Raw genomic sequence first — 142,012 nt, forward strand, 5'->3', positions numbered from 1 at the left:
AAGATGGAGACCAGTGTTTTTGCATTAGCACTGTAGCATTGAGTTGTAAGTGTACTGTAAACAATTTTTGAGTCACCATAACAGGTCATCTTAAAACTGCAATGTGAGGGGAAAATAAACACATTGCCGTGTCTTTCTGTGCCACCAACGCACACTCGAATAGAACAGATGAATAACACTTCTACAACACAGATAATTTGTCATTTAGATACACACATTTGATAAGAATAGCTTTGTCTGCAAACCACTGACGTGACCTTTGGTCAGATGACGGAACATAACTCTCAGGATTTTTTTTTATTTTATTATTATTATTTTTTTTAAAGCAATTTTAATTTTACCTATATTTGTATCTCTTTTTTTTTCATTTTTATATATATATTTTTTAATATTTAAGTAAAATGTTGGTTAAACAACTACTAAACTACTGTATGCTTGTTTTTGTCTTACAAACATGTCACCCTTGTAATCACTCAGTTTTTGCATCCTATGTGCAAATTAATTGTGTATCTGAAAAATAACATTGGAATTCATTTTCCTTTTTTGTCACTTCCACTACACTGTCCTGTCTTTACTGCAATTTTCATTCTCTTGTTTTATTGTTCAAAAGGTAGTGTGTCATAGGTCATGACCTACTGTATTTACTGAAGATTATGTGCACCAGGTAACATGCATAGCAGGATTACACCTAATTTTGTCCTGCCAAGACAGAAATATTTATGTATTTCCGACACAGCCAGCTTTTTTGTACAATATGACAATTTTAATGTAGTACAGTATAGTATGTTGTTTGTACTATATAAATATGATACATTTAGGTTAATTAGAACTAGCTTTGTCCATCAAAAAATAAATATACAGTGTATATTGAATGACATTTGATCAGATATAATTTAAAGGGACTGTAGGTAGAAATGGTTGCCATCTAGTGGTGAACTAATAGAATGCAATGGTCTAAGTTTGAAGCGCAAGCATTTTGAAGCACGCGCACTACGGTGGCTCAGAGAGACCACATTTCGTGTATCTACCACCTACGAGTACGTTTGCTAAGTTTGCCTACATCAGGTATTCATAGAAGTAAAATGGTGGCGAAACATAAGTGAGGTGAGGTGTGACCCATGTAATATAATGTACGATTACTAGATTTATAATTATATAAAAAATACATATTGATGTGACCTTTTTTTTTTTTTTTTTTTTTTTAAATTGAAATAAATGTTTTTTTTAAATGCATTAATATAAAAAAAGATGACATTTCTCCACAATGGCTCTTTAGTGGGATGGTAACAAAACATATATACACAATAATTATATATACAGCTTAACCCAAAATAACGGGAATTTTTGAAGTGCGTATTGGCAGACATGAGCAAGCGGCAGCACTGCGTGACAGTGATTTGAGCAAGTAAACACTCCGCCATTTTAGTAACCATGGAAATTGAAAAGTATCCCAGCTGAGATATTGTGAAGAATCTCAACAACAGATTTCAAGAATGCGTTCGTACAGGAGGATGCTATGTACAGGGCGTAATTAAAAAAAAAAAAAAAAAAAAAATGACAATGTTTTTTTTCTTAAATGGTATGTTTTAATTACTATAAATTCAATATTTAAAAAAAAATAATTAAAAAAAAGGGAAGCAAACTATAAATTAAATATTTTTCTTCAATCACTCTTGGTTGTATTGGATTGTTAAAAAGTTCCCAGTTTTTTGTGTTTGTTTTTTTATTTTACTTTGTTTTTGTAGTCACCCTTTATGATAATTAATCCATTTCTATACTATATGTGAAGACTTGGAAGAGCCAGTCACTTTTTCCCTGTAGAAATGTCTTAAAGATGGAAAAAAAAAAAAAAAAAAAAAAAGGGAAATGCAGCATTTGAAACCAATATATATAGCTCCAAAATCTTTGCAAATTGTCAAGGAGATCAAATTCTGCATCAAATACATATTTTTGTCAGTCAAAATTGAGTTTAGCTCAGTTTAATATTTCATATGTGTTTATCACTAGTGTAGCATTTCCTTTACAGTATATGCAGGCAGTTTTTAATTGACAATGTGAATGAAATTGTGAAAGTCTGCCTGTCCAGTTCAATGTGACCCTGAACTAGGAACGAGTTATAGAAACTGAATGGATGGGATTCAGAATGACGTGAAAGCTGTTTGCAATCACTATTGCATTTGTAGAACTAGTAAGGATGATAAATTGGGCCCTCGTTCCCCAAACGTCCATTAACACACACATATGACCTCTGTGATATTGTATTTGTATGTATTCAAGCATACATATAACACCTAATTTCCCAAGCAACTTTTAAGAAAGTTTGCCACAAAAACTGGTGGCCAGCTAAAACTTTCTAAAGATCTGTAATTTGAGTCAGCGGCTGTTTTCACTCAGCACAGACCTCCGACCACTCTGCAGCAACAATGTCACAATTGTTCCCATGAGAAGAAAATAAGGCGACTAACATGAGGACGTGTCTCCACATCTACTTGGTAAATGGACTCATTCACACTTTTGGCTTTTTTTTTTTTTTTGTGTAAATTGAACAAATTATTTTCAATGACATCAATCCTATAACAGCATTTCATTGATTGAGCAAATGATCACTGGCTCTTGAAAAGGGGGTCCTGGCTGCACCAATCAATAGTTCGAGCTCCTGTCAAATCTGTGCTCATCAGGTTAATGATTTGCTCGTTATCTCGTATACTTAGTACTTGAGCGGTGGAGTTTGGAGTCTGCCCTCCCCTCCGATAAAACATAATAGGAGAAGCTTTGACTTTCTTTGCCTCTTGTTGGCCCTGTAGTGCCACTTCACACACACACACGGACACTTCGGTGTGTCGCTTTCATTCATTTGGCTGCAGAGAGAACACACAATGTTAACGGTTGCTGTGTTCTTGCTTTGTGCAGCCTCTTGTGTCGCAACGCCTGCCAGTGGTGAGTACTCTGCTTTGTGTGGCTGCTGTTTTTATTTGCAAAATTCTGATTTTTTTTTTTTTTTTTTTAATGATGATGTCACTTAATCTGACGAATTTATATCCCTGTAGTATCGTCTCATTGTCAGTGGAGATGCTTCCTGTAAATAAATGAATTTATGTCTCAATTTTGTAATGACATCACAACCTTGATAGGATACTCCTTGCTGGTCTTGCTAGACTTTCAAGTTGTTTTGTTGAAATCACTCTGTGGTGATGAAATCATATAGTGACACGTCAGTCCATCCTCACTCATTAGCAAACTGATATCTGACAAAGAGCTCGTCATTAATAGCACAGAGGAGAAAATGTTATCTTGTATCAGGTTGAACACACCCAGTTAAATGGCCACTGATTGAATCAGCTCTAGCAATGGCAAACTTTAGTTGTGGAAAGTGAAACAAATTTGTAAAAGCAAAGTTGCATTGTTGGGAAAAATGGGCCTAAATTTGGCTCCTTTTTTTTCCCCTCTTATCCTAAAGTATTCATTCTCTTGAAGATTTTTACCAAAGTTTACATCTTACTAACTTTTTTTTTAAAAACTATTTCACTGTCTCTTTAGTCAAATCATCCAGATATTTGAACATTACCTCAAATTCACTTCAGTTAAACTGCAAACCTAAGCCTTAAGCTAGCAAAAAAATGTGATCTTCCCATTCTAAGATCCGTGTGAACTTACTTTGGATAGTAAATGTACAGGAAGAAAGTTAAAGCATTTGTTAATTTGCTCATCTATTTAAAAGACTGCTTTTGTCTTGTATGGTCATTTGCTGCGGTGGTTGTGTTATTTCAGGTGGTGCCTCAGGACCCCGGCTAAATAACAACCAGCTGTACAAATTCAGCTACACCACCGAGGTGCTGGTAGACAGGGCCCGGGGGTCAAAAGAGGGCAGTGCCGGTTACAAAATCTCCAGTGATGTGGACGTCAATCTCGTGTGGAGAGATCCGAGCAACAAGGATGAGCAGTTGATCCAGCTCAAGGTTGCTTCCTTGTCTTTTGGTGTAAAAATAAAGTTACCATTTTGTTTTGACCTGATTCCATATCTGCATGCTAGATTTCCAATGTGAGAGCTGACCCATTGTCCCGTCGATCTGAGAAGAAGAATGTCTTCCATGGAACCACCGTCGAAAGTCTAATGGGCAAAACCAGACAGGCAGCCCTGACAAAGCCTTTCTTTGTACACCTGAGAAATGGAAAGGTACTCAAAATCAAAACATTACATCAACATAAAGGGCTCCATCTTCATATACAGCGCAGCGAGGTTCGAGCGTAAAAACAGGCGTATCCTGATTTTCGTGCCCACGCAAGCCTCGATGCACTTGTTTGGGAACTTGGTTTGTCTCTTCTCATCATGCTGGGCATTTCTTTTTGTTATGTTCTGGGGTTGGATCCCAAAAACGCAGACACAAATAAAATTTTAACTATTTATTCACATCGAGAGGCGTGGAACAAACTTGACTAAAAGAGAAACAACGAGAGTTGCACAGAGGAACAGAAGTAATAATCCGACAAAAACACACACTTCTCAGACAGGCTTATATAGACAGCGAGTCAATCTGATTGGCTGTGGCTAGACATGTGGTTAACAGGACTGACATGGAATTATCTGATTGGCTGTTGACCAGATAAAAAGATTAAACATTCTTGACATCACATAGCGTCTTACCAGTTGAAACTAGATGCTGGTTACATCAGTTCAAAACAGACACTTGACCTCATGGTCATGACCCAAGCATAACCCTTGCATGGCCCAAGCATAACCCTTGCATGACCCTTTGAGTAATTTGATCGAGGTCCAGGCTGACAGATTCTGATTCGGATGTCATCGTATTTGTAGGCTCATGACTGTCATCATCGTCTCTTAATAAAGAGGAAGTCAACCTTAAACATTTATTGACAATATGTGACGTCACTAGTCTAAACATGACATTCTGATTAATATTACATTTCTGGAATATGAGTTATGCAGCACAATCCAGCCGTTTTTATCTATCTCAGGGGGCGGCCATTTTGCCACTTGCTGTCGACGGAAGATGACATCATAGTTACTCAGGGCTCAGGCAACAACCAATCACAGCTCACCTGTTTTCTGAAGCTGAGCTGTGATTGATTGTTACTTGAGTAACTGTGATTGGTTAATACGGCTGCATTTTGCTGCTTAACTCATATTCCACTAACGCAATATTAACCAAAATACTGGATTTAGACAAATATAGTTGCATAGAACGTATTATTGTCAAGACATTTTTTGGGGGTTGACTTCCCCTTTAACTTTATAACCTTATTCTGATCGTGGGCGTATGATGATGTTGGCAGTAGCAGTAAAATGATATTTAATGGACCTTATGCACGGCAACACAATAAGCATTTATAGTGGAAAGGTCAGGTGGCGTAGTAGCTTCAATTTGTTACACTGACTGAAAGATAAGATAGCTAAATGTGTGATAACCTGTCACCAAAATGCACACGAGCAATGTGCCGGTTGCAGTCAGTTTATACCGCACACTTTATTTCACCACAGCTTTAATGTGTTCGGTTTATCAAATAAAGTTTGGAAGAATGAGATTAAGCAGATTGAGCACCTTCTCCGCGTGGAGGTTATTTATGGGAATTTAAAGGGCCAAGAACACCCACGCTCACAGCACAAGACACAAGTCGTCGATGATCTATTTCTGGTGGTCCAACCTGATGCTGTGGTCGAATGCCAAATGAATGACATGCTTATAGTGGACACTGTAGAATGATGTCATTTGCTTGGCTTGCTCAGGTCATGGAGCCCAATCAGAAAATATCATATTAATATGTGATATGATATGCAGACAGTGCTCAATATAAATGAGTGGACATTTTTGAAAATTAAGCTTTTTATTAATTTAATTTGATTTTAAATGTTGGTATTGTTGAGTACTTATCAGTGTTTCAAAACATGAAATGAATTTGTTGTGTGTTAATTGACAAATCTCATATGCATTTCAATGGCTTACATTTGTGAGATTATAAAGTATAGAGTCTAAAAATGAAATAAGGTTATATCACAAACCTATTGGGGTGTAGGCCACTTATGCACTGTAAGCTATAGTCAACCTTAAATATTTCTTGACAATCATATATGTGACCTCACTAGTCTAAACATGACATTCTGATTAATATTACATTTGTAGAATATGAGTTATGCAGCAAAATCCAGCCATTTTTATCTATCTCAGGAGGCGGCCATTTTGCCACTTGCTGTCGACTGAAGATGACATCACAGTTACTCAGGTCTCAGGTAACAACCAATCACAGCTCACCTGTTTTCTGAAGCTGATGACATCACAGTTACTCAGGTCTCGAGTAACAACCAATCACAGCTCAGCTTCAGAAAACAGGTGAGCTGTTATTGGTTGTTACCTGAGATCTCAGCAACTGTGATGTCATCTTCAGTTGACGGCAAGTGGCAAAATGGTCGCCCCTGAGATGGATAAAAACAGCTAGATTTTGTTGCTTAACTCATATTCCACTAACGCAATTTTAACCAGAATACCATGTTTAGACTAATGGGGCTGCATAGAGCCTATTATTGTCAAAAAAAAAAGTATTTTGTGTTGACTTCCTCTTTAAGAATAAGCAAATCTCTACCTCTGTTCATCTGTACTTTGTACATCAGCCCGACCGCCCAGTTGCTACATCTGCATGTGAAACTATTTCATTCAGTCTTCCAAATCAAATAATTCTGCTTTCTGTTTGTGCTTCAGGTTAAAGCATTTTATTCCTACTGGGCCGAGCCAGCCCTCATCAAAAACCTTAAACGAGGGGTGTCCAGTTTACTTCAACTGCAGCTCCATACGGGAAAAGTTATTGAGGTAAAAATTTTAATCAAACACAAAATTGGATTAGATATGCTTTTGATTAATTAATGGAAATAATTGTGTGGAAACAGAATGACGTATCTGGAAGGTGCATAGTTGTATACCAGCCGAAAAACAACCAAGTGACAAGGACAAAGTTCCTGGAGACATGTCAAACTGCAGAGACTGGATTCACTACACACAGCCAGGTCAGTTAGTGAACCATCTCCCTCAGGATTCACTCTGCTGATGCTTTCCCCACCTCAGGTTTTGGGCGTAACCCGAAAATCTAGCTCCGTCACAGTGTTCACACTGGAAGATGGTTTCATCCGCTCGGCTGTGGCTGAAGAAAAACACTTGCTGATTGTCAACGCCTACCGGTCTTCCTCGGCTAAAGTTTTGTCCAGGTAAAGGAATGAAGAGAAAATTCATCACAGTATCATCGTAAAGGCACTAAAGTATATTCTGGCTTCACAGGCAAAGTTTCACCCTGGTGGGGACAGAAGCTGGACCCCTGGAGATGGCTGGAAAAGATGCGGCCGTGGTTGTCAAGTCCATCGATGCCAAGATAGCAGCTGTTGGTATCAAGGCGGAGAAGATCAAAACTCGCTGCAAAACTTGTCCATCAGTGAGTGATTCTATTCTTGTATAACACGCTTGCTACCATTGTTAAAATAAAAGATACTTTGTTGGTTAATATTTTCTTGCTATTTAGTTCAATTTTCTCATTACCCCTCACTTTGTCTGTCTCTCTCAGCTTCTTGAGCACTGGCAGGTTCTACAGAATAAACTAGAACCAGGCAGCTTGTCCAAGGCCACGGCCCCTCGCAGCTTCCTGGCGCTCATCCAGAGCATCAGGAAGGCAACCAAAAACGATATCCTCAAATTGCTGAAGAGCGCCAGCAAGACATCCCTGTAAGTAACTGGAACTCATTTATTTCACATCACTCTCATTTAGTTACTTAGGAGGTTGAATATTCATTCAGTTGTTCTCGTTGACTTCCGATTTTAGTCCTCAAGTGGTGGATGCAGTCACTTCCTCCCAAACGACAGCATCATTGGATGCCATGATTGAATTCCTCAACTTCACAGATGCCAAAGGAATGGTTCTACAGGAGAGGTTCCTCTATGCCTGTGGATTCGCCTCACATCCTGATGAGAGGATGCTCCAGACACTGCTGGTGAGTGTGTCTTTCTAAATGAATAAAGATACGTACATACAACATACAGGGGAAGTTCCCCCCACTCAAAAAAAAAAAAATAAAAAAATAAAAAAATGACAATAATGTTCCATGCAGACCCACTACCAGGGATGGGCAATCTCGGCCCTCGAGGGCCGGTGTCCCTGCAGGTTTTCGATGTTTCCGTTTTCCAACACAAGCTGATTCCAATCAACGGGATCGTTATCAGTCTTGTGCAGAGCTTGCTGATGAGCTGATCATATATCAGCTGTGTTGGAAAACGGAAACATCGAAAACCTGCAGGGACACCGGCCCTCGAGGGCCGAGATTGCCCATCCCTGCACTAGTCTAAATATGGTATTCTGGTTAATATTGTGTTAGTGGAATATGCGTTAAGTAGCAAAATCCAGCCGTTTTTATCCATCTCAGGGGGCGGCCATTTTGCCACTTGCTGCCGACTGAAGATGACATCATGTTGCTCAAGTCTCAGGTAATAACCAATCACAGCTCAGCTTCAAAAAACAGGTGAGCTCTGATTGGTTGTTGCCTGAGCTCTGAGTAACTGTGATGTCATCTTCAGTCGACGAGTGAAAAAATGGCCGCCCCCTAAGATGGATAAAAATGGCTGGATTTTGCTTCATAACTCATATTCCACGAATGTAATATTAATCAGAATGTCATGTTTACACGAGTGAGGTCACAGATTGTTGTCAAGAAATGTTTAAGGTTGACTTCCACTTTAAATGTTGTGTTGATGCTTGTGTTTTCATATAGGACATTTTTAAAGGAAAGATTGGCAGCCCTGACATCAAGGAGTCCGTAGTGATTATTATGGGAGCCCTGGTCCGCAAACTGTGTCAGAAAGGAGGATGTGACTTACCGGTGAGCTGCAAGGAAAAGTTGAAAAACTTCAGTGGTTGTATAATTTTAGGCTATTCAGAGCCTGTTTATGTTTATGACTCGGTTTAGTTATCCTGTCCAAATGATGATCTTCAAATTCTCAGACAGTCGTTGAGGTCAAGAAGATGATTCTGGAGGGGCCAGACAGCACACAGAAAGAGTCCGAGGTCCAGATGTTCCTCCTGGCTCTGAAAAACTCTCTGCTACCTGAGGCCATTCCCATCTTTACCAAATACACAGAGTCGCAAGTGGGCGCGTACAGCACCATCGCACTCACCAGCCTGCAGCGATACGACGTCACCCTCATGACTGATGAGGTAAATAACCAGCAGAAAAAAAACAACAACAACACTGATCTAATAAAAGATTTCACAAAAAAATGGAAGGAAAAAAATACGAGTAATTGATATTTAGGATTGCATATATTAATCCCACAAACTATGATCCCAAAACATGTTGATGTCTTTAAAAATAAATAGTTCACAAGAGAATCGAAAAAGAAAAAAAAAATAAGAAAAAAAAAATGTTGGTACTGCAAATATTTCAGGTCAAAAAGACGGTGAACAGAATTTACCACCAGAATCGACGGATTTATGAGAAAAACGTGCGAGCTGCCGCTGCAGATGTCATCCTCACGAGCAAGCCCTCGAACATGGAGATCAAGAATCTCCTGTTGTCCATCGGACACCTGCCACACGAGATGAACAAGTACATGTTGTCTAAGGTCCTGGACATCCTCCGCTTCCACTTGCCTGCCAGGTGTGTTGCGGAACGGCACGATTCAGATTGGATGTTGCTCTGAGCAGAAAAGTCATGCGGAACTAATATATTCCAATTTCTTTCAGCAAAGTTTTGAGGCAAGTCATGCGGGATATGATTTCACACAACTATGATCGATTTTCAAAATTTGGGTCATCGTCTTCATACTCAGGATTTATGGCACGTAAGTAGTTGATTTTATAAGGATTCATAACTTTTCTTTTGGCAATTTCCTACTACTGTTATATGTTGTTTTTCTTTAACCTTTATTTAAACAATTAAAATTAAGAATCGCTTTTTCAAGAGAGACTTGGCCAAGGCGTTAGAAAGAAGCATAGAATTGTGCTGTTGTTGGTCTTAGTTCATTGTTTGATGATGAGAGCTGTTTTTCTATAACTTTGTCCATATATGTGTGTATTTTTTTTAATGCCTAAATAGCTAAAGGAGCTATTGGCATGAAATATCCTCTATAACAGGAGTGTCAAACTCATATTAACACGGAGGGCAACTTAACAACTTAAATCCGAATTGATCTGCAGTGTGACGGACCAGTATGTCCATGGTCTAGTAATGTAAAAAAACATTTCTTTTTTTTGTCTGAATAATCACTTAATAAGTATTAATTATTCAAGTAATTAATTCTTAATTTAAAAAATAAATAAATTACGGGTAAATAAAATATACATGTATTAATTATTGCATTATAATCTGAAAATAAGTCCACATTTTTTGCACCAGATCCTGAGTAACAGCCATGTTAGCCTGAATGTCATTTAAATGGCCGTCAGTACACCCTGCAACAACAGTTAATGTTTGTGAAAAAGTTTGTGTTTTGTCCCCATGGGCCACATTGCACCCCCTCAGGAGCCGGGTCTGGCCCGCGGGCCATATGTTTCACACCCTAGCTCTATAACTTATTTGCTCCCAAATGTATAATTGCATTCTATTTTACCTGTTTTAAGTGTCCCACAGACGTATTTATACGTTTTTTTGTTTGTTTTTTAATGCTAGAGCATACAGAAGGCTTTGATTCAGCCTCTTAACTGCAAAGAACTTTAAAAAAAAGAAAGAAAGAAAGGTAGTTATTACACAATCGGCCAGCAGGTGGCAGCAGAGTATAAGAGATCAACCAGGCCCATGTTGAAAAAAAAAAGGCTTGAATGCAATCCTAAATAGATTTGTGAATAATGATGAAAGTTAGCTATATTCTAATGCTAACTGTTGCAAAACGGAAACAGATACACAAATATTTTTTTCCTGATGAAAGAAGAGACTTTAATCTTTCTTTTGGTAGGTTCAATATTCTGTGGGTCTTGCAAAATCAGTCCAAATCCACAAACACTTGGCAAAGGGGGTTGCTTCTGTCAAAATGGCTGCTGGGAGTGAATGAAATACTATAAAATAAATAAATAAATAAATAAAAAAATAAAAAATCATACAATCCTGCAACATTTGTACTGAAATGGTGTAATTCCCATCCCACAGAATCTGTCGATGTCACCTCCACATACAGTCTGGACATTTTGTACTCCGGCTCTGGAATCCTAAGAAGAAGTAACATGAACATTTATGGTGCTAGTAAAGGAGCAATGCTACACGGACTGCAGGTTTAAATAGTCATCCAATTTAGCGAAACATAAAATCCATATTTGGCGGTCAAAGTATTTGACGACTTCTGCTGCTGTGATCCAGGTTGCGATTGAGGCGCAAGGTTTGGAGTCGCTCATCGCCACCACACCGGATGAGGGCGAAGGAGACTTGGAGTCGTTCGCCGGGATGTCGGCTCTGCTGTTTGATGTCCAGCTGAGACCTGTCACCTTCTTCAAGGGCTATAGCGACCTCATGTCCAAAATGTTCTCCATGACTGGGGAACCCATGAATGTGGTGAAGGGTCTCATTCTGCTGACTGATCACTCTGAGGTATTCAACTACAGTAATACACATTGGAATTGTTCTATGGACTAAGATAGCCTACCTGCTGTTTGTTTATCAAATTGTGGATTAATTGCTTAGCTGTGGATCCCCTAACACATCTGTAACAGATTCCTCCAAAGCATTCAAACTGAAAGTCTGAGTGCTGTAAATATAACAACAGGTGCTGCAACAAAGTATTAGTTTGACAGCATGTATATTTATGCAATCTGGTGCGTTTGCTTTGTTCCTCTTAATGGATTTCATTTAGTTTTTTACAATTAGGGCTGAACAATTTTGAAAAATCTGTTACTTTTATCTGGTGCGGACGTGTCAGTATTTTACATTAGAATCTGGTCTGAATGTGCTCGTATCTGATGTGATACGATGTTCCCTCAATTTTCGCGGGTGTTATGTTCCACGCCAATCCGCAATAGGTGAATTTCCATGAGGTAGAGGAGGTAAAAAAAAAAAAAAAATGATGATTTTCAGGGGTTAGTTACACTTCTACTCAGCCATGACGAAGCCACCACATAGTTCTCACCCTTCTAAACACTTGTTAACTTTGTAAATATAATTAGAAAAAGAGCTACCAAATAATAATAACCCAAAGTAATCCCCGCAATGTATGAATTTTGGACCCAAATTCAAATCTGCGATATATCCGCGATAAGTGAACCACAAAGTAGTAAGGGACCACTGCATTAACTGGTGCACATGCATTAGCATCTGGTGCGCACTTGGGATCTGGTGAGGGTGTGTTAGCATCTGATGCTCAAGCCTTAGCAACGATCTGGTGCACATCTTCGGAGCTGTGCGGACACCTTAGTATCTGATGTGGCTGCATTAGAATCTGGCGCGCACCCGTTAGCATCGGGTGAGGATGTGTGATTAGCTGGTATGGGTGAGATAAGATTTTGTGCGCTCAGGACTCCATTCTTAATTGCTAGATTATCTTCAAGAAAATAGTTGTAAAAGCTAAGAAAAGTCTTGAAAAGTATAAACGTATTTTATAGCCATCATTTGCTTATTATCTTCCTTTTCACTTGTAGGTCATTCAGCTGCAGTCAGGTCTGAAGGCAAGTGGCGAGTTCCAAGGAGGGTTAGCCATCGACATCTCTGGTGGCATGGAGATCAGTTTGTGGTACAGGGAGTCCAAAACCAGCGTAAATAACAGGTAAAGTCCAGAAAAGGTGCAACCAGAGACTCCAAATAAGCAATGCCTTTAAATGATGATAACATACTGTAAATAGTTCACAACCTCGTATGCATAATCTGTGGTATGTTTGTTAACAGCTGCATGGAACACCTCTGGATACCTCTGTGGCAATTCTTGGAAAAATAACCTTTATGGTAGTTTCATAAGTTCCAGCCATGTCACGGCGCCTCAAATAGACGCGTGTTGATGTTGGAGTCATGTGAACTTTAAAGGCTCTATAAGTGTTGTCTGATTCACTTGTTCCACTTGACATGTTGGAAGTCCTCCAGTATTGTGCTTCACACCTATCTCGCATTTGAGGGTTCGCATGGAACGTGACGTCAGTCCTGTCTGGCTCGCTATTTTAGAACATAATACACGACAGCGGGCACAGCTATCGGATGTCTTTGGTAGGATTTGCTGGTGTGTAGTGCCACCGAATTGAAATGTGCTGTGCCAAATCACTGCATATTTTAACTTAATAGTTGCGTAAGTTGAGGGTTATGCATGAGGCTTTTAAGTTCACATGTCAACAAATAGTTTTGTGCACTATGTTGGTATGGATTCTTACAAAAAGCGGAGGTTTTTCTTAAGGTGCTCGTTTGTGTTCAAGAACAGAGCTTGTCGCAGCAAAAGGGGACTTGACCTGTGTGTGCAAGCAAATGGCAGAGGCAGGTGAATGGATCAACATAACTGTGCCTCTTTCACCCTGATAATAGACTGACGGCCTATCTATAGACACAGAACAAACCACACACACGCATCTTTGGCAGGGCATGCCCCTGTGGCCAAAGTTACAGACAGGTGGATTTTTCAATGGAGTCCGGTGCATGTTGGTGCAAGAATGTGTGAAGTTGCGTAGAAGGGGAGAGAGGCAAACAAAAAGAGGCATGCACGCATATCACAGACAGCTTCTTCAATATGATCAGTTCAGGTATTCTGTTGTGTTATTTTGCTATGTGGCACTCACCCTTGCAATGGAATCAAACACTGACGAACAAGATGAGGATTTAGCTGAAAGAAAACTCTGAACTACTGAGCAGTCAAGACAGTGCAAGCTGCTCACGCCTTTAACTCATTGACTTACTTACATTATCAGCATTTTTGGTGTAAAAAAAAAAAAAAAAAAAAAGGATGTTTATGTAAGGTCACAATTAAAATCACAATTCATTCAAATTAGTGTGAATTTTATCAGCCATTTTAAAATGTAGTCTCAGTTTTAGTCCAGTTTCAATAACGGTTGTTCGTTTTTATCAGTTAGTAAACCTCATTTTCATTTTTATTTATTTATTTTTATTTTTAGTCGACTACAAATCTAGCATTTTAGTCTTTATTTTAATCCAAGAAAACCATTTTATTCGTCTAGTTTTAGTCAACAAAAACTGTCAACGTTTTAGTCAGGATAATCATTTTATCCCTGCATATTTTTTGTGTCAGCAGATAATGTTGAACGTTTCGGATCTAAAACTATTTGACATAAAATGTTCTCTCATCTTCTTAATGAAAAACAACTTCACACACAATTACAGTATATCAACAAGTGGATTCTATGGCTCCATGCTATGAGCTAGTAAGTTAGCCAGCATTAGTTAGCTGTCGGATTAACATTATATATAACTAGACTAAGTGCAATTTCTGGAGAAATTGTGTGGGAATGCTGAAAGATGAATTTTAATAGCTGAATGCTAAGCTGAAATTGAAAGGCAAATTATGTGAAAATTACAAAGTTTTCATTGAAGTTGAAAGATAAATGAATAAAAGGAAAACTTGAAAACTCTGTCTAAAGTGGGATTTAATCATTTCAGAGAAATTATAGTCCATTTCCTGATACGATACGTCAGCTGGTACCAAACCATCGAATGTTCTAAAATGTGGTCAAAGCAGGGTTTGAACCCAGGTTCTCCTTGGGGAAGCAGTTGCTCTAGCCACTGAGCTAACTTGCCTTGTTCAAATTTATGGCTAATGGTGTATGTATTTTAAAAATAGCCATCTGATGAAAGCCAATGTGCATTTAATCATTTCAAGGCTTTTTTTTTTTTTTTTACTTAGTATTTTATATTTTTCAAATACAAATGTAGATCAGCAAAAAGCAATACAAAATGGATCATACTTTTCACCAAGCCTTCCTCTGTGGTGCCTTGCAGGGGAGCGTTAGTGGTCTCTGGTAATGTTACAGTAGACATGGACTTCATGAGCGCCGGATTGGAGGTCAGCTTTGGAACAGAGGCCTCCCTCGACTTCATCACGACTGTTCAGTTCTCTGAGTATCCTTTCCTGGTGTGCATGCAGATGGACAAAAGCACCTTTCCCGTCAGGTAAAACTAAATCCCCAATCAATCAACTACCTCCCCTCCGAAAAGAAATCTAACATCCCGATCATTCGTACTTTTCAGCGAGTACATCAAGAAACACGAGAGCCTGTCATCAGGGAAAAGCGTAGTGTCGCGAAAGAGCCACAAGCTGCTCGTCCCCGGCTCGGAATTCCCTCTCCACCAGGAAAACTCAAACATGTGCAAGAAGGTTTTTGACTCCAGCTCGTAGAGGAGACGCCACTAACTCCCGGGAGGAAACGTTCATGTTTGGGGCATTTTATATTTCCCCTCTGTGAGGTTTTGGTGCATTTCAGCAAGTACACGTCACACCTCAGCATCAGGCCATGAAACACCCAAAGAGACAAATGTGGTGAATGTGTGTTGCTTTTTGTTAAACAACATGCAATGTTTACATTCCTGTGAGTATTTAAGCAATCTGACGTTTTGTTTTCAACTGGGATTTCTTGTGTTGTCTTGTTATGGCTTCATTTTAAAATATATTTATGTTGGGTCCATAACAGTGCATTATGTAATTTTTTTGTCAATCCCACTAAAAATTTTATTTTATAAAGTAAGTAATGTGACATTATTCACTGTTAGGTTTTATACTGTACTTATGACCTTATTGTCTTCTTTGGAGATCAGTTTGTTTTAAATATAATTGGATGGAAATAAACATACACTGGAAACTCTACGTCTGTTGACATACAGTATATTTAGATTTGGGGGAAAAAAATCATCAGTACACTCATTAAAATCTTATTTAGTGTCCCTCCAGCACTGTTTGCACATCCAAACTTCAGTAGAAGACCCACAGATGAGTTTTTTTTTAGTACGTTAAAAAAAGGCAATAAATAAAAGATACACACTAGTTGATCCAGGTGAGGAAATACAATTTTATTCCCTATCCTAACTGTGCCTGACATCAGAGCTCCAGTTGGCATCCAAAACCAACAACTGGGCCTTGATGCAGATTCTTCCAAAAGCACGGAGAGCAGCTGGGGGCAAAGCGGTGTCTGCCAGTCTCGTTGCGGCCATGGCGACCAAGTAAACACAGCCGCAAACGCTCAGGTTAAACTTAAGCCCGGGCCGGGTGATGTTTCAGTGTCACCACAAAGCTAAATTTGCATTCTGGCAAGACGGCACATGTGCTCTTCTGCCGCTGCCATAAATCGGGATGGTTGCTTTTAACACCCACTATGATTTTTTTTTTTTTTTTTTTTTTTTTAATCTTTTCGAACATTCAGTTGCATAAATATAGATAAACCAAGTACATGTATTTATTATAATATTGGTATTATTTTTAAATAAATTAATTACAACTACAATGGTATAAGGATGTATGTTATTTACTACACATTTCAGTGTTTTGTTGCTGTAAAAGTCATTTAATAACTCACATTTTTCTTGTGCAAAGGTTAAATGTAAACAGCTAAAATCCATTCAAATAATGCAAACACCTTCAGTAGCTTGCATTTTAAATTTATTCCAGAGGTATGTAGACTTGTCAGTCTACATGACACTCATTTCTATTCAAAGTCAAGCATGGACGTCGCACAGCATTCACTTCTCCTTTCAAAATGTCTCTCTGTCGTCATCCCGACCGACCTTGTGTCTTTTTTTTTTTTCTGCACATGCCACACAGCTCATCGTATTATGATGTCATTACAATACAGCAGATCCTAATTTGAACGTACTTCTAACCATCAAGACTTCCAACAACCCTCTTTGTTTACAAGCAAGCATCCATTATAGACTTTGTTTGTAATATTAATCCTTATAGGCAACTGCTTTGTTTAACCTTTAATAATATTTTATTCATATTAGGGGAAAATTATCCATAAATGTGCCTGCAATTTCTATGCATGCATAGATAATCCAAATGCATTAAGTACATGAATATTCATTTATACAAATTATACAACAGACTAAAAAAGCACATGTAGGTACGATGGACTTTATGTTCATATCATAAATACAACAGGTTCAATGGAGAATAATTCTTCTCAAGGTCTCAATAAAATGCATATAATGGATGTTTTACAATAAATAATCAAATAAGAAACATTTCAGCCTCATTTGCACAACTTGGCGTTAAAGCATACAGAGCAAAAAAAAAAAAATGGGGCTATGCAATCATTTTCTTCCACGTATACCTTTAAAAAGATGAATCTAAATACTATATAGTTATCAATACAATTTGTTTGCACGAGTCCCAAATGACAGATTCCAGTAGTCAGAAGACACGTTTTCTGTAACGTTGCACTTCCAAGTTGCAGTGAAGTGCAAACTAGCCCTTCTACTCTCTCAAACATCCTTCCAAATGGTTACACGCACTCATACCCACAAATTAAATAAAGTTGTGCACCTTACACAATGAAGGCAAATAGACCGACCAGCAGATCCAATTACCTTGAATACAACGGGTTGGAAACCTGCTAAAATAACAGTCTGGATGGGATACGGGGATGGCGTTTACAATCTGTCGTGGCTCGTTGCATAGTCAAAATATCTTATGAGAGAAACATTTCTATGAATTAATTCATCCTGGATGTGGTCAGTGAGCGCAACGTATGAACATTTGAGGGGTGTGAAGGATCGTTTGTACAAGTTGAGTAGTGACCACTGACAGTTTAAAAGCACACTTAATGGGCCTGTTTTCACAAAGAATGTAGTAGGATTTTGTGCAAAAAGTTCATTCATTTTAAGCTTGTTGCCTATTAGTCAAATTGCACCGTTTCCTACTAAATTCTCCTGAGAACATTAGCCCATGTAGCATCGCCTTGCTCCTGTTCACAGTGAAGTAACATGACTCCTTTTTTGTCTGCCTGCAAAATGCTGATACACCCCGCACGTGTAGCACACACGCGCATACCTCCAACCTCATTACACTCAAAAGTGTAAAAATAAAATAAACACAAACAGTAGGATATAATCCACTTAAAATCAAACAGGAGTCCCGGCTCCGCTTCGACACACTTGTTGCAATTTGTTCTCATTTTGTTACTTAAGGTGCAAGCTTGATTCTCTTATGAAACAACAGCTCACATATTCTGTACATTTCATCCAGTGCTGCAGTAGTGAGGGTGTAAACAGCATCGTGCCGTCATAACGCAAAAGGAAGCATGTACTTCAAGTGGAACATGAGCTTTCAACTTGTAAACAATTGTCTAAATGTGACTGATGATGTTGAACACCACAATCTTGTGACACAATCTTACAAAATATATATATATATAAAAAAATCTCATTCCACATTTAGATGAATTTACTTCAGACAAATGGTCCCTGTCCTTAATATTGTGTATGTTTTACTCTCTTTATTTCTGGTGACTTTTTTTTTTTAAACTAGATTGAGATTCAGTGTTTTTACCTTGCAAAATGCTGCCATGCAAAGAGACTAAACTGGTTTTGACTTTGGGTACAGGATGACTTGAAGAACAGAATGCTGGCTGGCGTTGAATGATGGCAGATTTCTTCATGGATATGTCTACAAATGAAAAGTGAGAAACGTTTAGTAACGATGACTTCAGAAAAATACAACAGTGTGAATTGAAGTGTAGACTTTTAGCCTTTTTCCAGTCGTCATATTTCATGCTTAAATAATCCTTTACTTTTCCTCCTTTTTTCAGGCCTTCACTGCGGCCTTTTTCACTTGTTGCTTGTTTGCCAGTTTTGTTGCCTTTCAGGAAGTGAAGAGCATAATACTCTATTGGTTCAAGATCAGTGGAATGGCCGAGGGCAGGGCTGGTCAAACTTGGTCCTCGAGGGCAGGAGTCCTGCAGGTTTTGCATGTTTCCCTTCTCCAACACAGCTGATATATGATCAGCTCATCAGCAAGCTCTGCATAAGCCTGATAACGATCCTGTTGATTGGAATCAGCTTGTGTTGAAAGAGGGAAACCTCCAAAACCTGCAGGACTTCGGCCCTCGAGGACTGCCTCTGGTCTAAGGAATACTACATTTCTTTGATGTCAAATTAGTGTGATCAGGCAGCTCGTTCAATTTTGTTATCTGCAAAACAAATCATTTACTTTAGTTTTCCAGTATTTGCTGCATTAATGTAGGTGTTTTCCCCCTAAAATTGATCAATTCAACTCACTGTATTTTGTCTCTTTTTTTTTAAATGTTTTTCTAAATAATTGGTAAATTGGTTTATTGTAACAATAAATACATTATAATTAGATTTTAAATATTAAGAATAAATAGTTTTATTTTTGGGCGGCACGGTGGCTGACTGGTTAGCACGTCGCCTCCCAGTTCTGAGGACTCCGGTTCGAGTCCAGGCTTCGGCCATTCCTGGGTGGAGTTTGCATGTTCTCCCCGTGCCTGCGTGGGTCTTCTCCGGGTACTCCGGTCTCCTCCCACATTCCAAAGACATGCATGGCAGGTTAATTGGGTGCTCCAAAATTGACCCTAGGTGTGGATGGTTGTTCGTCTCTGTGTGCCCTGCGATTGGCTGGCAACCAGTCCAGGGTGTCCCCCGCCTACTGCCCAGAGCCAGCTGAGATAGGCGCCAGCACCCCCCGTGACCCTTGTGAGGAATAAGCGGTCAAGAAAATGGATGGATGGAGTTTTATTTTTAAAGTAAAATATTTTACTTTTTTTTTTTTTTTTTTAAGTGAACTTTAAATTATCTGACCGAATGCCCTGTTTTAAAAATTAAATTTGGCCCATGGGCACAAAGGTTTGCCGAGCACTGATCGACCAACACTGAAGGTTTTTTGGATTTTAGAAGGGGTGTTTTGATGAGGGTGGCACGGTGTCTGAGTGGTTAGCACGTCCGCCTCCCAGTTCTGAGGACTCGGGTTTGAGTCCAGGCTCGGGCCTTCCTGGGTGGAGTTTGCATGTTCTCCCCGTGCCTGCGTGGGTCTTCTCCGGGTACTCCCGTCTCATCCCACATTCCAAAGACATGCTTGGCAGGTTAATTGGGCTCTCCGAATTGTCCCTTGGTATGCTTGTGAGCGTGGATGGTTGTTCGTCTCTGTGTGCCCTGCGATTGGCTGGCAACCAGTCCAGGGTGTCCCCTGCCTACTGCCCAGAGCCAGCTGAGATAGGCGCCAGCACCCCCTGCAACCCTTATGAGGAATAAGCGGTCAAGAAAATGGATGGATATTTTGATGATGGTCTTATGTTGACAATTCTGATATGGGTTAGCATCACATTTTTCAATTTTCAAGATGCTCACTAATGCCCATAGAGAAGCGAACGTTTGCAAAGCTCGCGAATGTTGATTTCTCGTCAAGGTTTGTTCAAGTTTGCAACATTTTTCTTTCACTGCCTTAAGCCAACACTTGCAAACGTTCATCCCACAGTCAGATATGGGCTTAAAATGTATTTTAATAATCGACTAGTGTGTCTTTATTTATTTATTTATTTATTTATTTATTTATTTATTTATTCATTCATTCATTTTCAAATCAATGAGAGTATGCTTTTCACGTGCTGGAGATTAACATTAAGGCAGTAAGACCCACAAAACAAGCAACAAGTGAAAATTGCTTGACAAATCATCTACAATTAAATGTCATTGGGATCCACACATAAGCTCGTCATCCAAGTATTATAGATTATTGTTACGTTTACAACTCTCCAGGTATTTTTTGATCCCCCGATGATGGGGGTGTACTTTCATGTATTTACTTCCTATGTGGCCGGTACTATATTGGCCTGTACAGTACACATCAATCTGCTGCAGAGATTCAAAATACAGTTTAGTTGGTTTATGTAAGAGTAAAGGGAGTACACTGCTCCGCCCGCCCGTTTTGGACTGGGCAGAGGGGGAGGGGGCTATAAAAAGTTGACCCCGCCTCAGCCTGGTGGACTCGCTTCCATGGCGGAGCAAGTAGCAGCATCTGATCTCTCCCAGCAGCTGTCCTCTCCCTGCATCAGCACAACAAATACTTTACATTGACCTGACCTTTTCCTCCTGCTTCACTATCACAGCCACCTTCCCCCTACGCACACACACACACTCACACTATTCCACTTCACACCACTACTAAATCCCACACTGAGCCTCTGGCTGCCACACAACTGACAAAAATCTCACAAGCTCATGCAGCTGTATTCTTACTCTGACACCTTGCTTGACAATAGACTGGAACAGATTTGAGCAGTGTGAATGAGTCAACTCTTCGTTTTGTAATGATCCTATTAATAGACTATACTGGCTTTGTTTTGTTTTATATTGAACCTATTTAACTTTAATTACATCTTAAACAACATGAAAACACCCAAATTTTGAAGATGATTGGATAAATTGTCTTGGAGGAATTGGTTAAAATTTGACCTAAAAAAATGCCCCCAAAAAAGGCACAAAATTCCAAAATAAAGTGAAAACGGCAGACTTCGGCAATTTTGACTTTATTTTAGGTTCAGCACAGGGCTCCAAAAGATTTTATTGTATGTCTTGGGTAGTTACATATGTTGCCCAAGTTTCACAGGTGAAACATACAACATGGGATGCTTTGTTAAAAATTTGTAACAGGCACCATTGAGCCTATTTTTTTTTTTTCTTTTTGAAATTGCTCACAAAAGTAAGTAAAGTTTCATGAGTTTCCTCCCAAGTTCGGACCCTTAAAAACAGCATAATTTTTCTTTGTAAACACTGCATCGCCACGCCAACAGCGTGCGACGAAATAAAATTATTTCAATAATTTTATCTTCACCATCTTTAGATGAAACGTACAAAATGTGAAAACGATTGGATACATTTCCTAGGAGGAGTTTGTTAAAATTGGACCTTTATGAAAAGGGCAAAAATGGCGACAAATTCCAAAGTAAATTCAAAATGGCGGACTTCCTGTTAGATTTAGCATATGGCTCCAGAAGACTTTTTTGTAGGCCGTGGGCTCTTACATATGCCTTCCAATTTTTGTAGCTCTAGGTGAAACATACAACCAAGAAAACTTTAAGAACAAATTATGAAGCACAAAATTTAATGTTGACTTCAATGTTCTTGCATCCTGTTATAATAGACCTGTCCACACAAATTCATGCATAGTATATAATCAAATGGGTGTCTGGGTTCAATTTTCCCCCTAACTTTCCAGTGGTGTTTGACACTTACATGTATATTTTCACCAGAATACATGCGCTTGCAAAAATCAGTGAGTTTTGGAGACCTCGGGTCGGTAATTCCTAGTTCAACACGAAAATCCAGGTCAAGTCAAAGTCAAACCATTAAGTTATTAATCTGTGAATCGGGAAGTGTAACGATCTACTTTCCTAAATGTTTTATAACACTCAACATCAAGCATGTAAACAAAGTCGCATCTCACTATAGAAATAGTCCGACGGTGCTGTCATGCGGAAAATCGGGAACTTGAGGGATGGGGTTGAAAATCCCATCAAGCCCTGCGACAGTTCCGAGGGCTCACATTACCTGTCATGAAGCTACTGCGCGTCTATTAGCGCTGACATGCCACAGCTGAGCTCAAAACTCAGTATGCATGTGTGGTACATGAACATACACCTAACACCAGCGCACACACTGCTTAACCTCAAACTGCTTAACCCCATTATTAAAAAAATAAATAAATAATACAGACATATCACTGCTGTCAGTCATTAAACATTCATTTATTCTGTTCCATTCCGTACTGTCTATAATGAAAAGGAACAAATAGTGCCCAGTAAACAAGTCATACATTCAGAGCGCCAGACATTTACATCTTTGATGATGCATGACAGTAGCAGAAATGCATGATTGGAGATGACCATTATGTATCCCACCGGGCATCTCAGTTATTTATGATATTATATATGCACAACAACATCCGAGCTTGGATGCTGCTGTCAGCACATCTAAATCAGGTGCCGCCTCCATCTTTCTGTCTGGACATCAAGCAATTTAGAAGATTACATCAGCTGTCTACAGTACATACAGTAGATATATTCTTGTCAATCACTGTTCTTCTACAGCTAATGATAATAATAATAATAATAATAATAATAATAATAATAATAATAATAATAATAATAATAATGAATCAGATTTACATGGCGCTTAATAATAATAATAATAATAATAATAATAATAATAATAATAATAATAATAATTATTATTATTATTATTATTATTATTATTATTATTATTATTATTATTATTATTAAGGGGAGATGCCATGCAAATTGCTAAGTTAACTTAACATATACAGTACAGTACATGGAATAAGTGCTTGGTTGACTGAGTACACTTTTCACAAAAGTCTTCCTGGAACCACATTAAAGCAGATCAGATCCAAATTTGAATAGTAAAAGAGCAGGCAATTTAATAAGTGTCTGGAGAGAAAATTATACAAAATAATGCTGGACGCATAGCTAAACAACAGTACTGAAAATGATTTATGTGACATTACTGCGTACGTCAGCTGAGAGGAGTGTCCTAGGTGGGTAAAAAGTATATTACTAATGATGTTTTTTTTGTTTTTTTGTTTTTTTTTTAAATAAATAAATAAGGCAACCAATTGTTCATTCGGTAAATTGTCATATTTGCTTCAGGATTGTCATGCAAAAAAAAAAAATGTTCCTTAAAAATAGAAGGTTGCTTCTCAAATGAACTAATTGATTAGCAAAACTGCACCTCAAAGAAAAAAAAAATAGTTCTTTTGAGGCTTGGATAAACAATAAACCTCTTTTTTTCTCAGTTCAAAATTGAGATGTTTGCTCTTATGTTTGTACTCTTTTCTGTACTGTACACACCTAAGATAGGCAACTGTTATTTATGCTAACGCTAAAATCCTTGCTTGAGATTCTATGACAAGCCAACTCATTAAAAGCCAGCGCTTGCATCCATGTGCTTCTGAAGCTGTCATTTTACAGGGTACAATGTTGGCTAAGTGTTGAATGTGAATATTTGGGTTCATGTGCTAACTTACATGTGCAATGAGGCGTCTTCTTGGTCATCTGTGCTCCACCACAAAGCTCATCGTGGTTCCGTCGAAGGAAGGCGGGGCGATGATTCTTGGACCTTGTTGCGTAGTGATGCTGATAATCGGCTTCCTGTCCATGCTGACTGTGCCTCCTATGAGCGACGAGGGCTTTGCGTGTCCCGGCGGGGCCTCGGCCGTTGCACTGTAGTAGGGACTCTCCGCCGACGGAGCGTTCACTTCCTGCTTTGCGCTTGTGGTGCTTTTCAACGTTTCTCTGTCATCAGAGTGACCGGGCGACGGTGTCAACAAGGCTTGAGGTTGCAGAGTGGGCGAGGGGATGAATCCCGGGTAAATCATGTAGGTGGGTGCGAATGCTCCCGGGCTCAAGGTCAGGGGCGGCAATGGGAGGGGGACGGGGGTGACGGGGGCGATCGGCGGCACCGGTGAATGCGGCACATCTACGTACTGGCCTGTCTCTGGGTCAAACAGTCGTTTTGTGGTGGTCTTGATGGGCGTGTCCACTAAATAGTAATGTCCTGTGGTGGGGTCGAGGAGCATTTTACGCTGCGTTTGAAGGGCTGCGTCTCCACTGGAAGGTGGAAGTGACAGAGTGGCAAAAGGGGGTGAGAAACACAACACTTGTGTTTGCGGGCCCGCTGCAGGCTGGTGGTAGAGCGACGAAGCTGGGTGCTCGGATGTCTTGTCGTCAACTTGTTGGCTGAAGCTCGGCTTCGTCTCTGTGTAAGCTGTCTCCTTGTTGGCCATTTTGATCTCATTGGTGTACGCCAGGCCCGGTATGGTTAAATAGTTTTCCGAGTCGATTTGTGGGACGTTGAGATTAGTGGGACTGTTTTGGACCTTTCTCTGCTCTACCTGCCCTTGTGTGCCAGGTTCTATTTTCACAGAGAAAGGTGGGGCTGGCGTCTTGGAACTTTTGGCAGACTGTAAAGCGGCGCTTTGTGGCGCAGGGCTAGCAACCGAGCTAATGCTAACGTGCGCCTTGTTGCTTTTGCCGAGATGAAGGACGCTTTTGTTGCTGAAGGTTTTGCGTTGCGCTGGCTGGTCGTGTATGACGTCACTTTCTGCTGTTGTTTCTTCTGCTCCTCGCTCCTCGCGGGCGATTAGCGACAGCACGTGGCTGCCAGTGATTGGCTGCTGAGGCTGAGCCTTGCGTTTCCATTCGTTTCGGTCAAACACGTAAAGCTGCTCCATCGTTTTGACGGCAGCTTTGAGTTTCTCCAGTGCGGCTTGTTTGGGAATTCGTGGCTCGAATCGCTTGTCGATCGCCTCGCCGGCAAACCTTTCCTGCCTTTGTTTGAATAGTTTTTCAGCTTCCGACTGCTCGGGTTGCTTTGGTACAACTACTGGCACTTTGCTGGTAGCACACTGTGGCGGCGCATCTTCTGTTTCTTTTGGTGATTTATTTGTTTTTACTGAGTGGCATTTAATGACAATGGGAGAAGGCGACACTTGTTTTACTGGCTCCTTGTTCGCCTTGTCTTCAAGTTTCTCGGCGGATTCAACCGAACCTTTACTGTCGTTATTATCCAAAGAAACAAAGCTATATGAACTTTTCACCAGTTTACGCACATCCCGGACACGGTAGATTGGTGTTTGAAACTTGCACTTAGTCTCTCTGACATCTCGAACTGTAAAACTTGGGACCTTATCCAAAGCAGACAAAATATGGCATTTGGCATCACCTGCTCCTCGAAATGTGTTGACTGAATTTATTTTAGGGGTTAACAGATTGGCAATATTCAGGGCTCCTCCTATATTTTCTTTCACACTTCTCAGACATATTTTGATCTCAGGTGTTTTTCCGCCTTTGTCGCTTTGTTCTTTGTCAGTCGTGTTTGCCGTCTTGAGCACCGTCTCACATTCTGCACGTTCCTTCTCTTTGGAGAAACGCTGGCAGCTCGGCACGAAAAGAAGTTTCGTGAGCATGTTACTCCCGTCCGATTCCTCCTTGGCGAGCTCAGCTTCCTTCACGGCTTCGTCGTCCTTCCAGGAATCAAACGCGCTGCTTTGACTGTGACTTAGCCCCGTTTTAGGCTCCCTTTTCCCTGAATCCTCCAAGGCATCGGTGCTTCTCTGCTCTTCTGCGGGCTCACAAGAACTTGGCCTGCTGCCCTCCAAAGGCTGGTCATCTCCAGAATTAGTGTAACCTGAGCCTGATTCCGAGCTTTGCCTTTGAAAGCCCCTCCTGTCCTTCCCCCCGTCCAGAAAGCAAGGGGAGAGCGCGGGGTATGTGTCTGAGATCTCGCCTCTCTCCATCTTGCGCTCCTGCTCGAACTGCATCTTTTTGGAGATGACATTTTTCAGAAGGCTTGATGCAAAGACAGCCCTCTTATGTGTGTTGCCTGTGCTGTCTGTGTGGTGATACTGCATTTCACAACCTGACCTGGCCAACACCGCTCCATGCACCTCCCCGGACCTGCTCTTGGTGCTTTTGGGTCGCTTGGTGGCTGCTTGTGCGCCTAAGTCACACTGGACATTCAACGTCACCTCTCGTTGATCTTTTATAGCGGCTCCTTTGCACAAAGACGCTTCCTGATGAAAAGATAGTCTCCTATTAGCCTGTGGGGCTCTTTTACTCTCCAGCGTCTCATTCATTTCCAATGTGGTGCTGGTGGTCTTGTGCGCAATTACACTGTGCTCTGCCCCCCGTGGGATGTGTCCATAATTCCAATCCACGTAAGCAGACCACTTGTTGAGGCCGTATTCCGACATGGACGACTCGCTTGAAGTGCTTAAATTAATCGTATCAAAGTAAGGGCATGCCAAGCTTCGGAATGACCTGGCGGTTAAATTACGCACCTCTTTATCCGCGTCATCCAGCTCGCTGATGGAGCTGGAGGCGCCACTGGAATATTCATTAATGTCCTTCCGTCTTAGTTTGGTTGCAAGGTGCTGACGGCCCGGAGCGGGGATGAAATACTTGGCTCTGTTATCTCCCAAAGGTCCCGCTCTCACGAAAGAGAAGTGACTCCTGTCTCCAAAGGGCTTGGCGCCCTCGTCCGTAACGCCGACAGGCTCCTCTCTGGAGGCTTGAATGGACAGGTGGATTTTGTCCCCGACCGTGCGGTTTTTGCACACACTTTCATCTGAGCTGGCGCATTTCTCCGAGTCGCACAGATCGCTGTCGTCCTGCTCCGTGCTCACGCCAAGTTTGGCAACCTGACTCCTGCCCTCCAAGATCAGAGTCCCGGTTCGGGTGTCGTCGCTTTCAAGTGAGGCGTAATCCACGAAGGAGTACACCAAGTTGTCGTCCTCAAAGTCCCAGCTGGCACCGCGGCCGAGGTCGTAATCGACGTCGTGATCGAGTTCGGTCAGCTGGATTTCATGCGTGGTGATATAGTGAGACTCGTCCTTTAGCGTGTCCGTGCCGCTGTGGTCGGACAGAACCACGCTGGCACCGTCGTCCGACTCGGTTCGGCTGTTCAGGCACATGTCCGTGTACTGGAGCTCGTCCCCCTCGCTGCACTCGCTCGGGTCCACTTCCACATGCAGCTGCGTCTCATCCCCCGAGTCCTCCTCGTAGGAAAGTTCGGCGCGAGTTTTCAAAGCGGGTCCACCCGGATCAACACCGCTGCCCATTTCCACAGAGTCCACAGAGGCCGGTCCACGCACCCCCTGCCTTGAACCGTCACTTTTGACAGACAGCTGGCTCCCCTCGCCGGTGAACGTTACTTTCACAGTCTTTGCGCCTTCCGGTCTCATGTCCAAATCCACGTAGTTGGACTCACTTCTTGTCTCAAAATGTCCCCCGGTGTCCTTAACCTTGTCCCCTGGGAGCAGCGTCCTGTGAGGTCCGGGGCCATCTCGGTAAGTGAGAGTTTCCTCCGCTGCTTCCATGAGGTCTGCGATGTTGACCCGACACAGGACGGAAAACTCTGCCGGCTGCCAGGACGTGGGCACGGAGAGCCACGAGTGCGGGGGAGGTGGTGGAGAGGGGAGGGGGGTGGGGAGAGGGTGGGTCCTGTGGGGGAGGATCATCATCAGATCATAGCTTATCATGATCATAGTTTCTTGTTTGTTTGTTTGTTTGTTTGTTTGTTTGTTTGTTTGTTTGTTTTTATCTAATTAATAGCATGTGATTTTCTAAACTGTATATTCAGGACTCTCAGGAGATGAACAGCTGCTTAAAAAATACATTTAATAATTTTGATACTTTTAAATAGGTTTATTTGATACCTTTTTTTTTTTTCAGACCGGTAACAGGACGAGTAGCCTACTCTTGAGTAGTCACCAAGTACTGATACCACTTGTACTTTTGGCAGATAATTTTAAAGAAATACCTACATGTCCCACCCATCATATCATTTTCCCTTAAACAATCCATGAAATTAATGGTAATATCAGGAGGGCAGGTCTTAGCTTTAATTGCCCTGCACTGGCTTTTTCTTACCATTGTTGGTATTGGTTAGTTGTTTCTTACCATTGTTACATACCATTGTTTCTTTCCATTCCATTATTCATGGGTATTGATGATACTTTTACCATGCTGTTATATAATACTGTATTTGTATTAACGGTATCTTTGTTGGTGTTTAATTATTGCTGCAATATATTGAATTCTAAAATTGTACAAATTATTATTTATATAGTATATGTATGTAATGTTCCAGTTGCTATTGATCAGTAGACTTGTATGGATGTAATTTAAATATTAGGGAAGCGGACATTGCATGAATGCTGTGTATTTTGATGGAAGATGGTGGTGGGATTTTTTCTTCTTCCCACTTTTTTTTTTTTTTTGAGTATATGGTCAGCTTGCTTTATTGGCACTGGTGTACATGATGATGGTTTTTTTTTATTTTGACTTTTTATTTTGTTTTTTGCTATGATTATTTTCTGATTGTTTGTTATAATGTGTTGCTATGTTTGGCTTCTGGAACTTGACATATTTGTTTGATCTGCTCAAAAACAAACAAATCAAAATCAAATCAGATTTAAAGGCAAAACTAGAGATTGGCGAATAGTAATACCAGTAGCGGGCTGATACCCAGCATTATGTCAAGGTATCAGTACTTGCGATGGCGGCTCTTGTGGCTATTTTAGTATCAAGAACTTGAGATTAGAAGAAAGGAAAAAAAATCCTTTAATTTCATGCAAATTTAAGGTCAAGGTAATTTAAATTTTAATTATCTGTCATTTTTTTGTGGCGGAAATTTTATGCATCATAAGTACTCGTGGTATTGTTACTTGGTATCGGTATCGTGACTAGTCGAGTTGAGTACGGTCAGGAGTCGTTCTGAAAAAAAGAGGGCGTGAACAATGAACATGCCTAAGCAAAATGGAATCATCCTGTCTGTATTACTGCTGTATATCCTGCAAGATGGCAACATACACATTGTAAAGTTTTTTTTATTTATTTATTTATTTATTTTTTATTAGAGATAACTACATAATGTATAGTAAATCAGTTGGGGGGGGGGGTACTACCTCGGTGACCTCTTATTGAAGCAGCTGCATGGCATATATGAGGAAAATCTCCCAAACGGCAGGTGTTGGCTGGTCAGTTGAAGGAAATAACTATAAGGTTACAAGATTTGTGTGGACTTGCCTGAGGCATGTATACCTCATGCCCTTTAATGAAGAGGGAGCGATGCATGTTCTTCAACACCACACACTCGCTCTTGCATCACTATTCTCTAGTTAGACAAACTGATTGAAGACGCAAGTGTGGCCTCTGGACTGGAGTCATGCAGGACCCTGACTGGTGGTATGCAGCGGGGCGAGACAGAGCCACCAGTTGCTCTTTTTCCTCCCTCGCCCACCACTGTTGGTCACAGTACAACTAAAAATCCCAACAGTCCGTCCTCACATATAGGCGGAAAGTTGAATTGAAAAACAAGGAAATGTAGTAATTGCAACTGTCAAGTAGTCTAGCTGGAAACTAAACTTTGTGGAAGCAGAGCACATGCAATGAGTTATTAAAGGTGTCTCCTTGCATGCCCATTTGTGAGCAACTACAGGTTGAAGCGACCTCGACAGAGAACATCCACAGCGGTATCTATTTAAAATGAAGATGCATGCAGATCATTTTCTGAGAAAGGATACAACAGCAGGTATTCAATTATGAACACCCTCCATTATCGTCTGTAACATTTTTGCAAACATTAGATACAGATTCAAGGTCACGACCCAAAATTGATTGGCAATGTATAGGCTACCTGGGGTAAAAATAGTGGCCTGAAAAGCAAAGCAGAAAATCTTGCCGTGTGAACAAGCATGGCAGATGCGCGGAGCTGACAAGTGTTTGTCACACAGCTGTCCGTCAACTCAAAGAGCTGACAAATGTCTTCCAGAAGGCGACAAACCCTCAGGGATGAGTCACACTAAATGCCAGGACACTTTAACTTGTAATTAGACAAACCACTTTTGTTGTTATGATGCACCAGTGTAAGAGTTTTATTATACTATCTATCTATCTATCTATCTATCTATCTATCTATCTATCTATCTATCTATCTATCTATCTATCTATCTATCTATCTATCTATCTATCTATCTATCTATCTATCTATCTATCTATCTATCTATCTATCTATCTATTTATCTGTTTGTAGTGTGTTGCGCTATTTCTGATGCCATAAAAAATCTTATTTTTATATTTTGAATGCATGTAGGAATTTAATATTTAAATAATATAATTATTATCATTTTTATTTATGTATTTCTTATTTTTATATTCATATATATTTTATTCATTTTTACATTACATTTATTGTGTATGTTTTATTGTATATTTTATTTATCATAATTTATTAATTATAATAATAAATAATATCATATTTAATTTACATGTTCTCCCCATGCCTGCGTGGGTCTTCTCCGGGTACTCTGGTCTCCTCCCACATTCTAAAGACATGCATGGCAGGTAAATTGGGTGTGCCAAATTTTCCCTAGGTGTGCTCGTGCGTGTGGACGGTTGTGAGGAGTAAGCGGTCAAGAAAATGGATGGATGGATATTCAATTTATATGCATGAATACATTTATTTATTTATTTAAATACTTGTATATCTTTCTGTACATTAGTCTAGTTTTGATTTTTGTTTTTGTTCAGCATTTCATTACCTGTTTTGTTTGCATTCAATTTGTTTTACCTTTTAGCCTCTGGTTATTACAACAACAATTTTATTTTAAATCCAAAATGCAAGCAGCGGTTCATTTCACTCTACAGGATGGAAGTTTGTTGCACTAATGAGCAAGTTTAACAGCAGCTTGAGTTGATATTTAGTTGAGTCTGCATCTGACATGTAAACACTAAACACGTATGTTGCAATTTGAACTGTCTAAGCCTGAGAGAAAAAGGTGGAAAGTCAAAGTGGGACCATGTGAGTAAAATATTTGATTACCGTATAAGGTTCATTATATGCGTATTATGCTCCTCTGACACACTTTAGTTTCTCATCCCAATTTGATATTTTCTGCTACACAAGAAGTTTGAGAGCATAAAACACTTATTGAGAAGAACTCACTGACAGCAAACTTCTCTCGGTTGCACCATCACCCCGCCCAGGGGTCAAAGGACGATTTGGCCTAACCCACTGAATGTGGAAATCGGAAGCTTTAAGACTATCAAGCAATCATGTATCCTAATATTGAAAATGTTACATTGTTGTATTTATGTCGGTTTGTCTATGTGTGTTTAAATAAAATCCTGGCTCAAGCAGATTTATTACAGTCAGTTTTCAAGAACAGGCGACCACAAGAAAATAACACGTAGTTGCACAACATAACATGTAAACAGGATTACAGTAGGAATGGAACATTCTATGAACTGATTTAGACACCTTGTCAAAATATAATCTTTTATTTAGAATAAGTTCAGCAGTCACTTGACAGGTATTTGACAAAACAAAATAGCAGTATAGCCAGAGACTTGATTTTGGCTTGCACGTGCCCTGCACATTGTATTAAGGTTAGCACGCAGAGGCTAAAAACAGCAATGATTGATGCCGAGCTGTCGTGAATTATGCCAGCCATGACAGACATGTAACGCTTGCTCCCTCTTGGCAATGAAGATTCAGTTTCATCATCCTCATCAACTTCTTGTCCTTCAGCAAATGTGGCACTTTGTTAGGCCCTGCTGGCGAGCCATCATCCCCCCAAAATAAGACTTAATTTTCATGAATCGCATGTGTTTTGAATTCATGCGGCTTAATTCAATACATTTATGTTACTGAGCCAAGAGCAGGTAATCGAGTAATTTCCGGGTGGGCCGGGCTGCTATTCTTGCCATCACATTACTTTCCTCTGGCCCACACAGGACGTATTTGTTCTGCGAGGTGGGGAATGGCAGTGAGACCTGGAAGGGCGTGATCGGCAGGAAACACCCCGATTAGAACCTGATGGTGGGGTAGGATGTCGGTTCGACCTGAGAAACCCAAACATTGTGAGGGTTCTGCTGCGAATGTCTGTCAGAGTCCCATGTCTGAAGGAGTTTCAACACCCACTGCCAGAATTTTGCCCATATCTCTGTGGAAGCAGGGGACACTGACTGTGAACCATGTTCCGTGCTACTGCAATTTTATCTTGAGGAGCCAACGATACCTATACCAAGTACACGGTAAATTAAAGTACAGAGTAAATTTGACTCTATTTAAAGTGGGACCAAATCAGTTTGTGTAATATTTACACATGGAATAGAGTAAAATAAAAAATAAATGAATAAAAGTGGGCGGCACGCTGGTTGACTGGTTAGTACGTCCGTCTCCCAGTTCTGAGGACTCGGGTTCGAGTCCAGGCTCCGGCCTTCCTGGGTGGAGTTTGCATGTTCACCCCGTGCCCGTGTGGGTCTTCTCCGGGTACTCCAGTCTCCCCCCACATTCCAAAGACATGCATGGCAGGTTAATTGGGCACTCCGAATTGTCCCTAGGTGTGCTTGTGAGTGTGGATGGTTGTTCGTCTCTGTGTACCCTGAGATTGGCTGGCAACCAGTCCAGGGTGTCCCCCGCCTGCTGCCCAAAGCCAGCTGAGATAGGCTCCAGCACCCTCCGCGACCCTTGGGAGGAATAAGCGGTCAAGAAAATGGATGGATGGATGGATGGATGAATAAAAGTCACTCAAAGGGTTGAGGAATGAACTCACGACCTTCAACATGTCAGCCTGAATGTTCGTGACGACAAGAGAACAAAACCGATAGTGGTGGTATAGTGTGACAGTCTCCCAGGCTGAAGGTCATGAGTTCGTTCCTCAACCCTTCAGTCACTTTTTTTTTTGTTCACTTCTTTATTTTACTGGTTAATATCAGCCTACTGTTGGAGAGAGACTAAAAACTATTTGGTCCCATTCTAAATAGATTAAAGTTTACTCTAAGTAGAGTCAGTATTACGCTATACAGAATTTACGGTGTACCAAGAACACTATAGTAGCTTACTTTTGGGACATGACAAAAAAAATAAAATAAAATAAAAAAAAATAAAAAAAATAAAAAAAATCAACAGATACTTTAAAAGAAAGATATATCCCAAAGTGTTTTCCTTAAAATTGCACCAATGTGTTTTCCTTAAAATTGCATAATAAATAGTTATTTCATGAGAATTAAGAATGTAGGCACGTTTTAAAAATCAAATTTGTGGCCCTTGGGCATAAACATCTGCCGACGTCAGAGCTCAAATGATTGATTTTTCAATTTGGTTATGTACATATTGTAGCCTACAATAGGAGGAAGTGGATTAATTTTAAAAAAGAAACATAATATGGTTGTCGTAGTTTTCAAAAAGTCTTTAAGAGTCTTGTGAGCTGGCTGCATCAACAACGCAGAGGGCGCAGCCGCGTGTCAGTCGGTGTCAGGACAGGAGTGTCCTCGCCTGCTGCATTCCCGATGTCGCCCAGACTGGTAAACGGCGGCCAGTAGAGTAAACCTCACGTATTTTTTTTTCCTCCCTCCATATTACAACAACGACGACGACAGGAGTGACGTCCACCATGCATCGGCATCTGATATTCTTATTTGCGCTGCTGTGTATTTGCAGTGCAAACAAATGGAAAAGGAATTTTAAATGTCCTTCAGGATGTACGTGCACGAAGGAGACCATCATGTGTGTTGGCACCTCGCACGTCCCGCGCACAGTGCCGAGTGACATCAACTCGCTGTAAGTAACATCTCTCATGCAGTCAGCACTATTTACACAAACCAGTAGCCTACTATATGTCCATATTCAAGACGTTTATTGTCATGTCGTGAATGTTAAAATAAATGAATAACGTCATGAAATTCTCACTTGCAGTTGCATGGTTCCCTTCACATAAAATAATAATAAATAAAAGTGACACTTGCTTAATTTCTCAAGAGTTCCAGTTCGTTCCGTTTGGGGTCCAAATGTCCCGATGTGAGTTTGTGTTATTCATTCCCCACCAGGAGCATCGTAAACGGCTCCATTGCAGAAATCCCAGAGGGGATGTTTTCGCTCATGCCTTCTCTGCAACTACTGTAAGTGTATGAGTGGACTGACACTAATCACCAATTTTTATTTAGTTGCATTTGCATGCATTCAATATCTACATGACTTGTTCAAAAACCCATACATGAGCTTTATTGTGTTCTTTTAATTACCTTTAAAGGTAATTTAATGGTCTATTTTGATATGTCATTTGTAGCTGCATTATATTGACAGGTACCAAAAAAGAAAAAGAAAACAACAACAACAAAATATTAGACATAATTTGACGTAGCTGTATACAATAAAGAGGTGTATCTTTACGACTAAAAAAAAATAAAATAAAATAAAATAAAATAAAAAAAAACACTACTCAGCATCTTATCAACCTGTCCGACCAAATGCAAAGCATTATTATCTTTTTCAGGGCTGAATCCATGAGGATAAGAGTGTAATTATTTAAAATTTCGTTATAGTTGGTATACAATCTAACACACCGAATAATAATAATGATAATAATAATAATAATAATAATAATTATTATTATTATTATTATTATTATTATTATTATTATTATTATTATTATTATCATCATTATTATTGATGATGATGAGTCGAATTTATATATTGTCTTATTTTGCAGGCTTCTAAATGCAAACTCCTTGACCACGATTAAAGACGATGCTTTCTATGGTCTTCCACATTTGGAATATTTGTAAGTAATTTATATGAGCACATGAGCATAACTGTTCAGAACAGATAAAAATGTTGTATCTGGCCTATTTATGCATTCCTATTGTGCTGTTTGTTTAACAGGTTCATTGAAGGGAATAAGATTGAAACCATCGCCAAAAAGGCCTTCCGTGGTCTGCGAGATCTAACTCATCTGTAAGACAAGTTGCTCCACATCTGTATATAGCCAATTTGAAACTATGAGTTATACAACAATGTATAATGATGATGATGACGATGCTGATTTCATCATTCTTTCTGTGGGGCTATTGTTTAGATCCCTTGCCAATAACAAGATGAGGTTCCTGCCAAGAGACCTGTTTTTTGACTTGGATTCATTGCTGGAACTGTGAGTAAGCACTTTGTGTACGCGGTGTGGGTGTGTGTGTGTGTGTGTCTGACTGCACTTCTATTTCAGCTGAGTCAGTCTGCACTTTGTGTTGGACAGCGCAGCATCCCAAATGAAAATTAAACGAAAATATCAAGTCCAGTTTTTACTGTATTTATAGCATTAATTTGTTTGTTCCCCGTTTCCGATGTTAGGGATCTACGAGGTAACGCGTTCCAGTGCAGCTGTGAGAACAAGTGGCTGATGACGTGGCTGAAAAACACAAACGCTACAGTGTCAGACGTCTTCTGTGCAGGCCCCAGTGACATGAAGGGAAAGCGTCTCAATGACCTTCCCATCGCACCAGACCAGTGCATGTCTACAGGTAAATAAAATGAAGCCAAAGCAATCACTGGAGTGTCCATCTAGGCTAAAAACACGTTTTGGGGAAAGAAATCAGAGGAAATAACCAATGAAACTATTTAATAATTTATCATGACCTTACCCTGTGGAGGTGACTCAAATGTAGCTCGTCATTGCTGAATGTAGACTAACTGTACGTTTTTCTTTGTAAACAGACGTTCTAAAAATACATTCTCGTCAAATGGCCGCCCCCATAAGCATGTAGAATCTACATGCTTATGGGGGCGGCCATTTGACGAGAATCTACATTGTAGATGAAGGCAGATGCGATGTTTTAAACATATTTAGCAGAATATTTTGTAAATTTAAGTAAAAATTCAGTGTAAAGTCGTTGGCAGTTCAGTGTAAAGATAAAATGATCCCTGCTGGTTCTGAGGAAATGTTAGAAAAACACTGTCATTTGCCTACCTTGCCATTACCACCCACATGCACACCATCTGCTCGTCTTCCCAGTTAAATCCAAAAAGTGTACTTTTAATACTCCGTCCATTTTCTGTGCCGCTTATCTTCGACACTAAGGTTGCGGGTGAGCTGGAGGCTATCTCAGCTGACTTTGGGGGAGCATGGATCAAACCCTGGGCTGGCTGCAAGCCAATCGCAGGGCTTTTATCTTTTTCTTTGCAAATCTCACTTTTTATTTATTTATATGTTTATTTATTTATTTATTCCTCTTTGTATATCTTTCTGTACATTGGTCTAGCTTTGATTTTTGTTTTTTTATACAATATTTTCTTACCTGTTTTGTGAAACACTGTTGCTTTATTGCTTTTTGCAGTCTAAAAGTTGTTATATACATTATGAAGAAATGATTGCTTGATTGATTGAAGAATCAATACTCTTACATATTATATACAAAAGAGCAATTATCTGGACTTGTCCGTTTTTTTGTGTCTTTCTTCCTCCGCAGACTTTGTGCGTCACCAGTCAATTCCGATTCAGTCCATGTCGGCGGACATCTTCTCCTTTAAGGAGGACATCTATGTGGCCATGGCGGCACCCAACTCCAACAGCTGTGTGGTCATGGAGTGGGATCACATCGAAATGAATTTCAGAAAATTTGACAACATAACAGGTTGGACCACATCCGTTTTAACTCAGCAATGATCTGATTCAAAATGTCACTTCTTTTCAGGTTTTCGACCTTTCAGGTTTGCTAATTAGTGATTTCCAATTACTTTTATTGAGCATGTGTTATATTAGAAATGACTCACAGAACAGTGGCAAACAAATATGTCACAAAACATATATACAATATAGTGAAATAATTATGCTCTTGTCCAAGGCTGGACTGGCCATGTGGCATTCAGGGCAAATGCCCGGTGGGCCTGTGTCTTTTGGGGCAGGCAGATGTGGTGTTATTCAATTATTATTTTTCTCCATTTTACCCTGAGAGACCGGCCCACAATTTAGAAGAAGCGGCCCATTCATCCATTTAAAATATAGAGTGCAAACTGAACCAATAAACATAAGTGGTAGAGCTACATGCTAGCCAAGGGTGATCAGGAATTGGGCTGGACCGGCAGCCCTAAGTAAAAATGCCAGGGCCGATTATTTGTGCCAGTCCAGTCCTGCTCTTGTCTGAATTTGCACACTGTGTGAAATGTGGGGCTGTTTAGTTACACATAAAGCTATTATTCAGTTGTATGAATGGCAACAGTTGGATAAGTTTACTTGGATCTTCATCGATGTAGTGGAAGAGCATTTAACTGTTCTACCTGTCACTATACATCGATGGCGTGGATATAATAAAACAAAGATATAATATACAAATTTATTTTCAGATCAAGTAATAATCTATCATGGCACACTAATGTGTCTAAGTCAGGGGTGTCAAACTCATATTACCTCAGGGGCCACATGGAGGAAAATATATGACCAAGTGGGCCGAATCAGTAAAATAATGGTATATAACATAAAAACAATTGCCATCAATTCTACGCAGATTTTCGCTATTTGTGGACCACCCCTAAATTACGGAGCTCAGCTGTAATCTATTGTTCCAAAAATTGAACACGAATGCCAATGGAACACGGCAACACTTTGCCAGTATGAGTTCCGGATGTGTTAAATCGACCTGTTTTGCATATATATTATTCACAGAATGCAATGTCTGGCGCAGTTAATAAAGATATAAGGACGTTAATTCTTCTCATTTGTATTTGTGTTACCAGTAATTGAATTTGTGTCGTATTTATACGTTTGTCGGTCTATGATTTTTATTTTATTTTTTCAGAAAAATTTGAACAAACCCTAACTTTAGATTGTGTGTAAAATAATGACTCTAGGACAATTCCTTGTACAAGTTGCATTGCTCATCTAAGGAATGCTTGTGAGATTACGAATTTATGTTTGGATTGTGGCCGGCTGATTTATTAGTCTGGCATTACAATTTTTATTTTTTTATTTTTTTACTTTACAAAATCATCTCGCGGGCCGGATTAAACCCCTTTCCGGGCCTGATCCGGCCCGCGGGCCTTATGCTTGACACCCCTGGTCTAAGTGGTTAAGAAGCATGATGCTGTGTTGTACTGCTGATTACAGGCCGTTTCTCTCCACAGGAAAGTCTGTCGTCGGGTGCACATCAGTTCTGGTCGACGAGCATGTCTTGATCATCGTCACGCAGCTCTTTGGGGGATCCCACATTTACAAGTTTGATGATCAGCAGAACAAGTTCACCAAGTTTCAATCCATCGAGGTCCTCAACATCTCGAAACCAAACGACATTGAGGCCTTCCGAATGGATGGCGAATGGTATTTTGTGATAGTAGACAGCTCCAAAGCGGGCCTGTCTACCCTTTACAAGTGGACCGACCAACCAGACCTGAACCAAACTGGGTTCTATACCTATCAGTTCCTTCATGAATGGTTCCGCGATACAGATGCTGAGTATGTTGAAATGGACGGAAAGTCCTACCTCATTTTAGCTAGCCGTTCTCAATCGCCCGTCATCTACTTGTGGAACAAGAGCACTTTGAAGTTCATGCTTCACAGCGAATTTCCGAATGCGGAGGATGTGGTGGCGGTCAAAGCTTTCCGAGTGGAAAATGAATTGTATCTCGCTATGACCTGCTACATTGGTGACTCCAAAATACTCAAGTGGGCCAGTAAGCAGTTCACAGAGATGCAGGCTCTTCCCTCTCGAGGAGCGATGGTCCTCCAGCCTTTCTCCTTCATGGACAGACACTACCTCGCTCTGGGCAGTGATTACTCCTTCACACAAATCTACCTTTGGGACACAGAGACCAAAACCTTCCAGAAGTTCAAGGACATATATGTGCAGTCCCCGCGGTCCTTTTCTGCAGTCACTACTGACCGCAGGAATTTCATCTTCTCTTCCAGCTTTAAGGGCAAATCGATGGTCTTTGAGCATATTGTTGTAGATTTAAGCTTATAAGGCAAAACATCTTTGTGTTTCAGTCCTATAGTATATGTGAGACTAGAATACTTTTCCATAATATGAAAGAATTCTTGTCCTATGGCATGTTTCTTCTGACGAGCTTCTTGGCTCCTTGCATCGGTGTATGAATGCCAATGCAATACAATTAAACACTCCGGATACATGCACTGTATGACTGTGCTCATTGTACAGGAATATCTATAAATGTCAACTCTTATGGTTATTAAATTATGCAAAACTTAGACAAGAATGAAATACACCGAAAAAGCATATTTTGCACTTTGACAGACTTTTCAGCTGTATTGCTGTGTACTCTATATGTACTCGTCCGATAACTCTGGTGACTTGATGTGCGTGATGGTTTTATTTTATTTATTTTTTTATTTTTTATTTTTTTATTTTTTTATTCTCACCCGGAATAACAGAATGTATGACATTCATATTAACTATGTAAAGCTCAACGCACAATATATATTGACCTATGCAAAAATAGAAAACAAGTCTATGCTGCTATTAAAATGCTTGTTGTGGTCCTTTTTTCATATATTTTTCTTTAATTACAGAATGCAGTGCAGTAAATGGTTTATTTATATACAACCTCTTCACTTGACCAATACCTTATTGATTACTTGTATCTGATGAATGTACCAGCAATGCTAATAGTATGCATTTATTGTTGTGTATTAAAGAACATATGACTACAATTCAACTAGTTTTTTTCTTTTCTTTTAACAGTCTTCAAATGTAATATCAATATTGCAAACAGTTATTTATTTGGCTGTACATTTTAAATTAGCATTCGGTGCCATCATCAGAAAAGAAATAGTGTGACCAATTTCAGATTTACTTCATCAATATATATATAGTTCACATTTCAGCTGAGAGATTAAATTGTCCGAGGCGCAGCTAATGCGTCATGATGCGATCGGATACAGTTGGGGGGGGCATGTCCAAAGATCTTCGGTAATGCAAGAGGCGAAACAAATTTACTCGATTCATTATGTTAACATTTAACAGAAATGACCAACATTTTGGCCATGTTTTGAAACCACGCGACATTACAACGCCATGGGACACTGAATAACTCGTTCGATTGGCTGAATGTGACACACGTGACATGCTAACGCCAGCCAGCGAGAAACCCTTTAACATGCTAACTTGTTAAGCGTTGAGCTGCCTTATCAGGAAACGGCAAAAATAAATACATAAAATGCGCTACTGTACCATTGTCTACAAGAGGTTCTCTAATAATGACTCCTATCTATTACGTTCACGTCGTCGGCGTTGATGACAAAAATGCAGCTGCAAGTATTTTGATCAGAAAGGACACCTTTATTTGGCTGTTGTTTTGACCTAAGTGAGGTTTTTCGTGCACGCCACAGAGATGGATCCATCCAGGAGGAGCGACGGCGACTGGCAGGGAATGGTCAATGAGGTAAAAACATTCACAGAAAAAAAAAAGCCTAAATATCGTTGGTATGAGCGTGAAAAAAAGACCGAGCACGGACCAGACGACGAGGATCACATGTTATGGCACTTGCTAATAGTGCTATTTGGAACTAATGCCTGTTGAATAGCTCAGTTCGAAGCTGTCCTTGCCTGCAGGGCACGTGCACAAGGAAGTGATTTTCGTTACACCTGCACGGCGCAAAAATATTTTGTTTACATCAGGGATTTCTGATGAGAAGCTTGATTATATGACGTATGGATACAGTCAAGTCATTTTCTTCTTCAGAGAATCACGAGCGTAATCACGGAAAAATATGCAGAGGAACCTCAGTACTGCAGTATTTGTAAAAATCCATACAAGGGATCCAATGTTAAAATAAGAAAGGCGCCGTAGCATAATTTTAGATAGAACATGAATATTGGGCATCCATTCGTTTTCTGCAGCTTCTAACACTGTCACATAAACAAACAAATGTTCATTCTCATATTCACGCCTATGAACCATTTTGTTACTGTCTTCATGCGTTTGTTTGGACGCTGGGGTCAAGCAGGTGGGGAAAAAAATGTTTTGTAGCAAAGCCATAAATACAGACATTGTGGCAGTGATTTCATTCATCAGTATGTGGTGGACTACTAGTGGTTATTCCACAGAGTTCAGAAGTTTGGGGTTTGAGTCTTTGGTCCCGGACTTCCTGTGTGGAGACCAGTTGCCCCCACCTCTTGCTCATGTGTTCACAGTTCCTAATCTGTAAACGGAAGTTGGAGAGCAAGAAGGAAGCTTTGCTTATCCTGTCCAAGGAACTGGACACATGCCAACAGGAGAGGGATCAGTACAAGCTGATGGCCAACCAGCTTCGTGAACGGCACCAAGGACTGAAAAAGAAATACAGGGAGCTCATTGTAAGATGACTGCAGACATCATAAAGATACACAAACGATGGGGTTTGCTCTGAAACATTTAATTGTTTTAATTTCCTGATAACAGGACGGAGATCTGTCTCTGCCTCCCGAAAAACGGAATCAAGTAAGTTTTCAAAGTTGATTTATCACATGATTCATGACAAGCCCACTCTGAATTTTGTTGCTCAGGGTTCGGTTGCAGCTCATGTTTTAGTCCTGAACAGAATTAACAGTATACAAAAATGGAAAGATTGACAACCTGCCTTAGGCTGACCTCAATTGACTGCTCTGGTGTTATCAATTGTATCATAAGGTCACAATAATAGCTTTCACTTATGGCTTCTACCACAGGTGAATTTAGCTCAGCTACTGAGGGACTCAAGAGAAAAAAGCAACCGTCTCTCTGAGGAGGTGAAGGAGTTGAAGCAACGACTGGCCGAAGCTCAGGGAGACAACAAGGTGCGTGACATCACTCAATAGTAAAGATTTTTATTAGGATAGACTCCACACAATAGTCCGTTTACTGGATAAATTAAATGCAGTGCTCAATTTCCAATTTTTTGCGAGGGCACGCAATCCCTCGCAAAACACAAAGTTGTTGTTGTTTTTTTTAATTTATTTATTTATTTATTTATTTTTTCTCCCCCCCTACCATGTCACCTTAGGGCAGGGGTGGCGAGATCCGGTCCTCGAGGGCCGCATTCCTGCTGGTTTTGGATATTTCCCTTCTTCAACACAGCTGATTCATGATCAGCTCATCAGCAAGCTCTGCAGAATCCTGATAACGAGCCTGTTAATTGGAATCAGCTGCACTTCGAGTAGGGAAATCTATAAAACCTGCAGGACTCCGGCCCTCGAGGACCGCAGTTTGCCACCCCTGTCTTAGGGGCTCCGTACCATAATGCACATCAATTTTGCAACTTGCCTGCTGGCTTTCTGGCAAATTGACATTTATTCCCATAATGGCTAAAAAGAAAGAAGGGGAAAAAAAGGATACAGAAATAAGGCAATTTAGCAAAAGGTGGGAACATGAATACATCTTTGTGTTTTAAGGGGGAAGAATGTTCCATTTAAGTCAGCATTTTGCAGCAACACCTTGTAAATCCACAAACTTGACTAATACAGTTTTTAAGTAAGACACCTTGTTTATTTTTGAGTCACTGATATATTCTACTGCTTGTTTTGACTGCTGTTGAAATGTTTTGACACTACTGACTTACTGCATCATAGGATATACACTTGTGACAGTTTTGGAAAGTGGTCATACTCGGATGGCTTTATTTTGTCTCACAGCTCCTACGTATGACCATCACCAAACAAAGACTGGGTGACGACGAGGTGGGCGCTCGCCATTTCCCGGCGCACGAGCGTGAGGACCTGGTCAAACAGTTGGAAAGATCGAGAGAGCAGGTGAACACGACTGACCACTCATGTTTTATCAACCCAGATGACCTCTGACTCCATGGAGCTTTGTGTGTATGTAGAATGAGTTGCTGGAACACAGCACAAAGTCTCTCACCGACGAGCTTGAGGACGTGCGAGCGGAGCGCGACGTGTTTCAGCAGAAGGCCCATCGCCTCACCGTGGAGATGAACCACATCGTTGGCAATGATGACATTCGGATTTTAGATATTGATGCACTCTGCATGGAGAACAGGTTTGTTTGCATTAAAAGGCTTTTTAAAAAATGTGCATGCTGAAGGTTTCTTCACGTTAAAGATTATTTAACAAGTTCTGACTGCTTCAGGTATTTACATGATCGGCTGTGTCAGCTTCAGGAGGAGGTCACCTTGCTCAAGACGAATTTGGGCAAGTACAAGGTACAAATTTTTTTTATATTAGCTCAGTGCTTGTCAATTGTTAGTTGTTTTTTTTTTGTTTTTTGTTTTTTTTTGTTTTTTGTAACCTACCAGGAAGACGAAAAGATTTCGTACCTCCCCAACTCTCCGCCACAACTATAATTAGTAGCATTTGTCTCTAAAATTGTTGCAAGTACACCTCTGCAGAGGAGCTAATTCTACTTGTGCACTCTCTGTCAATGAGAGCGCCACTGCCACCTACTGTAGTGGATGTTCAATTACCGGTACACTTTATTCTAGTATGGCAAAAGAAGAAAAAAAAAGGTTCCCTAGGGTCACACACCCATCCCCAGGGTGGCCTGCACCCATATTTGGTAAGGACTATATTAGCAGTAACCACAAAAAACATTTTTGAATGTTAAATTTGCGTGGTTTTCATTTTAAAATATGAGCAGTTAACAGTCAAACGTGGAACTCATCAAAAAAAAAAAATTCCGAATCACGATTATGAGATAACAAAAAGTTAAGAATGGGTACAATGCTCCTGGGATTGGGAAGACGTGAATAAATTGCATCTTTTTTTAAGGAGCAGGGATTAAAGTTGTGGAAAAAAGTTGGGGCTCTTAAGCAGAACTTCACATATTTCAGTTTGTCTCATTTAAACGGGTGGGTTATAAATTAGGAGGGAATTATATTTTTGTTATTGTCATGGTGACCTTATATTATCTATTGTAATATTGGTGGCCCAACCAAGAAATATTAATTACTGTAGCTTTAAGAAATGCATATTAATCATTTTACCCGTACATACATATTAATGTTTGTTTTGTTTTTTTTGTTTGTTTTTTTTAAACAATTCACTGACTAAAGTGTAAATTACACTTTACAACTGTAGAGGGAGACAAAGACTTGGGTGGGAATCTTTTTTTTTTTTTTTTTAATATACAAAAATGGGTAACAAACAAACAAACTCAACAGTTAGTTTTTTGACTGTTTTTAATTCTGTAACGAAACCTCATTTCAGAGTGCACTGGAATCCAGAAAGAATGCCAGAGTTAGCGGGAAGCCCAACAGTAGTGCACTCACTGGGGTGCTCTCAGCCAAACAAGGTGGGCTCTCATTCACTCATCTCACCATAACTTGAATTTTCCGGTTGAGAACTGTCTGCGCATACAGTGAAGGAGCTGTTGACTGACGAAAGCGGGTGCACGCTGCCCGTCACCGCCCAGTCCATCTCGGACCTCAAGTCTCTGGCCACCGCTCTTCTGGAAACCATCCATGAGAAGAACATGTTGATTCAGCACCAGCGACAAATTAACAAGTACTGACTGATATATTTCTTTCACGCCTAGTGTGAGCGCACGAACATTTTAACTAATGGATCGCTTATCGCCAGGGTTCTTGGAACTCGAGTTGCAGAACTGGAGAAGAAGCTCAAAACATTGGAGACGTCTGGATTGTGGAGCCTGCCAGGTAGATGAAACATCTGTGATCAGTGGTTATCGCTGAGGGAAATTTGTCTATACATAATCAGAAGAGATAGGGCTTTACAATTAATTGAAATTCAATAACAATTTCAGTTATTATAGTCCACAATTGCAAAATCAGCATATTCGTTTAAAAAAAAAAATTAATAATACTATATTTTTTAGTGATTTAAATGTATTTATTTTATATATATATATATATATATATATATATGTATTTATTTTATATATATATATATATATATATATATATATATATATATAAAATGATCATTATTATTATTATTATTATTACTATTATTATTACTACTATAGATTCTGTTTGGTCCAAAAGGAACTTACATAATAATTATAGAGTTTCAATTTTTTTTAAATTGGTCTTAATATTTTTAAATATGTAAACATTTTCTTTTTTTTTTTTTTTTTTTTTTTTAAATAAATGATCGTCCTACTGCATAGTGTACAAGCTGCACTGCACTGTAACTTCAAGCTTCTGTTTTTTAATTGGTCTTAATATTTTTAAATGCTTAAACATTTTCTTGTTTTGTACCAAAAAAAAATAAATAGGCTAATCATTTGAATAATCGTAATTTGAATTATTGCCAAAAATAATCATGGTTAATATTCTTTCCATAATCACACAGCCCGAGAGCATTGATTTATAACGCCCATTTATCTCTATGAAAGCCCTGATTGCAAATCCTCACACTGTCATGTCCTCTCACTTAATATTTAAAAAATATATATTTATTAAACTCATAACTTGTAATTAACATGTATATAATTCTGCTTTTTCTCATTTTGTTCCCGAAGGCCTCACTTACCATATCTCCGTGGGCATATGTGGAAGTATGTTTCTTTTTTTTTTTTGTTAGGTTTTTTTTTTTGTTTTTTTGTTTTGTTACTGTTGAACTATGAAAACTTAAGTAACACGGTTTTCCTTCGCAATAGAGGGAAAAGACGAACACGACACGCAGCCACCAGCCACACCAGGACATTCAGAGCAAAGTTCATCAGGACATCCAATACAAGGGGGAGAAACGGCAGCAGAACTTCCTGAATCGTCCCACTCGTCTTTCCCTTCAGTTGAGGAGGAACCATCCAGTTCTCAAAGAAGAAGCTTGCCATACAGCGACGAGCTCTGTGACGGTGACCAATCCAAGGACGATGAGAGTACAGGTGATGCATTTCCCTCCTCAATAGATATGAACACACCCCTTCTGTCAAACACCTCTGAGCAACCGTCTATTACATCCAACCACACAAGAAGAGAAAGTAAAGACGAAGAGGGAGTTGAGAACGGTGAAACGGAATGTATCATAATAGAGGAACACGTCCATATTCCAGCCCGGACTGTCGCATCTGTTCCTTTGGAAAAGGAGCAGGAAATTCAGCAAGATCAGGGTTTTTTTATTGGCTCAGACAATATGGCATGTTCTGTTTGATACAAGTTTTGAAGGGGATGAGAACACCCAATTAAGACAGTTGTGCTTCCACACCCGTACATTCCAGAATACTTCTAGAGGCTGCTATTTATTGAAACCTATATTTTGTTTAAGGAAGCACATAATGATATACAATTATTATACCTAAAAAGCAAAGAGTCATGTAGATTGTTGCTCTTGTATCTGATTATTTTAGGCAAAGGTATTTCTCCATAATAGCTGAACTCATCAGGCTACAAAGCAAGCTAACAGAGGATTTTCGTAAGGACACTTGAGATTCATTGCAAAAGTGCATTGTTATTAATGTCTTGTAATTTGTGGGGTTACCAAAATGTAGCAACTAACAATGGCTTCGATGGAGACACTTTTTGAATACTATTTACTCCTCGTAGAAGTACAAAACACAACAGTACCCAGAAGCTGCAGCACCAAGGATTTAAGTTACACAGCATTTGAACATGGCAAATGAGAGCACATTTTTCTCTTTAAGAAAGGTGAATTTTGGTACATTTATTTTAAATTAATTTGATGGTTTGTGATCATTTGAAAAGTATCCTTTCAGGACACAAAGTACCGTTAAACAAACCAAACTCAAGTAGTTGCAGCAGCTATGTAATTTATTTACAATATTGTCATTGGAAGCCACTTGAAGTGAATGCACTTTGTAGATTTTGTCATGCACAAACATTCATTGGTTAACTCGAAACCAAATGTGAGTACACCTCGTGAAGAATATGTTTGTGTAACATACACCAGGGTAGCAGTATGGATGAGTGATTAGCATAATTGCCTCAAAAGTTCTGAGGTAGGAGGTTTGAATCTTTTTGGGAAAGGAGGCCACTATACAGTATTTCAAATACAAGCACTGGTCCTTGTGTGCAGTGAAATAACTAAATGTAAAATGTATTATAGGTTGTGTCTGTGTTGATAATTAATTTCAAAATAAACCACTTTCACACGTTTTCTCAATAAAGCATAAAACAGGCTTGTAATGGTGTATCATTGACTTGATAAGGCTTTTAAAGTCAGCTAATTTTTCATTTATCGGACTAAGCGCATGAAAGGCTACAATATATGAATGAAAATGCACAGCTAAATTCTCCGCAGACGCCTACTGGGCGGCCTGGAGTATGTATTCCAGAGTTTGGGGGTGGTTATTCCAATAACGCAACAGCCGAGCCTGCGTCCTGCATTTCCATGGAGCAGACTGCCAGCATCCCCCCCGAGGCCCAAGTCATCCCGCCTCTCATGAACCACCACTGCTCTTCCTAGCACAGACAGACCTCCAAATAGCGTGGCCTCAGACTCGAATGCCGCATGGATTTTGCCTTGTTGCGGCACAAAGTGTCCAAAATCTCCGGGGTGGTTTGGGTGATTGACACCTCCAGGGTTATAGTGGCCTCCTGTGGAATCGCACCCCTGCTGCAGGTCTCCGTACTGATGAATGTGCACCGCCCTGGGCTCAGGATCGCTCCCCATGGGGAATCCGTGGAACCGGAGAAGGACTTTGAGCTTTCCTTGAGGATAATCTTGCTTAAAGAGCGCTTTGCCGTAGACTTTGGGTAAACCCTCATCCAGCGAGGAGCTTGGTCTCATTTTACAAGCTGCATACAGAGTGCTATTGTTTTGCCAGACTTCTGGTGGAGCCAAGGTGCACTGACAGATGGACACCACAAACAGAAGTGATGCCCCCACTACACACTTCGGCCTGGAAGATATGAAAACACCGTGCATTTAAGTACAAACCCCAAGTCTGATAAAGTTAGTACATAATATACTGTACAACATAGCCTAAATATAAGCAAAACAATTATTTACAAATCTTTTCAACCTGTATTCAATTGAGTGCACTACTGTTGTGTCACTCTGAAAATGAGTCTCAAATGTAGTGATAAGTATTTAATAATGAAATTTGAACGATTATTTTTAGATAACTTTGACATTTTGGAATTGCACACCATATCCGACGCAATCACTAGCACATCATGGTTCTCGAACATTGTTTTTAACAAAAGTATCTGCTGTGCTATCACATTAGGGTACAGTTTGTTCAATCTTTGGGTCAGTATGACCGCTGATTGTATTAGTAAGGGTAAACAAGTCCTAATTTGGAAATGTTTTGGCTGTGTTTTAAGTAAAATGTTTACTGCATGAGGACGAAAGTTCCAATAAGGAAGACACACATATCATTCCTTCTTTGGCATTATAGACTCCATATGTTGTTGTAAGATCTATAGCTGGCTCTGTGGTTACCATCACCCCTCTTTTCAGTCTCTTCCTGTCTGTGGTGGCATTACCAAAAAACAAACAAACATTACAAAGAAAAAGATTATTTGGTGTTTATCCTTTGGATTCTTGCTGAGATGAAGTCTTGTGAGTGTTATTTGACTTTTGGAAATACAAATTAACACAATTTAGTTTTAGATGTAATGTCACATGAATGGTGGGGAAAAAAACTTTAGAAATGAGCTTGGTCTTTATTTTAATTTCATAAAACACATTTGAACAGAAGCCTCCACTGTATATTTTTTTCATTGGCAATAGCTCCCACAACAGGGTCAATGCTATGAAAGACTTGTGCAGATTTCGTGAAAACTACACGTATCAGCTGGACGAGTTCAGTGTAGAGTTAACAGTTAACTAACAAACGATAAAATATAGTGTAGTCATACCGTATGTCAAAGTTGCGAAGTTGCAGTTCGTCATCCACAAACCCGAGGTCTCTCCATATTTTTAGTTTGCCGGTTAATGACATTAAATGAACTCACCATTGATGCATCTCTAAAATTGAGAAGGCGTTGCCGATCCAAATAAAAATGCACTTTCACTCGAGATTTTGCTCAGGGACCCTGAGACGAGCAAACGAGGTTTTTCTTATATTTGTCTTTGTTGTGTAATAAGCGAGTCAGTGGGCGTCGCTGCTGAGGGTGGAGCGCAAATCCACATTTATTTCTATTTAACTGGTTAATGTCTATAATGTCGTCGCCTTATGGATGTATCTGAATAAGAATGTTAATGTAATGTTGTTTATACCCAAACGGATTACGTGGTGATGCATATAGTAAAATAATTTTCATTTAATTACAGATGGAGCAGACGCGATGTCTAAACTCTTATTTAAGTGTACTTTTTTTGTATGTTCAAACTTCAGTTTTCGCTTCAAAAGGACAAAAATGTCACAAATCACAGAATGAGAGTTATGTACGCTCTTTAAACGGAGATGTTTATGGATTATGTCGGGGGATTTAAATTCTGGGTGTGTGATGTGGCGAAATGAAAGCAATCTTCCTCCCGGACAGCTGGTGGCGGTAATGCGATTAGCAACTAGGAGCCTGGCGAACTGAAAAAAACGAGGAAGAACCAAATCAGGAAACACCGTTGCATTAAACCGGGTGAAGTAGTGGCCGCGGTTATTGATTATTAAAAGATACGCTCTGTTATTTCCTAAAGATGTCCAAAAGACATCGGTTGGATTTGGGTGATGACTACTCCAGTAAGAAGAGGTCTGAAGGGTAGGTGCGGTGCTAACTGAACGTTTCCGATTGAAACATTTTAGGCGCTGGGCGATTGTAGTTACTTGGCTAAAAGCCTACGTTGTGGTTAAATGGGACAATATAGCTAACTTTAGCGTTATATGTCTGTTTTGTTGACCTGGCGACGTGCCGGTGTACACAATCTTTACTGTGCTCAAGGTAACATGAGTGTTTTGTTTACTACATGAAATCGCATCACCATTAGCGTTTGAAGCACGTGTATGAAGTTAGCGGGATGCCATGGATGCTACCACTCATACCTGCTAGGTGGCTAACTAGCTAGCATGCTAGCCCAAGCGGAAAACTGCAGCCTTTTTTTGCATTTTAAATGACATCTTTCGTTATAAATTAGTTTACCTTATGGTTTACCTATGCTTAAATTGTACTTATTGCACTCCATTAAATACGTTCATACACATTTTTCTTTGTTAGGCGGCGTGTTCCAGACACTATCCCCGGTGTCTAATGTTTATTTAATGATCGATTCATAAGAAAGAGACAGTAGTTATTTTGCCGAGACTGGCAACTCTCCTCCTTATTTTGTGTGATTGTTTTATCTTGGTTTGGCGTGAATAGCTGTTTTACCCTGTTTACAGCATTTGTAGCCATGTTTAGGTAAAGCAGTGCAGGTCACTGGGGTGTGTGTAATAATCGATTGAAGGAAAAAAAATGTCCTGACAAACTCAAATTGATTGATGTAGTTGGTGAATGGCCCAGCCTCGTCTCAAAGTATATTGGAACCTCAAGTACAACACATGAATTAATTAACGTTGCATTTTATTGACATTGCCAGGCGTGACAGAGACTCTGATCGAGACCGTGGGGATCATTCCAGGGATAGGGACAGAGACCGAGATCGCGACCGTGACAGGGACCGGGACCGCGAGAGAGACATAAAGTCTTCAAGTGCGCCAGCTAAAAGCACGCCAGCCATCATCACCATGCCTCAGCTGAAGCAGATGGCCATGCAGCAGCAGATTAATCCGTTCACCAACCTCCCGCACACGCCTCGCTATTATGAGATCTTGAAGAAAAGGTTACAGCTTCCCGTGTGGGAATATAAGGAAAACTTCACTGACATCATCACACGCAATCAGAGCTTTGTCCTTGTAGGAGAGACTGGCTCTGGGAAGACGACACAGGTGAGAAAAGCCGTACGCTGAAATGCAGTTCACTGGGGATTTTAATCTATTGTGAATTCATGTGACATGCTTTTCCCTGTAGATCCCTCAGTGGTGCGTGGATATGGTGAGGAGCATTCCTGGTCCGAAGAGGGCCGTTGCCTGTACTCAGCCTAGGAGAGTGGCAGCCATGAGCGTGGCCCAAAGAGTGGCAGACGAAATGGATGTGATGCTCGGACAGGAAGTGGGCTACTCCATTCGATTTGAAGACTGTAGTTCTGCCAAAACAATACTAAAGTAAGGCGCTGACTCCACTCGTTTATTCCAGACACCACACATTTTTATGTTTGTTTCCATCTCTTGTTCTTTTAGATACATGACAGATGGTATGTTGCTAAGAGAGGCGATGAATGACCCTCTTCTGGAGCGATATGGAGTGATCATACTGGATGAGGCCCACGAACGAACACTCGCCACAGATATTCTGATGGGAGTGCTGAAGGAGGTGGTGCGTCAGCGGGCAGATCTAAAGGTTTGTTTGCTCTCACTTTTTGAACTTGAAGTGCACTCACTCAAATACATTTCCAATCCTGATGTTGTACACCCTCACTAGAAATTGAATAAGTGTCGCGGTTATCAGCATTGTTGCGATATTGCTCAGTCAATAAACACAACCAAAAAAATAAAACATGCAGAGAAAACATTGCAACAAGTTACATTTTAAATTGAAAAAAATTAGCTCCTCAATTGCCTTTTTGCTCATTCCGATTAGAAAAATAAAGTTTAGTCAAAATTGTCCCATATAATGAGGCAAATTAATAATTTTGAAAATTGAACATATCCCTAGTAATTTTTTTATTGCACATGCCTGTGTTTTAGCTTTAATATTAAATGTAAATGTAAAACATTTCTAACAAAAGTTAAAAACATTCCCGAATTACTTCCAGTATCAAAATTGGCATCCATTAACAATTGGTTATTTTTTAGTTTGTGTTATCGTTTTAACAAAAAAAGAATTGATAGCAAAACACACAAGGAGCTCATTATTTTGTCCAGTATGATGCAATATGTGGGTCAAATCTCTCCCCCCCCCCCCTAAAAAAAAAAATAATAATTCCGGTTGATTCAACACAACTTTAATTTTTATTCTCCTCTCTGTCTCACATTTAAGAAATTATCAAAAAGATAATTAGTAAAACCAAATACTCAACAAGGCTCTCTATTTGCTCAGGTGATCGTTATGAGCGCCACACTGGATGCAGGGAAGTTCCAGATATACTTTGACAGTTGCCCTCTGCTGACGATTCCTGGCCGTACACACCCGGTAGAAATCTTCTACACGCCCGAGCCTGAGCGAGACTACCTCGAGGCCGCCATTCGGACCGTCATCCAGATTCACATGTGTGAGGAGGACGAGGGGGATTGTCTTCTCTTCCTCACCGGACAAGAGGTGAGAGCATACTAAAACCACTCACCTGTTGAAGACAATAGCTAATGAGAAGGAACAGGAAAGTGATGTCACCTAACTGGAAGGAGGAAGTATGAAAATTGTCCACATCCCACCTATACCGCATGATCATCTTTCAGAGACAACTGATTTCCAGGCGTCTGCAGACTTTGACTGCAGTAGACAGAAAGTGTCATTGTATGAGATTTCAGCGTTTTGTTCGACCCGTCATATTTATCAGACTGTTTTGGTTGATGTCCAAATTGAAATACTTGACAAGCATTCAACTTGGATTTCCATCCACTCGTCAGTCTCTTCAAGTTGCCTTAAAAAGTAACTGTCTTCCTCTGTAGGAAATTGATGAAGCTTGCAAACGAATCAAGCGTGAGGTCGATGACCTCGGGCCTGAAGTTGGTGACATCAAAATCATTCCACTGTATTCCACGTTGCCGCCACAACAGCAGCAGAGGATCTTTGAGCCACCACCCCCACGGAAACCCAATGGTGCTATAGGAAGAAAGGTGTTGTTGTTCGCTCTCTCTCTCGCTCGCTCGCTCTCTCTCACTCATGCTTCTTTTGTTGTCGTAAAGCTCCCATTCTATCGTTAAAATATAAATCAACTGCAAGCACATAATTTACATGTAAACAGCAAAATATGTGACCTTGCTGACTAGGTGAACATGTTTGGCTAATGTTAGCGCTAAATGAGCTCATAGTGGACTGTCACTTAGCAGTATTTTTATAATTGATATTTCACAATTACAAAGTGAAAATGTTCTGCTTGACATCTTACTGCACACAAAATTTGATGAAGTGTAAATTTTTATTTTATGGAAATATCCATTGTTTTATCTTCCACTAAAGAAAGGCAGTGGAAAAAAATCATACTATTCATCCAATATTCACTTTTTTTTATTTTATTTTTTTTTAAAAGGTTGTTGTGTCAACAAACATTGCTGAGACCTCTCTAACAATTGACGGCGTGGTGTTTGTCATCGATCCTGGCTTTGCCAAACAGAAGGTAGGCTTAGCAGCGGCACTTGCTGTTGAGCCGCTCAGACTTTTTGTGATGGGCAAACATCACTTGATTCATATAAATATTGCACATGATGATTACAAATTTGTGTGCAGGTGTACAACCCTCGCATCAGAGTGGAGTCACTGCTGGTCACTGCCATCAGTAAAGCTTCTGCCCAGCAGAGGGCAGGACGAGCTGGCAGAACCCGTCCAGGGAAATGTTTCCGCCTTTATACAGAAAAAGCTTACAAAACAGAGATGCAGGTGACAGGATCAAATAGTTTTCTTCCTCTTCTAAGAATTGCAGTATGCTAATCATGCTGTCCTTTTCAGGATAACACGTATCCAGAAATCTTACGTTCAAATTTGGGGTCTGTGGTGCTGCAGCTGAAGAAGTTGGGCATTGATGACCTCGTGCACTTCGACTTCATGGATCCACCAGGTGAGCCAGTCCACTTTACAGATGAGAGATGAAGGTGCAGGAAAATTTTACATTGTGATTATAATTGGTAGAGGTTTGGCTCCACTCATGCACGCAGTCTCTCTTGCCCTGGTAGCAGGTGCAGGAAAGCTTATTCAAAGTCCAATTTCAAATAATTAGGAAATGTTATCACAATTTTATCATTGAGGTGGATTGTGTTACATCCCTTGTCATACGTATTTTCCCTCCTTGCAGCTCCCGAGACCCTGATGAGAGCCCTGGAGCTGCTTAATTACTTGGCCGCGCTCAACGACGACGGCGACCTGACGGAACTGGGCTCCATGATGGCAGAGTTCCCCCTCGACCCCCAGCTGGCTAAGATGGTCATTGCGAGCTGCGAGTTCAACTGCTCCAACGAGATTCTTTCCATCACCGCTATGTTGTCAGGTAATGCCCACGACTGGGCCTGCTCAGAGTCCCTGATGAATCCACATCAACTCACAGGTGTCCAACGGGTCCCAAAACTTGAGCCGTGGCAGACAAATGCAAAAATAAAATGCAAAATTAAGTTGGAATGTGTTGTTGTGTTCGAATTTCACTAACTTGTGTGAGTTGTGACATCCACGAGAGATACATTTTTCAGGTTGTAGCCATGGATTGCTAGCTGCTGTAACTGCACGCTTAAGTGGTAGAAATAACACTGAAATGGTGAAAAAGAGTTTCATGCTATATCTTTACCATTCAGTACTGCTACCGTACTTAGTTCTCAATCTTTGGACCTTTTCAGTAATTATCTTCATGTACTTGTCTTTCAAAATAGCGGAATTCACTTTACCAGCTCTTTAAACAACTTTGAAAGACAGTGACAGTGGGCTTAATAGTACAATTTCTACTGTAATGTAGTGTAAACCCCTAATCAACAAAAGGATTGTCATTATCTAAATAAAATATATAAAAAGCAAATGCATGTAATAAAACTTATTTTTACCCCAAAACACTTTTTCTCACTGGTGTATGAGGAGTTGGGTTTTCATCCACCCATTTTTATTCAAATTTTCAAGAATTGCAAAAATAAAACTGAATGGAAATGCTAGAAATTTGAAAAAGGGCCCAAAATTCGCCAAAAAGTTTTTACGCTTGGAGGGGGTGGATTTTGAAGCGTACCAAAAAAAAATGCGAATTTTGGCTGTGAAAACATCGTTTGCGAATAAATGTTGACAAGACACGTTGCATGTTTTGACTGGATATTACGTCACACGTACATGTGTAGTCATGGACAAAACAAATCTTTTTGGAATTAAATAAAGTGAAAGAATTAATGCTATTTTAGATGGAAAACAGCAATGAAACGCTCCGGTTCATCAAGAATTACAAAAGCAACGTCATCGCACGGTACAGTCGCTTCCTGGTCTTCGTCTTCTTTTAAATTGCTGGTGGATCACATCTCTAGGTGGCAGTCTTCTCTCAATATTCGCAAAAGAACAAAAAATGGAAACAGAAAAAAGTCACATGTCCGTTTTGCGCGTTTTCAGTTAATTTGTTTGAAAAAATTGGAAACAATTAGATGGAAATCTGACTGTTGTCTCAGTTAAATATGGACAACTTTTCTGATATTTTGTAGTGTAAAAACATTTGTTTTCCATATGTGCTTTAATGACCTTCCCCCAACCCCCTCCAATCTAAGGCTGCAGCCCCCCCACGATAGAACTTGTGGTCGTGCCACTTGAAGCTGTCACGTCTTAGGCTTTTCTCCGTTGTTTTGTGAATTTTTGACTCATCCCTATGGGCGGCTTTGTTGGGGCCCATACCAACCTTGTTTAGTCCCACAGTGTTTTGTGCGCCCCACGGAGGCTAAGAAGGCCGCCGACGAGTCCAAGATGAGGTTCGCTCACATCGACGGTGACCACTTGACTCTGCTCAACGTCTACCACGCCTTCAAGCAAAGTGAGAGGCACTCACACACGGGCGTGTTTGTTACAGTGACCCCTCTTGAATTTTTTTTTCTTTAATTCTCTCCAGATCACGAGGCAAACCAGTGGTGCTATGACAACTTTGTCAACTACCGCTCGCTGATGTCCGCCGACAATGTGCGGCAGCAGCTGTCCAGGATCATGGACCGCTTCAACCTGCCCCGCCGCAGTACAGAGTTTACCAGTCGAGACTATTACATCAACATCCGCAGGGCGCTCTGCACCGGTTTCTTCATGCAGGTTTGTACTGTTGGTGTACGGCACGTAAAAAGATGGTTTGGACTGTAAGATGCAGCCTTTTTCAAAGCAAGCAGCATTAAGTTCTGTTCTGCTGAAGCGCACATTCCTTTGAAAAATGCACATTTTCTTGTTTTTGTGGGACTAGTAGTTTTTTTTTTTTTTTCTCCAATAATTTGTCTTTTTTTTTTTTTTTTTTTGCCCACCCTGAATGTGCAGTTTAGTTGAGCAGATAGCTAACAGTATGGTGTTCTTGCACCAAATCAAGCTGCAAGTGTTCGTTGTCAGGGGGGAAAAAAAGTCTGCTAGCTTAATGCTAACTTATAATGGGCTAAAAGAAATTAGCATCTGTAATGTAACAATGCTAAACCATTTGACAAGTACCTTTTCACACAGGGTTGAGTCGGTTTGAATAATGGTATTTTATTTTATTTTTTTCTTTAATGAATGTCGAATCTAAGGTATCACAAACAGTAGCAGTTTTACATAAGGCTAAAGAATCATCGAACAAGAATGTTTTGTTGTTGTATAATTCATTGATTGTTCCATACCTGACCTATTGCATCGAAGTGTGGTGGTGTGCAGCCAAATCCCACACGATTCTATCTTTCTTTTACAGAAAAGTGCTGTTCGTGTCGTTTGCGGCTGTGGCTACAGAGACCACACTAATCCATTATTTATACGACTAAAAATTTTAAAATTTAATGAATTGGTGGAGTTTAACCATCTTAACATAATGTTTAAAGCCCATCATGAAAGTTTACCAATTAATATAAAAATTAAAGGAACAGTTTGGATTTTTTTTTACATGAATCTCTATTTCATCCTCACCTCCAGTGTGTGCGATCATCACTGACTTACCCCTGACAGCGTTCTGTGACAAGAGTTCTGGTCCGGTGTTGGTCGAGAGGACAGTAGTCCGGCAGGTTGACTTGAGTCACGGAAATAAAGCGTTTATATGATAAAAACAATTCATGTTCACTGTTCAAAAGAGTGATACATTTGCATCACTAAACTCCTTTCTGAAAAAAGTCAGACGCCATTACCGCCAGGCACTATTTTTCTGTTCATTCGTATCACTGTGCGGCGCCCCGCATACAGCTGATAGACGCGCACTATTCTACAAGTTGTTTGTCTTTTCGAAGGCGGAAAGCGCGTGGATCAGCTGTCTACAGAGAGACGCGCAGTCATACGAACGAACAGGAAAATAGGGCCCGGCGGTAATGGCGTCTGACTTTTTTCAGAAAAGGAGTTTAGTGATGCAAATGTATCACTCTTTTGAACACTAATTGTTTTTAGAAGAAAAAACGCTTTATTTCCGTGACCCAAGTCAACTTGCCGGACTCCTGTCCTCTCGACCAACACCGGACCAGAACTCGTATCACAGAAAGTAAGTCAGTGCTGATCATACACACTGGAGGTGAGGATGAAATAGAGATTCATGTCAAAAAATCCGAACTGTTCCTTTAAATGTGTTTAAAAAAAAAATAATAATAATAAGTTGGTCTAAATTAAGAAGGAACAGATATTTTCTCTAAAACAATATAGAACAATGTATTTCAACTCAAGGTGTCACTTTATGGAACAATCTGGATTGTAAAATAAAATCATCCCAGTCTTATCTGTATCTTCAGAAACCCGATAAAAGCTCACTTACTGAAAAAATATATATAGCATAAGGACATGCTGCTTAATTATTACATAGAATCGCCGCTCACTGTCATTTACTTTATTTTTTGTTGTTGTTGATTAGGGGCAGATAACATAACTTTTACTTCTTTCTGTCCCCCCCCCCCCTTTTTTTTTTTTTTTTTTTTTTTTTTTTTAAGGAATGAAATAAATTGAAAAAAGAAGAATTGTATCTTTACTTAGGGTATCATGATCTTAACATTTGATCTCAAAGATTGAAAGCGGGGGAGACTGCAAAAAAATTAGGAATTTTCAAGGGGGGCAAATACTTTTTTTATTTTTATTTTTTTTATTTATTAAAAACTTTAGCATTTTCTTAAATGTAGTGGATGCGGCTGGTATACAGTTTGTCTAAATAGACCGACTTTTACGCTACATTGACTTTCTGTATGTCCTGCAGGTGGCTCATCTGGAGCGAACCGGTCATTACCTCACAGTCAAAGACAACCAAGTGGTCCAACTGCACCCATCCACAGTGTTGGACCACAAGCCCGAATGGGTGCTCTACAACGAATTTGTCCTCACCACCAAAAACTACATTCGCACTTGCACGGACATTAAACCAGAGTGGTGAGTAGCAGAAAGTGGGAGGATCATGGCCTGTCGGTTCAAATGAAGTTCCTCATTCTGTCGCTTGTGTTGCAGGCTGGTGAAGATCGCCCCCCAGTACTATGAAATGAGTAACTTCCCACAATGTGAAGCTAAACGACAACTGGAGCGAATCGTTGCCAAACTAGAGAGCAAAGAGTATTCCCAGTACTAAACATTAACCAGTAAGTGTCCTAAGAAAATGACAGCGTACCATATAGTTTTAGATCTTTCTGTATCATCGTATATTAAAACTGTTGACTATTTAGCGTTTTGATTTTGTTTTTTTTATATATATATTTTGTTAGCTTTCAGTTGTCTCCTCACATTGATGTCCATTCTTCAACTGTAATGAAGTATCAGCAAGCGTTGGATCGCTATAAATATTTTCAAAAGGACTATTGTCTTGATGTTTTCCTATAGGGAGTTGTTGACTGCTGGCTTTGTTTCTTTAATAAAGGAGCTTTGACTTAATACAGTTTGTTACTATGTGTACAAAAATAGACCGATAATCGGGGCCACTATTTGACATATTGGTACATATTAGCGCCGGCCTTTTATTTATTTATTTATTTATATATTTTTTATTTATTTTCTTAATCTGACGGTCGATATAAGCGATCCATTTAAAACTCCATAATTTTGCTTCGAATGCAGCCGGGAGCGTCTCTGTCTGTTATGGAGTCTTACTCCAGCAGCGTAACACCCGTAGCAGCATCTGATTGGTTAGCCGCGCAAGAGCCAGAACCAATCGGTAGTGAAAACCAAATATGGCCAGCCACAACAACATTGACTTGTCACTTTTATTTTTCATACACTTTGACTGCAATTTCAACATTTGGGCTGTTGGGAAAAGAAAATAAAGACCTCAAGGAGGAGAAATGTCTAAATTGAAACTTTTGACCACGGACCCGGGAAGTTCCGGGGTGGTTATCATTCCGAACGCCCTGCCCCGCGTCAGGTAACACGTCACACTACGAGAAAATAATACTTACCTTTAACAAAATGGTCAGAGCAAACTTTGGTGTACTTTGTTGGTTGGAAATTATTTCGATTTATCCTTGCAATCCATACGTTTCTTCTTCGGACACTCAGTTCCTTTGTCTACACTCGTGGTGTCTCACAACAGGTATTGAAAAGAAGTCTTGTTTCACATCTTTGTTCGCCCTATTTTTACACCCGTGAATGGTACACGTGTTTACCATTGTGACACAATTCATGAATATTCGGAATGAATGGAAAAAAAATGATCAAGTTGTAGTAAGCAACAAGAGCGCTCCTCTTGCTTTCAATGTCTCGCTCGACTCGCTGGCCGCAACTGTTTGCCCCAAAATTGCTTGACCTAACAAAATGGCCATGTGGTTGATAGGTGGGGGGGTCGGTGACGTCATGTGAATACTATCTATATAGGAATAACTACATGAGTGAGGATATTGGGTTAAAAATAGCACCCTGCACTAGAGAGAGAGAGAGAGAAAAAAGCATCACATTTAATCCCAATCCCTGATACTTGGCCTTGCACACAGGAGTTATCCCTGAAAGTAAAAAGAAAGATGACAAAGGTTCTGTCTTTAGACCTGTTGGTCCAGTGTCACAGTTCTGATGAAACTTTATCCAGAGGCAGCATAAGAGGTAAAACTCCCAGCAGTGACGGTCTTCCGGACTATTGCCTCCCCTCAACATCCTCGATGGTTTCCACCAGGCACCGGCCGCGTGTCTCCGACAACTGCGATGCCACAACTGCCCCTAGGACAGCTGAGGAGAACAAGACGATCTGGGGGAGCTCCTTCCACACTTCATCCAGTAAAAGGATCAGAGGAGCGAGGGCCACACCGATTCGGGCCATGGCGGAGTTGAAGCCCATCGCGTTCTGTCTACAAAACAAAAAGTACAGTATAGACCTTCTGGTTTTTCATACCTTGCATGGTTTAGCTGCGCAGACAGAAACAGGTCACCTGGTTACAGGAAGCTGGAATCTATCCCGCTAGTTTGGGGTGAGAGGATTTACTTGGGACTTGGGACCACCACCCCCATTTAAATAAGACCCTTGTATGTAGGGCTCAACAATATAGAAATAATCTAATTGTAATCCCCCACCCCACTCAATATTGGGAGTGTGATTTATGATGCAATTATTTTACTAATTTTATTAAGAATTTTTATTATTAATTATAGGCATTAGGCACACAGATTTATGCATACGTTTTGCTGTTGTTTAGTAACCACTAGCCATGGAATAATTAGACTTTAACAAAATGTACAGATCTAATTAGACTTTAACAAAACATGACTCATTCATTCTTTTCAGCACACTACTTCAAAAACAAAATTTGACCAAACAAAAACAAAATAAATCAGATTACAACCTAAAACTTAATTACAGAAACAGTTTAAAAATTTATTAGCTTTTAAATCTTAAATGATCTTTTAAATATTAAATTAGTACATAAAATGATTTTTAATCTTCTAATTATTTCAGAATTGTCATTTTTTGCATGTTTAATGAATAAATGAGTCTCAGTGTTGGCAATTGTTCCAATTTTCAACTATTCACAATCAATTGCACATCAGCTAAAATATTAAAATATGACTTTTTGTTTTTTTCAGGCAGTGCACAAATACTGACAATCTGCTGTTAAGAAATATGCAAGCGTACCTGACTAGAGTGGGAAACAGTTCGGACGAATATAGTATAATGGTTCCAAATGCTGCTGAAGCAAAGCCTTTTCCAATGACTGCCACCGCTGTTCTCAAGGTAGACATATCTGGGAGAGGGTCACAGGCATCATTAAGTAGGACAAAATTTCAATCTGAAAAAATATCACACCAACCTTTTGGTATCACAATGTTGATTCCCAGAGAGACCGCAAGCATCATTAACATTCCCACCTGCGTGCGCTTCCTACCGATCCTGTCCAATAACAGCAAAATGCACAATCTGCCCGGCACTTCAACTAAAGAGTAGAGCAATTGAGTGAGGTAAACATTGAGGCCAAAGCCGCTGATGTTGAAGGTGATGCCGTAGAATGCGATTGCCATGCTGAGCCTAGTGAAGAGAGAGTGGACTGTAACAGGATGTAAACCACACATGGATCTGGAGAACATCATTTATTTATCTTGCACACAGACCAAACTGAACCAGTGCATAACGACAGTCTTCTCATTTTAGGCGTTCTCATCAGGTCCAGGTAGGTGTACACTCGTCCTTTCTTCTCTGTCATCACAATGGAGGACAGAGTCTGGAAATAGTTGAAGGAACATTCTTAATGATTTTGATGATTCAAACGCGACCATCATTAAGAGGACTATACAAACCTCAGGTTGAAGTCTTTGACATGACGCCTCAGTTCCGTTCATTTTGGCACATTTGTTGAGACACACGTGAGCTTCCTCCAGCTTTCCGTTGGCAATGAGCCATCGAGCTGACTCTGGCATCCACCTGGAGGTTAAAGGCAAAATTGATGCTTTAAAAACAAAACAAAACATAAAGTCTCATAAAGTCTGCAAATGTTCAATCAAGGAAACTAGACAGGCTTTTGGATTAAATGTTAACCTTTTCAACCACCAAAAACTGTCCAGTGTGTTGTCCTTGATTCAACTTTTGCAAATGTAACTTTTACTGCAGCTTGGATGACTGACAAGCTACAGTCTATACAGACACAATGTTCACAATGTCTCGGCTACTAAATAACCATTCGTTGGAACCAGTTCATTTTTAAAAATTCATTTTTACATCTTATATATTACCTCCACGTGAAGATACCCAACATGACGGGCAAAGTGACGCTAACCGTCAGCCACCTCCAGTCTTTCACAAGGTAAGCAATGGGTACGAAGCAAATGTGCCCAAATGTCCAGGAGAAGCTGTCCATGATTCCAACCATCTTTCTGTGTTCTATGTCCACCCACTCCACACCTGTATGAAGATGAATAAGGACACAGATAGGTAAATAAAGCACTTCAAATGGTGATGAAAAGCAATTAGAGGATCTGGAATTACTGTACAGAGAACCAAAGAGACGATGACAATGCCAGTCATGCAAAAGCCGGTAAGGAATCTCAGCACTGCGAACATCAGGAAGGATGAGGCGAAAGCACTGGCGAGAGCAAACACCATTCCAGAGAGATACGACGTGAGCAGCATGATCCTCCGACCGAACCTGAGACAGGAAGTCAACACATGTCGGTCAAGTCATTAGCTGACACGGACTGTAGGTTCTCTTTATAATCAAATCTTAATAGACCTGTGAGGAGATGGTGAAATTTTGCACAAACACCATCATTGGCAGTCTGGACAGTGGACACAGTGGTACTGAATTCTTTTAAAACACCAATAGTCACGAGTTGTGTTAAGTTGGCAACACTGAGTAACCCTTGCTCTGTCCCAATGCCTTAGCGGTTCTCACGGTTGTGATAGTAACACAACTGCTCTTCTCATTCGAATATCAGAGACCTTTTGAAAGCCCGTTAGAAACTGAAAAATCACATTATATGTCTCGTTTATGTTGCAACTTTCACCTTGTCCCATCAGGGAGCGGCTCACATTTTGTTTTGCACAATGTTTATACAACTTGCCCTCTCTGAAACAACACAGTTTGTTTGTTCTATCCTGGCTTGGGATCGGCCCACCTGGGGTGTATTTCACAAAGCAGGTTTAGTTTAGGTTTAGGTTTAGAAACCTGGGTAAAGAAACCCTGAAAAGTGGGAAATTCGTTTCATAAATCGAGGTAACTGAAACCAGAGGATAAGAGGGAACTTGAGCCTGTTTCATAAAAAGAGGTCATTTAAAGAGGCTGTCTGCCGGATTCACTCAGGAAAATGCACTTTTTAAATACAGGATGTACACACTTTAACTTTCTCTCAGTCTACACATCTGTGTTTTTGATAACCTTTTGTGGTAATTTCGTCTTCACTCACTCATTCACACACGTAAGCTTCTGTGAGTGAGTGAGTGAGTGAGTGAGTGAGTGAGTGAGTGAGTGAGTGAGTGAAAAAAATAAATGTTTTTGTTGTTTTTTTTAATCTGCGGGAGCGGTACAAGATGGTATTCTCCGGAGTTTGTGAACTCACAAATACCGTAATAATTCATCTTGCAAGGTTATCAAATAATAATAATGGAGAAAAAACAAACCAACAATATGCTTGCTTTTGGTTGAGTCAACATATCTTAGGATCTTTTACATGGTAAATGTCGGAAAAATAAGGTAAACATTTCCACAATTTTATTGGTATGTCTTCAAATTTTGACACTCAATAGTAAAAAGTTAAAAGGAGTATCTTTGGATGGAAGGGCTTTTTTTTTTTTCTTTTTCTTTTTTTTTAAAAAAGGGGAAGTAAAAAAAAATACAATAATAAATTCTGGGCGGCGCGGTAGTCAAGTGGTTAGTACGTCCACCTCGCAGTTCTGAGGACTCCGATTCGAGCCCAGGCTCCGGCCTTCCTGGGTGGAGTTTGCATGTTCTCCCCGTGCCCGCGTGGGTCTTCTCCGGGTACTCCGGTCTCCTCCCACATTCCAAAGACATGCATGGCAGGTTAATTGAGCGCTCTGAATTGTCCCTAGGTGTGCTTATGAGTGTGGATGGTCGTTCGTTTCTGTGTGCCCTGCGATTGGCTGGCAACCAGTCCAGGGTGTACCCCGCCTACTGCCCAAAGCCAGCTGAGATAGGCGCCAGCACCCCCCGCTACCCTTGTGAGGAATAAGCGGTCAAGAAAATGGATGGATGGATGGATAATATATTCTATGGACCACCACTAAACACAATGTTCTGATTAATATTGTGTGTGTGGAATGTGAATTAAACAGCAAAATCCGCCTGTTCCATGAGCCTTCCATGGAAGTGTGTTACCTGTCACTCAGAATTCCAAAGGTGATAGCTCCAAACATGACGCCAACAAAGAAGATGGTGGTCGTGGTTTGGCTTCTGCTTCTTTTATCACACACCAGGTCCCACTAATAGGAACACATTCACATTTTTTAATAGTGGAAATCCAGTGACAAAATGTCAAGTATAGGCCAATATAATGCAAGTCACCTCAGTAGCCAGAGTGGACTTGAAGGTGGTGTTATCATACACCCATCCATCCATACAGGGCAAGGTGGGCGCCTGAATGACGTCAGACGTGTTGAACAGCAGGTGATATTGAGGCTCGGCAAACATCCGACACGAACTTCGGGTGCCGTCTTCCTCCAGCGGGATGCTGACGGTGATCCTGTCTGCCATGGACAGATTCCCGAAGAGCCCTCCGTCGTCCAGGGCGGCGACATGGCAGTGGTGCGCCGGAACGGCCGCGATGAAGCTGTTGAGCAAAAAGTGGCAGGGCAGCGTGAAGCGACTGAAGAAGCTGATGGCGACGATCATCTTCTGGAATCTTCCGAATCCGCCGATGTCAGAGATGATGTCCTCGAACTTCATGATGGGCACTGATGTGTGTGTGTAGGTCTACCAGACACACACCGCAGCCTTCTCACACGAGAAAAGGTAATCGAGACCTTGGAAGAGATTATCTTCAACCTCTGATGCAGCTCGGCAAATAATTCACAAAGGCCACTTCATATATACTTTCCACCTGTTTGCAAGGGTGGGCGGTGCAGGCTCATGAGCCGTAACATCATCTTCAATCGATGATCGTGCGACCCCTGCGGTCTCATCACTTGCAGCCCAAGTGATCCATGCTGATAACTGAATGTCGGCCTGCTGAGACCTGCTTTTCCTGGAATCGGCTATCAAATGAAAACAGCGATTGCAAATCCTAAAACATCCCAAAAATATCAAGGGACAAAATATAAAATGTAATCTATAAATGATTTAAATTGTTTTTACAAGCTAATTTGCTTCTTGCTTTTAAATTCATATTTTAAAATGTAAATATTGAGAAATTAGTGTAATTTATTTGGGATTTTCAATTAAAACTGGCAATTCGATCCACCCAGTAGCCTATTATAAAACAGCAAGTTTCTGGCTGGCTGCTACCTCCTAATAGTCCCAAATTTATAAACAAATAAATAAATCTGTCTTGTATGCTTTATGAAACCGTAATTTAAAATTCACTCCGTTCATTCTTTTATTTTCTTTTTTATTACAATAATAATAATAATAATAATAATAATAATAATAATCCATCCATTTTCTTGACCGCTTATTCCTCACAAGGGTCGCGGGGGGTGCTGGCGCCTATCTCAGCTGGCTCTGGGCAGTAGGCGGGGGGCACCCTGGACTGGTTGCCAGCCAATCGCAGGGCACACAGAGACGAACAACCATCCACACTCACAAGCATACCTACGAACAATTCGGAGCGCCCATTTAACCTGCCATGCATGTCTTTGGAATGTGGGAGGAGACTGGAGTACCCGGAGAAGACCCACGCGGGCACGGGGAGAACATGCAAACTCCACCCAGGAAGGCCGAAGGCTGGACTCGATCTTGCGTCCTCAGCACTGGGAGGCCCTGGTTTAAAATATATACTCTAAAATTGTGGGGGTGCTATTGTTCACTTTGGGGTTGCTGAAGCACACCCAAAATATGGGCTAAATACGCATCTAACAAAAGTTATCCCTGAAAGTAAAAGAGATGAGAAAAAAAGTTCTGTGCTTAGTCCTGTTGGTCCAGCTTCAGATTTATTGTCATTCCAACATGTGCAACGAAAACGTAAAGTGCACAGCTATGATGAAATTGTACTCAGAGGCATTACAGGTGAATTTGCCACCAGTCTTGATCTTCCGGCCTCTCGCCTGCCCTCAACATCCTCGATGGTTTCCGGCAAGCACCGCCCGCGTGTCTCCGGTAGCTGCGATGCCACAACTGCCCCCAGGACAGCTGAGGAGAACAAGACGATCTGGGGGAGCTCCTTCCACACTTCATCCAGTAAAAGGATCAGAGGAACGAGGGCCACACCGATTCGGGACATGGAGGAGTTGAAGCCCAACCCGTTCTGTCTACAAAATAAAAAGTACAGTAGACCTTTTGGTATTGCCAGTAAAACTACACGTGTCCTTAACTTGCATAGATTCGCTGCGTGGATGGAAAGGGTCACTGCCTGGCTATCCCCGTTGGTTTGGGGTGAGAGGTCAGATGCATCTGGGACTGGTCACCACCATAATTTTAAAAAAAGAGCCTAGGAAAGAGGGCCTCAATTATACAGAAAAATAATCTAATAGCTATCCCCCTCCTCAAGTATTGCTAGTGTGATTTAATAGGCTTTTTTTTTTTTCCAAGGTCCTTATGTATTTAACAATAATAAAATCTGTATATTAGACTTATAATACATAAAATGTTGTGCTCTTTTAGGTTAGGAACCATGAAACAATGGAAGAATTTTAAGGGGTAAGCGAATCCGTTCTACCTGCCCACAAGGGCAAGCAATAGCAAACAGCACCACCCAGAGCCCGTCTGATGTTACACCCCTCAGTCAGTCAGTGCAGAAATACTAACTAACAGTCTGCTGTTGAAAAATATGCAAGCTCACCTGACGACAGTGGGAAACAGTTCGGAAGAATAGAGCCCAATGGCTCCAAATGCTGCTGAAGCAAAGCCTTTTCCAATGACTGCCACCGCTGTTCTCAAGGTAGACATATCTGGGGGAGGGTCACAAGTAGGGGTGTGAAAAAAAATCGATTCGGCAATATATCGCGATACTACATCACGCAATTCTCGAATCGATTCAATAGGCGGCTGAATCGATTTTTAAACTTCCATTTTTAATGGAAAAATATTCAACAAAACGTCTTACTTCGGGTTAGGGTTCTCACCTTAAGCATAGAAGAATGTTATATTAATGGAACATTAAGCCTTAATATTTTATTTCAGTGCTGTTAAAACATGAAACAGATTACAACCTGTATAAGACTGAAGTTTCAGATAAATAATACATTTTCATACAAATCTTAGACTGTAAAAGTTTACTGATTAGTATTTTCTAAATTTGAATTAAAAAAAAATCGCAACAATCGACTTATAAATTCGTATCGGGATTAATCGGTATCGAATCGAATCTTGACCTGTGAATCGTGATACGAATCGAATCGTCAGGTACTAGGCAATTCACACCCCTAGTCACAAGCATCATTAAGTAGGACAACATTTCAATCTGAAGAAACATGGTAACAACAACCTTTTGGTATCACAATGTTGATTCCCAGAGAGACCGCGAGCATCATTATCATTCCCACGTGCGTGCGCTTTCTGCCGATCCTGTCCAGTAACAACAAAACGGACGATTTACCCGGCACTTCAACTAAAGAGTAGAGCAATTGAGTGAGGTAAACATTGAGGCCAAATCCGCTGATGTTGAAGGTGATGCCGTAGAATGGGATTGCCATGCTGAGCCTAGTGAAGAGAGAGTGGACTGTAACAGGATGTAAACCACACGTGGATCTGCATGGAGATCATCATTTATTGATGTTGCACACAGACCAAAGTAATCCAGTGTATAAGGAGAGTATTCTCATTTTAGGTGTTCTCATCAGGTCCATATAGGAATACACTCGGCCTTTCTTCTGTGTCAACACGATGGAGGACAGAGTCTGGAAATAGTCAGAGGAACATTCTTGATGATTTTGATGATTCGAACACGACCATCATTATGAGGATTATACAAACCTCAGGTTGAAGTCTTTGACATAACGTCTCAGTTCCGTTCATTTTGGCACATTTGATGAGACACATGTGAGCTTCCTCCAGCTTTCCGTTGGCAATGAGCCATCGAGCTGACTCTGGCATCCACCTGGAGGTCAAAGGCAAAATTGCTGCTTTGAGGCCCATCATATTAAAATTAGCTTTCTCTTGTTTTTATACAAGTGGTTGGATTTCCATCGTACCTGCACACTCGTACAGTGTAAACATAAAATCTCCTTTAAGACTAAAATATTTTACATCCATTTGCTGAAATATATAAAACCAAACAGCAACAACAACTGTCTGTGTTCACTTAATTTACTGACGTGTCTAGTACAGCACCACGTCAATATATTGTATATGCATATTCTAACTGACTTCAAAATTCACGGGGGCTAACGCTTTTGTGAATTAATATATTCCATCACGAGTCACGGCATAAATTACATCCCATCCACGGTCCACCTAGTCGTTAAGACAAACCTCCACGAAGAGTCAGACAAGATGTACTGCAATTACGCTACATTCGCCATTCGGTGGCGCTGCGCTACAACTTTGGTGTTCAAATGGGGGTCACGTGTTGCCGGTGGTGAAACGCCAACAGCCTTAGTCAAACAACAGTCTTAGTTAAAACAGCAAAATATACTAAAATATACAAATAATACTACTTAACGTTAGTTTGAGTTACTATTATGGTTATGTTTAGTGTTATAGTTACGTTTAGGCTTATTTAAAAAATAAAATAAAAAAATAAAAAATAAAAAAAGTAAGACGGAAAATCTCAACCGAGAGAAGCCATTCCGGATAAAGTGACGTCAGCGGAAACACAAGGGCGCCAATTGGCCAAACAGGAGATTTGTGTATCTGTATTCGATTGCTCTTCCTAAAGTACCCGGATGTTCGTCAAGGTGATATTGAATATTGAAATTTTTTTCCACATTCAAATTTGACAATACAGATTCAGTTTTTCACTTCAGTGATTCAAACTAAAAAATACAAATTCAATGTAGGTAATTCAAATTCAGTTTTTAAATCCAGTTATTCAAAATGAACAGCACAAATTCAATTTATGTAATTCAGATACAATTTTTCAATACAGTTATTCAAGTTTAGCGATTCAAATTCAAATCTAAATGTGTGCGTGTATTACCTCCACGTGAAGATACCCAAGATGACGGGCAAAGTGACGCTAACCGTCAGCCACCTCCAGTCGGTCACAAGGTAAGCAATGGGCACGAAACAAATGTTCCCAAATGCCCAGGACAAGGTGTCCATGATTCCAACTATCTTTCTGTGTTCTATGCCTGCCCACTCCACACCTGGATGAAGATTACAAGGACACATAACACACACATACAGGATTGGTAAATGAAGCAAACTTCAAATAGTGGTTGAGGATCTGGAATTAATGTACAGAGAACTGGAGACACGATGACTATGCCAGTCATGCAAAAGCCGGTAAGGAATCTCAGCACTGCGAACATCAGGAAGGATGAGGCGAAAGCACTGGCGAGACCAAACAGCAATCCGGAGAGATACGATATCAGCAGCATGATCCTCCGACCGAACCTGAGACAGGAAGTCAACACATATCGGTCAAGTCATTAGCTGATCCAGACTGTAGATCAAGATCAAACGTGTCACACATAAAAAAAACAAACAAAAAAAACATTAGGCCGCAGTTCTTATTCAGTCAATTTCAAAGTTTTTCCATTTCACTAGTAAAGGGACCCAATAATTGGGTCTCTGGACCACAGAGTTAGCACAGACAAACATGAGCCAAACACAAGTGCAATGTTTTGCTAGGTGGCAAATGTAATTTGATGACTTGGTGATGAAGTTCTGCCTCCAGGAGTGAAATTATAATCAAATCTTAATAATAGACCCATGCGGGGATGGTAAAATTGAAAACTTTGCGCAAGCACCATTCTTTGACAGTCTGGACACAACGGGGTGAACATCTGCTCTGTTGGGAGCTTCACAAGCTACTTTTATTTGTGCACTATGACTATGCGGGATTACCTAGTAAATTTCCAGTAAAGACAAATCAAAAGAATTGGTCTCCTTGTATTTTTAAACAAATAAAATATAAACTTAAATAGTCACAAGATGTGTTGCTAAGTTATCAACACTGACTAACCCTTGCTTTGTCCCAATGCCATAGCATATCTCTATCTCAAGGTCTTTGCAAGTTTTGAAAGACGAATGTGAGAGATGGAAAATGAAAAATAACATCTCGTTTATATTGCAACTTTCAGCTTGTCCCATCAGAAAGGGACTCATGTTTTGTTTAGCACAGTGCTTATGCAAGTTGCCCTTTCTGAAACAACACACAGGGGCTTTTTGTGTATTTTATTTACGATCCTGCCTTGAGGCCGACATTGGGGAATTGGCCAGGAATCGAACCCACCATGTCTGCATGGCAGTTGCATGTAACGACCACCAGTGTGTTGATGTGTGCCCTTCACAAGGTCAAATGTAAATGTGCAACAAGTAATTTTAGGTCAGGTCAAACTCCTTATCTTTAGGCTATATTTTGCCCTCAAATGATAATAATGAAAAAACAAACTTTTGCTTTTGGTTGATATCTGCAGGTGTTATATCACAAAAACGAACACCCTTGAAGCCAGAGTAAAAATGAGTCTTGAACACAAGTGACATGACCACAATTTGGTGTTTTCTATTAAAAAAAAAAAAGAAAAAAAGAGTAGTACAAAACACATCCAAGTTCTATATCGATATGGTCGAATCGTATGGTCAAAAAACTATGTCGCCTCTATCATGAGCTGGCTTCACCTACCCAACGTCCAGCTCGTTGCCTTTTTATTTGTACACTATCGCTATACGGGACTACCTAGTAAAGTAAATTGCCAATAAAGGCATATCTAAAGAATTTGTCTCCTTGTATTTTTAAACAAATAAAATATAATTATGCATGAATTATTTTTATACAATTATTTTTAACTAAATTATTAAATATATAATATGCATTAGCAACACTGCATAACACACACACACACACAGTACAACGCACCCAATACACAATTGTCTCCTACATTATATGGCCCATTGGTTAGGCAGGCAGACTAAGCAATTACTACCTTCTAAACATCAAATTACAGCAACTTTAATGTTGAACGGAGTAATTTAAAGTCTGTAGGAATAACTGTAAATAATAAGTTATCATACATTTGCTGCAATTAAGAACTGCTTCTGCTTGCAATGAAGAATGCTTTGCTTTGCACTCACATTCACATTGCCTAGCCATATGTTATCTTATCATATATTTGCTGCAATGAAGAACTGTTTCTGCTTGCAGTGAAGACTGATTTGCTTGCAAAGAAGAATTGCTTCAGCTTGCAATGAAGAATGCTTTGCTCTGTTCCCACTCACATTCACATAGCTTGGCTATAGATGACTCAAAAAGCTGACGCAGCAGAATGGTTCGAGCCATTCTGCTGAGGTCGCCTGTTTTCTGTTAAGAAATTATTGCAAATTTGACCACACGTACTCAGCAATCTTCTACTCACATGCACAACACATAGACAAACAAGTACACTGTGTTCCAACTATGCCTAACATTTGCATTTTTAGGGTTGGAACACCCATGTAACTAGGGGTGTGGAAAACCAAATAAATAGAGAGAGTGAGGAGAGGAATCTTCAGAAAGTGCCGGAGTGAATTGTATCAGTCAGTTCCTCTCCTCGCGAGCCCTGAACTGAGTGTCTTCTCTTCTTTTTGTGTCGTGTTAATAGATGTCAAACAGGTAACCCTGACAGTCTCTTTAGCTGCTGCTGCCAGTTTGTTTACTGGTCTCTCCAGTATGTTGGTCTTGGTCCATATCTTGACTCATCATACCATTCCACTTGTCTCAACTACTGTCAGGAATTGCGAGGGGCGGCTCGCGAGCTACTGGTTGGACAAGCCTGGTGTAGGATGTCTGGGCGTTTTATTTTACACTCCATACACTCAGTTCTTCTCTTGCAGGACTTTCTGATATGACCCAAAATTTAAGCACCTGAAGCATAATCCTTTTGACTTAAAAAACAAATGCCACCCTGTTTTTGTACACTGATGTTAATTTTGTTGAATGTGTCGAGGCATGTGTGAACTTGCTGACAGTACGGTACATGCATGTCTTGTCAAAGGCATTTCCTTTTTTATCTGGGTTCACTAACTTCTCATCTATTCTTTCACCATTTTGGGGTCGAACCAGTTTTCTTGGTCAAATATTTGTTCATCTACATATATACTCATTATTTCTTCGTTTGTGTGTTTCATTTCTTTGATTAGACAGTTAAATTCCTCTAATAAAGAAACAGTATTTTTCCATTCCATCCTGCACCAATGGTACATTTTGCACATCTTTCATCAAAGCTTACATGACATTAATTCTGTTAGACCAGGGGTTTGCAACCTGCGACTCTGGAGCCACATGTGGCTCTTAAGGCCCTCTCCTGTGGTTCCCTGTGGACCTTAAAAATAAATAAATAAATAAATAAATAAATCCAAAATAAAAGAAGTCAGAAAATTATCATACAATGCCTTTAGAATTGCCAAAAGTCAGAAAATTGTTGTTGTTGTTGTTTTTTTTTAAAGGCAAAAAAGAATATGTTTAAAATGTTATGAAAGGTTGCTGACGCCTGTGTCTGACAGACAGTATCTCTTAATCTTTGTTTTTTCAATGCAATGCATTTTTTTAATTTTTCTTCTAGTCCTTTTCTCCGTTTGCCTATGTGAACTCTTTCGAACCAGCTGTATTGTATTTATCACACATACAGTCTAAACCAGTACTCTTGTTCCTCATCCATCCTATTGCTGAGTGGCTATCTGCATGCAACTTTCAAAAGCAACTTTACTTCAATGGTCACTTTTCTTAATAAAAAAAAACTAATACAAACAGTTTCTTATTCAAAGTCACTGTGTGGACAAGTTGTGATGTGTTCAAGCGCCGGCAAAAGTTACGTGCTCCTTTCGCTTATTGTCACATCAGCTCTGTCACATTTCAAAATCATCACATTTTTACCGCAACAGCGTACTGTAAGTCATTCACTATTGTCTCTCTTTGAGTAGCCATGTTGAATTTGCTCTGTATGCGCCCACCACTACTGTTTACTCATTGACTAACATATGAATATTCAATACAGTATTTCATATCATTCATATTCATATTTCATCGTGTGTTTACTACTCTTCCATGCATACATCCCACTTTTATGACATCACGATATGGCCACTTTTGCTTTTCTCTATCTGTTTGGTAAGGTTTGCCTCGCCACAGAAATGCCAACAGTGTCCAGACCCTGGTTACAGATGCTGGTTACAGACTAACCACACAAATTAGGACAAAATCTTTTTTTTATTTTTTAAACCTGAGGACATAGTGTTCAGCCATGATCATAAATTTCACAAGGGAGCGTTGAGAGGGATATGGATATAAAATATCACGATGAAAGTGTGTTACCTGTCACTCAGACTTCCAAAGGTGATAGCTCCAAACATGACGCCAACAAAGAAGATGGTGGCGGTGGCTTGGCTTCTGCTTCTTTTATCACACACCAGGTCCCACTAATGGGAACATATTCACATGTTTTACAGTGGAAAACCAGTGACAAAATGTCAAGTATAGGCTAATATAATGCAAGTCACCTCAGTAGCCAGAGTGGACTTGAAGGTGGTGTTATCATACACCCATCCATCCATACAGGGCAAGGTGGGCGCCTGAATGACGTCAGACGTGTTGAACAGCAGGTGATATTGAGGCTCGGCAAACATCCGACACGAACTTCGGGTGCCGTCTTCCTCCAGCGGGATGCTGACGGTGATCCTGTCTGCCATGGACAGATTCCCGAAGAGCCCTCCGTCGTCCAGGGCGGCGACATGGCAGTGGTGCGCCGGAACGGCCGTGATGAAGCTGTTGAGCAAAAAGTGGCAGGGCAGCGTACAGCGACTAAAGAAGCTGATGGCGACGATCATCTTCTGGAACTTCCCGAATCCGCCAATGTCAGAGATGATGTCCTCGAACTTCATGATGAGCACCGACGTGTGTTCTCACTGTCAAACAAAAGCTTTTGGGGTAAGGGGTGACAGTGAAAAGTAACCGAACTGTTGAGAATTTATAAACAACTTTCTTCCACTTGCATAATTCCAAATATCCGGTAGACACAGTTTATGATGTATTTGGGAAATGCCTCAGGCAAAATCACACAGAATACGAGCACTTACGATGATGGTCATTCAGTGCTTTAAGCTTCCATGCAGGTACAGAGGGATGAGATATGCAGCTTATAAGGCACACCCAGGCCCGGACTGGCCCCATCTGAAGGGGCTGGACAATTCCATGTCTGATTGTCAATCAACTGTAAATCCAAACTCCCTTACATGTCATTATATATAGCACTGACTGCCTGCCTGCCTTTGTTACTGTCACCGAGTTACAATAATTTAATATCAAAAGTAGCAGAACCTTAATCTACGAATAGAAACAATATAACTACATTAAACATTATCTGTACAAAAATAACACAAAAAAAAAGAGGGGAAACAAGTGTTAAACGCTTACTCTTCACATGGATCGCGGACGTGCTGGGGCCAATCCCAAACGGCTTCGGGCAGTAGGCGGGGTACACCCTGAACTGTTTGCCAGCCAATTACAGGCACACAGAGACGAACAAATATCCACACTCACAACCATACCCAGGGACCATTCAGGGTGTCTAATTAAGCTACCATGCATGTCTTTGGAATGTGGGAGGAGACTGGACTACCCGGAGAAGACCTACGCAGGCACAGGGAGAACTTGCAAACTCCACCGAGGAAGGCCGGAACCTGGACTCAATCTTGCGTCCTGAGCACTGGGAGGCGAACGTGGCAAAAAAAAAAACACACACACAAAAAAATAAAAACACCCCTGATCTATATCAATCCGGGACCGCGCCACGATTATTTGCTCAGGAAAGGCGGAACAAAAAATGCAAACATCTGCGCTGCTGTTGCGCTCACACCAATGGGGGCACACGCATCTTCAGTTGAATCAAACTACCTCAAACTATTGTGTTAACAATTTCATCTGTCACCTTGTCAAGAGTGGCGTGCGGTGCCCACGAGATGCGGGCCTTGCCCTTTACCCTGATATAATAAAAAAAATAAAAATAAAAGAAAAAAATAAATAAAAAAACCTTAATACAACTTAGTTGATTGATGATTTTTCAGTCAACCACACTCACCATCATAGCTCGTATGCACAAAAATGGCAAAAAAAAAAACAAAACAAAAAAAACAATAGAGATAAAGAAAATATAATAAATGAATTGTAAATATCAATACTTTAGCTTGGGGATCAATAATTAAAACTGAACACACTGGATCGAAATATCGATATTTTGGTATCGATCTGCCCATCACTACTGCAGAGGGTGGTCAGGACAGCAGAAAGGATCATTCGCTGCCCTCTCCCCTCGCGAATGGACGTTTACGCCTCTCGCTGCCTCATGCAGCAGAGCCATTTCCATTATCAAAGACAGTTCACATCCCAGCTTTGGCCTGTTCTACCTTCTGCCCTCTGGGAGGCGCTACAGATGCACAAAGTCAAAAACAGCTTTTCCCCCCAAAGCCATAACGCTCCTCAACTCACATTATGTTTGAAATCGGTGCAATCAAAACATGTGCAATATATCATTCACCATGCAAATGTGCAATATTTGTAATTACTTACCTTTGTGTGCAATATAAATAATGTAATTCAATACCTCTATGTGTACACTGTTTATGCTGCAGTTATCTAGATATTTTGATACATGCAATTTTATTGTTATTTTTTTTAACTTGTATTTTGCTCTCTTATTATTACACTGACAAGGGGCTTGTCCCACAATTTCGATGTAACTACCTGTGTATAATTTATTTATTTATTTATTTTTTATTTTTTTTGTCACTCACTCACACAAGCGCGCACACGAACTTGTTCTCCCAGGCGGGGAAGCGAACCCACGCCAACCGGTGCCGAAGCCACGTTACGGTTCCACTCCTCATACCCGTGTATAAAGACCTGGGGAACAACAAGGCTTGACATTGACATAGTTAGTTGACATATGCTCCTTTTCTACTTTGTATAACAATTTGAATGCAATGATGACAGAAATGCACTTGATGTATTCCAAATCAACTTTATTCTGTAGTATTCATTTGCCAGTTGAATCCAAGAAAGAGCCGTTCTCTCGTAATAATTACATGAGTGAGGATATTGGGTTAAAAAATGGCACACTGCAGTAGAGAAAAAAAGCTTCACATTTGATTGCTGATATTTGTCCTTTCACAGGAGTTATCCCTGAAAGTAGAAAGAGAGATGGCAAAGGTTCTGTCTTTAGTCCTGTTGGTCCAGCTTCACAGCTATGATGAAATTGTACTAAGAGGCATGACAGGTGAAACATTCAGCCGTCTCAATCTTCTGGCCTCTCGCCTCCCCTCAACATCCTCGATGGTCTCCGGCAGGCACCGGCCGCGTGTCTCCGACAGCTGCGATGCCACAACTGCCCCCAGGACAGCTGAGCAGAACAAGACGATCTGGGGGAGCTCCTTCCACACTTCATCCAGTAAAAGGATCAGCGGAGCGAGGGCCACACCGATTCGGGCCATGGAGGAGTTGAAGCCCAACCCGTTCTGTCTACAAAATAAAAAGTACAGTATAGACCTTTCGGTATTGCCAGTGAAACTAGATATGCCCGTAACTTGCATTGTTTCGCTGCACGGACGGAAACATATCACAGCGTGGTTACAAGAAGCTGGAGTCTATGTAATTGTAATCCATCCATCCATTTTCTAAACCTGTTGCTCCTCACAAGGGAGGGTGCTGGAGCCTATCCCAGCCAGCTTCGGGCAGTAGGTGGGGTACAACCTGAACTGGTTGCCAGCCAATCGCAGGGCACACAGAAACGAACAGCCCTCCACACGCACAAGCACACCTAGGGACAATTCGGAGCGCCCAATTAACCTGACAAGCATGTCTTTGGAACATGGGAGGAGATTGGCATACCCAGAGAAGACCCTCGCAGGCACTGGGAGAACATGCAAACTCCACCCAGGAAGGCCGGAGCATGGACTTGAACCCGAGTTCTCAGAACTGGGAGGTGGACGTGCTAACCACCGTGCTGTCCGTTTTGAAATATTAAAGATATAAATATATATTTTCTTTCTTTTTTTGTTTTTTTGTTTTTAGTATTTGCAATGGGGGTCAGCACAGTAGCCCAGTGGTGAGCACCTCTAAAACTGTGAGTGTCAGTGTTCTCTCAGTGTTCAAAACTCTATATTTACAATTGTTCAAATTTCCAACTCTTCGCAATCAATGGCACATCACCGAAGATATGAACATTTCCTCCCAAAAACTCATAAATACTTTCTATTTTAAATGTTTTCAGTGTCCCAAAGACATATATATAAATATATATATTTTATATGAGCATACAGAAGGCATTGGTGCAACCTCTGAATTGCAGAGAACGGGTGAAGAAATGGTAGTTATTACAAAAACGGCCAGAAGGTTGCAGCACAGTATAAGAGATCAACCAGGGCCATGTTGCAAACAAGCTGATTTCCCCACAGTCCCAAACAGATTTTTGACTAATGATGAAACTTAGCTAGATTCTAATGCTAATTACTGCAAAACGGAAACACATACAAATGTATTTTTTTCCTAATGAAAGATGAGACTCTAATCGTTCTTTTGGTAGGTTCCTCTTTTTTTTCTTTTTAAATAGCAATAGAACACAACATTCTGTGGGCCTTGCAAAAAATCAGCAAAAATCCAGTAAAACAGCCGAGAGCGAAGGGGTTGCTTCAGTGAAAAGGGCTGTGAATGAATTAAAATGTGACATTTTTTCAGTCAGTGCACAAATACTGACAGTCTGCTGTTGAAAAGTAAGATATGCAAGCGCACCTGACAACTGTGGGAAACAGTTCGTTAGTATAGAGTATAGTGGTTCCAAATGCTGCTGAAGCAAAGCCTTTTCCAATGACTGCCACCGCTGTTCTCAAGGTAGACATATCTGGGGGAGGGTCACAGGCATCATTAAGTAGGACAACATTTCAATCTGAAAAAATATCACACCAACCTTTTGGTATCACAATGTTGATTCCCAGAGAGACCGCAAGCATCATTAACATTCCCACCTGCGTGCGCTTCCTACCGATCCTGTCCAGTAACAACAAAATGGACAATTTTCCCGGCGCTTCAACTGATGAGTAGAGCAATTGAGTGAGGTAAACATTGAGGCCAAAGCCGCTGATGTTGAAGGTGATGCCGTAGAATGGGATTGCTAAGTTTAGCCTAGTGAAGAGAGAGTGGACTGTAACAGAATGTAAACCACACGTGGATCTGGAGATCATCATCCATTTATCTTGGACACAGACCAAAGTAATCCAGTGCATAAGGAGAGTCTTCTCATTTTAGGTGTTCTCATCAGGTCCAGGTAGGAATACACTCGTCCTTTCTTCTCTGTCATCACGATGGAGGACAGAGTCTGGAAATAGTTGAACGAACATTCTAAATGATTTTGATGATTCAAACGCGACCATCATTATGAGGATTATACAAACCTCAGGTTGAAGTCTTTGACATAACGTCTCAGTTCCGTTCATTTTGGCACATTTGATGAGACACATGTGAGCTTCCTCCAGCTTTCCGTTGGCAATGAGCCATCGAGCTGACTCTGGCATCCACCTGGAGGTCAAAGGCAAAATTGCTGCTCAGATTAAAAAAAAAAAAAAAAAAAAAAAAAAAACGAAGACTCTTTTCACCTGACACAATCTCATACACGCTGCAAAGGTTTAACCAAGAGAACTGGAGAGCCTTACTTTTCAAACATCAAAAATTGTCCAGTGTCTTGATCTTGATTCAACTTTTGCAACTTTAACTTTGATCGCAGCCTGGATGACTGACAATCCACAGGCACAAAGTTCACAATGTCTCGGCTACTAAATGAGCATTCATTGGAACCAGTATTACCTCCACGTGAAGATACCAAAGATGACGGGCAAAGTGACGCTAACCGTCAGCCACCTCCAGTCGGTCACAAGGTAAGCAATGGGCACGAAGCAAATGTACCCAAATGTCCAGGACATGGTGTCCATTAATCCAACTATCTTTCTGTGTTCTATGTCTGCCCACTCCACACCTGGATGAAGATTACAAGGACACATACACACACATACAGGTTGGGTAAATGAAGCAATACTTCAAATAGTGGTTGAGGATCTGGAATTACTGTACAGAGAACCAAAGACACGATGACTATGCCAGTCACGCAAAAGCCGGTAAGGAATCTCAGCACTGCGAACATCAGGAAGGATGAGGCGAAAGCACTGGCGAGACCAAACAGCAATCCGGAGAGATACGATATCAGCAGCATGATCCTCCGACCGAACCTGAGACAGGAAGTCAACACATATCGGTCAAGTCATTAGCTGACCCGGACTGTCAGTTCTTTGCTCAGGATCAAACGTGTCATGCACAAAAAGAAACATTAGGTCGCAGTTCTTATTCAGTCACTTTCAAAGTTTGTCTCTGGACCACAGAGTTAGCGCAGACAAACATGAGCCAAACGCAAGTGCAATGTTTTGCTAGGTGGCAAATGTAATTTGATGACTTGGTGATGAAGTGTTGCCTCCAGGAGTGAAATTATAATCACATCTTAATAGGCCTGCGAGGAGATGGTCAAATTGAAAACTTCGCGCAAGCACCATTCTTTGACAGTCTGGAAACAGCGGGATGAACATCTGCTCTGTTGGGAGCCTCGCAAGCTACTGAAGTCTTTTAAAACACAAATAGTAGTTAACAACACTGAGTAACCCTTGATTTGTAGCAATGCCTTAGCATGTCTCAAGGTCTTTTCTTGTTTTGAAAGACAAATGTGAGAGATGGAAAATGAAAAATAATGTCTCGTTTATGTTGCAACTTTCAGCTTGTCCCATCAGAAGGAGACTCACGTTTTGCTTAGCACAATATTTAATGCAAGTTTCCCTTTCTGAAACAACATTTTCTTTTTCTATTGTTTTTGTGTGTTTTATTTATGATCCTGGCTTGAGACCGGCATTGGGGTATTGGCCAGGAATCGAACCCACCATGTCTGCATGGCAGTTGCATGTAACCACCACCAGTGCCTTGATGTGTGTCCTTCACAAGGTCAAATGTAAATGTGCAACAAGTAATTTTAGGTCAGGTCAAATTCCTCATCTTGAGTTGTTTTGGCTATATTTTGCTCTCAAATGAAAATGAAAAAACAAAACATGCTTTTGGTTGATTCAACATATCTGCAGGTGTTATTCCACAAAAACGAACACTCTTGAAGCTAAAGTAAAAATGAGTCTTTAACACAAGTGACAGGACCATGATTTACTATTTAATAAAATGAAGAAAGAAAAAAAAAGTAGTACAAAACACGTATACAGGTTCTATATCAATCGCGTTGAATTGTATGGTCAAAAAGGATGTCGCTTCTATCATGAGCTGGCTTCATCTGCCCAACGTCCAGCAAAGTTGCCTTTTTGTTTGTACACTATCACTTGTCACAGGACTATCTTTAAAATAAAGAAATATCTAAACAATTGGTCTCTTTGTATTTTTAATCAAAAGAAACTATAATATGCATGAAATGCTCGTTACAATTATTTCCAACTAAATACAGTAATTCAATATGAATTAGCAATAATATTTAAAACACACCACAAAGTACCCAATACACAATTGGCTCCTACATTTTCTGAGTTAAAAGTGATAAAATTAGAATTCTGAGAATACAGTGAAAATCCCGCCACAATCACTTGCCCTAATCCTCTTTCGTACCACCCTTTATTTGTACGGTGATTCTTGAATTATTATTATTTTTGCTTGCATGTGGCTGGTGTCAGCTTGTGGACAGTACATGCATGGCTTCTCAAAGGCATTTTTTATTTGGGATCACTGAGTTAACTCCTCATCTTTTCCTTCGCCATTTTGAGTTCAAACCAGTTTTCTTGGTCAAATATTTGTTCATCTTCAGGTAAGAGGCTCATTATTTCTTTGTTAAGACAGTTAAATTCCTATAAGCAAACAGTCTTTTTCCGTTCCATCCTTCACCAATGGAACATTTAGCACATCCTTCATCAAAGCTTACATTTGCATTCATTTCGTTACACACCTTAATCTTTGTCTTCTAAATGCAATGCATTTTTGGGGGGAAAAAATAAATAATAAAAATAATAATAATAACAATAATAATCCATACAGCTCGTTAGCTTGTAGTTTGCGCTAGCTTTAGCATCGTTCGTCATAACTTGTTATAGCGAGTTTTTATGTAGGTGTCATTCCACAAAAAACAGACACCTGTGAAGCCAGAGTAACGATGAGTGTTCAACACAAATGACAACACCATGACTTGGTGTTTAAAATTTAGTAAAACGGGAGGATGTATACTACAAAACAGGTCCAAGTATGGTCGAATCGTATGGTACAAAAAACACTGTCACTTCTATCATGAGCTGGCTTCCAAACATCCAGCTCATTGCCTTTTCATTTGTACATTATCACTCCGTGACTACCTAGTAAAGTTCCATTAAAGGAAACATCTAAACATAATCTAAACTCCTTGTATTTTTAAACAAATGAAATATATGCATGAAATAATCATTACAATTATTTTTAACTAAATTATCAAATGTGAAATATTCAAATATGAATCTAGCAACACTATATATAATGTATAAAACACACAACAAATTACCCAATACTAAATTGGATCCTGTAATATCTTCAGAACTTTTACAGGGTAAATGTTACAAAACGCAATTAAATATTTCCACAATTTTATTGGATGATTGGATCATCTTCAAATTTTGACCCTCGACAGTAAAGAGGAAAAACAAAATATTTTTCAATATACCCATGTGTTTGTCAATAAGTTTCACATACTACAAAACTCACAAATGAAGATATGGGACATTTGTATCTATGAAAACATCGATGGTCAAAAATCCATGTGACACTAACCACTCTGAATCATGCTTTAATTGTTTCAAAGGGATTTCCATATCTTATAACAAATATTTACAATAATACATTCTACAAAACCACTAGTCCAAACAATATTCTAATTAATATTGTGTTCGTGGAACATGAAGCAACAAAATCGACCTGTTTTTCATCCATTTTGCTTGTCCTCTAGTTGCACTTGCTGTCGATTGAAAATGACATCACAGCATCATTCTAGGGACTCAGGTAGGGCTCACATGACACATGTCACAGCTTCACCTGTTTAGCTGGGTTTGGTCATGTGCCAGTGGTAAAACAAAAAAAACAAAAACTTACATTTTTAGTTGACAATAAGTGACAAATTGACCGCCTTCGCCTTGTGAGATGGATAAAAACAGGTGGATATTTCTTCTTAATTAATTTTCCTCAAATGCACTTTTTTTTTAACTTGTCCATATCCCTTAAAATGATAACATAATCACCAAATAAATGTACAAAGTAAATATACTGACCACACAAATTAGGGGAAAAAACTTTTAATTTTATATTTATTTTAATAACTTTTGGGGACAGAGTGTTCAGCCATGATCAAAACTTTCAGGGAGCCTTGATAAGTATGCGAATATATCACCATGGAAGTGTGTTACCTGTCACTCAGAATTCCAAAGGTGATAGCTCCAAACATGACGCCAACAAAGAAGATGGTGGCCGTGGTTTGGCTTCTGCTTCTTTTATCGCAGACCAGGTCCCACTAATAGGAACACATTCACATTTTTTTTACAGTGGAAAACCAGTGACGGAATGTCAAATAGGCTAATATAATGCAAGTCACCTCAGTAGCCAGAGTAGACTTGAAGGTGGTGTTATCATACACCCATCCATCCATACAGGGCAAGGTGGGCGCCTGAATGACGTCAGACGTGTTGAACAGCAGGTGATATTGAGGCTCGGCAAACATCCGACACGAACTTCGGGTGCCGTCTTCCTCCAGCGGGATGCTGACGGTGATCCTGTCTGCCATGGACAGATTCCCGAAGAGCCCTCCGTCGTCCAGGGCGGCGACATGGCAGTGGTGCGCCGGAACGGCCGCGATGAAGCTGTTGAGCAAAAAGTGGCAGGGCAGCGTGAAGCGACTGAAGAAGCTGATGGCGACGATCATCTTCTGGAATCTTCCGAATCCGCCGATGTCAGAGATGATGTCCTCGAACTTCATGTTGAGCATGTGTGTTCTGACTGTCAAATAAAAACTATCGTGGTAGATAATAACAGTGAAAAGTAACAGAACTGTTGAGAATTTTAGGACAACTTGTATTCGGCTTGCGTATAATTCCAAATAGCCGGACGCAGTTTATGATGTATTTGAGTAATTCCTCAGATGATGGTCCTTCAGTGCTGTAGGCTGGCACGCAGATGCAGGGAGGAAATGTGGTTCTTATAAGGCACACCAATGTTGAATTTGGAGTTGTTCCAATGAATAGATAATGAAACAAGTCACAACTTAGATAAACACATGCTTCAATAAATAACAAACTTAAGAGTAGTTTCCTCACGAACGCATCATTTGAAATGATGATACGTCATTAAATTATACAGAGTAATTTCAGTAAAACATTCATGTTGAATTTAGAAAAATTACTACGTTCGCTAACGTGTCCTTTAGGGTATCCATAGCAGGAAGATGGCGGTGAAATATGGCAGCCTAAATTCTTTTTTTGGATTTACCACACGTTTTTTAACATAGCCTTAAGTTTATGGAATATATTCAAATACATAAGTCGGTATCAAAGACTTGAAATGATGCTTAACCAGATTTAGGAAGTCTTGCATTCAATATCTATAGTCCAGAACATCAAATAAGCTAATTTATACGGGAAAAACTCCAGAATAGGCCATACATGTATCACAGCAAAAATGTGACATACAGTACAATACTGCGCCATTTTGACGTAAGATATAACGGGCTGCACATCCAAAAAGCTAAATTTTTGACTCATCAGTCCACAGTCCAAGAATCTTCAAGATGCTTTTTGGAAAATGTCACAGAATTTTTTGTGTTCTTTTGTGACGGCAGGGGTTTCACCTGGGATTTATCAGCATTTGAAAGAACATGATGCCAACAGTATTGCATGGTTTTGTCAGTGTGATGGTCTGGGGCTGCTTTGCTTCCTCAAAACCAGGACAACTTTCTCTGATTTGACAGAAAAATGAATTCTGCTGTTAATCAGAAGATCCTGAAGAACGTCCAGCCACCAGTTTGTGCACTCAAACTCAAGTGCTCTAGGATCATGCAGTCGGACAACGATCCGAAACAAACTAGCAAGTCCACCTCAGAATGGATCAAAATGTAAACAATAAGGTTGTAGAGTGGCCAAGTCAGAGTCCAGATTTAAATCAAGTTGAGTTGCTGTGGTGTGACCTTAATAAATGGGCAGTTCGTGCGAGAAAACCCTCCAATATGGTTATGAGTTGTAACAATTTAGGCAAAGAAGTCGTGTTGATGGGCTCACGCATGCATGTTTGTTTCCATGCTTCTCATTTACCCCAAGTTATGTCTTAGTAGTTTTTTTTGCTGACATTTTTTGTCGGTATCTTACAGCAGAAGCTGCAAAAAGCTTCTATTTCAACATGGGTGTGTAGACTATATATCCACTGTACAGTATAATACATATGAAATGCAAAATACATGTTTTGAATTTCTTTCACTTGGTGTATTGGCAGCTTTTAGCTGAACGATACAATATTGACACAATTTAACCATGCATGTTAATTTTCATTATCTTTCTTTTCACCAATAAAAATGCCTAATGTAAAAAAACGTTTTATTTTACCAACAAGAGGAACTTACAGGTTGTAAAAGAAAAACATCACAAACAGGGGTACACTGTTCAAGTGTTCAGTATTTGAAGTTTAAAAGAGATGAGCTAAGACATGTCAACATTGTAAGAACAAACATTCAAGCTTAGAAAAACAAATAAAAAGTTATAAAACGAGAAATCATCTTTGGCTGCTCGAGCTTGCCTGACTGTGAGCCTCTGCGAATTGATTTCTCCAGTTCTGTGGATCCTCTTCATGAAGCTGACAAACACAAAGTAGCAGTTGCACATCAAACCACAAAAAGACTTTTGTGCCATTTTCATACCATTTTTACCCCAACACTTGAATATTCAGAGCAATATATATGGTTTTGGAATGACTTTACCACAATTTTCAGTTAATGAGACAATAATTAAAATCTTTGGTAATACATATTCACGGGAATGTGTGTGTGTGGTTGGGGCAAACCATTAGGTTAACTAAAACTTTACGCTGTCTGATAATTGTGACGGATTTCAAAAGAACTTGAGTTGGGGTAAAAATAAAACTTCGGTCCTTGCATAACAAACTGCAGTATTTCCTAAGGACAAAAAGTGTTTCCAAATCAGAACTAATCAGATGTTGATGAGCATACTGGAAGAAAGCCCATATGTGAAGTCCTTAACCCATAACTGACAAATGACATGACCGCATCCCTGCCCTCAGTTTTGATACTTACTTCTGCCACAAATTCAAGGATTTTGGCCTTGGAAACTTCCGCATTAGCCCGCGGACCCCACAGAATGTTGTGTTCCGGTGGGTCTGTGTGGGGGATGGGTGCGTACTCCAAGTACCTGAGTACACACAAACAATAAAATGCATCAACTAGCTTAAGCGTTCATGATTGTATATACTTTTTTGTGAGATGCCAACACTTGCTGCTCGGTGGCGATCATACGACTATTATTAAAATAAATACATAAAATAAAGTGTGTGGAGTGGGTGCGTGCGTACAGACGCATGATGACTTCATGCCTGCATGTGCACGTTCCTCCATGTTGCTGTGTGGTGTGGTATAAACCAGAATCGATGGTCTTACAGAAGCCGGCTCTGAACACACCAGCATGGAAACGCAGATTAACAGAAAATGAATGAAAATAATGGGAAAATGCTGAATAAAGCGCAACGATGCTTTATTACAAAGATATTTCAAATATTTTTGCAACAAATAATTTCAATGATGTCAAAATCAATAAATCGTGTGCAGAACGTTTATAAAAATCAGCACATAGTAGTTAGAAACGCATCAATTTCACAAGATAACCGTGTTGGTAAAAACTAAAAACTTGTGCAGGATGGAAAACTTTCCCAATTATTCAGAAATGATCTCAACTTATTCCATTGTTATTTCCCCACGTCCATACTTACAGTTTGGGCATTTTTTTTTTTTTTCGCTGATTGACCCCAAAATTCTTGATTGTGTAAAGCCTTTTTTTGTTACATTTTTTTCTATGAATAAACAAGTTATTTAACTAGACAAATTGCACCATCTTCTGATCGGATCAGCTATCTTTTTTTCTTTTCTTTTTTTTTAAACTCTGAATGGGCCCAAAAATCCTGATTGTGCGAAGCTATAAGAAAGTATTAATTTTGTATTCAAATCGCACTAAAATCATTATGCATTCCCGTTGTCAGTTCCAACAACGCATGAAAAAGGCCTTTTTCAATACTCCATACAAAATTGAAAATTTGCTCACATCTTTTTGTGTTATGTTCATGTTGTCCACAAAGTGGCTACATAGGCAGTTTCACCATTTTATTTTATTTATATTATTTCTCCTCCCCAGAATAAAGACGGCCCTGTTTGAAGAACAACAAATTGATTTGGTACTCTTAATTGGACAAGAAGGATGGTCGTATTGCAAAATTGTGGAAGAAGTGAACGTTCGATGCCCTTTATCGGCAAACTATATCATGTACCCAGACTGCCATTGCGAGCACAGTTGTTACCTTTGACGCACAAACTCATCTGTGACCAACTTCTTCACGTCGCCAAACACCTCATGTTTCTTTCTGCAAGCATAATGTGTCATCACCAAGAGGAAGGAAGTCAAGCGCCATTGGAAAAAAATAAACAAATGAAAATCTTACGCAGGATTAACACAGAGCTTCCCGAGGATGTTCCATATCATGCCTGCGGGCGCAAACAGGACGACCGATTCAGTCGGATTCAATCACAGACATGGCAGAGACGTGGCGGCTCACCTTCTTTGGCCACACCCTGTTTCATGAAGATGACACTCAGGATGACAAAGAGCAGTCCCGTCTTCGGGTCAGCAGGGCTGCGGTGACCATGTCAGTCAGATCAGATTGAAGGCTTTCAAAAAAAAAAAAAGAAGCCATATGTGGAAGACTTACCTGAACGACGGGGCGTCAGCTGTCGCCTCCAGTTTATTGGTGAGGATGTACAATTGATTCCTTGTGTCTATTTTAATCAATTTAAGGCCAAAAACCTGAACAGGGGATACATAAAAAAAGTAAATAAAATGCATGTTGGTAATAGTAACTAGCTCCTGATACTATACATAACATTTTTTTGTTACTTTATTACTTTACTTGGACCCAATGAAAAGCTCCTCAGTTCAGTTTAAATCTTTGACTGCCAAAAACGTTTAATCACGATGAATAAAATCACGATGTATGCCGCCATAAACGGTAAATGACGTCAACTACGTTTTTTTTGGGGGGGGGTTTTAATCAATGGGCAGTGCAACATCTAAGTGCAGCGCTGCCTGATCAATGGGTTGTAGAATCGAAAACACTCACTAACTACGGCCACCAGATGGCAGCATTGTATTTCATCTTCAATGGGCTGCCAAATTACAATGAAACATGACAAAATTTGATGAAATAGAATGTTTTCAAGGATGACGTGAATGATAACATTTTGATAACGTGTGGCAGTAAAAGAGTTAATATATTTAAGGAAAAAGAAAAAACATTGACAGTATTTTATTAAAACAATGCAAAAAGTCATTCTTAGCGCATTTATAACGCAATAGTAATACAGTATTTAGTTTCAGCTATAGTTTCCGGTGGAGCTCACAGAAGAGACAACCTGATCAAACGTGCGTTCCACTCTCTTCATGATCTCAGGGTAGACGCTTCTGTATTCTTTGAATACGTGCTTCACCAAGTCTGAAACCAAAACACAGAATTGTCACAGAATTTAAGTAAGACACTACACAGTAAATTCTGTAAATTGGACTCTATTTAGAGTGGGACCAAATAGACTCAGTTTTCGAGTAATATTTACACTTAGAAGAGAGTACAATAAAGAATTGGAAAAAGAGAAGAAAAGTCACTCAAGGTGTGAGGAACGAACTCATGACCTTCAGCTTGGGAGACTGCCAATCTGCTCCCTGAGCCATGCAGCTCCTGCTGAGTTTTAGTATATCGCTCGTGCCAGCTGACTATAGTCGGTGCCACTCTAAACAGAGTAAACTTTTACATTTAGAAGAGAGTAAAATACATAAAAACAACAACACCAGCAACAACAAAACACTCAAGGGTCGGGGAACGATCCCACAAACATCAGCATGGAATACAGCCACTCTACCATTTGAGCTATGCTAGACTTAGTTAGCTAACATATTGCTGATGTGTCCCAGACAAAAAATAAAAAATGAGTTATACGAGGTTTCCACCTGACACCTGTAATATATTGACACCAAGTAGGAGTGGCATGACTCAGTGGTTAGTTTGGCTGTCTCGCAACCTGGAGGTTCTGTGATTGTTCCTGAACAGTTGAGTGTTTTTTTTTTTTCTTTTCTTAATATTTTACTCTTAGACTGAAAATTTACTGTGTAGATTCAAATTCATGCTACAAAATTTAGTGTGTGACAAGAAGATACATTTTTATTTTTGTATTGCTTTCCGTTACTTGGTCGAGAAAAACTTGTGTTGGAATCTGTTCAAGAGGTAGCACTGTGAATAACCTCGTGGTTAGCACACACAAATACATATGTGGCTAGCAAATCTGCTTCACAGGTGAGGTTCAGTTGAGCTCAGGCATTCCTATGTTTGTAGGAATGTTCTCCCTGTGCTTGCGTGGCTTGTCTATCAGTACTTACGACTTCCCACCACATTCCAAAAACAACTTTGTTTCATTGAAGACTCTATTGTCAAAAGGTGGTGAGACAAGTCCACAGTGTATACCGCATCTTTTCAGCTGGCCCAAATTAGGACAAGCGCTACAGAAAACTGTTGGCTGGCATTGAACGCAGGAGTGGACTAAAAGCTGAATTAAAGGTGTGGAGCAAAGTTAACAGAGTTATGTCTCACATGTATTCAGTGTGTTGATTGCTTATTACCTGCTCGCCGTATGGGTATCTTCTTTTGATTTTTTACCAGGATGTACTGTACCACTTCAGCTGTCTGGAAAAACAGAGAGCAACTTGTGTGAAACCGAAAATTCCCGTCACCTTTAGCTATTTGTGTGCATACCTTCTGGTCAACCTGGGAAGGCAAGAGCTTCTCAAGGCTTCTCTGGACCTGTGATGTAGATGGCTGAGTGAACGTTGCATCTTCATCCTCACCCTGAGTGCTGCTTAGTTTCTGCAAGTTAAAATGAACTATAAAATGAGCATGATTGATTTAATTTGAAAGGTCCCACCGTTTTCTGTTATTCACCTTGCTACTCTCAACACTACTACTGATGACGAAGAACACGTGTCCTAGTTTTAAGAAATTTCTTGAAAAAGCATTCACAATACATGCATTATAATACCCAAGCAACATTTCCAGAAATGTGAATGAATCGATCTTTTAAATTTTACACACATAAAATGGAAGTCAAAGATCGTAATGACGAGGGTAATTTCACGTTCTCTTGCTAAATAATTTGAGAATATTACAAATACGAGGGAAACGACTTACTTTACTCTGTGAGGAGCTGGACAATCTTTTATTCTGAGACATGGTGCCTTGACTTGAAAAAAAGTGCTTAATGCATGAGGACGTTGAAAAACGTTAAATCATAACATACAAGCGAGTAATCTTCCTAACGTTAGCCATAGCCAACGTGCGCTAGTTGTAATAATAAGATCACGGATGTATAGCTATATGGATATATGCCCCGCCGTATCCAGAAGTGAAGCCACCGGCAGCCATCTTGCGTTGCCACTCGCCAGGCGCGTCTAACATAAATACATTGATTTCTCTGCGATATTTTTACATTTTCTGTCTCAGCAGCGCAAATGACCGTGTGTGGCATACGGTTGTACACATACGTCCCGTGGATGCGCTACATTTTAAATTTTCTTTGTCGATGTACATCTCTGACTGATACTCGTAGATTTGTCTGCATCATATTGTCATAACCATCAACAAATAAATAAAAAGCGTAGCCCATCCGGGAAGTAAAAAAAAAAATCTCTGCGAAATGTAAACCTAAACCTAACCGCTGTTTAGTCACGACATATGATACCGTATAACAAACTCTGAATGGTGATGCAAACCGAAGTTCGCTCAATTAGAGGCTTGCATTACTCCATACGTTGATCCTAGCGTAAAAAAAAAAAAAACAACAACAACAACGCACTACTAACTTGTGTTTTTCCAGAAGTTGTCAGTAACAATGGCAACGTAATATGGCGGCCCTCTGGCTTCGTCCTTCTTCTTCTTCTTCTTCTTCTTCTTCTTCTTCTTCTTCTTCTTCTTCTTCTTCTGGCGCATTACCGCCTGGATTGGCCGGTGGAACTGCGTTTTATTCACTGATCTGAATATATCAATGGATAGAGAACATCATGATTTCTGATGTTATAAATGTGTTAAACATAAACATGAGGACTTCAGATGTTTTACAACTTGCCTTAATATAAATTATGCTTAATGATGTTTACAGGAGGAAACTTGTTTAAAAATAAAAAATAAAATTAAAGAATTGTAACTGTAATTTAACAAAAAATGCCTCTGCCAAATATTATATTGGGGTCTAAGGAACTGACCGATAAAAAAAAAAAAGGGGGGGGGGGGGTCTTCACAGCAGTACATATCGTCCAAATACTGTCCTCTTTCATCTATAACAGCTTCAAACATGAAAGCTTATGTTGTAAGAATGGAAGAATGTTGATTTGTTGTGATTGTATTGTATTGTATTGTATTGTATTGCTGTTAATCTGTTAATGTTATGTTAGTTTTGTTGTGTTTTTGTAAAGCGCTTTGTGACAAGGCTGTTCAAAAGTGCTATATAAATAAAGATGACTTGATTTGACTATTAATATTAATTAAATCGATTTTTTTTTTTTTTTTTTAAGAAATTCCGACAGAGGATATATCTTGTTTACGATTTTAAAATGTGTTTGTTTCACTTTGGCAACACAAGCTATTTGATGTATTTTGTAAATGTTTGATTTATATTAAATAAAACCATGCCAAACTATCCCTTTACCATAGTCATGAAATATTCAGGTTTCCAATTGTCTTTCTTAAAATAACATTTCTTATCAAATATATTACATTTGTAACGATTAACAGCCGGTTGTAAGCTTTGCAACCTCACCAATTTCTTTTATTATTACATGAAAGCATACAACAGAGGGCAGCAGAACTACGTGCATATAAAGATGGAATATGGGCTACAATATTCATCTCCACATGTTGTCTTAGCTTGAGTGACATATACTTCATCTTTTTTCATTGTGTTCTGATGAGTGTCAGAAAGAATAACTGCTACTAAGCTGCTATTTTGTAATACGCTCTGACAGCTCCATCTCTCAGTTATTGGCTTAGTTTAGCCTAGTTGCCTCTGACATGTCATCAGCGGCAACCTCCACCATTCCTATCCTGCTTCTGTCAACAAAACACCTTATCAAACTCCTCATTTTTCTTTGCCTGCACAGATAAGGGAAAGCGATTTTTGTCTTTTTCACTGCGACTGTGCCTGATTGGATGGAGGTAAATGTTTGACCTCTATTGCCACTTTGTTTCACCTCAATTTATATTGAGTGGCTCCCTTCGGGTGACAATATACTAGATAATAAACCATTTTCTGTCAGTCATTTTTGGTGGGACAAGAGCTTCAACAGCTTGTTTTTTAGTTCGGTATTTGAGATTTCAGTATTTCTTTCAATGAAGGGTGGGGGGGTGTTGAAGAACAGGAAATGTCCAATGTAGGTTGATGTTCCTGACCTGCCAAATGGAATATGTACAGTCCTGACCTAGACTGACCTGTAAGAAGCAGTTTCCCGAAGAAGAAGAAGTTAAGCTAGGGAAAGTTTGGGCTCAAGGGCCACATGAGGTTTTCTGTCGTCAAGATCATCATCCATGCCCTGATCTCTCCTCATCTGGACTACAGCAACAGAGTCTTGTACGGGGTGCCTAACAACGTCCAGGACGAGCTCTAGTAGGTCATTACTGCTGTCAGTTGACTCTCATTCTCCTTAATTGCCTCCCAATGATTTTTCCAAGTCGTCTTCAAACTCCTCCAAATGACCTATACTACAAATCCCACCAGGTCTTGACTCCGCCACACATCACCGACATCCTCCATCACCGTTTAATTGCCTGCTGTCCATTCCAAACACTTTGCAAGTTTGGTGACAGAACTTTCAAGGGCCACAGCCCCACCACCTGTGGAAAGCTACTCAAATATATGATAAAGATGTTTAAAAAAGAAAAAAAAAAAAAAAAAAAAAGGAAAACACCATATGTTCACTGAAGCGGTTTACTCCATGGACAGCACCGCATACTGTACAAAGCTTTTCACCTCTAACAAACACATGCCTGATTATATTTAAAAAACAAACAAACAAACAAACAAAAAGAAGTGACCAAGACAGGTCTTGTTGAATGACGACTCTTGATGGAAGACACCGTGACTATGTTGAGGCTCGAATCAGTCATATCCTCCTGACAACCAGGGGGGAAAAAAAATAATAATGTCCAATCATGTTTATTTTTATATTCCCCAATCTTTGTGAAGTAACTGGAATACTGTAGAATATTTATTTTATTTTTTATTTTATTTTTTAAAGGTATTTTTAAGCTATGATGTGTCCACTACGGAGGACATTTTTTAAAACTTAAATGCTAGGCTCAAATACAGTTAAAATAATTCAAATAATACTTTAATGTGTTCTTAAGAGTCTTATAGAAAATATGCTAACAACATTTAAAGCCTAAATTTGTTCAATAACAAGTGTTATACGGTACACTTACTTTTCCTCTTCCCTAAAAAGTGCTTGCACTGAGGGAAGCCATTTTCTTTCATGATGCAATCAAAGGTAGCAAAGCCCCACCCCTACACATTTTTTATCATTGGAAAGCTCTGAATGTCCTCTATAGAGCACAAAAGTTAATTCAATTGTATGCACTGGGTGGGAGATATTCGGGTTTAAAAAGGTCCACTACAGAGGACAAATTTGAATTCCTGGTAGTCAGGAGGATATGCAGCACCGACTTGTCTCTTACCTGGACAGTGTAAGAAAGCAATTACATAACCCCAAGGTGAAGTGATTGCAAGTGGTGAACTGTTAATTATTCCCAAGTCATCAACAATACACTACAGAGGACAAAAATGCTAGGCTCAAATACAATTGGGATTTTCTTCTCTTTTGATTGTTGTTGTTTTTTTTTTTCTTATCTCTGCTGTTCATCTGTTTATATGTTCAATAAATAAATAAATTAAAAAAGGCTACATCAAAGGCATACAAAAACTGCATCTTAACACAAAACTTTTTTTTTACTAAACAATTTCAATGGGGGACCTGAGCTGGATCTAGTAAGGCACTAGATGATTTTATTCTTATCCCAGATGAACATGATCACACGATCACATTGAAATCACAGGTCCACGCTCAAACAGTTGAGATTTTTGGACATCACTTCCTCACTCACCTCCAGGGCTGGACTGGCCATCTGTCAGACAGGGCAGGTGACTGGTGGGCCGGTGTCTTTTGGGGCTGATGTGGTGCTCTTCAATTATTATTTTCCTCCATTTTTCCCATTAATCAATTTACAATATAGAGAGCAAACTGAACCAATAAACATTAGGGATGTAACAATAATGGCAATATCGTGATATCACAATATTAAAACTGCCACAATATATCGTCGTCGTCATGTCACGATATTCAAGCACATCTGTTAATTAGACTCACATGTGAAACTAATGATCAAGCCTACCTAAGTTTTATGTCAAACATCATAATAGACATGAGAAACATTGGAGAGAAAAAAAACATACCCAGAAAAACAGAAACTCGGATGATTTAGTTTAAATCCATTCATGTCATTAGAGTACACTACCTGTTGAACAAGCGCTTATAGTTAGCTTAAATGTATTCAGGGTTTTTTTACACCCTCCACTACTTTTCCAAACTTTTTCAAACTTTTGCCTTTTTTTGTCCTTCCCTGCTTGCCATCGTTGGAGTTGTTCTTTCCACCTTTCACTTTCTTTCTGACTATCTAATGCTGCCTTTTGTCCTCGCCCCAACACAACACGCAACATGAACCATTCGCCTGCATGAATAATAGGTGCAATTAGTACAATTACAAACTGTTGGAGATGGAGGGAAGCTGAAAGTTGTAATTTGTATGCCCTTTAAACCCGTTTACTTTCGCCATTGTAATTTTCAATAACACCTTATTGAGAATCTCTTCATAAGCTATCAGTCAAACCACAAAATGTCACAGCGAATGTCAAATTTAATTTCTAATATCTTCGGCATGTTTTGTCCAATCTTTCTTTCTTTCTTTCTTTCTTTCTTTCTTTCTTTCTTTCTTTCTTTCTTTCTTTCTTTCTTTCTTTCTTTCTTTCTTTCTTTTTCTTTCCAACTCTTTTACATTCTGCCTGCCGTTATAGAGTCATTAAAACTGACGTGAGGCCAAGAGGAGTCGACAGGAGGCAAGCCCATGTGTCGACTCTGTAAAACTCTTCTGGGTTATCACTCATTGTTACGTATTACATTGGTTTATTGGGTCACAGCCAATCTAATAGCGGGGTTGATGAAGCGTAAAGTGGAGGAATCAAACAGAGGCAGCTGTATTAGCGTGCCGGCATTGATATGTGCCATAGAAAGCAATGTGCACTCTTGCAAAATAGCCAAGTTGCCCGGGTCTATTAGATCGAGTCCTTCGAACTCTTGAATTGCAACACTGGCTTGGACGATCATGCATGTTGCAGCCAATAGGCATCTGAGGGAAAATCTGAGGAATTTGTTAATCAATTAACTCATTCACTCCCAGCCATTTTCACAGAAGCAATCCCGTTCGCTCCCGACTGTTTTACTGGATTTTGAATGATTTTGCAAGGCCCACAGAATATTGTGTTCCATTGCTATAAAAGCATGGAACCTATCAAAAGAAAGATTAAAGTCTCTTCTTTCATCAGGAAAAAAAGTATGTTTCTATCTGTTTCCGTTTTGCAACAATTAGCATTAGAAGAGAGCTAAGTTTCATCAGTTTTCACAAATCTATTCAAAATTGTAAGTAATTTAGCTTTTTTTTCTAGATGGCCCTGGTTGATCTCCTTTGCTCTGCTGCCACCAGCTGGCCGTTTGTGTAATAACTACCATTTCTGCAACCATTCTTTGCAGTTGAGAAGCTGCATCAAAGCCTTCTGTATGCTCTAGCATAAAAAAACAACAACAACAACAAAACGTATAAATACGTCTTTGGGACACTTAGAACATTAAAAAAAAAAACGTATTCATACATTATTGGGAGCAAATGAGTTAATAACCCCAGCAAGACAAATCCGCACACCACAGCATGTGCATTTTGTCCTTAAGATTCATGCATTATTAGTTTAGAAAATAACAAAAAATATGCCCTAAAGCAATGTTGAACATTCACTGTTCACTTTTTATAACTTTTATAGTGCTCATTAGGATCTTTTTTGTAATTATTTTTGGGTGAGATGTGCTGTGCACCCTGGACTGGTCGCCATCCAGTTGTCAGGCACATATAAACAACCTGTCTTCCTGCCTTCAAACTTATGGATAATACGCAGATGGGTACTCAATAGTTGGCTGCCAAGATCAGACGAGGTCAGGCGTTTTCTTCGTAGTTATGGCCGTTGCACATTGAGCAACTGGTAGGCCACAGAAAAGGCTGGAAGGCAGAAATTCAGATGGCCAATCAAAACGCAACCCCGGTTCATATGATTTTGAGACGATAGCCCCAGGCAAAATTGTCAGCGGCTGCATATTGGAGGATAAATTGCTCACTTAAGGTCCCTGTCTTCGTGTTGAGTGCCCTCGCCCATCTTATTTTCAGCTTGCGTGTGTCATTGGCTTGGTGGTGTACACTGTGTGAAACACACAAAAAACTGTAATGTGCAATATGTGGTAAAGCTTTGAATATTATGATGAACGAAACGTGTTACTGTTAGTCGACTAGATTCATTTTTCTTCTACTTTTCATCTTCCGTTTTTGGATTTTTTTGGTGTGCGTAATTTTTTAGGCTTAGTTCTTCATACATTTTTAGAATTTTCTGTCTTCCTGTCAAATTTCTGACATTCCTCGCAATTTTATGAACATAATGTATCTTGGTCATTTTCTACTCTTCTTTCTTCTTTCATGGTTAGTTTTTGACATTTGTTTCTGCCTTTTTAATATCAATTTTCTTTTTTTTTTCTTCATTTTTGTGGTGATTTTATGGTAATTTTGTGGATTTCTTCTTTTGTTTTTGGATATTTTATAGTTGTTAAAGTTTTCCTTTCTGCCTTTTTTAAAATAAAATGTGACTATTGGCAACTTTGTGTAATTATGGTAATTTTCAAGATTTCTTCTTTTGTTTTTGGACATTTTATAGTTAGTTTTTGAATGATTTCTTTTCTGTGTTAAAATCATTTTCTGACCTTTTTTTTTTTTTTTTTTTTTTTTTTTTTTTTTTTTTTTAGGGGTGACGAATTCCAAAGACATTTTATGGTAATTTTCTGCCTTTCTTCTTTTGTTTTTGGACATTTAATATATATATATATATATATATTTTATTCTGCTGTTTTTTAATTAGATTTTTTATTTTATTTTACTTTTTTTGGCAATTTTGTGTATATTGTATGACAATTTTCTGCTTTTCCTCTTCCTTTTTTTTATGATCACTTTTTCAACATGTTTAGGAATTTAAAAAACAACAACAACTTTAACTGTCGTCTCTTTTTCTGACAACTTACAAATACAAATTTGGAGTCTTTTTTGAATATTTAACTATTTTTTTTTTTATCTAAATAATTAATTTGAAGAATATTTTATCTAAAAATTTAAAATATGTAAAAAAAATATATTAATTTCTCCCTATTTATTTGTTTATTTATTTATTTATTTATTTATTTATTTATTTATTTTAAGCGCTCCACATACATGAAGCAACAGGACAGGGACTAAAGAGCCACATGTTGTTCCAGAGCCGCAGTTTGCAGACCCCTGAAATAGACACAAAATCTATCAATCGATTCACTTATTTATGGAAATGACAATCATGCTTGTGTTTGTGTGTTCACCATTTGCTCATCACCACCATTACAGTGTCAAGTATAGCGTCTCACCTCATGATTCTGGGCGTGACCTATTCGGATAGATGCCGCTGCTCATTTCCTGAAGTGGGCCTGAGAGAGGAGAACAAACATGTCAAGTCTTTGCAAGGCACACCTTGCTGTGTTCTCATTTCCTCTCCAAAAAGCACTACAGCCACCTTGGCAAAGCGTACCCTTTTAACCAGCAGACTGTGTGTAGGCGGTCACATGTGGATGTCTTTGCGAGACTATTTCTGTTGCTCCAAACCGGCGGTGGCGAATGGCGTCTTATCAGAGTCTCGGTTGCACTGCATGGGGCCGCCGCTTGCTTCAGCAGGGTGGATGATGATTATGATGAAGATCGCGCTCATCAACTGTGTAATAACTATAAAGCTAAAAGTGGACATAAAAAATACACTGACCACTGCTTTTTCTTCAGCCACACATACACAGAAGATATGCACAAAATGTTTCTCAAGTAAATGGCAATACAGCTTTAACATTTTCGCAATGCGAACAAATTGGAGTCATGCTGTGCCACAAAGGCAATTCTGAGGATTGTTTTCTGAAACCAGTAGAGTAAAACTAAAGAGATAAGAGTAAAATCCAAAATACGTATGGTTGTCTCCTACCATGCATTTAAAGTGCGTCTCCAGATCCGATGTTGTGTGACGGTTGGTTTTCGAGGTCCTCACAACCGAGATTGCGAATCACTGTTGCACAGAGAAATGTTATTGCGGCAGAGGGCGGCCTAAAATTCTTATCGAGTTCAATTTTCTCCAGTGTTGATAGAACATGGATGGATGTACACTATTTCTGTGTTGTGCACACACGGTTTTCATCACTTGCTTTTCTCCAACCTGCATAGTTCTATACCTCGACAGCTACGCTTTCTTGTGTAACCCTTTGAAGTTTTCACTTTCACAGCATCAAAGCCATTGTCAGGCTCTCTCTGGACTTCTGTCTGACGATAATGATACAAGACCCATGGCAATTTCTAATAAAAGTGAGCTGCTAGCCTTTATTTAATAAGCACTTCCTCTTCCTCCACATTGGGAAATAAATTGTTGTGCCTAGCTAAAATATAATGAAAAAAAAAATCAAATGCACACTTCTTTTGTATTATGCCTAGGCTGCTACCTTCCAACTAAGGTTTTTTTTTTGTTGTTGTTGTTGTTTTTTAAATTCCAATTTACAATATATGATGATTGAGTCAATATTTAAGATGTAATATAGCAGGGAACTTTATGAGACATTTTAGCCTACCATTGTACTTTTTCTGTCTAAACATAACACTTAAACTACAGTTTAGAGTGCAAGTGACAAGCAAATGGCAGCTATACAATCGGTGGCTAACCTGACAAGCTAATGTAGCATTTTTCATCGTCACTCAGTCCTCTGTCTTGTAAAAAAAATACGGATTTACATAAATATCATTCAAAAAGATCAAATGCAGTGTCCTTTTTTGGTCATCAATAAAACAAAAACAAAGTTGAAACGTCAAGCCATGGGTAGCCGCTATTTGCAAAAAAGTCCACATTTCACAGAGATCGGCAACATCCTGGTCTATAAATACAGATATATTCAAATAATACTATGGGATGTAATGATATCCAAACATCATGATACGATATTATCACGATATGAAGGTCACAATACGATAATTATCACGATATTGTGGGGGGGCAATATTTAAAAAAGATCACAAGATTGTAAAAAAAAAGAAAAAAGAGCTCATCCTAAAATCAATCTCTAATAACAATATTGAGGCAATTACTTGCTAATGCAAGCACACATTGATCGATTCACAAGCAAGTTAGGTTCTCCTTCATCTGACAATTAGCATAGATTTTAAACATAGAAGGCCAAAACATCCTTAAAGAAAATTAAATTGCACTAATGAACTAGCCACTAGCGGGTGCTAGAATTGCACAAATGGAAATCAACCTGACTTAATATCACGATATCACGATATTGCCCTTATCGTTACATCCCTCATAGCAACAGTGCTAAACTAGACTAAACAGAATTTTTTTTTACCTCAATCATCCGCATAACTACTGGAGATGATCTCCAACTATCACAAAGAGAATAAAGTTCTAATGCTAGACAAATAACCCTAGTCTTTTATACTTGGTCTGTGATTCCACGTATTCAAAGTACCTTCCGAGGATATTTCTTCTCTTCTTGTCATCCTTTCAGGAGAAACGCCAACAGGAAAAGCAAAACACATGATATGCTAACGCTTTGATGCTGACTGAACTGACATCTAGTGAGGTGTGCTGCTTCTTCACAAGTTGCTAAGCAACACTATGACACGAGAAAAATCACCTGTGTCAGGCTTGGTTAAAGGTCATAGACATAGACGCCAATAAAAATTAATCTGGCTCTGTGAAGGAAAGAGGACAGGTAATCATGTTGGCTATGCTGGCTATGATTTATCTACCTGCTGGATGGTCACTGATCACCCCAACACATGTTACATTTAATGTAGTAGGCGAGAGCAAGAGTGGCAGCAAAACATGCTTGCACTCTGTAGACATAGAGATATGTGTTTTTAAAAAACAACACTTGAGTAAAAGAAGTAGCCTATTACAGACTCAACTCTGAAGCAAAAAAAAAATAAGTCCAGACTCTCAAATGTGTGTGTGTGTGTGTGTGTATATATATATATATATATATATATATGTACATTACTCAGTAAAACAGAAGTTGGTGTTTTTTTGTTTTGTTTTTTTTGTTTTTTTTTCAACTAATGTTTTTCAGAATAATCCCAAAAAAGGTAGAAGAAAATGAATCTAAATGTCTTGGATGCTGCATATTTTTATGTTATGGTACAGCTCTTGGGCCCTCAGTTGATTACGCTAACATTAACACACTGTTTTGTTCAGCACAATGTTCAAAAGTTTTGCGGTTGCAGACAGATTTTTTGTTCATTTGTCCTAAAATTTAACAGCAAAGGTTGCTGACCCCTGATATAGAGCAATAGAGCATTACTGTACTTTTGTACAAAAGCCTTCTGTGTTATTATAATAAAAAGTCCAAAGAATGATTTAAAAAAATAAAATGAATAAATAAATAAATTCCAAATTGTTGTTAATGACATCACCATTCATCTGACCTGACTTTTCAGCAACATGAGCACATCCAGCGTTTGTAAATGATGATTAATGACAGGAACTATAAGTCTGCGTCACAGTGGTGAATCAATGACAAAACGCTTATCCTTTCTTAACAGTCAACAGCTCTGACTATCTTTAGCCTCTCAAGAGACAATAAAATCATTGATGTCGCTTTAATGCCTTCCAGTCCTCACTCGGAGTCTTCAAGTCTGGTGGAGAGATGATAAATTAAGTCTGCAATACAGGAGTCAGATAGAACGAAAGGGCTCTGCATTGAAGCCGCCATCTCTCCCAATCACCCCGAGTCGCTCTCTCGGAGGCCATTAAGCATCATGGGTCTCTCCCATCATTAGATTAACTCCTGTGCTCTGCCAGTGTTCGCAGGAAGACCGTCCTCATTACCGTCACCGTACCAAATGCACAAAAGTCCTGCTTTCACCTTGTAATTTGAGTCCGACAGGCTCATCAGTACGGGGAGGCGACAGCGAGACGTGGACCTGCAGATATTCATGTTTAGTATCGCCTTGATTACACAGTGCATGATTAGAGTGCATGCTTGGCAGAGGCGATGTTCCTGGGGAAACATCAGCCACATTAGCTCCCTCGGCTTCGGCCAGCAGTGCACTGGGACTTGGTACGCAATGGCACACAGACATTTGCCATAATAGAGTTTTTAATAGAGTGGATGCATAACAGTCAGTCCCATTACAGATCACAGAGGTGCTTTTTGTCTGTTACAGAAATAACTCGGCTGCCTTTTAGGTCCAGGGGAATGAGAAATGAGTGCACATTGGAATACCAGGGAAACAACCAGAATAACAAAAAGGAATCAAGCAGAAGGTGGCAGAAAACAACAAGACTCATTTGTCAGTTAAGGAAATGACTCTGCTCACAAAAGATGAAAAAGAGAATTTGCTGAAAAGGTTCTGTACATTGGAGCATAATTGTCGTGATTCAGCAGGATGCTACTGAATGTGTTGTTGAGCTTGTTGTAGTCAGTTGTAGTCATTTTTCGCTCCATACGATGCAACCGAAAACATGTTTAATTAATACCTGACAATTATCACCCACATTTTGCAGTTATAAACCTGTTAGATGAGGATATCAACTTGACAAATTGTCAATTAACATTATCCTTAAATCAGCCTCCTCCAATTGGCCGCCCAGCACAAATCCTGTCCATGCCGTTTGTCTTTGCTTTTGCTGTCACATCATCTGGACTGTTTCCACAATCACGGCGAGGAAATTTCTCAAGTGAAGCGTTCTGGAATACGGAGAAGAGATGTTACTTTAACTTCACTGCCCATATTTAACTATAAGTAAAACACGATCCATGGTGCAGAGATGGTACTGGTGATGGGGAGACATGCACTCTCCCATTATTGGTTATATGAAGATTTCATGAGGGTTATGGTCATCTGCAAAGTAGTTACACCAAGCACTAGAATTCTTATTTTACAAAGTTTTGTTTATAGAGCTCAAAGAATAGATTTTTTTATGCAAAATTTTGTATTCTTCAATCAACAGTAGTTCATTTTTAGGCAACATGGGTGAGCTCACCAATTTTCTCTCTGTAGACCTGATGACAGCTTGCATGTGTAATACCCACATCTTGAAGCACAAGAGAGAAACATGGTTGGAAGATAAGTTAACCAAACTGAAAAATTAACAATTTTCATCATTTATTACAGCAGACCCACTTTTTTTTTTTTTTTTTTTAATAGCAAACTGACCATTTCCAAGGTAATGAAAAACTGAACCTCACTTTCTGTTTCCTTGCCCGAGGGGTTATAGTCAGTTATATTGTTTTAATGATCGTAAAGTTGCAAAAATATGGCATTAAGACAAGCTTATTGTGTTCTATAGATCTGATGAGTTTGTCTGGGCAGCAACTCAACTTGTTGAAGCCTCAAATTAAATTATAATGTGGCCATTACAAGACGAAGACAAAGATTTGACCATGGTCATTACCACTGTAAGAGTACAAAGGATTCTCCCGATGGCCATTAGGTAAGCTAACCACAATCAAACACCGTCTAATATAATATTAACACTAATTTAAATGAAGTTGGGACATTGTGTAAAACGTAACTAAAAATTTATCAATGTTGCATGTACGCTTAAAAAAGACGTGGTACTTACTGTTCAAGCTATCGAGCTGTTCGCATTTCCTGATTAATCTAAGGCTTCAGTTTTCTCTCAAACAACATTTCCAGAAATTTATAGTTGACAAAAGATGATGAAAAAGAAAAAATATTCTCTCGCTTTCCATGTTAATGTCATGAATTTTATTGACTATAAATGCCTCTTTGCTGTGCTTTATTTCTTATTTATTTGAACAACTCTTGTCCTTGCAGTGTTTGTTCATTCTTGGCTCTTAATTTATTTTACTCTTCATGTTTTGTGTGCAGCATTCTCTACATTAACTTTGAAATTAATTAAAAATGATTGACATTTTTATGTTGTCAGTTTTTTTGTGTTCAGCAAGCTTTCCAATGGTACAAACCTTTTGAAAATACAAGGATTAAGATAGAACAAAGGAAGAACATTTCTACTTTCCTTCTATTTATTAGTGAATGAGGTCCATTAGCATTTGTAATAAAAGTGACACTGTCGCTTTTTGAATACTGCATGTGTGTGACAGGACTGCAATGGCAGGTCGTGAAATTCCTCCAGTCAAAACCCGTCTAAAGAAAGATGAAAACAACAGAGGGAGACAGAACGGAAGCCTGATGGCTTGCCTTTCAGCGCCCCGTGTTTCTTTCGGGTCCAACAGTTTGCTGTTGAAGGGGTTGAAAGGCAGATCACACCCTTCGCTCTTCGCAGGACACATAGACTCACATTCACATCGTCAATGAGTGGGATTTGAAATCGGGCCAATGGACCACTACACCAACTCCTGTTTAATAAATGAAAATGTCTCATTAAAGCTGTCAGTCAGTCACTGGAGTGGAAAGTTATTTAGCGACTCATTTAAGATGTGGAGAGTTAATAACTCCCACACTGCTGGAGGCGGCTTTTAATAAACATGTTCATTAAGGGAGATAATTAATTTTGTATCTCAAAGTTTTAAGATTCTCCTTTTCATTGAAATTATTGAATATTTAATATGAATGAAACGGACTGCAGCCTAGACATATGTAAAATGAAGCACAAATTACCACGAGTGTCCTTCATCTGAATGTAGGTGTTGGTTATACTATTTACATGGTCAAAGTTTGTTCGCAACATGGCCACAAGTCAGCACAAAGAAAACCTAATTGATATTATTAATTATTATTATTAATCCCCCAATGTCCTTCATCTTTCTTCGAATAGTTAAAAAAAAAAAAGACACTGGACAAGAGATGTTCCGGTCTGCTGGTCTTACTCTGTGGTCCTGTCTCTTCTCGATGCTCCATTCTCGCAGATCTCTCCAGTGTTGAGGAAAACATGCATCAGGTGACTGCAGGCTGCCCCCCTTCTTTGCCATGAGGTTCCTTCTATTAACCGTACTTCTCGTTAATGACTGCAAGAGAAAACGCAGAAAAAAAAACAGGCTTAACACGGCAGCCTTGGCCACTGAGCTGCTCACAGAAGTGTCAAACACGCCATCCTGTGTGTTACTTGATTCTCGAACTGGATCTCTTCCGTGTATCTCCCAGGTGTCGGCTTACACCACACCACATCCCCACAATAATCACTCCAACCAAAATGAATGTTAACGTTTTATTTTATTTTATTTTATTTCATCAGTGTTTTGTGTGATGTAGTGCAGCATTGTATTGCCTGCCTTGAAACATGGATTCCAAATCGAAGATGAGGTCTCAGAGGGATATCTGGAGGATTACATCATCTAGTTCCTAGACATGTACAGTGCGTACTTTCAGTTGAAGATTAGTCATTATAGTAATCGGCACTTAGTACAGCGTAGCAGAACTCCACTAAGGTGGAAAAGTCACTATATTTGCAACTATTGCCTGATGGCATTGCAGCAAATTCTATTCCAGAGCAAATGCAGGAAAGCTGAAAAACAATACACATTTGAATTTGCATATGAAATGCAGAGTGGGCTGCTAAACGTGATTAAAGACTTTTGTATATATATATATATTCTTCTTGAGTTATTAAACAAATTAAATTAATAAACAACAAAGCAACATATGTATTTATTCATTTGTTTATTTGTTTATTCATGCTTCTCTGTGGTTTATGCATGTGACCCAACTTTTTGGGTTGATTGAATAACCCAACTCTTCATTTGGTAAAAAAAAAATGAACTGAACCAACTTTTATGAGTTATTTAATGTAAAAAGTTGGGTCAAATTAAATCGTAACCCACACAGCAAATGAATTTGTTCAGCTGTTTTGTGGGTTATTCATTTGACCCAACATTTTGGGTCAATTGAATAACCCATGCAATTGAAATGAGTGAAGGAATAACCAACCCAACTTTAGGAATTACTTAAACCCAAAAAGATGGATAAAATTTAATTAGTAACCCACAAAGCAACCCAATTTTTGGGTTAGTTAGTCATTTGACCCAACTTTTGAATTTAATGAACCCAAAAAAATAATACAATTTAAAGTTGTGTGAAATGAATAACCCACAAAACAATCCATAAATTGGGTCGCTTTGTGGGTCATTAATTTAATTTGATCCAACTTTTTGGGTTAATTAAATAACCCAAAATGTTGAGTCAGTCCCTTTTTGACCCAATTTGAGTTTCTAGAGTTATTTTGATTCTGATAAATTTAAAAAAACAACAACAACAACAACAACAAAATGAAGGTGACCCTTCTTCACAAGTGTTCTAAAAGTTGAAGCTCTAAAAGTTTATGCAGTATAAAAAAAGATGGCAAAAGTGAATCTTTACAAAGATGCTGCTCTGCTGCCAGAAAGGTTCCTTATTCATCAGCATAGCTTTATTGATTGAAATGCTGAAAGGTTTTATTATTTACCCGCATGACGTCACATCTGAGCCTCGCTGATGTGCACATGAGTTGCTGCCTTCTCAATGGTGTCTTTTGGAAAGCTGTGAGGAGAATAAACACAAGCTGCTGATGGAAGAGGTCACCGGGTCAGCGGTACAACTGTGCATTAGGTTACTTAGCGTTGGATTGCATTAAGAGATAATATGGTTGTTGGCGGGAGGGGATGAGGGTGATGAGCGAGATGTGGCTTGGAAGTCTGAAGGAGTGTCAGCAGAGGCGTGAGCCAGCATTTGTTTGTGGCGTCTCATGAAAAAAAAAAGTGCTGTGATTGGCTGAATATCAATACGGTGCTGCTTACATTTATGTTGAAACATGTTTTCTTTGTTGTTATCAGTTGCTATATATCAAACAGATGCACAACCACGGTTTATTCATATGAAAACCAAAATGGCGTGGAATAATGCACGTATGAAATCCAAACATCCGTCTGGATGCAAAATGTTTGTTTTGGCAGTAATCTAAAACAATTTCCTCAAAGGGCATCATAACCAAGTGTCAGGCTGCCAGTGCCGCCGCTGCACAACAACATAATGAACTTGGCATTTCAATTGCGTATTTGTCACATTTGGCTGTCACAGTATGCCATAAAACTTTGGATTCCCTTGAGTGACAAATTACGAAGTTGACTAAGTGAGCTTTTTCTGCACATGGCCTCACCCCTGTCAAAGAGGAAATCATCTATAGGTATGTTTGTTTCTTCATTTGTTTCCCGCCTAATGTTCCAACTGATAGATCATCCTGGACATTTGATACAGATCCATTTTTGCTCACTTGTCGGGAATTTTAACTTTGAAAAGTCCATTCATCCCATTCAGATGCTTGACAGTAGTGTACGTCAGATCAAATTTACATGATGTAAAGTTGGCCTAATTTCAAAACAAATGTTTTTGTGCTACTTTACAAATGGATTTTCCACAGAAAATTTGGCTGGAATTCCTAATCGAACGACCTCGAAGGCGTGTGATGTCGCTGTAGTTAAAATGGATGCCCTTGGCTTGAGAAGAACCTCCACATGATCGATGTTGACTTCCTTTTCTAAATTATGATCAAAGTCTGTAGCCTTTTTCTCATTGATTTCGGAGGTGACAAGTGTCAAATGAGGTCAGTATTCTTTGAGAGAGAATGTTGCTTTATTGATCTTTCGATGTTTACGGCGCTAATGAGCTCAAGAACCTTGGATAGACTGTGGCTGCGTGATCGTAATGTGAAAATGACTCATGGGGTGGACACTATGTCAAGCTCTGGTTTGAGATGCTCACCAAACTTGCAGTACCTCCCTTAATGTCACATGACATATCACTATCTGATTGGTCGAAAAAGACCACACATTTATCTCTTTAATAGAATGAATTTTAACGATGCAGTACTTTCAGTTTTAATGTATGAGAACATGTGCACACAAGTTATCACTACCATCATCAGATCACAACAAGGCTAAAAGTCCGGTGTTGAAAAATGAAACCAGAGTTAAATTTACAGGTTCTTCTTATAATTTTGACCATATAAACTGACTGGTGACTAATCCAGGGTTTATCCCACCTCTCACCCGCATAAACATAAACAGTCCAAATGATTTTAAACATAGAAAATAATTAGAAATCGGCCTTTTCCCATGTGTTCAGTTAATTTATATAATACTGTATAGGAGTTCCACTTTTTAAATTGAACGATGGAATTACATTTCTGTTTCTACAATAATCTTATTTATTAGAATGAGCATGTATATTATCCCAATATCGCAGATATTTTCCATGCATCCATTTAGTGTTTCTCCTGTTCATGGGGAGATGGAGCCCACCGCACACTTCGTTTTATTAACTGTCTTTGTTGATTTGGCTTTGATTGGATTTAATTTTGTCATGTTTTCCCTGTGTCCCTTTTTCATATCTTGTCTGTCTCGTTAGGTTTTTGTGGCCGCCTGTTCTCGTCAGTCCAATGTCCAGGTGTCTACTAATCAGCTCCCTCAGCCACTCGTGTCTTGTCCAGGTGTTCCTCATCAATTTGCTTGTCTTATTATTTCAGTCTTTGTTGGTTTGTTGTTTGGCTTGCACTCTGTTCTCTAATACATTAATCATGTCATGTTCTTGGTTACGCTGATCTGCTCCCAGTGCTGGTTTGTTACTTCATATCTTTTTTGTTTTTTAACTTTAGAATGAGTATTTTTAATACGTCAATACTTGTAAACATTTTTGGAGACACCTAATGTTCCACAGTCTTCCCTCCTTGCTTCCCTGCAATGATCCGGCAAGAAACCTGCTAATTGCTTGGAGCTGATTAGTAGACATCAGGGAACGGGCTGTGATGAGAACAGGTGGCCACAAAAACTTAACAAGACAGACAAGAAATGAAAAACGGGGACAAACTAAACCTGATCAAGTAACCAACCAAATAATTTTAAAAGACATAGAAAAATGCTGACATTTCTGAAATGTAATGATTACTGTAATGATTTTTAGTTAGTTATTAACTAATTTTTATTTCATTTTGTTTTATTTTTGGGAGTTGGGCATACCTACTGAACACTATTTACTACAACAATATAAAATCTGCAAAAGTACAATTCTCCAATAACCAGGAATAACATAAAAGGGCAGAGAAATAACTCACGTTTTGACTCTGCTGATGAAACGCTGGCGCAGCAGGAGAGCCAAAGTGGATAGAACCATGACGGTGGTGCACATGGCCCCGACAGTCCACCACAGTCCAGCCACAGAAAGACGGGAGAGGAAGCATCCGTAGCCAAGACAACGTTACACAACAGAAATGCTGTCCAGGTCTGTTTCTATCCGACCCTGCCCGTCTGGCTGGATCAGCAATGGCGTGGGATTAGTCAATCCCAGATTAGACAAGGTGACATAAACCTTTATTTAGTAACAGTGCACAGTTTAATGTTGGAAAGAATGCTTAGTGTATAGAAAGAAACAAAGATGTAGTTTATACATATATGGCTCATTATGCCCAATTTTGGGGCAGTGAGCAAGACATGTATATTGAGAATCCTGAGATAACATTCCTCACGACGACGTGTGTGACTGCTGCCCGACGCCACTCTGTCATGAAAGCGCTGGTGCGTGGACAGCACACAGATGGAAGTTCACACAAGTGGCTGTCAGGAATGTCAAGTTGCAGAGATGTGGCTGTGCATCTCATCTCCCGCTCTGAGATATATACGCTCACGCGCACCTAATTGGTCATTTCTGCAGCTTGCCTCTGCAATGTTGATGGAGAGAGTGGCGTGGAATATCGCCATCGCTTACAAATCTGGAGGGCTGTGCTCTGATCCTGCACTTTGAAAATGCGCAGGTAATGTTGGTTTTCTAATTTGTTAACCCGTTATGTTTTTTAAATACAGTGCACGCTAATCAATACTGGTCACCACAAATTATTTGAAATAAAACGTGATTGAAGTGTAGACTTTGAGCTTTAAGTCAAGTGGGTTCATATTTACTTTTACCATTTTGGACTTACTCCAATTTCATATGAAGTTACCTCCATTTTGAGGGGACTGAGCATATCTGTGCAGTTGATGACTGCTTGAAGTTGGGAGCGGGACTTGTAATTCTGAGTTTCCTTCCTAGTGATGATTTTCCAGGCCTCCATGTTGAAGATGACTTTTCTTTATGATGTCCCCCAAATGTGAAATGGAATCTACTACTACAGAGAAATTGAGTAATGCATAGAGATACTGCTCACCCAGCCTCATATACCTCTGGGCCAATTGGGTATACGGTACATATTTTGTTGCCATCACAACTACAGGTGGAACTTGGGGTGGCTGTATGTTGAGCCCCTTTTGTATTAAAAAAGTTAGCCAAACTGCAAAGTGCTCGCAAGCCTCCACAAAGACAGCATAGATTCTATTTTTAAACTTGTTTTGAGACCTTTGTGATTAAAGTGAAAGTCAACGCCATATTTTATTTTTATTTTTTGGACAATAATATGTTCTATGCAGCCCCACGGTTTTAAATGTGATATTCTGGTTAATATACTGTTAGTAGAATATGAGCATTTTTATCCATCTCGGGGCGGCCATTTTGCCACTTGCTGTTGACTGACGATGACGTCAATGTTGCTCAGGTCTCAGCTAGCAACCAATTACAGCTAAGCTTCAGAAAACAGGTGAGCTGTGATTGGTCATTGCCTGAGACCTGCGCAACATTGATGTCATCATCAGTCAACAGCAAGTGGCAAAATGGCCGCCCCCTGAGATGGATAAAAACGGCTGGATTTTGCTTCATAACTCATATTCCACAAATGTAATGTTAATCTGAATGTGATGTTTAGACTAATGAGGTCACATATAACATGTTATTGTTGAGAAATGTTTAAGATTGACTTCTACTTTAAGTGCTATATAAATAAACTTGACTTGAGGTGTGCCGCTTATCACAAGCTAACACAGTTGGCTAATGCTAATCTGTGTTTCAGGTTGCAGAAGTAAAATGAGCACAATTCAAAATCACGTTTTTGGAAACTAGGCAGCTAAGAAAAGATGTTTAATTTCACACTTGGTGGTTGACAGGCACTCCAGAGACTGTTTGTATATAAGCAATTAATAAGGTAATTTCCGTTAATGTGCTCCCCTAACGAGCTTTCAAAGCAGAGGTCATTGGTAATGTAGTGGTTCATCAAGGCTTCGGCTTCCCTTTGACCCTGAATAAGTTCAGTAGTATTAAAATAAAAGAATTGATGGATCCAGTGTTTACAAGGTGTCTCGCAGCTGAATCATTGCCTCACACAGCAAAAATTAAGCAGTTAACAGCAGCATGACAGAAAAATGTTGAGCTCGCGAACAGCTTACTCCTTACTAATTTATTTGTTTTTCCTCTCGTTAAGTCGGGTTTTGTGGCATGGTGATACCCTGTTAGCAGTGCGCTCCTGGAATTACAATATCGGGCGATGGGAAATATGTTGCCATGGTAACAGCTTAGCGTATGGTCGAGCGGCAGGCCTGATGGAAACCTTCATTGGTAAATTGCTCCATTTTCTGTCTGATGTATTGTCGTTTACTTGCCTCGCCTCTTCATATGACTCCATCAAGCCGTCCATTTTCGATACCGCTTATCCTCATTAATGTCGAGGTTGTGCTGATATCAGCCTGTCTCAGGTGACTTTGGGCGAGAAGTTGGGTACAGCCTGGGCTAGTCAACAGCCAATCGCAGGGCGCATATACTGCATACAAACAACCATTCATGTGCCCATTCTGAATGTAAAGTCTTCAATAATCCTAACAATCATGTTTTTAGAATGTGACAAACCCTGACATACAGTTTTGTTAGGCACTTGAGCAAACTAAATAAATCACTAAATGAAACCCGTCAGGCTCCATTATATGAGGCCAATCTTTTGAAAAATAATCCCTGCATGAACCTCCCTCTGGACCTCTTGCTTGCAGCATCAAGCGACAAACAGGCAAACATTAAACATTAATTACAAGGATTAATACCTCTTTTTATATAACAAAACTACTACAAAATATTTTTGCCGAATCAGCCACTTCTTATAGAGTATTCTTTTCACCACTCTTATGATTGTGCGTAATGTAATTTAACATTCACTTGTCAGACTGGTTGAAATTGTTTCCTTTTAGGGATGTAGTAATTTTGTAGCCTGCACCATGTTACCATGACGTCAACAACGCTGAGCTAGGATATTGTAATAAATTACAGAAGCGCGGAACCGCCAATATGGTGTAAACATTTTTGACTGTTGAAGATGTTCAAACGTATTTGCGAGTACGTTTGAACATACTTGCGAATACGTTCGAGCGTACCCGCAAGTATTTTCATACTTGTAAATACGTTCAAACGTACGTGTAGGCTAAATTCTAAAAACATAGCATATTTTCCCATAATGCCATGGGGTATTACTTTCGCATGCACGCATGAAAAGAAAACAGTTTTAGCATTAGCATTATACTGATACTTTCAAAAAAAAAATGTAAAAATATTTTTAATCATTTATGATTCATTATTACGTCTGCAGTGCATTATCTAGGTTCAGCAATGGGGAAAAATGTAAAGTTTGTAGTCTTAAACCTACAAGTATTCTCTAGAGTAAATGTTTCTTTAAACAGTCTATTTGGTACCACTCAAAACAGAGTAAAATTTACACCTGGAAGAGAGTAAAATATTAATTTTTAAAAAGTTACAGAAGGGTTGAGGAACGAACTCACAACCTCGAGCTTGGGAGACAGCCGATCTACTCCCTGAGCATCTCCTGCTTGTGTGTTAGTATATCTCTCGTCAGCTCGAATCTTTGTAACTTTTGGATATAAGCTTTTGAATCTTTGTCTCCTTTTGGATATAAGCAAACAGTAGGAGTTGCTTAGCTCAGGTGGTAGAGTGGCAGTCTCCCAAGCTGAAGGTGAGGAGTTTGTTCCTCAACCCTTGTATAACTTTTTTTTTTTTTTTAATGGGATAGGCAAATTGTCACGTACATACCGTACACACAAAAAATACTTTTTGAGTAAAATGTACTCTGAATATTTTACTCTCTTCCAAGTGTAAATTTGACTCTATTTAGAGTGGGACCAAATAGACTCTGCTTACAGTAAAATGTACTCTATAGAATTTACTATACGCTTGAACGTATTTACGAGAATGTTCGAACGTATTTGCGAGTATGTTCGAACGTAATACGTTCACTCAGGGAAACTAGTGGCTGAATTCATCACACCGCACAACAGTTCTGTCAGTTTCGGTCACGTTCCTTTTGTTTCCACCAATAAAGCTCCTTCCGTTCCCTTATGTGCTCTCTACTTGTCTCATTAAGTCAGTGAGGAGGCTCATTGTTTTATTTACTGATTGGTGTTTGTGTGATATGTACATAGAGACAGTAACATTGCTAATTCTTTTCTTTATAGGAGGTTATCGGTTAATGTAAAGTTGAAGTACATGTACATGTACATGAAGTACATGGTAATCCTGCTTTTGTACTTTTGTTGCCGTGTTTCACAAATTACAGTAAATTTCACATTTACTGTATGTTTTTGTTTGTCACAAGAACTGCATTGTGCTACGCTGTTTGTCAAACTGATTTCAAAACATGACAGACAAATGTTCAAGTGCATTTTATTGACCATTTTCATGTTCACCACGTCTACAGAGGTACGAGTTTGTGGCAAGATGTGCAAACATGCTTGAAACACGACAAAGCCACTGCACTTGCTCCCACCGACAACGTAATACACAATGACATGAGAATATAGTATTCAAATATGTCAAATCATTATCAGAGATATACTTAGAAAAATATAATTAAGTCTGCACTTTCAACAACTGATTGGCAAAATATTTTCACAAGAAAACAAATATTTCCACGTATATACCGTGATGAGCTTTACAAGGCGTGAGAGAGCAAGCGTGTTAGATGTGTCGTTATCTTTTCTAAGTATATGTTGGATTAAGTGCCGTGGCATACTTGGCATGCGTGGACATGTTCGAGTCCGTTAATTGAATGCACAATCGCAAGTGTGTGTGAGAGAATGTGAAAAAGGGATGTATCTTTTATCTACGTGTTTGTGTGTGTTAATGAGTGAGAACGTGATGCGAATTGAAAGCCACAAAAGGTCAGAGCAGCAATGGGGTGTGTTTTTTTTTTTATTTTTATTTTTTTTTTATTACTACTACCGGTAATGAACCAATGAATCTAGCCAAAGGCGGATGGATCATTTATGACCAGCAGTTGTTGGGTTTTATCATCTCTATGTTGAAAATGACTTGATTCTACCATAAGAAAGTTTTTATTATATAGATCTGCTGATCTTGTGAAGATGAATTTTGAATCTTATTGGTCAAACACTTCGCTTGATGATTTAAGTTAGCAGTACGGATTCTGAAGCGTAGATTAGATTGACATGACAGCACATTAGGCTGAAATCTGAATGCCAGAAATGGTCATTTGAAGGAAATAAGAGTCTGAGCCCGAATTGAAACCAGATAATTTGCAGTTCTTTCTTTCCATCTTCCAATTCATTATTGCCTACAAACTAAATGTAATTTGTTTTAAGTGATTGGAAAGGGCGTTTATGAGCAAGTGTTGCCAACGAATAAAAGCGTATGACGGATGACAGCGTACGGCCATTTTTAAAAGTGTTACAGCTCTCAGGGAAGACGCTCGTTAGCGAGGCAATGGGATGTTACGTTAAGTAGATGAACGAGCAGCTGAGGAGGAGCGGCGACTCATTGCCTCCCGGTAAATGCCAGATGCTGATAGCAACGAGGGTCGAATAGGAGAAACAGGACATCAGTGAAGCAGATGCGAGCTCAAGATTGGATCAAATGTCCATCCTAAGCAGATTTGCAGTGTATGCTTGGGAATTTAATAGACAGCTGGCGACTATGAATGGCAGTGCATGCAAAATTGCGATATATTGTTATTTCACGGGGTTAGATGGGTGAGGCATGTGATTTTTAGTAAGTCTTTTCAAGACACAATAATGTCAATTCTTTGCTAGATCTGTTGTAGCTTTACTACAAAATCTTGTTAGAACATGCGCTCTGTTTCCGAGACCTCCAAAAGAGTTTTTAAAGCCCTTAATGGAGCCTTTAATGCGGCATGCGTCTCTGATGAGGTAAACTAAGTGACAGGCTTGTAAATATTAGCAAAGGGGAGAACTGCCCGTGCAGCGTGTACATGCGTGGCTGCTGATCGCGCCCACCTGCGGACATTTTCCATCTTATTTTCTCAGTGTCGCTGTGTTTGTCCAAAGAGAGTGAATAAAATGTAAAGCACTTCACCAAAACGAGTGAACAGCCCTCTTTGGTGCGGAAACAGATTGATGTGGAAGTGAATTGCGAAGGCAGAAGAGTACATGTACACTTGCACACGGTTCACTTGTATGACACAGTTGAAATCAGATATTTAGAGCACATAATTCATCGATATAGAGCCAAAGAGGAGCACGGCCCCTTAAAATCTGAGGATTACAGGACAGAAAGAGTAAAAAACAAATAACAGTCAGCAGTTCCATGGTCCCAAAACATATGACTGCCCCCATCATTCCCTGTCTTATACATATTTTACTTTCAAAATAACATGAGGTGTATTCATACAAAACATACAAAATGTGACTCGAGGATGCATCTCTCTTAGCAGATTCCCACATGACCCCGCCCCTCCACAATGCATTTATGGGCCTTTGGATTAAAACAAAAAAGTTTGGCATAGAAAAGCTACGTTTAGTAGATTATTTGTCATAACTGTTTATTTCCATTTATAAGCATTTTAGGAATAAAGTGCACAGATGAATTTTTGTTACACCCATGTGCCAAAACAAAGCAAAATATTCTATTTTGCTGATGTTATTGATGTGGTTGTCATCTTTTGTTGAGCTTTTTAACAGTAGAAATGATTTTGGCAGAAACCATTGTCTGCGTTAATTACATTTTATGTTGTTTGCTCTTAAATGAGCGGCTTGCAACATTTTCCCAGCTAGCATTATAGATTTGCTATACTTTGTATTGACTTTTCATGTAGAATCAATAGTTTGTCTGGCGAAAAAATCTGCTTGCTCACCAGACAGATAAATTATTTCAGGGAACAAAATGAGTTCCATTTATGTTTTAGTTTTTTTAACAAGAAAAATGTCTTAAAGCGCCAAACAGTTTCATCATGTGGAGGTTATCTTAGAGACATCAAATCGTGGGAACTATCCTAAACTTGATTCTTGAAATTTGGTCTCGGAGGAAAGTGCTTGACATGTACAAGATGAGCAAAGGGGAAATTATGTGGGCAAGAAATTGGGAAGGGGCTGCCCCTGCTGGACTATAATTGCTTGAAGTCATGCTTTTGCTTCCCTTGTGTGGTTGGCAACAGTTGACAGCTGACTGGATAATTACTATTACCCGTTGGGGGCTAAAATACATACCCAACCATCACTTAGTTGAACTTAAAGGTCATTAGTGTTTGCAGATGTTGCCAGCCTACATTGTTAGGGGTTATCCAGGGAATTTAGTGAACAAAAAAAAAAGTCAACAAAAAAAATCCCCAGCACCCAAATGTCACTCAAATAAGCGGAGCAGTTGTGTGGATGAATATGTTACTTATCATATCATCCTCATCCATGTCTGAGAAATCTTGCTTGCAAAACTTGAGCATGAACAATGAGGAAAAACATCATTCTATTTTTTTTTTTTCCAGTCCACTGAAACCCTCTACACATTTTCTTCACACTGACCCTTTACACGGCCGAGCTGGAGACCTGGAGCCAGCCCACATCTGTGTACGCCCCCGTCACATGCCAGTAGACGGCACCCATGAGTTTGGTCCAGACCATCTGCACTTCTGCCGTGAAGAATTCCGGGAAGTCTTCAGACAGCACCTCCAGCATCACGCCGCTCAGTATCTGTAATTTGGTATGCAACGCAAAATGTCAGAGGCTTAATTGACTCTCGTGGGGTTGATTTTAGTACGTAAAAGAGTTCATATCAACACTTAAAAAAACAAACAAACAGGTGAGCTGTGATTGGTCGTTGTCTAAACACTGAGCAACTGTGGTGTCATCTTCTGCTGCATTCGAGGATGGTCGGAAGTCGGAAATATCCGAGTTCAAATGAACTCGGAAATTCCACTCGCAAAGTCGGAAAAAAACAAGGACCCCGACTTCACCGGCGGACTACAATGTGACGTCACTCTGAATGGCAAAACACAATTTACTTGAGTATAAAACTAGATAGCTTTCTTCATTCATAAATATTCACCAGAATGTCATGTAACGCAATGCACGTGACAGTATTGCCGCTATATCTGCATGAAATTATACGGTTAACTACTTAACTGTATGGAATGTTTATGAAATAAGATTAAAACAATAAATGAAGCAAAATTGCAAAAAGGTAAGTTTCCTAGAGGTCAAATTGAGTTTTGAGGACCAAAATAAAAAACAATTTATCACTATCCGTCATTTTGGTTGTTTACTTTCACCTCAAACGCTTTGAGGTCGGAACTGGGAAGTTTCAACTCGGATATTTATTTCCGACTTCCGACCATCCTCGAATGCAGCATTCAGTCGACAGCAAGTGGCAAAATGGCCGCCCCCCGAGATGGATGAAGACGGCTGGATTTTGCTTCATAACTCATATTCCACAAATGTAATATTAATATAACATATTATTGTCAACAAATGTTTAAGGTTGACTTTCCCTTTAATATTAACGCGACAGGGGTAGACACGTAACTCTTATCAGACACATTTGTTTTCCCTGTTTTTGTTCATCACGAGGTGATCAACTGTGTGAAATAATACCTAATCTGGACACCATTGTACTAAAATTACACTTTGGGAGTTAAAATAAACTCCCAAAAATGTAACTCTGGAACACTCCAATTTTCAACACTTCCAATTTGTGAAATGTATCTTTTGTAACCCAGTCCTGAAACTTTTCTGACAAACCTCATGTAAACATAAAGTACAAATACAGTCTGGCCTAAATATGAGCAACAGGGAGCTGCAAAGAGAATCAAATGAGGCTGTCAAGGTAATAAGATTATTAAAGTAAGGTAGGAGTAGAGCTGAGGCAGGAAATCATGAGCCCAATTCAGTGTTGCAGAAAGGTGGGCGAGACAGGTGAGAATTGAAAATATCCACGATGGTGAAACATGAAAGTACAAGGTGGACAGGAAACACAATGCGAATGAGAATCACACACTAGAGAGGACAATACGCTGAAGTAAAGACGTGGGCCATATGTGCATCAAGGGACATGAGCTAGATGATGTAATACGCGAATGTAAATCAGCAGCAGAAATGATTCTGTTGACAGCACAGTCTATCTCCTTTCATTTCACATGCAGGTGCATGCCCTTGCTATATTTTATTCTATGATCAGAAAGCCTGAAAGTAATTTGTATTGCCGTTTGCTGCTTTTTATATTCTTCAATGGCCCATTTTCACATCATTTAAAAATAATGGCAGGGCTTATGAAATAACTCTCAGTCTCTATTTTGGAACAAGAGTATCATTTAACACTCTTAAAACCAGGAATGAAACAAATCAACCGGCTGGCCACTTGTAAATACAGTATGTATGAATACAGTCCCCTCCAAAAGTGTTGTAATGACAAGGTCAATTCCTTTGTTTTTGTTATGTATTGAAGACATTTCAGCTCAAAAGACGATTAGGAGACAAAAGTTATTTCATAGTGTTTACATCTAGATGTATTAAACCACTCAGAAAAAAAGCACATTTTGTTTGAACCCACCAACTTTTCAAGTGAACAAAAGTAATTGAACAGACATTATTAAGTTAAAGTGAATAACTTTTGATAAAAGCTCTGATCAATTTTCCATCTTCTCTCAGCTTCAAAATGGTTTACTTTTCTCCCATAGACAGCCCTCTCGTCTTCATGTTTGCTTAACAACAAATGCAGTTTTCACAGGCGAAACACAAAAATTAAAAAAAACAAGCACAACAGTATCTAGTGTTTAAGCAAACAATCTAAAAAGCAACACCTGAGCAACAGATCAGTCACATGTTCAAATACTTCAAATGCTCACTTGTAAAAATGCTGGTACATGTAAACACTGTATTTTCTGTGCTTACGTTTGAATATGATTAGATTTCATACATACAATTTAGATGTAAAAAAATAAATAAATGAATGTCATGATTCATTCCTGAATTCTGAATTAATTAGAGCACCGTAGCCAATCGGGTGCCGGTGGCTTCAATGGTGCTGATGTGCTCTCTGTGCTGCTGCATTTATGAAGCTGATATTGAAAAGACGTGAAGAGAGGAAGTAAGTGTCTTCAATCGTATGAAGAGAGATGCATGGTTGATTTTCTGATTGGTAATTATGCAAGTATGTATATGGGGGAAATGAAACGCTACATGTCGAGCATTTCGCTTGGTAGTTTGTTTGATTTGTCTTCATGGCAATCAACAAGTAACGGACACAAGTGGATTCTATGATTGAATTACCTTCATAATAAAGAATTTGCACATTCTATTGCAAAATAATCAAAGGTGAAGTTATTTTAATAGGTAGGTTGAATCGTTCATTATGAAATTTACTTGAATTTGTTCCAGTCTTTCGGGAATTTTCTAGTACCTCTGTGCGGAGAGTGTACATTAAATTGACAAGTACTTTTGTTGATCAAATCTTAATTCAAATACCAGTAATATTAGCATTCTCAATATAATAACAATAGATAAACAAAGACCTGTTGTTGGAAAGATGAGCTCATTCCTACCTTAAAATACATTGGTTCCACCTTGTGTTTGATAGCATGAGCTTTCCCCACCAGGGCCAACACCGACGACACCTTTTCCGGGTCATTGAGGTTCTCCACCACAGTATTGATGGCATTCATCACCCTGCGGGCATGTTGTCGAAGCTGACTGCTTCGTTCCATCTCCTCAGGGTCCTCCATGTCCTGGAACTGGCTGAAATACTGTTTGGCTGATGGGAAGTTCACAAAGAACCTGGGAAAAAAAAAATTGAACAACAAAACGTCATTGGTTTGATTCATGTGAAAAATCAGATGGAATCTCTGTGGCTAGTATTCAATTTTTTATTTAGTAAACTACTACATATGGATTAAATAGATTGTTTTTGTTTTGTTTTGTTACCTGGAGCTATCAGTTAATGAGGGCATCCTGGGAGTCAGGGCTGAAATGTTGACCTACATTCATTTGTCATCCTTAACTTTCTGTACTTGTGCTAGCTCACTCACTTATTTTGCCTTTTCCACTGAAATGGCCATGGGCCTGCCTTGGGTTACAGCACCATTTATTTATTTCTATTTTCCCAAACACAATCCATTCACCCCCCCCAAAGAAGAGAGAGCTCAGAATTGTACATTCGGTAGTCTTATCGATTCAACGTCTCATCATCATTGCTCTCTTTTTTTTGTTTTTTTTTTACGTGGAGGTGTGCGTTTGTGTGCGTGCGTGTGCGCGTATGCGCGTGCGTGCGTGCAAGTACGTGTAAATTTATACTCATTAATTCACCTAAAACCTAATAAAAATCCCATTACCCTTCACCTTAACCGGATACTTGAGTCTCGCCAGAGTCGTGAGGTTCAGACGGTCAGGAAACCAGTGAAAAAGTCAGAAAAGATAAAAAGAAAAGAAAGATAAACACAATCCAAAAGTGCATCGAGATACATTTGATGGCTACATATGGCTAACCAACGCATTACAGTTTGATCAAACTGCTGATAACTAATTAACCCACTTTGACAAAACTACAGTATACGACCAAACCTAATTGAATTAAAAATGTAAATTTAGCAAAAGTTAAAATCGTACTTCATAGAGGGGTTACAATCCAAATAATATGGCATTTAAATGCATAGTATGGCATAATCCTTAAGTGGAATGCGGAAACTGGAATTTGTAGTGCGTCAATTGTGCTCAGCGTACTGCAGAGCTTTGTAAGTTTAGATGCATCCAACTAATTGAATCTCATGGCTAAATGCCGATGTGTAAATGATTCAGCCATTTCATTTTCATCAATAAAGTTGCAAAATGGTCACATAATTATGTAAAATGCTTACAAGAGCCTTAAAATCACAAGCTATTTGCTTACTACTGTACTTTGACCTCATTTCAATCTTGTCATTGCTCACGCTGGCCAAAATTGTGGATACAATTATTTCCCAGTTTGAGTTTGGCCCTGGGCAGCGCTGATAAAAATGCATATACACTCACCAGATTCTGTCATGCCAGGCCAAGGAAGGCTTCCGCTTGCCTATAGCATTTTTAGCTTGGCACTACCAGCTGTCACGATATGGACACACTTTTATCCTCAGTGATGGAAAATAAATGTATAGGAGCTTTTTTACCCTGTTTGGACAGATATTAAGTTTGAGTTGTTGTTCACTACACTTTTCCCAGATCAGTCAATAGCTTGACAGACCTTTAATAAAATGGAATTACCGTACATTAAATGAATGCAAATTTGAAACATATTCAAACACTTGGCTGCAGGTCACAGCCACTTAATATTTAATTCTGTATGTTTCATTTCTATATTGTCTTGTGTTACCGAAGCAAGCCAGAGAACATTCTGTCCCTGTGTGAGAGCTCCGAACTCATCCTTGCACCTGCTTCTGCATTCAAATGAATCCATTAAAGTCAAATGGGCACCATTAGCGTGACTTGTTAATCATACTTGAATCAGAGTGGGAGGCTTTTTCTAATTATTTACCGCAGTGTGAACAACCTTGGGTTTTACTGTTGAATCTACAATGATGTTTTTTTTCTGCACATTAACTATTTAAAAGTTGCAGACTTTTAGAAAGGTGATTTGAAGAACAAATGCACCTTACTCAGAGTAATATTTCCTAACTATAATAAACTTGATAAAGATAAGGAAAAGCGGTACTTGCGTCATATTTGATACCTCATTTCTCGGTGCATCAGATACATATGAACTGAAACATAACAACTATGGAGGACCAAAACTGCCAAAATTCAAAAGAAATAAATGACTAAATAAATAAATAAATCACTAAAAGTGAAAATAAAAACATATATAAAAATATATTTAAAAAATTAAATACAAATGTATTTATTTATGTGTGTGTGTATATATATATATATATATATATATATATATATATATATATATATATATATATATATACCATACCATACCATTTCTATTTTGTATGTAATTTTTGCATTATTATTATTATTTTTATATCCATTTCTATTTGCACTTTTAGCCATTGATATATTTATTTAGTAATTTATTTATTTTGAATTTTGACAGTTTTGGTCCTCCATTAACAACAAGACCAGATTGACCAAAATGAAGCAGTCTGGAGTACAAAGCAGTTCAATTGCAAATCAAGACTGAATGAATTGCTTCTGAAGTATTGATTTGTATTGTTTGCTCAAAACAGTTTTCAAAATCATGAAAGAGGGATAAATTATGTGCAGAAACGTTTCATGTCACAGAGAACATATTGACAAAGAGACAGTCTGAATAACCACCTAATAACAATTTCAAATGTAAATAACACCCTAAAATTGTCCATTTATCAACATGAATAGCCTGCGGATGATGACCGATCTCTTTAACGTCATGTAGCGTGATGAAAAGGATCATATTTCAGTTCTAATTCAACTGCACTGTACTGCAAAATGCCCTTTCAACAATACAACTCGAGTCTGTCAAATGTGCCTGAGGAGATCGTATTCATTCAGTGGTGCAATTGCATTTGTACGCATTGTTGAGATGGACCGAAGCTACTGCCACTGTTTCGCTGCTCCGTGCATCCGAGCAGATGGAGCGACATCAAAGTGAAGGGAAAAAAAAAAAATCTTCGTGCCCACGGTGGCTGCTGTGCACTGATCTCTCAGCTTCTCGGCAATAACATGTCAACCGTGCAAGGCTGCGACCTCCGGGTCAGCCTCTGGTTGTTAGGTAACCGAGGAACTGTCAGTCAGCTGTTGATAATTACAGTCTTTGACCATCACATGGTGAACGCGAGTGGAGCAATGCTCTAGTCGTTTCTAGCCTAATTTTAGGGGTGCTCAAGCGTCATGTCTCTGCACTCAGGCCTGTTGTGTTTTTTTGTTTTTTCCTTCAAGTCTAGCCTAATTGCCAGTGGGCGGGTCCTCCATCGATGCACCTGTTACTGATCGGCTTTAAAAGGTAGCTGAAGCTGCTCATTTGCTGTCATATTGTTTGTTTGTTCACCTGTTTTCTGGTTGTTAGTCAAGACAACCTGTTCCTCGTTACCTTGCTTTGCCTTGAACTTGTTCATTGGTTCATTGTTTTTGTAAGTACCAATAAGCTGATTTGTTTCTTTGCACTTGCTTTGCAAGCATTTTTTTTTTTTTAGCTAATTATTTCAACATTTTTTGCATTCACTTTCTGTTTCCATTTTTTGTGCCTTGCCCTTTAATAAGCATTTTGTGTTTGATTTGTGTAAGTACATTTTTTATGATTTTTCTTTGTACATTATTGTAATTTTCCTTTTTGTATTGTATAGTAGCTAAAGAATCTAAGACGGTTGTTGTCGACACTACCAGCAAGTGTACAACAAAAAGCGTTCTTCCAAATTTATATTTGATAAAACTTACTTTAAAACCCATTAAGATAATGCCCAGGGCCGAAGGGCTTTAGGCATTATTGTGACCCGTTTTCGGCTTTTTGATGGTTCTGACCAAGTCATTTCAAAATAAGATACTGCCCAGGGATTTTAAATGATGACTCAGTTATTGCACAAAAAAAAGTTGCATTAAAATTTCACATGCAACGAAGTTACTAAACTAAATGGAAATGCATTTATTTAACTTAAAAGTTAAATATACTGTACAAGTGAACTTTACTTAGGCAGTAATTCTGTCGCATACATACTGCCGCTAGTGGTGGTAACCAGTACTACATTTTCAAAGTCAATGAGAATCACTAATCTAAAGGAATGAATTTTAACACTAACATCACATCATGAAATAAACATGGTCTGATTTAGTGTGCAGAACAATTTATACATGCGCTGAAAACAGCTTTGTATGGTTGCATTTACTTTATTATAAGCCAGTATGTCACTGATTTGATTTTATTCTGTATTTTAAGGTCAAATTAATTAATATTTATGCTTTAAGTTAATGATGTAGAAAGAGATACATAAATCATTAAAATAGCAATCACCCTTCCTGCAATAATTCCTCAATACAGTATGTAATCTGCTTTACAGCTTTGACTTAATTGATTTTAGCGTTCCTCACAACCAATTGAGATTTTGAATAGAAGATCTTCTTCTATCTTTTAATTATATTTTCTTTAAGGAGGACAAAATGTGTTTAAAAGAAAGAGACGACTAGCTAGTGAAGAGAGAAGTGCCAATACGTAGGCCTATTTCTGTCACCTGCAGATAAGACCACGCACACCAACACACACTTGCACACCCCCACACACACACGCTCACACACATAAATGTTCTTCCTGCCCTTTCGTCTTTCCCCCTCGGGGATTTTGTCAACCCCAAACTGGAAATCAGTTTGTCTCACTCCGATCACTTTTTCTTGGTTGCGGTTGGCTGTCCATTTTAGCAATCCTTCAAGGGTTTTCTGAGTGTGACATTGACCGTTTAGCTCTGCAAAACCAAAAATCCAGCCTTTCTTTGTTGAGTGAAGAAAAGCTGATATAAACAAACATAAACAATACAATGAGATAAATTGCAATGTACTATAATATAACGTAACACCTCCCTTTTTAAAGGATAGGGCTCTTCCCCACCACCCATGTACTTTACTTTCATCAAGTAAAAAAAATAAATAAAATATTGATAATAAAATAAAACTGTTTGAAAATATATGTACATTTACTTTAAGATGAGCCAGAAAAGCACTGCATAGGTATTGATGAGTGAAGTTGTTTCGTTCTGATTTAAATTCATGATGCACTTCCACTCTAGGGCACACAAATATTTACTCATTGATAGTCATTAAAAGTTGAAAACACGCAGTACTGCAGCTCCTCATCAATGCAATATTTACAACCAGTGTGCAGCGCTACATTCCAGCACCCCAAGCAGACATCCGACTGTCACTGCTGCGTTCTGTGCAGAGGTGTCAAATCCAGTTCCAGAAAGTAAAATCCATGCCACAGTTTAGCTTTAGCCAGTAGGTGCTACCACTCAACCGGCAGGTAAACAAGCTCCTTTACCTGCTAAGCTATGCTAACGTGTGAACCGACTAACATAAAATGCCAAAGTAGGTAGCCTAATTATAACAACTGAAGAAATACATCTTATCCGTATGTTTTCTTTTTCAATTTATGAACGACAGAAGCTCTGGGTTTTATGCATTTACTACAAATAATTAGTGAGTGGTAGAAAATGGGAAATTTGATATATCCATGTTTTAAAGCAATGTACACTGACACTTTCACATATGATGAGCAGGTACAGTCAGCTCTATTGACAATTCCCAACATCCTGGCATTTCTGATATTTTGGTGAAAACAAACGACGTATTTGTATTACTTTTGCACGCATGAATACCAAGCAGTTGGTTATCGTAGTCAAATGACATTTCATCTTCACAGATCAAATTACAATCCAAAGTCCATTGCTTTTCAATGAGCAGAGTTTCCTTTCAGCAAGTTGATGCTGCTTTCGAGGAAGGTGGGAAGTCAGATTGATCCTAAATCCTACCTACCTTGTCACACTTCCGACCTGAAAGCGTTCAAGTCAAATGTAAACAAAGATGGATGATTACGATAAATTGTTTGTTCTTCTGGGTAACGCAGTCAGTCTAAATCACGTTGGGTTACGTGAAGTTACTTTGAATAGTCAATAGTCAGTCAATGTAATAAAGATGTTTCTAATTACTGTAAAATAAGTTGTGCCATACATGGTCTGTTTATTGTCGAGCGACATCAGATTGAAGCCGGTTGGTGATGTTGGGGTCCTTTTTTTCCCCCCGACTTCGCAACTCAGATCTCCAAGTTTTAAAGGGGCGTTTTCGCCTTCTTCTTGTCCTCCGCTGCACACCGTCATTTTAAGTTGTGATGCGTTTGTGACGTAGCTTGGAATTGTGTGGATCAAACCATTTATTTATTTATTTTTAAACAAAAAGGGGGCGCACTACAGTTTGCTGTTAAAATAAGTTTCAACCTATAGAACACAATAAAAAATAACACCAAGAATCTATTTTTTTATTTTTTTTTTGGGGGGGGGGTACTTTGATTTTCTTTTGGGGTGCTCCAGCACCCCTAAAAATGGGCTAAACACGCCTATGAATGTTTATCTATCTACTGTATTTACATTGTCATACATGGAGGTTGAAAAAGACAACAAACCTGTTCTGACAAAGCAAGAAGAAGAAGGTTCAATGTTTTAAAATAAAAATGTAGTGGGTGAAAGCAAAAGTCATCTAAAAAAAAAATAATAATATATATATATATATATATATATATATATATATATATATATATATATTTACTACAAATACCTGCAAAATCTCAATAAGTAAAACGGCTTAGTATTTGCATTACTTCTCGCCAAGCATAGATTAGACTGCTGCTCGACTACGAGGCATTGCAATGTCTATACAAAAACGTCACAGCTGTAGTATAGGAACTCCTAAACCTAAAATTATTATCATGTGTGAGAGAATAATCATTTACTCCAGTTCTACCGTTTTTCCGATTTAGAATTAGAGCATCCTAAAGTTAACAAAGTGCTCACAAGAAATGCGATATAAGTTGAGCACATATTTGGAGGCTTTCACCTGTTGACAGAACTCACCTGATGAGCACCGACACCCCCACGTCGTCACAATTCTTGTACACGTGCCCCCAAGTGTCCTGGATGATCTCCCTCTCGGCATCCGACAGCGGCTCGGTCCGCTCCGGACGGTCGTCGCAATCCACGGCCCGCCTCCCCACTCCAAGCAGTTGCTCTGGCGAGGGCGGCGGGGGAGACTCCCTGCGAGACATCCTCCTGCGGCGCAGCAGCCTGGAGGCTCCAAGCAAGGCCCGGGGGAGGTAGGGAGCAAGGGAAGGGGGGAGGGTGACGGAGAGCTGAGACCCCACGGCGGGAGCTGGGAGAACAACCAAGATGAGAAAAGGAGTGAAAAGCAAAAGGGGGGAAAAGAGAAATGGGTGAAAAGGAAGAGAGCAATAATGGGCAAAAAAGGAAAAAAAAGAGTGAAAGGAAAAAGTCCCCCAGCTCTCCTTTGTTATTCCTCCCTCTCCTTAAAAAAACTTCTCTCTCTCTCTCTCCACTTCCTCACTTTTTGTCCCCTCTCAGTGTGGGAGATCCTTGTCAGTGGTGCTGATGCTGTTCCCTGTCATACTTGTCCTCTGTCTCATCCTCTCACACAGGCTGCATGTGTGAGGGAACCTGATGGAATGAGTGAAGGGTGGGGAGAATAAAAGAGAGAGGGGCACAGCAAGTGAGAGAGAGTGAGCGAGTGAGCAAGCGAGAGGGACATGCAGGGATCTTAAACATCTCCCTGACAAGGGAGTCATTGAAAAGCCCATAAATTATAACCGTGAAAAAGTACATGACACAGCACTTTTCCTGTCGTAACTTCAAACTTTTTAATAGTTCTCGTTATATTTGAAAATATAATGCTTTGATCAGTTTCTACATAATCTAAATTTTTCAAATCTTTCCCCAAAATGAAATTTATGGCCTGATTACTAAAGCTCCCAAACTGCATGTTAACACCAACAGATTGTGTATTGTTGGTGGATATGTAGATTTACCAACATTGCAAGCTCATGAGTTTGCATTGAAGATATTGTCACAGTGTTATGACATCTGGGCTCCCCTCGTCTCACTGTCATCTTGAACCTCCTGTATTTGCCCTGATCGTCATGTCTCCTCCATTCTGCTCTCTCTTGTGACTCGTTTAGTTCACTGATTTATCATCTTGTATGATAATATATGGAGGTGAGCAGGGCTGGATTGACAGAAATAATCGGTCCTGCCATTTTGACTTAAGCCCGCCGGCCCAGCCCAATTCCTGACCACCTTTTGGATACCACGTATCGCTACCACTGATGTTTATTTGGGATCTAACGATATCCAAACATCACGATACGATATTATCACGATATGAAGGTTAGAGGTGTGCAAAATTTCCGATTCTTAGATTATTCACGATTCGGCCGTGGAACAATCGAGAACGATTCACAAACGTCCAAATTCCGATTATATAAATATGCCAAGGGAAGCGAAACGAGCGAAAAGTACGCGGAACTGAAACGCAGTAGCGCGCGCGGTCTTCGGGACGCTTTTTGGGACAGACCGAGAGTACACATCCACAACTCACGCCTCGAGATTCAAAACAACAACAAGCATGGCTGAGCTGACCAACCCACCTCTTCATGACATCAGACCTGCTCCGAAAAGGCAAACAACTTGAGGCGGAAGTATCAGCTAGCTGGCTGCAGTGCGTCGGTTAGCGTTCTACAGGGCGTCGCGCAGTGATACGAACGAACGAACAAAAAAGTAGTGGCTGGCGGTAATGGCGTCTGACTTTATTCAGAAAAGAGTATTGTGATGGAAATGTATCACGCTTTTGAAAACAAATAGTTTTTAGAAGAAAAACGCTTTATTTCCGAGACCCCAGCCATCTTGCTGGACTATTTTCTTTTTTTATTTTCTTCTCGTCCAACGTCGAACCAGAACTGGTGTCACCGAACGCTGTCAGAAAGAAGTCAGTGCTGATCGCACACACGGGAGGTGAGGATCAAATTGAGATTCATGTTAAAAAAGCCGAACGATCCCATTAATGTTTACACGTTCATGTTTACACAAGTTAAAAAGCAGAAAAGCACTTGAGGGTTTTTTTTTTTTGTACCTCTGAGAAACTTTAATGTTTACATGTTCATCTTTACACAACTTAAAAAGCAGGAAAGCACTTTTTTTTTTAGGCATTTGTATTGAAGTAGTAGTTCACATTGTCTTTCATTTATACCTCAATGCACTTTTGAGTGGATAAAAATAATATATTTTTGCTCAATGCTATGTTTTATTCTGTTGAAGACTGAATATACTTAAAAGCTGTTGTTACAGAATGAGGACTTGAGTATTTTATTTACTGTTTTGAACTGTTAACTTGATACTGAAATAGTAGTTTATGTAGACCTGAGAGGACTTTTGTACTATTTTTGTAACTAATGTACGAAACATTAAAAGCAGCAAAATACATTGTTTTTTTTTCTGCTGCCTGGGGGGGAAATCAATAATCGTTTTATAATCGAATCGTAGCCTCTGAATCGTAATCGCAATCGAATCGTGAGGTGCCCCAAGATTCCCACCTCTAATGAAGGTCACAATACGATAATTATCACGATATTGTGGGGAGGTTGGCGTTACAAAAAAGGTCACAATATTGTAAAAAAATAAAATAAAATAAAAAACGCAATATTGTGCTTTCATACAGTACAGCAATGAAAAATATAAAACTATTATAAATATATAGAAAAAAAAATATAAACATATATTGAGGCACTTACTTGCGAATGCAAGCACACACTGAGTTCCGACACGTTTTGACTCTTTAAACTGCACTAAAAAATAGCCACCAGAGGGTGCTAGAACTGCACAAATAGAAATCAACCCGACTTTTTTTTAAAGGAAATTTACTCTATGCATAACTAGAAGAAGGTGATAATGCTGCTAATTGAGTGTGGAACTATATGTTGCCCTTTATGTTAATCATCACATTAGACTTATACTTGCAATGTTTACTTATACAGGGGTCAGCAACCTGCGGCTCTGGTGCCACATCTCCTGTGACTCCCTGTGGATCTGTATTTAAAAAAAATAAAATAAAAACAAAAAAAATAATAAAAAAAATTAAAAAAAAGATGTTATGCGAATAAAGTGTTAACCTCTTATTTGTGTCTGCGTTTTTGGGATCCAACCCCAAAACATAACAAAATTAATATTTGTTTTATATTTAATTTTTTAGATAAAATATTTTAATTCATGGTTAAATAAAAACTGATTACATATTCAAAAATATCAAAGACCGAATTAAGTTGTCAGAAAGAGAAATGAAAGGTAGATGATTTTTTTTTTAATTACCTAAAAATGCCCAAAACATAATCATAAAATATCCATAAAGGAAGAGGAAAAGCAGAAAATTACCATAAAATGTCCATGAAATAGCCCCCCCAAAAAAATGTCAGAGAATTAATTTTAAAAAGGCAGAAAAGAAAACATTCAAAAAGTAACCATAAAATGTCCAAAAACAAAAGAAATAAAATGTCTTTGGAATCTCCAAAAAGTCCGAAAATTGATAAAAAAAATAAAAAAAAATAAAAATAATAATAAGTCAGAAACAAAAATGTTCAAAAAGAAAGAAAAAAGCTCCAAAACAAAAGAAGAAATACCAAAAATTACCATAAAATGCCCACAAAATTGCCAATAAATGTCAGAAAATTGATAGCAAAAAGGGAGGAAAAAATGTCCAAAAAATAGCCAGAAAATGTCCAAAAAGGGAAGACAAGAGTCAGAACATTACCATGTGTCCTTAAAATTGCCAAAAATGTCAGAAATTACAAAAAGGCGGAAAAAGTCTAAAATATACAAAAAACTATCCATCCATCCATTTTCTTGGCCGCTTATTCCTCACAAGGGTCGTGGGGGGTGCTGGAGCCTCTCTCAGCTGGCTCTGGGCAGTAGGCGGGGTACACCCTGGACTGGTTGCCAAAAACAAAAACAAAAAAACAAAAAACTAATAACAATAATAATAATCCAAAAAGGGAAGACAAATGGTAGAAGAAAATGAATCTCAAAAGTAATGGATATTTCTCCATATAGCTCTTGGACCCTATATATAATTACATTAAACTAACCCTAATTACATACTGTTTCGTTCATCATAATCTTCAAATGTTTTGTGGCGTCAGGCCGAATTTTTTTATTTTATTTTTTTATTTATTTGGCCTAAAATGGCTCTTTTGACAGTAAAGGTCGCTGACCCTGTCCCTAACTTAGAACAGTATATTTAGATACAGCATCAAGTCATTTGTGAATGATGCAACAAGTTTTGCAAAGATCAAATTGAAGGTTCTCTCCTGAAAAAAATCTGTCAAACTCAAGTTAGAAAAGAAACGTGGACAGATGATCTATTAAGGCTCTCGTGTTGTCTTGGCTGTGTACTCGGGGTCAACTATCTACCACATCTGTGTTTCTAAGCACTCTTGACAAGGTTTTCATTTCAGCGTTATTTGTACTGCCATTTTCATCGCTCCCTTAAATCTTAAGGCCCTTCATTGAAAGCGCTTAGTGGGATTTCACACGTCTTTGCTTTCCGCCATTCAGCCGATATTTGCGGAGGACTGCGGTTACGGCACGTCTTCCGCTTATATAATGAAGTCAGCGCTGCGACAATGGGGGCGGGCATGCGAAGAAACAGAGCAGAATTAAGGGGCAAATGAAGGAGAGCCAGGCAGACAGGCGAAACCTTTCTGCGAGCCTTCAATGCTAAGCGACCCAGATGTCCAGCGTGTCATGTCGGATGCCAATTTGATCTCAACGTTGAGATCTATACGACATCTCAACCTCCCACTTGGTGACCCGCCACTGTGTGTATGTGTGTGTAAGTTGCACACATACGCTTCTGAATTAGCGATTGCATTGACGTGCTCCGAGTTGACATCTGTGCTTCATGACCCCTTCAGTCGATAATGGCAGTTTAGCCGCTATCAAGCTCGCGTCAGTCAACTTGCGCTCAGGAGATTCATTGTTGGGAAGGCCCGCAATTAGCACAAACTTTTGAAATCAAACCCCTCCAAGTATGAGCGTACGTGCTCGTGTTCCATGTCACCACATGCACGGCCAGCCCTCTTCCCCCTCTTCAAGGCCTTCAAGGCTCCAATAGAGCTCTCAGCTGGAAAAAGCGTGGACGGGAAAAATTGATTTGTCTCCATTCAAGGCTGCTCCTCAGCTGTGCCATTTTCAGTCAATAAGGAAATCAGCATCTTCCCTGCAGTTTGAAATGAAAAGCCTCTTTTGTTGCGAATTCCATAGTGTATGTAATGATCTGACATGCGCGTTTTGAGATGTTGCAAATGACATAATGTGTTCGTATTCACATGATGCCGAATGGCTTTTAGGGAGAAACGCTGCATTGGCAGCAAAGGAATTGAGGCGCTGTCTACCTATGTTCTGTTGAAAGGTGGAAGTCGTTTTGCTCTGACACACAACTCGCATGTGAATCTCATTTCTCATCTGGCCCCAGGTGTTACTGAGACCGTTAATTCCCATCTGCATATATGCATACCGCCTCCTACTTGTTCCACTCCTCTTTTCCTCTCAGTTGATGATATGCTTGTGCCTGGAGCATCACCACAACAACACACGGATGGCTTTGTTTTGACCACAGCAAAGAGGCACAAGAAATGCATTATGTGCAAAACAATAGTTCCCTTCCTCCTCCTCATACATCAAGGGATGTAAGGGATGTAATGCCGACATTTGATCAACCCTAACCCATAGTGTCTGTGCACAAGCTGTATACATTTGATCAACATTTTACATTTGCTTGTTTTGTCAAATTGAGAAATCTTACAGTATTTATTTTTATATATTGTAGTTAACTTCTTTTACACTTACAAGAAGTTTATAGCTTTATGTTACATATCTGAAAACAAAAACAAAACAAGAACAGATAACAATAGGCTACTACATTACATAATGAAGAGTAGAATCCAAACGGATTGTTTTCCCTATTCAGTGTCTCTTCTGAGTCGTTTAAAGACAGTGCATGATGCTACGATCTCCTATCTCCAATGAGAAGAAAACTGTTTTAATACGCATTGTGAACTCACCGTCGTTGTTCTTTCCAACAGTGCCATCTGTTGGTGTGAGAATATAACTGCTTCAGTAGCTGACACAGACCAGTATCCGTATGCAAAAAAAAAAAAAAAAAAAAAGTTCAAGTATCCAAATGTGGATCTTTAGCTGTTAAGCATAGAAATCTTTTGTACTAGAATCATAAGTACTACTATATTAAACTGTTGCCTTTGAACCAGTAATGAACCTCGAAAGAACTCTATTGGTGTACAATGGTGCTTTGAAACCAGGGGTGCTATAGAACTATGCTTTACAAATAAAAACATTGTATTTGGTCTAACATCTCGTTTCACCAGTTTAAGCAAAAAAATAAATAAAAAGAAACAATTCAGAACTTTCATCGCTTTGGCATTTAGTTGTTTTAGCTGTTCTTGTTTATATATACCATTTGTCAGTGTTGATACTTTTGGCCCAATGTTTCTTTTTACCCACTTGCAGAAAACAACCGCTAGAGGGAACTATATCACATCTTTTTTTCCACAGCTCGCTACTACCAAAGTTGCGCGTGAAGTACGGATAAGTTTACGTGTGAAGTTCTCAAGAATCACCCACAACACTTACAAATGTGTCTGTTTATCTCTTAATAAAAGCATATCGCAGTTGTTAAAGTAGTTCGACGTTGTTTCATATGAATGATAAATTGTTATATTTGAGAAAATCTAATTAGATTAAAGTTGTGTTCATTGTAACGTCCAAACGCATGAAATGTTTGAATATTGACAGATAAAATACTCTTATTGTGAAGTGAAAACGGAAGCAGTGTCACTCACTCCAGTGGCTGACACAGTCGGACTGGTGGCAACTGTCAGATGTCCCGGAGTGTTCCTTGATCTCACGGCGATGTGACCGTGTGGCCGCCGCTGTGTCCCGGACCGCCGCGTCCAGGTCAGGATGGACCTGAAGAATACAGAACATGGCCACAACATGAACACGCTGTACGGGGAATTCACAGCCACCGGGAACCGAAAAGTCAGGTGCGCCGTCAGCCTGACTGACAAGGAGCTCGTCGTCCGACGGCTCACATCGGTACCTACGGGCCGGCACCGAGTGGTCCTCAACCTGAAGGACTGCGTCGGCTGCCGGGCGTACCGGGAAGAAGACAATACGGACCCGGCGGCTTACCTGGCGGCCTATTTTTACCCGCTTAAGCGACGTTGGGTGGGCTCCGGGCTTTCACGGCAGAGAGTGGAGCAGTGCTTCCGTCTCTCATCGCTCCAGGACCCGCGAGCCAACCTGGAAGAGGCGGAGAAGTGGGCTCGCGCCGTCCGGGAGCGCTCGAACCGGTGGCAGCACCTTCGAGACAGTAAGGCTACCCCCCACCCCCCCACCCCTATTTCTTTTAAGCAGGTCAGAAGTTAAATGAACTCTGAGGATTTCATTATCTCATCAGTTGTCAGTAACCCGGGTAAATTAAAATAGTTGACATGTTTCGAATTCTTGTGGATGACGGGTCATAATGACAGTGTGTCATATTCTGTTATCTAGGCATCCAAGTCTGAACTTCAGACTGCCACCGGCACTTAATTTGGGCATTATTTGGCACAACACATACTGTGGAATTGCGAATAGCGTGTTTAGGTGAAAATCTGCCAAATCGAGATCAAAATGGTTGTGGGTTCAATTCTTCAAACATGCCTTCCTGTGTGGAGTCATATTCTCACTGTGCTTGTTTGGGTTTTCTCTGCAGTCTTCTGGCATATTCCCACTTTCAAAAAAAAAACAAAAACATGATGCACGTGTAAATAGGAGAATAAACAGTTGATTGTCTATACTGTATGTGCCCTGTGATTGGCTGGTGACCAGCCCTGGGTGTACCCCACCCATAATGCCATTGAAAAAGTGTTATAGAAAATGGATGGACAAATATAGTTTTACTTTAACATTTAATGTCATTATTTGTTTCTCTGCTTGTATTATGTATTAATTTGCTCATCTTAAAAGTAAATATAGACTGTAAAAGACTCCTGAGAATCTGTAGGGAATTTGAGCTGTTAAATTCCTGAAATACTAACAAGTACAATCACTCCTGTGCAGAATGCTCAAGGCTACCAAAGATAAGCGATATGTAAGCTTATGTGTCCTATATTAAAATGCATGACGAGTATCACTGGCACATTGTGACCCAGATAACATCTTCCAGTTTGCATAGATTTTTATTTTTTTTTTTAAATACAAAACAAGCTGCAACTTTATATGTCTTGTCATTGTCAGAGGAGGAAATAGCAGATGTGAGAGACTTAACATGGAACTGTAGTGATCGGACAGGTTTTGTACCCTGGGAAACATCAGAGTCAAACGGCTTTGTTGTCAAGCAATGTGCTCCGCCCACTTAATTCACATTAGGCCTCTTTGAAACTGCAGCTTTAACCTTCTCGGTAGAATTTAGATGAGCGCTTGGATACTTGTGGGAATTGATTTGAACACTGACATCTTTGTGATGCCTTAAGGTGTAAATCACTGAGGTTTTTTTTTTCTTGCTGGGTAATAGATTTGAGGAGAATAAAACAGTGTATCGACATTACCCATTCCATCTGAGACAATACAGCTTGAAAAGAACTGGCAGTTGGTTCTACTGTATGTCAATGGGGCAGCCATGGCTGAGTGGACACACAGATACAGTATAGTGTCCTTCAGCAAGGCACAGATAAACAGAATTGCTCCCCTGCTCCAGCGTGTCTGTGTCTGCTACTGTGATGGTCAAATGCAGAGGTCGTGTATGTGCATGTACATGATAAAATAGATGACTCATCTTCTTTATCTATCCATGATCTGCTAAGGCTGCTGTCCCATGCATATGTTTAAATACAGACTGAGCAGCTGCTGCTTTGCCCGAATACAGTCTCATCAAAATTGATCCGATTTTGTCAATAGCGGGATTCAGCTGTGTTGTGAAGCGCATTATCATTGTTAGAATCCAGGCGACGGCAGTTGGCCCAAGAGGTTAAATCAATCAGTTGACCTGAAGCACTTGACCTGCGATGGCCAAGCGCAGAAAATCAACAGCACAATGTCAGTTAATGGGATTCATGTGGTTAGCACATTTAGCTGACTGTTTTGAGGTCGGGGGTTCAAATCCAGGCTTCGGCCTTCTTGTGCGGGGTTCTCAAGACAATAAGACATTTGTCTTAGGTTAATTGAAGATTAAGTTTTCTGTATGTGAGTGTTTTTTGACTGTTTGTCTATTTGTGTCCTGTGATTGGTTGGTGACTTTTGTTCATGGTGTGCCCTGACTCTCACCCAAAGTCAGCCTTGAGGAAAGGCAGAAAATGGATGGGATTCAAATCTCAACATTATAGTCATAGTGTATTGCAAACTTGTAAATCACAGCCAATTAATACCATGCAGACGTGGCTTTTTTAGGTAAATTTTTGTTTATGGTTCCACCTCCAATTTTCTCATTTGCTTACCTGCCTCATATTATATGCATTTTATAATCTACCAATACACTTATTTCATTTGCAGATGACATTCATCTGAATAATTCATCAGACATTCACATAAGCAGCATGATCATTACGAGGAACTCTCCAACGATAAAGCTCAATAAAACCACATATTAAATTCAATTATTAAATTAATTTCAATTATAAAATTCAAATGTGAAAATATCCCAGAAGAAAACATTCTGCTGGGTACCACTCTCATAAAGTGCTTGCTCATTCATTATTTTTTATATTTAAGTGCAACTTGCCAACATTAGAATTCACAATCCAGCTAGCTCTTTTTTCTTTTTTTGTATAGCTCATCATTGTTTCCAAAGTCACACCATGGCACTACTGCCATGTTTTATTTTATTGTGGCACTTTTCTGGATTGCCACTCATGTCAGTGAATTTCACTAACCAAGCTGTACAATTTTGTTCAATTTGGTATGGGATGCATTTCATGAGTTTTCATTCTTACCCAAAACAAAGGTTGTCTTATTTTTAGACAACATGTAGCCTTTCTACCGAGGAAAAAATACTACATGAAGTCCTCCAACCCACCTACACATCTGAGGGAAACATGCACAAGATCAGCATTTACAGTCTTAAACCATACTAAGGCCTGATACGTACGTGCCACTTGGTAGAGACCTAAGCAATTGATCCGTGAGATGAAACTTATCATTTTCTTGAACCTAGGTCTGAAAAATATTTTTGAAGTGTGTACTAACTGGGCTGTCTTAAGTGTGAAACAACTCTCCGGGCCTACCTCAATGCTATTATTAAATAATTAACTTAACCCAGCCTGAGTTAATGCTGCTCTGTGTGCTTTGTGATTTACAATCTCAAACTTCTAATCCTGCTATACTGGACTTATTGAAACTGCACAGCAGCAAAGAAACCACCAAATGACCATGTTAGCCAAAACCTTCTGATGCAGACAATAATGTAAATGACCAAGATCATAGCCACCCCCACAACTGCCTTTTCATATCTTCACCCATATAATATATGGTTGTGTGTGAAGACTTGGCGACTGGTGTTTATCACATGTCATTTAAAGTGTGAGTGTGTGAAGTTGTACAGACTGCTCTAAAAAGAAAAAAAATAATAATGGTGCAAAAAAAAAAAAAAAAAAAAAAAAAAAAAAAAAAAAAAGGACTCCGTGAATATACTGTAAATGACCAGGTAAGAGGAACTTCTGGTGTAAACAGAGTATATAGACATCACATCAGACCTAATGTGGACCAAAATAGTAGAGTTCCTCTTTCAAATAAACCTGCAAAGGGAACACAAAACACTTGTCTGTCAGATTTTCTTTTAAATGTTTAACTTAGTTGTGTAACTAATAAGGGTGTCACGATTTCGATTTTTTATCGAAATCGATCGAAATTACGTCACGATTTCGAGCATCGAAATAGAAGAGAGGACACACGATTCGATGCCCCCCCCCCCCGCGCCCGCCGCCACCGCCGCCACCGCCACCTCCCAGGAAAGCAAATGAGACGCAGCCATTCAGCTACTAGCTAACGGCACTTGTTAGCTGACTTCTCCTGCAGTCATGATGGCAAGCGCGGACAGACACAGCAATGGTGCTTCAAGCCGCTCCCGCTTCTCTCGTCACCAGTTTGGAAACATTTTGCGTTCCCGGTGAGTTATGTCGACAACGTTCACGTTGTCGATAAAAAGACCACAGTTGCAAGATATGCTATGTGCGCGTACTGTACTCGGCCACGGTGTTACGCCCGGCTCGTCAAGGGGAAGGGAAGTAACACAATAACAGAAAATATAGAGTAGATAAACACGGGTCGACTTTAACATCTGAGTAGTTTTAATTGAAATTTCAGGCAGGGGTTTGACAAGGGAGTGAAAGTGGAAGGTGAACAAATAATAACCGCATTTGACAGAACGGAGGAGAAACAATAACTAATAGGGGTATAATACACGGATACACAATAGCGTCGCGCTGGCACAGTCGTCCAATCGGAGTGTCGCGCTGGCACAGTCGTCCAATCGGAGTGTCGCGCTGGCACAGTCGTCCAATCGGAGTGTCGCGCTGGCACAGTCCTCCAATCAGAGTGTCGCGCTGGCGCATTCAAACTGAATGGCCCGAGCCGCCAGCCGTAACAACGGGAAACACGACAAACATGACGGGACATTTACGCAGGCATCACAAAGATTTAGATTTATCAAATTCAACTAGAAGTGGGAAAACAACGGTCCAACCAACTATTTCATCCTCATTTACAGTGAAACTTCCACACACTTCAGCTCGCGCGAAACGCCAGATCCATAGGTCTATTTATAGCAGCAGACCTGCAGCCTTGGAAAACGCTGGATTCAAACATTTAATTAGTGTACTTGAACCACGCTACAGTATGCCCAGCAACTGTAAATGTTGGGATATAGTTTGTTCAGGCTGTATTTGTTCCATGACTTTGGATACAATATATTTTTTGTTGTTGTTGCACATTGCACATTATTTTAAGAGGAACGCACAGCACACTGTTGTAACCAAAAACAGTCAATAGATGGCAGGCACCCACTGTGACTTTTTGTTTTTGTTTTTTTATTTTTTATTTTACACTTCAGTAAGAACAAGACGGTTAACTTTATATTGTAAATAAATTCTTTGAATTTGATCATTCCTGCCTAATGTCAATTATCATATATTACATAAATTTACACAAAAATAATATGGAAATTGCATCACCTATATGTAGCCGATCTTTTGAAATAAGATTTACTGTACAATGAATAGAACCAATGATCATAGACTAGCCTTAGCCTACAGAAGCATATGCCTCTGTGTTATAAAGTGGGGGAGCGGAGAAAAAAAAAAAAAAAAAAAAATCGAAAAAAAAATCGAATCGTGACCCCAAAATCGAAATTTAAATCGAATCGTGGAGTTGGCGAATCGTGACACCCCTAGTAACTAACTAACTAACTAAATAAAAAAATAAATAAATAAATAAAAAAAGGTACTCCGACTCATCCTCATTGGGCTTTTGGTCCATGATTCAGTTTCTCATGTGTTGAAAGATTGTGTATGAATTTGTAACATCCCTCTTCCTCTTACAATTGGTCACATACAGTTGCCTCATGCTACTCTTTAAGGGCCATTTTCGTGTGTGGACATTTGAGTGAAAATCATTTCCTGGCAGCACAGATTCAATCATTGACTTAACTCTGTCATTTACGCACCTTCATGCGAGATATGACTCCAGGCGGAAGAAACAACTTGAAAATGTGTCCATTCTCAATGTCAAATCTGAAATCATCATAGTGAATGTGTTAACTTTGAAATTTATTCTTTATGCATCTCTTTAGAACAAAGACTCTGGTACGATACCAACAACTAAATAGCACTATCGGATTTGGATACAAACCTCAATGTCGTCAACTCTGAGCCTCTCTTAAAATAGAGTTGCAGCCAGCTAACCACCAGCACCACCTCCTTCTCTTCCTCCACACTCTTTGTGGTCTCATTCAGCAGAAGTGAGCTTGTGTGCCCCCAAAGCCGCCACTTATTTTACAAGCAACATTATGGAACAGCACATCTATTTGCTGCTGCGGCTGGGCCACTTGTGAAGTCTGTCGATAGCTGCAGTCTGCAATAAAACTGTAAAAGATCAGGCAAAATTAAATGTTCTGAAAAGGATAATATGCATAAAAACCGTTTGCTCACTTAATTTGCAGGTTGTTGATAGTTTGATTTTGGGGGGTATTATCTAGAAAAAAATAGCTGAGAAACAATACATAAGAGCCATTTTTCAGTTATAGAAGTAGAAAAATTAAAAAGTTCCCTTAAGGGACCAATACAATGTTTTCTTTCTTCCCCAACAACCTGCAAATTAAATAATCAAAGGTGTGCAATTAATATGGTATAAACATACTGTGGCAATTATGGCAGCGGATCAACAGAAACTTGATTTTGGAACAGCTTTAATGTTGATGCGTGATAACACGCAAGAAATTACCTTCAAGCTTCAAATGCTCGAAAAGCTGCATTATTTAGTTTTCAGTGGATTGAAATTGGGTCTATATGTCATATTACAGAAGAGAGAGAGTCACACCAGGCCAAATTCGTGTTAATCCGTTAATCCCTTTAATGTGCAAACTGGATTCCCTCCTAATGGGTGTTTGTTAGGGATTAAGAGGCCTCGTCACCACAGAGCAACAGGCAGAAATAGGAGAGAGAGCTCAGTTTGTTGGTAGGTACAAGGGATTCACAGATACACGTATTTTTTTTTCTCTCTCTCTCCAAATTATGGCTTAAAGTATGTTGAGGTCAAGAAACGGACACGTTGCAGAATATCACAAGTCTAACGTGTCTATTCTCAGACTCCCAGACTGCATGTTCCCAGATAGCTATTATAAGATGGCTTTTCCGGCCCTTGGGTTCCCCCCTTTTCAATTAGGACATAGGAAATACTATGGCGGTTACCTCAATATAGTGATTACTTCATTTAGATGTGGGCCAGTTCCCATGCTCTTACTTGGAAGAATGCAGAGGAGTTGTCTGTAATCACACAACACAAATTTGGCACGGAGGTTAGGCACATAGTTTTGACTTTTGTGACAATGGGGACTTTCAACTTCTCCAGCCATGATTGGCTTATTGTTGAGTGAGAACTGCCATACTTGCCAAATAAAAGTAAAAAAAAAAAAAAAAAAAGATCAAATGTTGCAAAACTGTACATCACTTGGCAATCAGGGTGGTACCCACTCCTATACAAACAAACTAGACTCATTATCTTCTGACATAAATCCACCAGCCCTCTTCTGACAACTGCCCAGCCCTGTGCATGATGGGTAAATAAATATACAACATGTGTCACAGTTTGGGCACTGCAGCTAATGACGGAGGAGGAAACTGGGTGCAGACTGAGGCGAAGAGATAATTCACTCCGGAATGTCTTGGGGAGGGAGGAGTGGCACACAGGAACTGGACAGGATTTGAATGTGGCCAACGTGGACACGCAGGCAGCAGGGTCAGGGCGGGCCTCCAGCGCCAACTGGCACGCCTCCTGAGTCGCAAGGCCGCTAGAGTGCCACTATCACTGCTAGTTACGCTCAGAATTCCAGAGGAACATTCTTTGTCGTTCGCTCAGTTGTATTAACTGTGTGAATTGTATGATTACCTCCCCAAGGACCTGAATTTTTTATTTGAGGTACCGACAACTTTCTCCTTGACTTCTCCTCCCATGCTGTGGGACAGATGGCCCAATCCAGCTTCCTTCCTGCTGTGCCTTCTCAAGAAGATCGTCACCAAGCGTCTTGTTAAAAGATTCGGGATCTGTGTTCATAAAGTCTTTGTAACCCTACATTGTCTACTTCATCCCTAACATATTCGATGTGCTTATTTGCACCATATCAAGAGCACGAGATTGGTGTGTGCATGAACGATAAGTAGCCATTTGGACCAGGAATTAATGCTTATCAAAAAAAAATAAAAAATAATGTGTCTGACTGCCTTGGCAAAATTAGATAATATAGTTATAGTCGCTATAGTATAGTGGTTTATAATACACTGCACCTGCTCAGTTCTCAGCGCTGCAGTCGCACGGGTTTCCTGCACGCCCATATTTGGATGAAGCAGCCTACCATAAAGTAAAAATTGAAATTTTACCATTGGTTAGACTGCACCTCAACAAGATGTAGCATTCATTGTTGCAAAGAAAGCCCTGACTTTGCTCATTTTAAGAAGGAGGAGGAAGACACGTGCAGCAGAGAAAAATTAATGGCTTGATGGGAACTTGGACAGCTTAATCATGCCGTTTCTTGTAAATAAGTCCGCCAAAATAACACTTCCTTTGCGCGCTGCTCCATTCCATGTTTCCCGCCCCACACCACATCTACAATGAATACGCCCTGCTAAATGCAGTGTGTAAAGGGCTTTATGTATTGCTGACTCAAAATCAGTTATAATGTTTAACTTAAAACTGTATATTGTGCCCTGTCCATTTCATCACATGACCGAATTTCGATACTTGCAGGGTTGCTGCCGAGTGACTTCTCGCATCCATGTCGGATTCTGCTGCTGGTGAATCCACAGAGTGGAAAAGGACAGGCGCTCACGCTCTACAACAACCACGTCCAGCGGATGCTTAACGAGGCCGGCGTTCTGCAGACGCTTTTCATCACCGGTGAGCACTACAACACACCACAAAGAAAACTTGACAACACCACTTTCCTTTGACAGTTGGGTTAACTTCAAGCTGATATGTCCTTGCTGCAGCATAAACTTAAAAAAAAACAGGCTGAGACGTTACTGTACCTTTAACATGTAAAGCTGCTATTATAAGTGAAATTGATGAATGTTGCGCCTTTTTAAAAAAAAAAATTTTTAAATTGAATTTTAAGGACAATACAAGCATTATTATGGGCATCTTGTAAATGTAATTTAATCATAATCTCGGTCATGTCATTCAAGGTTGGTAAACAAGCTCACTGACAGACTTGACTGGCACGTTTTTTTACTGCTGAAATCTCACCGATAGTCTCTTCAGTGTTCCAAACCATATAACTGCACACAAAACATGCGCCAAAACACCTCCTCCATCCAAATGAACCAGTCATGTTTTCATGCTGTCACTATGCTGATCAACTGCCTCTGACCCACGTGCAGGCACAGCTGTTATGTAACGTGCGTTCACATACTGTATGGATAAAGACACACAGACGATAAACACATTCTCACAAAATCCCCTTTCACAATGATTTTTTTTTTTAAATCATCACTAGCCTCCATACCGGCTGGTGATGATTATGCATCACACAGATTTATGATGAGCTAGTGTGACACTAATTTTACAACAACAACAACAACAACAAAAAAAAAAAAAACAAAAAAAAAGATTATGGGAGGTCATTCATCTATGTGAGCGAGGAAAGAGTGAAACTGCATTTGAATTACTGTGGGGAAATACACTTTTTTTGGGGGGGGGGGGGGGGGTAGAGATGCACTTT

General features: G+C 39.5%; 11 protein-coding genes, 2 long non-coding RNA genes and 1 pseudogene across 22 annotated transcripts in view; 5 read left to right on the forward strand and 9 right to left on the reverse strand.

Annotated features, from left to right (window-relative positions):
• The first annotated feature begins 2,776 nt into the window (after positions 1 to 2,776).
• On the forward strand, positions 2,777 to 15,758 carry mttp (microsomal triglyceride transfer protein). Its single transcript, XM_077524193.1, has 18 exons — positions 2,777 to 2,937; positions 3,769 to 3,956; positions 4,031 to 4,174; positions 6,711 to 6,818; positions 6,896 to 7,012; positions 7,071 to 7,210; positions 7,281 to 7,431; positions 7,561 to 7,718; positions 7,816 to 7,984; positions 8,759 to 8,866; positions 8,989 to 9,201; positions 9,432 to 9,643; positions 9,730 to 9,827; positions 11,129 to 11,250; positions 11,336 to 11,563; positions 12,607 to 12,731; positions 14,897 to 15,067; positions 15,146 to 15,758. The coding sequence occupies exons 1-18, from the start codon at positions 2,877 to 2,879 to the stop codon at positions 15,291 to 15,293; spliced, it is 2,661 nt and encodes an 886-aa protein (XP_077380319.1). The 5' UTR covers positions 2,777 to 2,876; the 3' UTR covers positions 15,294 to 15,758.
• Positions 15,759 to 23,969: 8,211 nt separating this feature from the next.
• On the reverse strand, positions 23,970 to 27,959 carry LOC144020329 (uncharacterized protein C4orf54-like). The gene has a single exon (XM_077523704.1). The coding sequence runs from the start codon at positions 27,957 to 27,959 to the stop codon at positions 23,970 to 23,972; it is 3,990 nt and encodes a 1,329-aa protein (XP_077379830.1).
• Positions 27,960 to 33,756: 5,797 nt separating this feature from the next.
• Positions 33,757 to 39,855, forward strand: LOC144020688 (leucine-rich repeat LGI family member 2-like). The gene is made up of 8 exons (XM_077524407.1): positions 33,757 to 34,045; positions 34,312 to 34,383; positions 34,974 to 35,045; positions 35,147 to 35,218; positions 35,340 to 35,411; positions 35,606 to 35,775; positions 36,721 to 36,885; positions 38,372 to 39,855. The coding sequence occupies exons 1-8, from the start codon at positions 33,879 to 33,881 to the stop codon at positions 39,205 to 39,207; spliced, it is 1,626 nt and encodes a 541-aa protein (XP_077380533.1). The 5' UTR covers positions 33,757 to 33,878; the 3' UTR covers positions 39,208 to 39,855.
• Positions 39,856 to 40,160: 305 nt separating this feature from the next.
• On the forward strand, positions 40,161 to 47,275 carry LOC144020224 (coiled-coil domain-containing protein 149-like). Its single transcript, XM_077523490.1, has 12 exons — positions 40,161 to 40,645; positions 41,398 to 41,559; positions 41,645 to 41,683; positions 41,911 to 42,018; positions 42,853 to 42,969; positions 43,044 to 43,216; positions 43,307 to 43,379; positions 44,383 to 44,467; positions 44,535 to 44,679; positions 44,755 to 44,831; positions 45,659 to 45,694; positions 45,797 to 47,275. Exons 1-12 carry the CDS (start codon positions 40,595 to 40,597, stop codon positions 46,288 to 46,290), a joined length of 1,560 nt encoding a protein of 519 aa, XP_077379616.1. The 5' UTR covers positions 40,161 to 40,594; the 3' UTR covers positions 46,291 to 47,275.
• LOC144020226 (uncharacterized) lies at positions 44,337 to 44,980 on the reverse strand. The gene is made up of 2 exons (XR_013283830.1): positions 44,726 to 44,980; positions 44,337 to 44,623 (listed from the first exon to the last, which is right to left on the reverse strand). It is a non-coding gene; the product is annotated as an uncharacterized LOC144020226 (long non-coding RNA).
• Positions 46,890 to 49,226, reverse strand: LOC144020225 (extracellular superoxide dismutase [Cu-Zn]-like). Of its 2 annotated transcripts, none has more exons than XM_077523492.1 (2): positions 49,059 to 49,226; positions 46,890 to 47,998 (listed from the first exon to the last, which is right to left on the reverse strand). In XM_077523492.1, the coding sequence occupies exons 1-2, from the start codon at positions 49,067 to 49,069 to the stop codon at positions 47,383 to 47,385; spliced, it is 627 nt and encodes a 208-aa protein (XP_077379618.1). In that variant the 5' UTR covers positions 49,070 to 49,226; the 3' UTR covers positions 46,890 to 47,382. The 2 variants fall into 2 exon arrangements, with proteins under 2 accessions (XP_077379618.1, XP_077379617.1); XM_077523491.1 differs by having other exon boundaries at positions 48,963 to 49,128.
• Positions 49,227 to 49,490: 264 nt separating this feature from the next.
• LOC144020223 (ATP-dependent RNA helicase DHX15) lies at positions 49,491 to 58,787 on the forward strand. Its single transcript, XM_077523489.1, has 14 exons — positions 49,491 to 49,802; positions 50,617 to 50,965; positions 51,048 to 51,241; positions 51,317 to 51,476; positions 52,176 to 52,394; positions 52,745 to 52,912; positions 53,326 to 53,412; positions 53,523 to 53,672; positions 53,742 to 53,850; positions 54,085 to 54,276; positions 55,651 to 55,773; positions 55,849 to 56,039; positions 58,126 to 58,295; positions 58,371 to 58,787. Exons 1-14 carry the CDS (start codon positions 49,741 to 49,743, stop codon positions 58,486 to 58,488), a joined length of 2,292 nt encoding a protein of 763 aa, XP_077379615.1. The 5' UTR covers positions 49,491 to 49,740; the 3' UTR covers positions 58,489 to 58,787.
• Positions 58,788 to 59,483: 696 nt separating this feature from the next.
• LOC144020850 (solute carrier family 22 member 7-like) lies at positions 59,484 to 64,824 on the reverse strand. The gene is made up of 9 exons (XM_077524707.1): positions 64,346 to 64,824; positions 64,160 to 64,263; positions 62,319 to 62,473; positions 62,061 to 62,229; positions 61,629 to 61,752; positions 61,443 to 61,552; positions 61,145 to 61,359; positions 60,970 to 61,078; positions 59,484 to 60,187 (listed from the first exon to the last, which is right to left on the reverse strand). The coding sequence occupies exons 1-9, from the start codon at positions 64,724 to 64,726 to the stop codon at positions 59,977 to 59,979; spliced, it is 1,578 nt and encodes a 525-aa protein (XP_077380833.1). The 5' UTR covers positions 64,727 to 64,824; the 3' UTR covers positions 59,484 to 59,976.
• A 1,091-nt stretch (positions 64,825 to 65,915) lies between these two features.
• LOC144020330 (uncharacterized) lies at positions 65,916 to 84,587 on the reverse strand (annotated as a pseudogene). Its single transcript, XR_013283852.1, has 17 exons — positions 82,756 to 84,587; positions 82,571 to 82,674; positions 78,924 to 79,342; positions 78,515 to 78,638; positions 78,329 to 78,438; positions 78,031 to 78,245; positions 77,856 to 77,964; positions 76,314 to 76,586; positions 75,476 to 75,495; positions 73,574 to 73,974; positions 73,389 to 73,492; positions 69,075 to 69,493; positions 67,910 to 68,033; positions 67,724 to 67,833; positions 67,422 to 67,636; positions 66,777 to 66,885; positions 65,916 to 66,246 (listed from the first exon to the last, which is right to left on the reverse strand). The product of XR_013283852.1 is annotated as an uncharacterized LOC144020330 (transcript).
• A 141-nt stretch (positions 84,588 to 84,728) lies between these two features.
• On the reverse strand, positions 84,729 to 90,325 carry ndnl2 (necdin-like 2). Its single transcript, XM_077524324.1, has 10 exons — positions 89,655 to 90,325; positions 89,223 to 89,333; positions 89,090 to 89,153; positions 87,835 to 87,914; positions 87,135 to 87,229; positions 86,982 to 87,058; positions 86,868 to 86,910; positions 86,727 to 86,789; positions 85,456 to 85,570; positions 84,729 to 84,998 (listed from the first exon to the last, which is right to left on the reverse strand). The coding sequence occupies exons 1-10, from the start codon at positions 89,694 to 89,696 to the stop codon at positions 84,918 to 84,920; spliced, it is 771 nt and encodes a 256-aa protein (XP_077380450.1). The 5' UTR covers positions 89,697 to 90,325; the 3' UTR covers positions 84,729 to 84,917.
• A 6,423-nt stretch (positions 90,326 to 96,748) lies between these two features.
• Positions 96,749 to 98,358, reverse strand: LOC144021327 (uncharacterized). The gene is made up of 4 exons (XR_013284105.1): positions 97,867 to 98,358; positions 97,429 to 97,627; positions 97,268 to 97,327; positions 96,749 to 97,145 (listed from the first exon to the last, which is right to left on the reverse strand). It is a non-coding gene; the product is annotated as an uncharacterized LOC144021327 (long non-coding RNA).
• Positions 98,359 to 101,011: 2,653 nt separating this feature from the next.
• On the reverse strand, positions 101,012 to 108,129 carry LOC144020685 (uncharacterized). 3 transcript variants are annotated; one of them, XM_077524402.1, is made up of 5 exons: positions 107,938 to 108,125; positions 105,298 to 105,371; positions 103,727 to 103,864; positions 101,917 to 101,967; positions 101,012 to 101,620 (listed from the first exon to the last, which is right to left on the reverse strand). In XM_077524402.1, the coding sequence occupies exons 2-5, from the start codon at positions 105,334 to 105,336 to the stop codon at positions 101,498 to 101,500; spliced, it is 351 nt and encodes a 116-aa protein (XP_077380528.1). In that variant the 5' UTR covers positions 105,337 to 105,371; positions 107,938 to 108,125; the 3' UTR covers positions 101,012 to 101,497. The 3 variants fall into 3 exon arrangements, 2 of the variants coding, with proteins under 2 accessions (XP_077380528.1, XP_077380527.1); XR_013283942.1 differs by lacking the exon at positions 101,917 to 101,967 and having other exon boundaries at positions 107,938 to 108,123; XM_077524401.1 differs by lacking the exon at positions 105,298 to 105,371 and having other exon boundaries at positions 107,938 to 108,129.
• Positions 108,130 to 112,416: 4,287 nt separating this feature from the next.
• cygb2 (cytoglobin 2) overlaps positions 112,417 to 142,012 on the reverse strand; it is a 40,219-nt gene continuing 10,623 nt past the window's right edge. The window contains exons 5-12 of one of the 6 annotated variants that reach the window (XM_077524394.1): positions 139,488 to 139,562; positions 138,430 to 138,662; positions 138,245 to 138,311; positions 132,387 to 132,513; positions 131,592 to 131,618; positions 125,545 to 125,839; positions 118,525 to 118,756; positions 112,417 to 115,678 (exon numbers count right to left, since the gene is read on the reverse strand). In XM_077524394.1, coding sequence (XP_077380520.1) covers positions 115,514 to 115,678; positions 118,525 to 118,756; positions 125,545 to 125,839; positions 131,592 to 131,618; positions 132,387 to 132,513; positions 138,245 to 138,250 — 852 coding nt within the window. In that variant the 5' untranslated portion in view covers positions 138,251 to 138,311; positions 138,430 to 138,662; positions 139,488 to 139,562 and the 3' untranslated portion in view covers positions 112,417 to 115,513. Of the gene's footprint in view, positions 115,679 to 118,524; positions 118,757 to 125,544; positions 126,142 to 131,591; positions 131,651 to 132,386; positions 132,919 to 138,244; positions 138,312 to 138,429; positions 138,663 to 139,487; positions 139,563 to 142,012 lie in introns of those variants that run through there. The other 5 variants (XM_077524399.1, XM_077524398.1, XM_077524396.1 and 2 more) reach the window with 5 other exon arrangements.
• Positions 132,368 to 142,012, forward strand: part of LOC144020681 (sphingosine kinase 1-like) — a 21,041-nt gene continuing 11,396 nt past the window's right edge. The window contains exons 1-2 of the mRNA XM_077524393.1: positions 132,368 to 132,919; positions 141,040 to 141,189. Coding sequence (XP_077380519.1) covers positions 132,508 to 132,919; positions 141,040 to 141,189 — 562 coding nt within the window. The 5' untranslated portion in view covers positions 132,368 to 132,507. The remainder of the gene's footprint in view (positions 132,920 to 141,039; positions 141,190 to 142,012) is intronic.

Source organism: Festucalex cinctus, chromosome 6, assembly GCF_051991245.1.
Source record: "Festucalex cinctus isolate MCC-2025b chromosome 6, RoL_Fcin_1.0, whole genome shotgun sequence".
NCBI lineage: Eukaryota > Metazoa > Chordata > Actinopteri > Syngnathiformes > Syngnathidae > Festucalex > Festucalex cinctus.

Bases quoted from the DNA above. Each gene is read 5' to 3' on its own strand.
- mttp (XM_077524193.1), top strand. From the start codon at position 2,877: ATGTTAACGGTTGCTGTGTTCTTGCTTTGTGCAGCCTCTTGTGTCGCA. The intron at 7,013-7,070 runs GTCAGTTAGTGA...TCCCCACCTCAG, and splicing joins GATTCACTACACACAGCCAG to GTTTTGGGCGTAACCCGAAA. The intron at 7,985-8,758 runs GTGAGTGTGTCT...GTTTTCATATAG, and splicing joins GGATGCTCCAGACACTGCTG to GACATTTTTAAAGGAAAGAT.
- LOC144020329 (XM_077523704.1), bottom strand. From the start codon at position 27,959: ATGATAAGCTATGATCTGATGATGATCCTCCCCCACAGGACCCACCCT.
- LOC144020688 (XM_077524407.1), top strand. From the start codon at position 33,879: ATGCATCGGCATCTGATATTCTTATTTGCGCTGCTGTGTATTTGCAGT. The intron at 35,046-35,146 runs GTAAGTAATTTA...TTTGTTTAACAG, and splicing joins CTTCCACATTTGGAATATTT to GTTCATTGAAGGGAATAAGA. The intron at 35,776-36,720 runs GTAAATAAAATG...CTTCCTCCGCAG, and splicing joins AGACCAGTGCATGTCTACAG to ACTTTGTGCGTCACCAGTCA.
- LOC144020224 (XM_077523490.1), top strand. From the start codon at position 40,595: ATGGATCCATCCAGGAGGAGCGACGGCGACTGGCAGGGAATGGTCAAT. The intron at 41,560-41,644 runs GTAAGATGACTG...TCCTGATAACAG, and splicing joins AGAAATACAGGGAGCTCATT to GACGGAGATCTGTCTCTGCC. The intron at 43,217-43,306 runs GTTTGTTTGCAT...TGACTGCTTCAG, and splicing joins GCACTCTGCATGGAGAACAG to GTATTTACATGATCGGCTGT.
- LOC144020225 (XM_077523491.1), bottom strand. From the start codon at position 49,045: ATGTCATTAACCGGCAAACTAAAAATATGGAGAGACCTCGGGTTTGTG. The intron at 47,999-48,962 runs GTATGACTACAC...CATATCTTCCAG, and splicing joins CTTCGCAACTTTGACATACG to GCCGAAGTGTGTAGTGGGGG.
- LOC144020223 (XM_077523489.1), top strand. From the start codon at position 49,741: ATGTCCAAAAGACATCGGTTGGATTTGGGTGATGACTACTCCAGTAAG. The intron at 49,803-50,616 runs GTAGGTGCGGTG...TGACATTGCCAG, and splicing joins AGTAAGAAGAGGTCTGAAGG to GCGTGACAGAGACTCTGATC. The intron at 53,851-54,084 runs GTGAGCCAGTCC...CCCTCCTTGCAG, and splicing joins CGACTTCATGGATCCACCAG to CTCCCGAGACCCTGATGAGA.
- LOC144020850 (XM_077524707.1), bottom strand. From the start codon at position 64,726: ATGAAGTTCGAGGACATCATCTCTGACATCGGCGGATTCGGAAGATTC. The intron at 61,753-62,060 runs GTAATATATAAG...TTTAACCTCCAG, and splicing joins TTGGGTATCTTCACGTGGAG to GTGGATGCCAGAGTCAGCTC. The intron at 61,553-61,628 runs GTTTGTATAGTC...AACTATTTCCAG, and splicing joins GTCAAAGACTTCAACCTGAG to ACTCTGTCCTCCATTGTGAT.
- ndnl2 (XM_077524324.1), bottom strand. From the start codon at position 89,696: ATGTCTCAGAATAAAAGATTGTCCAGCTCCTCACAGAGTAAA. The intron at 89,334-89,654 runs GTAAGTCGTTTC...TTTAACTTGCAG, and splicing joins CCAGCTCCTCACAGAGTAAA to AAACTAAGCAGCACTCAGGG. The intron at 84,999-85,455 runs GTAAGTATCAAA...TGTGTTTGTCAG, and splicing joins TCCTTGAATTTGTGGCAGAA to CTTCATGAAGAGGATCCACA.
- LOC144020685 (XM_077524401.1), bottom strand. From the start codon at position 108,063: ATGCTTCCTCTCCCGTCTTTCTGTGGCTGGACTGTGGTGGACTGTCGG. The intron at 103,865-107,937 runs GTGAGTTATTTC...TTTCTCTTGCAG, and splicing joins TTCATCAGCAGAGTCAAAAC to TCATTAACGAGAAGTACGGT. The intron at 101,968-103,726 runs GTAAGACCAGCA...TTGTGCTTCAAG, and splicing joins AGAAGAGACAGGACCACAGA to ATGTGGGTATTACACATGCA.